This window comes from Juglans microcarpa x Juglans regia, chromosome 5D (assembly GCF_004785595.1).
Source record: "Juglans microcarpa x Juglans regia isolate MS1-56 chromosome 5D, Jm3101_v1.0, whole genome shotgun sequence".
Lineage (NCBI taxonomy): Eukaryota > Viridiplantae > Streptophyta > Magnoliopsida > Fagales > Juglandaceae > Juglans > Juglans microcarpa x Juglans regia.
In genome coordinates, this window is record NC_054602.1 from 18,175,597 (window position 1) to 18,319,775 (window position 144,179).

Consider the following 144,179-nt stretch of genomic DNA (forward strand, 5'->3'; position numbering starts at 1 on the left):
AGTTCTTAACATAATTATTAAATTTTATAAGAAACCTAATAAACTTTATTAAATATTCTTAACATCATAATTTTATTAAATTCTTAATATAATAATTTTATTAAATTCTACTAAATAGACAAAGGGAATATTAACAAAATATTTGCAAAACATCCTTATAAAAATAGTATTTGATTAATATATTTATTTAAAAAAAACTGACTTTTAAGATGTTAAGCCCAATAAGTTAGTAAACTGTTGTTGAAATAAAATAAAATCAATTACAAATTAAAGTACAAGTCCATTTAAAATAATTATAATAGTTTTTGTAAAATACTACAATCTGACCCATAACATGATATTATTACTACCAGAGCCCAACAACACAAACTCAAACACACGCCCAAGGGCCTAGGGCCTAAGGGCCCATCAAAATAGACTCACGGGTTCTGTTGAAACAGAAAACACACGGGCTAAAACCAAACGACAGAGAGTTCGAGAGAGAGGGGTTCTGCGATCCTACGATGGACTCACCGAGAGAGGCTGAGACGGAGATGGGCTGTGTGGCGGATCTGGCAACAAGCGGAGGTCACGACGGCGAAATTAGTGGCTTCTCTGTGGTGGTGTGACACCGAGTGAGGGAGAGAGATTAGAGAGAGAACAATGCTAAACCGAGCACTACCGAAACTAAAAAGAGGCTGGCGGCGGTCGAGGTCTTACCGGAAGGGAGTGGGTGCCCTGGACAGGGCTGGTCGACACTTTCTATGGAGGCTGGGAGGTGGTTTGACGTGGTCTGAGCAGCGTGGAGTTGCTGCGGAAGGAAATGGGTGGCTCACGGTATGGAGAAATTCTAGTGGGATGGCTTGCGGTTTCCGAGTTTTCTCCTCTCGTATAGGAGGTAAGCCAGCTTTATAGTGGTAGATAATAGAGAAAAAATACAAGGAAAAATTTAGAAGGGTAAAGATGTGCAGAGTGAAAAACGTTACTCACTAACAGAGTCGGTTTTCCACTAGAACGTTATCAACAAAGAGAAACGTACGGATTTGAGATTTAAAGTGTTTAACTAAGAGGCTAAATGTAGAGATGAGGTCCGGTGGAGATAGAGAAAAATATAAACTTTAAATTTCAAACCAACTCTAGTGGACGTAAATCTGATACAATTTAATAATAATTATTAAAACAAAACTCTAGTAAATTCAAATAAAATTATAATAGTAATTGTTAAAAATAAAATAAATATAAATTCTGATAAAATTATAATAAAATAAAAATTTTCTAGAAAATTTATTGATGTACCCTAAAACCAAAACTAATATGTTACATGTTCGAAGAATTAGTGTTGTGCATCAAACTTTATTCGAACAAAATTTTCTCTTAAAATATGTTTGAAGGAAAACTTAACGCCAAATCTATGAAATATACATCCAATCAAATGGAATATTCATCCGTTCGAACTATATATGGCATATGGAATCGATAATAAATTTCTTATTTGTCTTCTTTAAAGGAATATGCTAAGAAATATTTTGATTTTTTCGTTCGAACGCTTGTGATGTACTTTTCTAGGTTGTTCGGGTCACAGTAACTATTTGGACCGCATTCTTGGTAGTTATTGCACTTCTCTCTCGGGGCGGACCAAAACCCGACCCACCCGGTCTCGCTCCAAGTAGACCGCTTCACAACCCCAGGTTCCTCCACCATCATTCTAGTGAAAACATTAGGTACAGTGACACCGTATTCAATGGTGATCTCATCTTGATTATCCACGTAGCTGACGTTGAAGAGGTAATTCTATGTCATTTCGGGTACGCCGCTCCATCTTTGTCCGGTCCAAGATCCTCCCTGCCACAAAGGAGCTCCACCCTCGTTTAAGAACAGCTGCGGATACCCGATTGTTTCAATCGCATAGGTGCAGTTGCCGATTCCCGGGTCATCTTTGGAGTTCCAAGATGTCAGGAACCGGTTCAACCCAGTCCGGCGATGGAGCCCGAGTTTCATATATAGAAAAGGAGAGAGAAGCAATAATGGAGTCAATAACTGTTTAGAAGGAGAGTACATGGTTCTTCCAACGAAGACACCGAGCTAGCTAGCTTGATTTTTATTTTTTTGCTCTTTTATTTTTTGTCTGCGGTTGTTGTTGATGAAATCAAAATCATAAATTTAAAACGGGGCAATCTCAACGACATCAACGAGAAAGGTCTACGACTCTACCTGCCTCTACTTTAGGTGAGGTTTTTAATTTGTAAGGTCATTGACAAAGACATTCGAAACAGGAAAATGCAACTAGACTGCTGGACGTGTTCGAGTATCTTTATGTTTTTAAAAAAATATATTTTAAAAACATTTTTAAATTTTTATAAAATAAAAAAATATATTAATTTACTTATAATTACTTTTTTAACCATAAAATTTAAAAATTTAAAATTAAAATAAAATACATGAGCAAAAATGAAGGAACAAAACCATAAGATAAAGTATATATTATTATTACTCGTGCAGTTATATGCATTTGGCCAATGCTCAACGTGATACCTTGCAAGGTCCCCTCTCTCTATAGAAAAGGTAGGGTTTTGCTCTCTATGTCTCTTCTAGAGCATAGAAACGGCTACATTTGAGTAGTGAAAATATTTGAGAAGTGTTGAGAATGTTCGTGAATAGTTATAAGTAAAGATTGAAGTGGGTTTATGGGTCCCATTGAGAGTATTTTGAGTTGTTTGGATGTATGAAGTTTGTTGAGTTGTTGACTTTTTGATAGATAATTGAAAATAGTGTGGGTCACATCAATGATTGATTTTTTTAATGATGATTTTATTTATATATAATTGTGATAAATATTATAGTGATTTTATTTTTTATTTATATATAATAGTGATAAATATTATAGTGATTTTATTTTTTATTTATATTTAATAGTGATAAATATTATAGTGATTTTATTTTTTATTTATATATAATAGTAATAAATATTATAGTGATTTAATTTTTTATTTATATATGATAGTAATAAATATTATAGTGATTTTATTTATTTTTTATATATAAGAGTGATAAATATTATAGTGATTTTATTTTTTATTTATATATAATAGTAATAAATATTATAGTGATTTTATTTTTTATTTATATTTAATAGTGATAAATATTATAGTGATTTTATTTTTTATTTATATATAATAGTAATAAATATTATAGTGATTTAATTTTTTATTTATATATGATAGTAATAAATATTATAGTGATTTTATTTATTTTTTATATATAAGAGTGATAAATATTATAGTGATTTTATTTTTTATTTATATATAATAGTGATAAATATTATAGTGATTTTTGGAGAGACTTTGGTACGAAGATGGTTCACTGTGTTTGGCATGTGGAATATTTTCATCCGTACGAGAATACTTAAAAAGTGTTGAGATATCTTCGCTACCCAAACATAGCCACTTAAATATTATCTGAAGAGCCGTTAGTCTCTTCTTTCAGCTCTAGTTTACCATGGAAGAAGAACTTTCTAACTTGTATGAGGGCCTACGTCTGACCACCATAACACAATTGTTTTTTAGTGATGGTTGGGAAACAAATTGTCACTAAAAAGCCTTTTATATGACGATATTTGGAAACCGTCAGTAAAGACAGATGAGATTTTTTTACGTTCCAACGTATAAGAAATTTACGTTCGAATGTTACATATACATTCAAACATTGTGGCTACTTACGTGCGAACGTAAAATGTTTTGGCGCCAACGTTCAAACGTTAGTAATTAACTTTTGAACGTTAATTGTAAATTTAAATTAAATATGACTCTAATTTAAAGATTATTTGATTTTTATAGTGCATAATTTGTGAACGAGTTTAAAAAATTGACTTGTATATATTTATATATACACAATTTGTAAAATATAATTATATATTTATATATACATATGTAAATATATATTTATGTTTATATATATTTGAAGTGCAGTGATTTAGTATTAAAGTTGAAAAATATAACGTTAAAGAAGATTGAGAATTGAAATGAAAAAACCATATAAATATTAAATAATATTGTTCCTTACATATATTAAAAACAAAAAATAAAATATGATAGAATTTCGTAAACAACACTCAAATGATAGCGTTGTTCGCGAAATTTATACTCTGTATCTCCTCAGTCAAGGTATCAACCTTGTCGTTGAGGATACCTACACGATGGGCTATCTCGGTGACAGACGCCTCTACAGCCCTGAGCGATCGACGATCGATCTTGCGATCGATATGCGCTGTCAACCGTGAGATCACCGCATCAACCCAAGCAAGCCCCGCATGTCGCACAGATGTACTTGTCGGCTGCTGACTACTACTCCTCACACCTGGCTCAGGCTGCATTGGAGGAACTAGATCCTCTACAGGGGTGGCTGACGTCTCTTCGCCTGTCCAATGTTGCGTCGATACGTGGTCATGTCGAGGGGGCTTATCTAATCTTTGACCCGCTCCTCCGGCTAGGTTGGTACTCTCCAAGCAAGTAATAGCCAGCTGATTAGGATACTGTATGAGAGATTGTCCGTGGAGACAATGCTCACTTCATAACGAATCCTCTCAAAGATGTCTAGTGGCAAATCTATGGAATTTTCATGTGCCACTCATATAAAAAATTGTGCCCGAAGTCGACTAAATGTGGTTTTATGTGCCACAGGATCTACGTTTATTGTAACAATAAGGTGCAACATGAGAAAGAAAACTAGCAGATGGTTTTGGTTGAAGGCGTTCTTCCTCTTGATTTGTGTGCGATCTCTCCCGGTGAGGATGTAGAAATCCTCATCTCGGTCATCATCCCGAGCCTCGAGGCCAGTATCCTCGACTTCTGACCGATCTGTATTTCTGGCTGATACTGGCTCAAATGGGCCAATAGATGATGTAGAAGTGCCTACATCCTCATGTCGTGTGCAGATGTAGATGTACGAACCATGCCTAGAGAGTTAGCCATAGTCGATGTCTCAACTCCTTGACGAATCCAGTGAAATCTCAATGGAAACACCGCGTACAGTCACAGTGTGAGATGATGCATCTTGAGGCATGTCACACATCCCCATATAGAACTCTTGAACCATTAAGGTGTATACCTTCCCTCTTAATATGCAGATATTACCCCAGCCTCTACTGACGAAGACATCTCTGATGTTCGTTTGCTCCCATTTGAATTTGTCTAACTCATTGATCAGGACCTCTCGCTCCACCATAACAGTACAAGCCCCGATATGAGTAGCGTCCTGAGAGGCTCCTTCTCTCCCTCGTTTCCTAGTATGCAAATGATGAGTCATATCCTGAAATAAAAAAAGAAAACAAATTATTTACATTGATGCATTGTTCATATTAATTTTAAGCTATTTTGCATTAACGTTCAAGCATAGTAAAACAAATAGTTGAACGTTCAGATAAAACGTTTGGACATGTATCCTTTACATTCTCACGTAAAACACATACGTGCGAACGTATAACATACACGTTCGAACGTAAGTAGTAAATAAATTTAAATGACGTACGTTCAGATGTTTATGTTATACGTTCGAACGTATGAGTTTTACGTGCGAACATAAATGATACACGTCCAAACGTTGAAGCATAAATAAATTTAAAAAGTAGTATCTTCGGACGTTATAATTAAACGTTTGGATGTAAATGTTACGAAAAGTATCGTCTGAATGTGAAAAAATATACGTTCGAATGTAGAAGACATAATGGCTATGTAATTGAAACTTTGTACGTTGGAACGTTTGTCGATTGATTTTCTAAAATATTGACTATAATATATTATATTATTAATATATGTTACTTATTATAATTTATACTATAACATATAGCATACTATATCTAATATTATATTATAATATATATAGTATATTATAGTGTATATATATAATATAGTATACTATAATATGCTATATAATATAGTATATATTATATATTATATATAGTCAAGATTACTTACCTTGGCATTCATCTCTCATCATTTTAAAAATGAACATTTTTCTCTAACATATTCACAAGTGATTGGGGATGATGCCCAAATATATACCTTAAGTAAAGAAGAATTTAAAAGTAACAAAGAATATATCAAACAAGTGGGTTATATGAAAGAGGAAAATGGTCACAAAATGCTAGTATTTTTCTCAACTTTTCAAAAATAAAAAGCGATTATATTGAAGAGAAATATTATAAGTATCTAGAAAAAATACATATATATATATATATATATAACTATGGTATTAATAAATACTAACTATTGAATAAAAGTAACATTCGAACGTTAATATTATATTCCCGCTCGATTTTCTCATATCTGTGATGATCTTTCCACTTTCGAATGTTTCAATTTAATGTGCGAACGTGAATGGAGATATATGAGAGAAAATCGATTGACATTCGAACGTACAATTATAATATGTTAGAACAAGAGAAGAAAAATGCAGGAAATTTTCTGCTCGATTTAGGCACCTCTATAATGATCTGAAACGTTCGGACATTAAAATTTTATGTCTGAACGTTAGTCGATGAAATTCACTGAAAATTTATAGACATTCGAATGCCAAATTTCCTAACGTTTGAACATGAAAATAAAATTGTGGGAAATCTTCCGCTAGATTTCGGGCTCGATCATAGGAAGATATGTTCGAACGTGTATAGCCAACGTCTGAATGTTATTTGCAAACAATTTACCTAAGTTTTTTAACGTTCGAACATTATCTAAAAATTGGATGGGATGTTTTAACGTTCGAACATTAAATCTAAAGATTTAGTTTTTGAATGAATACATGCACGAGAGATAGCAGACTCATTTCTACTGCTTCTCCCGTGCACCTAAATAACCTAGAGAGAGAGACGGTGAGAGAGGGTTAGAGTGAGAGAGAGTTAAGTGAGAGAGGGTCGTGGGTTAGAGAGAGTGTGTTAGAGTGAGAGAGAGTTAATTAATATTTTGAAACTTTAGTTCCTTTGATTTTGGTAAGGAAAAACTATTTTTCTTTTGTATTTTTTTGAATTTTATGATATTTGTCTTGTGTTTCTGTTATATATATGCTTCTAATAAGTTTGTGTTGTATTTTTTGGAAGATCGGTTATTTTGGCAAGTTGGAAGTTTTTGATTTGTAATAGGATATTGTGAGCGCTAGGTATATTTCTGAACTTTAACAATATGTTTATACATTTTGTTGTGATTTTAGAAACATGTTTATACATTTTGTTGTGATTTAATACTTACTCTTGAAATATTATGATTATTGTTTGTGAATTTTGTGAATAGTTTGTGAGTTTATGGTATTCATTGATGAATTAATATATATAGAAATATTGTGAATATGTTGTGATATGGATTTGAAATATTGTGATTATTGTTTGTGAATAATTTGTGACTTTATGGTGTTCATTGATGAATTAATGTGTAAAAATATTGTTGTATAAATATTGTAAATATGTTATGATATAGATTTAAAATATTGTGATTATTGTTTGTAAATATTGTTCATTGTTGAATTATATACTTATTGTCTATATAAATAAATAACTCACTCAATTATAATTAAAATTTAGGAATGATAATAATTAAAATTATATACTAACATTTGAAATTATATATAACAATCATAATAACAATTATATAATAACAATTAAGATTACATAGGTATCAATTAACAATGTCCTAAGATATATAATAACAATTAAAATTATAATTTAGGAATAATAATCCGAAATCATTCATTATAGTATTTCATATAGAATAGCTCCAGCCAATCCAAAATCACTATAAAATACTTTGTTATCTGTTGAAAAATCTGAAGTTTCGATTCCATAACTATTAATTTTTATTTTTTTATAAATTAACAATGTCACATTCTAGTAGTGTTATATTATTAAACTAGAGAGAGATAAAAGAATATGTGAAAAAGTTTTGTCTTGTACACAATGAGGAAGAATGATCTTGAAGAAATGTCTAAATTTTAGTCTAATTACTTGACTGTCAAAGTCTCTCCGGCCTTGAGAGTTGTCAAGGGCGGAGAGATTTTGACAGTCAAGCAATTAGACTAAAATTTAGACATTTCTTTAAGATCATTCTCCTTCGTTGTGTACTGATAGAAAACTTGTTCATATATTCTTTCATCTCTATCTAGTTTAACAATATAACACTACTAAAAGGTGACATTGTTAATTCAAACAATATGAAGATATTGTTTGTAGTGTTTTTTGATAGATATAGTGTGACATTGCATAAATAATTTTAGACTTATTTGGAAATTAGTGTACATTTATATGTTCACTAATTCCTGAATTGTCCAGTGTGGACAGTTTGAGATTATATTATCTGTATTACACATTTTTGTTATTCCTACTTTCCACGTTGTGATATGAAGTTTCAGTGTCTTCCTCTACTGTTCTTCGGGTATACTGTTCGTAGGGTCACAATCCCTCTATTTGAACATGTATACTTGGAGAACGATCGGGAGGTGCTGCCAAAATTTTTACTAATGTGGAAAGTAGTAAAGTGACGATATTTGTGCAATATGGATAATATAATCTCGAATGAGATAGGATCAACTACCTTATTAAAAAAATAATGAGAATTGAAACATGACATGCATGTGAGTTTTTGATGTACGTGTTATTAATAGATAGATATTTTTAGAAATGGACAAAAATTAGATACGTCTGGACGATAAACTTGAAAAGGATTACGTACCCTATGCGCGTGGAGTAAGAACCTTCATTGATTTTGCATGGGCCTCTACTGATAGTCGTGGTTACATTAAGTGTCCATGTCGAGTGTGTAAAAATTTGTATGCGATAGGCTTAGATGAAATTGAAAGTCTTATATTTGTAAACGGTATGGATCTGGGGTATACCCGATGAGTATTGCATGGTGAGCCGTATAAACAGTCAGCAGATGTATTGGTCGATCACCCAAATTATTTACAGCACATGGATGCTGATTATGAGTGGGATAAGATGGAGGAGATGTTGGGTGACATTGACGACAATGCCTCAAGTGGCCGAGGGACTTATTGTGAAAATTCCACTTCAATGTCGAAAGATGCAAAGCGCGAGTTTTATCCAAGTTGTACAAAACATGCCGAAATGTTGTTTATTGTGCGGTTGCTTCACATTAACTCTTTGAAGAATGTGTATGAATTAAAATTATATATATGTTACAATTTGAAACATTTAATTCTAGGTAACTTTTAATAAATATATACTATTTCAATTGTTAAATTTTGGAACAACGTACTCATGATCCCTGATCAATTTCCTGAATTGTATGCATTGGTCCGTGGTCCCTCAAATAGAGCATTTCGATACACTGCATGCACGGTTTGAGGTTATAGATTCCATACTCTGGACAGTGAATGTAATAGAAATACTCAAAACTCAGGTGTGTTGGTTGAGAGGAGTCATGGAACAGATGATATTGACTATTATGGTGTCATACGTGATATTATCGGATTGAAATATCTGGGTGGGTCTGTAGCATATGTCTTTAAATGTGATTGGTGGGATCTAGGCGGTGGTCAGGTTTCGATACATAGGGATAATCACTTTACGAGTGTCAATACTGCATATAAATGGTATGAAGATGATCCATTCGTATTGGCTTGTCAAGTTATTCAAGTCTATTACTTGACTGATCCAATGAAAAGTTCTGATGAATATAGTGGAGAGATAACTTGATGAGTCGTTTTGTCTCTCGAAATATATATGAAGCAGGAACGAGTGTAGATTATGATAATAGTGGAGATGAAGATGTCACTCCCATTGTAGAGGCATACCAGGAAGATGGAGAGGGTAATAACTTGTTTGTTGACCTTGGTGCACTCAAGTTGCTCCCCTTGTGTAGAGATGATGTCCCGCCCGTCCATATCGACTCGTCCGTATTAAATGATCATTCAATTCAAATAAGCGAGAAGGAAGAAGAAGAAGAAGAAGAAGATGAAGATGAAGACGAATCAGAATCTGGGCAGGAGGTGGATAAAGAGGACGAAGAAGAGGTTGATGATGATGATGAAGATGTTATTGATGGAGATTTTGAAACAAGCATGGAGAAAATACATCCGAAGATGAAGAATAAAAGTACTAAATATTTTATTCATATTGGTGACTATAAAATATTATACTTTTCATAATTTTTTCTAATTAATTTTCTTTGATATAATTAATTATTTTCAAGGATGCCGCCAAAACAACAACGAAGAAATGTGGTTCTGCCAAGTCCAAGTCCCGAACCGATTGAGGACTCCCCACGTGAGGAATCCACTCCTGAAAATTAAGTTAAGAAGCAAGAGAATAACAGCCAGTCGACACCTACCAGTAAGGAAATATTGTGGTTGATAATTAATTATTTAGTTAATACTTTTGTCTCAATAACTATATAACTACAATTATACTATTATCATATAGTTGATGCATTTGCACGTCGCGGTCATGGCTATACACGTGACATCTCTCTTGAGAAAAATAGAAGGCATAGAAAACTCAAGATCACCATTCCTGATAATTCTACTAGAGGAGTGGATGATAGTGCAGTAGCGTTTTCCTCCTATATTGGCACATTAGTTCGAGCTTATACTCCATTTTATGTGCGCTAATAGCGAGATGTTCTGAATGAGATTAAGGAGCACATTTAAAGTCGTGTGCTGGTGAGTTTACTTTGAGAGTACATTTTTTCACCTAGATTAGTATATCATGTTTTTTACTTGATTCACTTATTAGGTTGAATTCGACGTCGACTTTCGCAGTAGCAAGAATTTGAGAACCATGAATAAGTTGTTGGCTACACTATTCCGAACGTCACAAGGGACGATGTCATGACCACTTCAAGGAGTTTGAGACGTTGGAAGAGGCTGCGCGGTCCCCCTTTCAGCAGATGAAGTTAGATAATTGGAGAAAGTGTTGTGATCTTTTCGCATCTCCAGATTATCAGGTATTTTACATTTATATATTTTAATTATTTACATTCATATTCGGTCTATATATTATATGTATATATTACAATTAACATTCTTAATTAATTTTGTAGCATTTGAGTTCTACAAATACACAGAATAGATCTGCTCCGACTGTCCACCATCATGTCGGTTCAAGGTCATTCCACAGTCTTACTGAAAAAATGATAATTAAAAAATTATAGAATTCATTTATTTTTATGATATTCTTTTATTTAAGTACTAACATTATCTTTTTAAAATTGATAATGTCGTTTTGTTAGAAACATGATGATCCTGAAAACTTTTCTCTTATCCATGTCTATACTGCTGCTCACACTAATGAGCGTAGTCAGTGGATGGATCCTGTCGCTACAGATAATTATGTAAGCAGTGTTAATTTTGTTAAAGAAATATGCAACATGTGAATAATTTATTTTTTATTTCTATTTCTTTTGATATGTTACTTATTAACGATCATTACCTTTGAAATTGCAGGAAAAAATAATGGAGATGCAGTCAGCTTCTGAGGAATCCTCTTCTAGTGATATAGACATATTCACACAAGTGCTCGGGCCGCAGTCTAGTATGGCAAGAGGTTTGGGACGATCTTTCAAGCATAAATGTTCATCCTCCTCAACCTCATCGACTTCACAAATTAATAATCTTACCAAAGATTTAGAAATTGCACGGCGTGAGAATGAGTATATGAAGTTGAGACAGCAAGAGTTAGAATCTCTCTTAGAATGACAGTCTCATTTAGAGATGCGTTTGCAAGACCAACAAAGAGACCAGGAGAAAAGAATATACAGTGAAGTCCAAGAGCAAGTGCAGGGAGAGATGATGGTGCAAATGGAGCATGTTATGTCGTTACAACAAAATCACGATAGGCGAGGAAAACAGAAGAAATAAATTTTATCAAGGTATATAATTAATTTTAATATCTAATTTTGAAATTTTATAAGACATTGTTAATTGTTAATTGATGGTATGTAATATGATACAATTGGTGTGTTTTTAAATTTTATAAAATTAGTATTTCTGATCTATACGTTTGAATGTAAATTAAAAACGTTCGAACATTGGTTTACATTTGAACCAACGTTCGAATGTGAATACTCAAAATTATATAGTAACATTCGAACGTAGGCCACAACATTCGAACATATTCACCCTCAAACGAATAAAACGTTCGAATGATTAAATGATTAACGTTCGAACAAACCTTTGAATGTACCACTTGCATTCGAACGCTCCTTCATTTATATTCGAAATAACGTCCAAACGTTACACCTGTTACACCTGTTACGTTTGAACTTTGGTCTGTTAACGTTTGAATGGAAATTTGAACATTTATTGTAATTAACGTTCGGATGCATAAACGTTTGAATGTAAATATGATACATTCAAACTGTACTCAACAAATGTCAACTTCTGTCATTTGAATGCCAATCGGTCGGGTTGCCATTCGAACATTCAATTGGACGTCTAAACGTTACTTTCTATGACAGATCTCAACCATCACAAGAAAAGGGAATGTTCGAACGTTCAACCAAACACTGTCACTAAAAATATTTTTAGTGATGATTCAGTAGTAAACCGTCACCAATTATTTTCTATGATGTACATTAGGTGACAGTCGTGGTGACGGTTTCAAATCGTCACCAAATATCTTTAGTGACGTTTTGGTAATTTTTGGTGACAGTTTCCTTGTCACAAAAGACAAATTGTGTTGTAGTGGACTGAAGTTGAACAACAATATGTGAGTCTCTCGGAGGAAGATGTTTTGATTTCTAACAAGAAAAAGCAAGAGGTGTCTGGTTCCTCAAATAGTCTCAGAAAAGGATATCAATAAGGGTGCTTTCAAGGCCACCATGTCCAAAATCTAGAAAGTAGAGGGATCATTAACCTTTAAGAAGGTTGGAGCGCCATAAGAGAAGCACAGGGTGATGCTATGGTGTCCAATAGAAATCTCATTTGCGTACAAGATTGTGTTTGTAGTCTGAATCCTAAAGACATCAACTTCACTCTGGAACCTTTCTGGATATAGTTCCATAACTTGGCTTTTGTGGGCATGAATAAGAACATGGGTGAAAAGTTGGGTGCAACCATAGGTCATGTCTTGTTAGTTGACACAGATAGGGAGGAGATGGGTTGGGGTGAATTCATGCAAGTCAAAGTTCTAGTTAATACTTCCAAGTCGTTGGCAAGAGGAAGATTCCTCACTATGGGGGATAACCGAGTTTGGATCTAGTATGAGAGACTGCCCAGTTTTTGTTTCCAATGTGGTTCTATCTAACATACTAAGCTAAGATGTTCGAAGTTTGCATGGGATGGAAGATCACGTGTAGAAAACCAATCCCAATATGGAGCCTGGCTCAGAGCTAGTCCTCAGATGAAATCTGGTCATGTTCAAACAAGCAAAAGGGAAGAGATGGAGGACTCAGATGACTTCAAACACAGCAACTTCGACGATAAGAGGTCTAGTTCTAGCGGGAAGGGGCTTGGTCCACTACTAGCAAAAAAGTTGGGAACAGAGGCTAGTGACCTTCGTATTCCAACACATGACCAGCTGTTTGCTACCACTTTTGGAAATAATGTGGAGGTAGGGAATAAAGGAGAGAATGTCTTGCTTAATGGGGAAATGCCATCAAACTTTGAGATCCCATCCATTGCCGCTGACACCTTTCTTGAGAATACAACCTTGTCCTCTCGACCTGTAATTAACCACATGCACCCCACTTTCGAGCCAATTGGCCATGCTACTTTACCTGCACAAGATGACTACCAGGTTAGTCCTCCCCGTACCATTTTTAATTCTAGGATGACTAGACAAACCACAAAGAGATTCCTAGCAAACTGGAAAAGAAAGGTTAGAAGTGGGGAGGCCACTTTAGTTGCGGGGTCCAGTAAGATCGATATGTTGGTAGATGATTCCTTTTGTTTTAAAAAAAAAAAAAGAACTGGTGGGAGGGGAGATGAGACCAAACTACCCCTCAAAAAAGGAAAAGTTTTTATAATGGCAGAGGCTATGGAACAGCCTTGCGAAGCACCATGAAAACCATTTGTTGGAACTGCCGAGGGCTTGGAAACCCTTGGATAGTTCGTGAGTTGCACCTTTTGGTGAGAGAAAATGTCCCGGATATGGTTTTCCTATGTGAAACCAAGTGTAAAAGAGATAGACTTGAAAACATCAAAAAAAAAATTGGTTTTGGTTTCAGCTTCATAGTTGATTGCATTGGTCAAAGTGGGGGCCTAGCAATCTTTTGGAAAAAAGACTTGAAAGCAGAGTTACATTCATACTCTCTCAGCCACATCTCCCTTCTTGTTTTCTCAAAATCTTTTAACAAAAACTGGCTGCTAACTAGTTTCTATGGACAGCCTGTTGTAGGTAAAAGAAGAGAAAGCTGGAATTCATTGTGGTTATCGAAACCTGCTCTTGGTATACCTTGGCTTTGCATGGGCACTTTAATGAAATTTTGTCCCAAGATGAGAAGTGTGGTGCTTCTTTTAGGCCTTACAAATAGATGGAGGACTTTAGACAAGCCATTATGGATTGTGATATAGGGGATCTCGGATATGAGGGGTTCAAATTTACATGGTGTAATAATTGAGAAAGGTGGGATAGAACACTTGTGAATTGTGATTGGCATCATCTTTATGATATTAATCTGGCTTATGCCCCGCCTGTCGAGTGCTCTGACCATAGCCCCCTCTTTATCAATTGCTATAATCAAGAACCTGATCTCACTCCTACTAGAAGAATCTTCAGATATGAATCAGGCTGGACCAAGAAAGAGGGTTGTGAGGAAGCTGTTAAGAGAGCATGGAATGGTGCATTCAGGTCTTGTTCCAAAGCAGAACTTACCAAAAGAGGCCTCGAGAGGTGTAAATTTTAGTTAAGTGAATGGCATAGAATAACACAAAGTCATCAGAAATTCTGCATTTCTTAGAAAAGGGATTTGCTCAAATCCTTGCAAGATTCTAACTCAGGCCTCTGAATGAGCATATTAATCTCCTCCACAAAGAAGTGGATGGAGTCCTTGAAGGGGAGGATATGAAATGGCACCAAAGGGCGAAACAAAAATGGTTGCAGGAAGGTGACAGAAACACCAAAGTATTTCACAAGTGTGCTACTCACAAAAAAAAAAAGGAATATCATTAATACACTCTACTTTGAGAATGGTAATCTATTGACTGGTCAAAAAGAGTTTGGAAGACTGTTCCAAGCATACTACTTGAACCTGTTCTCATCTTCAAATCCTAAGGGCATTGCAAAAACTTTGGACAATCTTGAGGCTATTGTTACAGCTGACATGAACATGCCCCTAAGAAGGGACTACTCAAGGCAAGAAATAGAGAAAGCAATCTTTGAAATGAACCAACTAGGGGCCCCCTGGACCTGATGGTTTCTCTATAGTATTCTTTCATAATCACTGGCCTATTGTGGGCTCTGATATAGTTGCTGCTGTGATGGAATTCCTAAACTCTGAACAAGGTTTCCAGCAATAAATCATACATATATCACCCTTATTCCCAAGAAAAAGTCTCACACTCTTGTCACAGATTTCAGACCTATTAGCCTATGTAATGTTTTTTACAAAATCATTGCAAAGGTCCTTGCCAATCAACTAAAGCTTATCCTACCTAACCTCATCTTTAACACCCAAAGTGCCTTTGTACCAAGAAGAATGACCTCTGATAACATTATTGTGGCCTATGAACTGATGCATTCTATGCAAACAAGGATGAGGGGGGGGAAAGGATGGCTTTATGGCCCTAAAACTCGATATGAGTAAGGCATATGATAGGGTGGAGTGGACCTTTCTAAGAGTTGTGATGGAAAAGATGGGGTTTGATGGTGTCTGGATTGAACTTGTTATGCAATGTGTGACCACAGTCTCTTACTCTCTCCTTGTAAATGGCATTCCTCAAGATACGTTTCTACCTACAAGGGGAATTAGGCAAGGGGATCCTCTATCCTCCTACCTATTTATTTTATGCTCAGAAATTCCTTAGCCTCTCTCTAAACAAGGTAGAACAACAAGGCCTCATCTCGGGCATCCCTATTGCTCGAAGCTCCCTTTAGATTAATCATCTGTTTTTTGCAGATGATAGTCTCATCTTTTGTAAGACACTCCCTTCTGAACGGACCAGTTTGTACTCTATCCCTGCAACCTATGAAAAATCCTTTGGCCAGAGGCATAACCTTGATAAAACATTAATCTTCTTCAGTAAGAACACCAAGTAGGATATTCAACACAACATTATGAATTCTGTAGGTATTAAGGCCTTGAGCCCTATTGATAAATACCTGGGTCTAACATCCTATGTTGGCAGGCACAAAGTAAGGGCTTTCAACTCAATTCTAGATAGGATCAAGACTCGTTTAGGGAGCTCAAAAACTAAGATGCTATCTGAAGCAGATAAGGAGATACTGCTTAAATCTGTGGTACAGTCTATCCCCACTTTTAGCATGGGTATATTCAAGATCCCAAAGGGCATACTCAAGGGTATTGCAAACTTTTTGGTGGGGCCAGATTAAAATGTTCACAATACCTGAATCCTAAAGTCCCCTCCTTCTTAGGCTTGCCAAGTTCCTTCCAAAGCCCTTACTTCTTGGCAGCCCGAGTTCTACAAGCCAAGTATTATCCCAAAACTGATTTCTACTCTGCTAAGGTAAAACATAATGATTCCTTTGTGTGGAGGAGTATTATCTCTGCCAGGCCCCTCTTACTTGAAGGCTTAATGTGGAAAATAGGAAATCGGGAAAGGGTGAACATCTAGCAAGATCGGTGGATTCCTATCCCTACCTCTTACAGGATACAATCCACTCCTAAAATCCTTGATGTTGGAGCTAAAGCGGTTCAATTGATAGATCAAGACACGCTGCAATGGAAATCAAACTTGATCTAGGAGATTTTCAGCGAATCTGAAGCAGAAACCATATCTAGAATTCCAATCAGCCCTTATAGAAGCTCAGACATGTTGACTTGGAGATGCACTTCTAATGGTAAGTTTTCAGTGAAGTTTGCCTATCACTTTCAGTGGTCAATCTCATATAGCAAGTTGGGTCAATCCTCAAGGGCTATCTTAAAATCAGACCTATGGCATAGCATTTGGAATCTAAAAGGCCCTATCTCTATCAATATGTTCATTTGGAGAGCAGCCAAGGAAATCCTTCCAACAAAGCTTAACCTTCATAAGAGAAAAGTGGTGCAATCTCCCATGTGTCCTATCTACTTATGCCATCCAGAAACTGTTGCTCATGACCTATGGTCGTGCAAATCTACCCAAGCTATATGGAGCCTAAGTTCGAGGAGGATTCAGAAGTGTGGCATCTTTGATGTCCCTTTCAAGGAAGTTTTAGGCCATCTATTCTCCATCACGTCTAAAAAGGAACTAACTGAGATTGCCATGACAACAAAAAATATTTGGCATAGAAGAAACACTTGGGTGTTCGAGTCAAAATTTAAACCTCCCCAGCAAGTGACTAATCTAATCTCAATGATTCTCCTTGATTTGAGCCTGTGTTGTGGCCAACAAAAACAGAAAATCTTCTCTGTCCCAAAACCAGTCCAATGGTGTGTGCCTCCTCCTAATCAATTCAAGGCGAACTAGGACGCTGCCATTGACAATGTTAGGTGTAGAGTTAGAGTTGGTGCGGTAATAAGAGACTAGAATGGCAAAGTAACTGCTACCCTAATGTCTTCTCATGATCTCTTTCCTGAACCACTACTAGGTGAAGCTTTTGCTGCATTGAAAGCTGCAATTTTCTGCTCCAATCTGAAGCTCCCCAACATTATATTAGAAGTGATTCTCTAACTGTGGTCTAGGCCGTCAATGAAGTAGAAAGCAACTGCATTTCAATTGGTCTACTAGCTAGAGATATTAAGATAATTCTAGCTTGCTTTCAAAACTGGTACATGTGCCACATCCCTAGAAGCATCAATGTAATGGCATTTTGTCTAGCAATGAAGGCCTTGAGTCTCTCTGAGGGGAGCATTCTTGTAGGAGACTATCCCCCTTGTATTCAATACCTTCTCTAATTTGAGTTATATATGAAAAAGTCCATATTTCAAAAAAAAAAAAAAAAAAAAAAGATATTGGGTTAACACAAGTGACCAATTGCCAACAGCATGTGGGGCACAACACCCATATCCCCAAAATAGATGTCATGGGCTCGACTTCTCTCCCCTAATATATTAAAAGAAAAACATAAGTTACCAATTCTGATCTAATCAAATTTTTTATTTAATTTTTATTCTTTTTAACTTTTGTTTAAATAAAGATGATTTTTCTAATTTATTTTTCATTTTTAAAAATTAAAAAGAAAATTCGGTACACTTTCGATAAGAAAAAAAAAAGGAGAGGATGCGGAGTAGCAATATCCTACCAAATCAAAATTTCAATGCACAAGATGCATCCTTGACACCCTTATTATGAGTTATGAAACATTCAACTTTCAAGTTGTTGTGTAAAATATGTTTAATAAAATGTTTACATGATATAATTTGATTTAGCAGATAAATTTTAAAATTTAAATATTATAAATTAATATCTTACTATTTAAATGATGTAGATAGTGTGCTCTACATACCGACGAATAAAATAGCTCGAATAAAAAAAACCAGGCTATATAATAGAAAGTCGAATGAAATATCCTAGCCTCCATGTTAGTGAGTAAAAATTGTTTTATCAAGAGAAATGTTTTAGCCACAAAAAGATCTCACAAAAATAAATCTACAAATTGACGTGTCTTGATGTGGTATGTTAGATTGTAAAACTATTTTTATTTTAAAAGTAGATCTAATATATTATATAAACTCATATTAATTTATAAATATACTTTTACGTCATCTCTTTATAACTCATCACTTTGATCAATCAATACATCTAGATTAGAAAAAAACCACAAAAATCAGCTGGCACTACAACAAATTTGACTTTTAGGGGTGAATTTATTTAGAGACGAATTAAATTTTGTTCCTAAAGGTAATTTTTTGAGATGAAATTTAAATTTCATCCCAAAAAATTGATGACTTTACAAAACCGTTCAACCGGATAAATATATGGTCGAACAAGATCTTTTGTCACGAATTAGATCGTCTCAAAAAGTTTTGTTTGTTCGAATAGAAAAAAATCCGTTCGAACCAAGAAATCTTGGCAGGGAAGTAATTTATTTTCCCGGTGAAAGTTCAAAACCGTTCGAATGGCAATTTTGTTGTTTGAACGAAAAAGATTTGGTGGCAAAATATGGCAAGAAGGTTTCTAGACCGTTCGAACGGAACATATTTAGTTCGAACATATTCGAACAACACATTTATACATTCGAACGTATAATATTGATCTCTGTATGTAACTCAACATATAAAAAATATATATCATATATACGAATTCATAAATTAGTTTTATGTAATTAATTTAAAAGTACCTTAATGATTTCTTTTATGTTAAAATGATTTTTAGCTAAATAAATATTATCAGCCATACACCACATAATATAAATCAATAATTAATCTAGAAAAGACAAAAAATATTTAATTCATAACTAAAGCAAATTATCAAAATACTATATACTGTCCATAACTATAATGCAAAAAATATAAATAAAAGAGATAAACTACTGTGATGCGAGGTCTCTACACACATCCTCTACTGCAGTTAATAGTCTCTCTACTTGTGTCAGTCGAGTATTGTGCGTGACTTGAGTTGCATTACGAGCATGAATATTTGTACGTAATTGAGAGATGCTAGCATTAATCTCTGTATGTAACTCAGAGATGCTAGCAGTAATCTCTATATGCAACTTAGACATGGCAGTATGCACTGCATCGATCACCACTTATGTGTGTATGTCGATCTCAGCACGTAGTATGTCAGCCATCTCCTCGCGAGTAGATGTGCGTGATGCCTCAACTTGTGTAGATGTCTTACCAACCGGTACTCCAAGATCTCTTGGCTGTACATCTCTTTGAATATTAGCCCGGTCAGGAACAAGTTCACAAAAATGAAGTCTCGAGTGTCCTGTGCTCCGTGACAGGGTGGTGCTGTTGATTGATCTCAGTGGCTCCCGTGCACACTCGGCAACATCTGGCACGACCCCTGAATATAGCAAAAATTGAGTGATCAGGATCCCGAGCGGCAATATATCTGTAGTATTGTAACAAGCCTCTGATCGTATTATCTCAAATATATACCCCACGAGATCGATTGGAATGTCACAAGCAACTCGTATCATAAATTCCGCTCGATCCATGCCAACCTCGGTCTTGTGTTATCAAGAGTCAATAATGCTCTTCGTGCCATCGTACACTCGAGCATCTGAACCAACAATCTGGTCTCTAAACTCACGATTAGTGACTGTATCGACCTCATCTGTGTAAATTGGTCCCTCATCCTGAGCTGTCTCCGCATCACCTGAAGGATCAAACTCTCTATGCAGTAGGTTTGGATAGGCATCGACTAGCCTAGGAATACTGAGATATGCAGCGAGTCCATCTGCTAAAATTATAATAGGAGCTCTCTTGACACAAATCCTATAGGCCCCTCCATTGTCTGGGCTGGCACCACTGAGCTCTTTATAGAACTCGGCAACAATGTCAATATAGGAAATGAGCTTCATTCCTTCTTCTTGTTGATCTAGGATTGGTACCCAACCACGATTGTTGAATATTGATGGGAGGGAATGATCCTCCCATATAAGAGTCACAAAATCATACAGTTTTACCTATCGATCTAGTAAAATAGTCTGTTGTTGAACTGTTTGGATGGAAGGTTCGCCTGATCTGCCAAGTTTACGGCCTTTATAAGAAATTATTATGAACCTGAAATTTTAAAAATAAAATAAATATTCAACATTAGCGACAAATTACTGAAAAATTACTGTACTAAAAATCCACAATTGTCATGTATTTTTACAACGTATCTTACTTGTTGGTATCAGCGGGTTCTTGATGAGAGATGTGTAGGTTGCGTTAATTTAGTTGGGTGCATTTTTTAAAAATTCACGTACTAGAACGTTGAATGTAGAAACTTTGGATCATATGGAACGATAAATTGCTATAATCTTGTGTAAGTTGGAGAGTATTTACCAACCGTCATTCTTCGACATCACGGTTCATTTAGCCTTTCATTCACCATGTGAGGCTCGACTTGCAGGACCAGTCCAATATAGATGATGTATCCTATTGAACTGTTTCTTGGAAAGTTGAAACACATAGTGGGTAATAAGGCCTGCCCAGAAGGATCAATTGCAAAAACATATATTGATGATGAATGGCATACATTCTGTTCCAAATACTTCCACGACGTTCACACAAAGTTTGATCGGCCGAAAAGAAACTTTGATGTTGACCAAGCAAGACAATGGAACGGGTTCTCTGTATTTTCCCAACAAGTGCGTCCACTTGGTGCTCAGCGTGGTTATGATTTGTGTGGAAGGGAGTTCGAGAAAGGTCAGTGGTACATGCTAAACAATTACCCTAAGATAGAGAGTCACTTGAAGTAAGTTCGAATTAATTGTGAATTAATCATTGAATTTACTTATTAAACAATTATATGAATATACTTATTGTTGGTAATGTTTAATTTCAGTGATCATATTAATGTGCTCAAAGAACTGAGAGTAAATGATATAGATCAAAGACATGAGCATGAGTTCCCGAAATAGTTCGAACAACAAGTAATGACATTAATATAGGTGCAATTTTGCACTAACTTAAAAAATAGATTGGATTGTTAACGGTTGAATGTTTATATTTTTTTTAATATGTATGTGTACAAATGCATTCGAGTAATCCGAATGATATATTAGACAAACTATATGCACTGGTGCATGGCCCCTCGAGACGCGCTACTCGATATTCTGCATGTATTTCTTGAGAAAATAGGTATCACACAATTGATTGAGAACTTTATAGGACAACACAAAATAGTAGTGTCTTTGTGAATGGAGTCATGCTAGTGACAACGTTGATTTTTATAGAGTTATCATAAATATAATTGGAATTAGATATGTGGAGGAGCTTCTGGTTTATATATTTAAGTGTGATTGGTGGGATTTAAGCAATCCTCAAAGGGAAAAATGCCACGATGAATATTTTTTGAGTATTAATACATCAAAAAAGTGGTATGAAAATGATCCTTTTATTTTGGCTTCCTAAGCATCTCAAGTATTCTATTTAGACGATCCTGAGTTAGGAAATCAATGGCAAATAGTACAAAAGTTTTCTCCTAGAAATATTTATGATGTTATCCCTGAGGCAGAGGGACAAGATGAAGAAGAAGATGATCCCTTTACTCAAGAAGCATACCAAGAGAGTCAACTTGCCTTTAACTTATTTGTGAATTTGAGCCAGTATGAGATGATCCTATTACATAAGGAAGATATTGAGGCTGAAATAGTTGATGCGACAGTTGAGGAAAGTGTTGAGTCATCTGAAGTATCTACAGATGATGAGAGTGAATCTACAGATGAAACTGATACAAATGATTGACTGGTTTTGTGTTCACATTATACAATGTCTCTCAATTATGCCACCAAAAAGGAAGAAAGTTCGTATCTCATCTCCACCTGTTCCTAGCCCTCTGTTTGACTCACCATTAGAGACTGACTCTAAGGAATAAGGTAAATAGCTAATACTCATTTTTTCAATTAAGATAATTGATACGAGGTAAATAACTAAATATTATTTTATAGAGATAACAGTACAATCTCATCACGAACGAGGCACTATTAAAGGCGTGACATTGGAGAAATATCGTAAAGTGGATAAGATTAAGATTAATATTCTTGACAAACATATTTGAGGTAAGGGACAATAAGCAGTTTGGCTTGAATTGCATGTGAGTGCTTTTACATGGACTTATACACTTTTGGCTACACGTTCATGACATAAAGTCCTGTAAGATATGAAAGAGTTTATAAAGAAGAGTTGTTTAGTATGTAATATTTAAATAATAAATTTATATTAATATTAGTTAATATTCTAAATGATAATATCTTTGTGTATATACCTTTTCAAGGATGATTTCGAACTAAATTTTAGTTGGAAAGAGGAGCGTAAGACTGTCGATGAGTTGATGTGTAATGTATTCTGTAAGTATAAGGCAATGTATCATGAGCATTACAAGAAGTACGACAACAAGAAAGATGCACGCTAACATCCTTTTTAGGATGTCCGACCTGAAGATTGAGAAAAATTTTGCGACATGTTTGAGGATCCATCATATAAGATAAATTAAATGAATTCTTTATGTGTCCTATTTGTAATTTTCACTTACTAATTTTTACAATTTCTATGCAGGAACGAAGTTCTATAAATAAAACAAATAAATCAAAGTTGAAGATTAATCATCATGCAGGGTCAAGATCTTTCCATCGTCTCTCTCTGAAATTGGTAATAAACTCTTTTTATTTATTCTATTTATTTTGTTTTTAATATTGACTTTATATATTAATAATGACTCTTGTAGAAAGAGTCAGATATCAATTATGATCTGACAAATTTATTTGTTGCATCACATACTAATAGTAATGCACAGTGGACTCATTCCGATGCTCATGAGAATTACGTAAGTATTTTAATTTGTTTTAATTAAACATATTTAAATTATTGTGTCAATATTAATTTTATATGTTGTGTGTAGAATAAAATAGTTGCCCTCCGTGCTGAAACTACATCAAATCAGAATTTATCAACAAGTGATGTTAAAATTTTTTCATAAGTTCTGGGTCAACGTTCAGCATATTTGAGGGGTTTGGGTTTCTGTGTAAAGTTTTCATACTCTTCATCAACGTCGAGTACTACTGTCATTCCATTAGAGAATGTGCATTCTCGGATCTAAGAATTGATTGCAAAATAACATGAGTTAGATGCTCAATTGACGAAAGAAGCAGACATGGAGATGTGCATAAAACAACAAGAAGATCAACAAAGGGAGATACAACTCTAAATGCAGACACTTATGCAACAATTTAGGCCTCCAAGCAATTGATTTTCATATTTTGCATAAATTTTATAATTTATAAAATTATGTACTGATAACATTATTAGTATTATTACTATTTTATTTATTTAGTTATGACTTATTAGACTAGTTTTATTTATATTGAACAATTTGTAATGTAATTTTAAAATATAAATATCTATTTGGTTTTAAATTAGTATTTTCCATAAAAATACTAACCGTTCAAACTATCTTCAAACGTTTGAACATATATACATTGGACACAACCAGTCGAACATCACAAGTTAGAGTTCGAACAGTAAAAATACGCTGTGACCCGTTCGAAGACTTTCGAATGAGAATCTCACTCTTTCCATCCTAAACACGTTCGAGCGGCTTATTCAATTATAAAAATTAATATAATTTACGTTCGATCATCAATTTATTTGTTCGAACGTTTCTTCATGTCTATTTGAAAGTTTTTTGGCCGTTCAAACGACTTCCTGAGACAAATTTCAATTGTCCCAAAAAAAAAAAAAAAGAATAGTTCAACCGTGATCGAATGGTCTAGCAAAATGTCGTCCCATAAGATTTTTTTGGGACAAATTTGTGTTTTCGTCCCAAAATAACTTTTGGGACAGTGATATTGGGATGACCTTGAGACATTTTTTTTCGTATCAAAATATATTTGGGGATGAAACTTTTCATCCCAAAAGACCTTATTTGTTCTAGTGAGTTGTCCCTTTTGTTGTTGCGTTTTCAAACATCCACTAATTCCAGCTGCGAATTAACAAATATGGGCCCATATCACTTATTGGATCAACTATCCCCTTTGTTTACTCTAATGAGATTTTTATTGAAATTTTCTACCCATTTTCTCATATTGCAATTTTACGATAATGTAATTTTGAATTAAGGGATACATGAAAAAAATTATTAAATTCTAATATTTCTCATTATTTTTTTTACAAAATTTGAGCAAGGGTCAATTTGAGCAAGGGCTGTTCAACAGCCACCACCCTTACAATAGTTTTTGTTGCACTTTCTTCACCTTCCTGAGAACTCACCCTCTTTCTTGCCTTTTTCCCTTCTCCTTCCTTCCCTCGACACTCTTTTCTTTTTTTCACTTGAGTGAAATCGCCACTCTGTATCACCTGTTGACCCACTCGCCCAGCTTTCCTTTTCCATGACCCCCTCCCCTTGCCAGAAACCTCTATTACTATACCAATCACATAATCCACTTCAGTAAATTTTACTACATCAGTCCCTTCCCTCTGCTCAGCTTTCCCATTATTAATTGGCTCAACATTCCCCTCCTTCTCACCTTAAGTCACGACAGCCTTCCCATTATTAGTTGGCATAGCATTCTTCCCCTCTGCCCCCTCTTTCTCACCGGCACCTTCATTTTCACCAGCTGCCTCTTTCAATTCTTTTGGAAAAACAAGGGTGGATAATTATGCAAGATGAATCAACATTGCTACACCAAGTTTACAAAGTCAAATATTACCCTCATGGTCATTTCCTAGACTCGAATCTGGGGTAGAATCTTTCTTATGTGTGGAGAGGCATTGGGGAGGCAAAAAAAAGGCTAAAATGAGGATGCATTTGGAGGGTTGAAAATGGGAAATCCATCAATATACAAACTGATTATTGGATTTCAGGTATTAGGAAATTGACTCACAATTCAAGTGATGCTGATAATCTTAATAGGGTTGAAATTATTGATCATCTCATTGACCAGTCTACCAAGTGGTGGGATTGAGAAAGAATTAAAAGGCTTTCTTCACCACAAACTGTAGTAGAAAGTTTGAAGACTGGCCTAAGCATAAGGGATCATGCAAACAAACTCAAATGAGAATCAGAAAAGGATGATAAATATGTAAGGAGTGCCTACAGATTATTTAAGAATTTAGAATAGACAAATATGCAAGAGGAGAGTTCAAATGCAGGTAGAAAGAAAAGAATGTGGAAAGAAATATGGAAGCTACAAATTCCTAACAGAATCAAACTATTTTCCAGGAGACCATGCAAGGATGGTTTGCCTACCAGAAACAACCTGAAGAAAATGAAGGTTCTTATTGATGAAAACTGCCAATTCTGTAGTAAGGAACTTGAGGATCCAGTACATGCTCATTTTTCTACCCTTATTTAGAAGAAAGTTGGAGAAAGACTTTACCTTCCATACATGTCACTAGCAGAAACAAAGAGTTTATTGAGATTGTTACTGAAATCAGTGAAGGAGATTGAAAGGAAGATCTAGAAAAATTTCCTCTATGGGAATGGAGCGTTTGTTATAAAAGGAACAAATGCTTCATGTAGGTAAGTCACAATTACCAAACCTGGTAGTGGAGCGCTTTATCTCTATTAAATTTACATTAAGAACTGAAATCAAGTCCAAGGAAAAAGGATTAATCACCTTGATTATGGAAAAGGCCTTCACAAGGAATGCTGAAGCTCAATGTTGACGAAGCCATGTTTCAAGTACAACACAGAGCAGGGGTGGGCACTATCCTTAGAGATGAAAATGGGGAGGTTATCATGGCTACAAGCAAGAAGGAAATTGAGGTCAATGATCTAGCTGTGAGGCTTAGAATGTTGCGAGGCTTACAACTGTCTCTTCACTTGGGCATCGAAGATCTTATTATAGAAAGAGATTCACTACGTACGGTGACATAGTTGCAAGCGGCAAAAAAGTCTTGCTCTTTATTTGGGAATATTATCAAGGAAACAAAGTAGCTCATGCGAAGGTTTAGAAGTTGCACAATCTATAGCATACTAGATATGCTTGGCATGTGGATGATATAGCCATTTGGTGAGAATCTTGCCCAAATGTAATCCAACAGATTGTATGGATGGATAATGTTTGTAATTTTCCTTTAATTAATTAAGTTTGCTTTGTTATAAGAAGAAAAAAAAAAGTAGAAGAAGAAGAAGGCATGGTGTAGTCTCTTGGTCACCTCCTTGGGATCTAGTGCAATAGAAAATCCCAGCAGGCTTGACTACAAGCTGTTGAGTCCTCCATAGAACTTGTAGGAAAAGTGGCTTGTCTTTATGTCAAGAATAATCCATTTGTTCTTTGCAACCCAAGAGAGAAACCTATGGCTTCTAGGTGCAACACTTGATTTGCCTACCTAAATTTAAAAGCTTGTCATACTTTCTTTATCCTCACGCCTAAAATGTGCAACTCTCTTCTATAAGAGCATGCACATGAAAGTTGAGAGGAAATAGAGAGATAGTAGTAGAGAGCTCAAGAAATATACGAATCATAAATTGAGTGTATTAGGGCTCTTGGTTTAAGTGTTTGTTACCACTCTTTTGTACTTTACTTTTGGTTAGAGAAGTTCTCTTGAGATAACCTCCACCAATGGACGTAGGTTTTTCTTCATGTCGAACCATTTAAATCTTGTTATCTTGTGTGATTATTGAAATTTATTTATTACCTTTTTTACTTCTTGACCTTCCTAAAATCTCCATTCGTCACAACAAATTGGTATCATAGAGTTTGTGGTGGTTCTCTCTTTTGAGGGATGGCTACCACAAAATTTGAAGTAGAAAAGTTTGACGGTCAAAATAGATACAATCTATGGCGCATCAAGATGCGTACCTTGTGATGACAACAAGGCTTGGCGAAGATTTTCGATGACAAGGAGATGCAAGAGTCTTTTAAATCGACAAAGGAAGGTCTTCTAGAACTTGAGGAGAAACATAGCGGGTTTGTACTTGAAGAAGTTACTCACCAACCGTTTATATTTAAAGAAATGATTGTACACTTTCAAAATGAAGGAAGGTATACCTATGCCTGCGCATCTTGAAAAATTTAATAAAATTATTATGGATCTAAGGAACATTGATATAAAGCTTGACGAAGAGGGTCAAGCTTTAAATTTGTTGTGTTCGTTGCTCTTTTTTATTGATAATTTTGTTAATTCAATGTTATATGGTAGAGATACCATCTCCTTAATAGATATTAAATCTACTTTAAACTCTAAGGAGATGAGAACAAAATTGTGTGTAAAAGAGATAATCACGTTGAGAGCTTATTTATCAAGGGATCCTTTAGTGGTGGTCAATCCAGCTAGAGAAGCTTAGATAAGGGTGAGCAAAATCTAGGCCCTGTTCACAATTTACATTTAGCAAGTAAAAGGTTAAATGTAACTATTGTCACAAATAAATAGAGAAAAACCAATCAAGTTCCTTTAATATTGCTAGTGTTTTTGGGAAGTAGAGCAAAGTAAAATTTATTACAACTATCCATAGAACCAAGGGAATTGTGGATTATATTCATTATGATTTGTGGGTCATTCATGTGTTCCATTTAAAGGTAGTGCTCAATACTTACTCACCATCATTGATGACTATTCGAGATAAAGTCTGGGTTTATTCTTTGAAGCAAATGAGTGAGTTGTTTGTCACCTTCAAGCAAGAACGGCTCAGATCGAGAAATAGACAAGATAGAAAATAAAGTGACTCAAGGCTAACAATGACATGGAATTTTGTGAGGGTAAATTTGATGGATTCTAAAAAATGAAGGCATTTGTGGAGGTAAAGGCAGTCAACACAACTAGCTATTTGCTTAATCATTCTCCATCCACGTCTATTGACTTAAAAACTACTGATGATGTGTGGTCTGGTACCCCTACTAATTATTATAATTTGAAGATCTTTGGTTGTCCTTCTTCTTTCATGTGAATGAGAATAAACTTGAGCCAAAGGCAAAAAAAGGCATTTTCATTATATATGCTTGTGGGGTCAAAGGATATGTACTATGGTGTACTGATCCTAAATTACCCACAGTCATAATTAGTATAGATGTTATCTTTAGTAAATTAGCCATGCTTCACTTGAGAAAGACCTTGTTATTACAGGAAAGGAGCAAGCCATAGGATGAAGGTGGAGCTACAAGTCGAAACTTCATAGGAAGTGAAAGGTGGTACTCAAGATCATGCTATTGTAGATGTGAATAATTCTGATACTAATGATGATGCACAAGAGGAGCAAGAGTACAATAGTAAGACTGGTAGATATAGGAGGCAAATTAGACCACCCTAAAGATTCACTCATTCAGACCTAGGAGTGTATGCACTTACTTTGATAGAGAGTATTGATGTTCAAGAAACTTCCACATATTCAAAAGTTGTCACAAGTGAAGAATTTGCAAAGTGGGCTCTTGCCATGACTTAAGATATTGAACCTCCTTATAAGAAATAAACTTAGGAATTTATTAAATTTTCAAAGAGAGTGAAGACTACTGGATGCAAATGGGGCTTTAAGAAAAATGAAGGAATCCAAGGTGTTGACAATGCTAGATACAAGATATGTTTAGTTCCAAAAGGCTACAATCAAAGAAAGGGTGTAGACTTCAATGAAGTTTTTGCACTAGTTGTGAAGTATAGCTTTATTCGGATGTTGCGTGTCATGGTTTTTCTCTATGGTTTGGAACTTCATCTACTTGATATTCTTATATGGTGAGCTTGAGGAGACTATCTATATGCATCAGTGAAATGGGTTCATTCTTGAAGGTAAAAAAGATCATGTTTGTAAGTTAAGGAAACCATTATATGGTTTAAAGCGCTTTCCCAAGAGATGGTACAAACACTTTGATACATTTATGGTTAATTATGGTTATTTTAGAATTAACTATGACAGTTGTATGTAGTACAAGAAGTTCTTAGATGGTTCTTTCAATTATTTATTGTTTTTTTTTTATGGGATGCTTATTGCTACCAAAAGCATGTTGGAAATTAGCAAATTGAAGAACTTTGTCCTTAAATGAGGAGCCAGGAACCAGAATAATTCTCCCCTTGTTCAAGATTAGGTCATGTGATATAGAGAATCCTTTGGTACTTCCAAGTTGCTTCTTATCCTTGAGATAAGATTCATGATATCTGGAGAGGCAAAATAACTGCCCCTCAATTCTTCTAACCAAACTGGTGTAGGAAAAGTGATCACAGCCAACCACAACCCTTCCTCCTTTTCTTATTTTCCTTCCCCATTTTACATTCAATAACAAAATTATCAACCATCATTTTGGTTACCCATTTTGTTGTGCCAGAGTGCCCACCTGTTGTTCCATTAAAAACTTGAGAGCCTGTTGGTCAGTTTTAACAATAAAGGACTGGCTAAATAAGTAAGGCCACCACCTCTGTACAGCTGATACTAAGGCAAATAACTCATTTTCATAGGTTGAGAGTGAAAGAGTCTTCCCTTTTAAAGTCTTACTCAAGTATGCTATAGGTTGCCCACCCTGCATAAGTATTACCCCACTAGCATCACACTCAATAGTAAAGGAGGAGGGGGGGGGGGGGGAGATCTGGAAACTTTAGAATTGGGGGTTGTGTTACAGCTAGAAAGCTTTAGTGGCTTCAACATTCCACCCAAAGACATTTGTCCTCAATCACAAAATTTCTAAGGAAAGATTAGAAAAAAAATGTTAATCAATCCTTGAAAAGTAGATGGGGTCATTGGTGAGACCAAAGAGCATTACCAAAAATTTGTAATGACCCTCATGAGTTCTGAAAGTAGTTTTTACTATGTCCTCAGGTACCGCCCTGATTTGATGGTAGCTCGACCTCAAATCAAGTTTTTGAGAACACCATTGACTCATGTAGTTCATCCAACAACTCATCAATCACCAGGATGGGAAATTTACCCTTTAGATTATCCTATTCAAGGCTCTATAATCCACACATAACCACCAAGTCCCTCAACCTTTCTGACCAAAAGTACTGAGGATGGGAAAGGGCTTGTGCAGGGCCTTACTACTCAAAGTTCAATAACTCAACAACTATTTTTTCTATCTCAGCCTTCTCGTAATGTGGATACCTATAAGGCCTTGTAGGAGAGAGAGAGAGAGAGAGAGGGGGGGGGGCGTTCTTCCTTAAGGGTTATCCTATGATCATGAGACCTCTCTGGTGGTAGCCCTCCAGGTTCATCAACACATAACTTGGAATTTTCCAGCAACTGTGTTATGTCACTATTGTGGTTTTCCTCTCCTAATTTCTCCTCCATGAACATTAATTGCACTAACAGTCCATTTCGCTTGTACACTGAAGACGACACCAACTTATTCTCCCCTTCAAAGGTGTAATTTTGCTGGCTAAGGCCAATTAATTCCACAGTTTTTCTCCCCCACTTGAATTTCTTTGATGGTGTGTGAAATCCCACACAATTGGCCCCAAGGTCTTTAACCATTGCACCCCCATCACAGCATCATACCCTCCAAGTGACAAAATATGAAACGTAGGTGAGAAATGGTTAGCTTGTATCTTGAGATTAACTCCTTTGCAGTGGCTTTCACTTTGAATGGTTTCCCCATTTGCTACTTTCACTAATAGGTTGTTTAAATATGACTATTGTATTGCATTGGCCTCCTATATAAAGGTTAGCCTAGGAGGCCACGACAATCCAAAATACAACTCTAATGAGTTTATAATATTTTTGAATGTATAGATTTTAATTTATAATTTAAATTATATTATAATTTGGGTCTAAAAAAAAATTGTTGACCCAAAAATAACTTATAGACCCAATGGGTTAATGGGTTGGGCGGGGGGTTGGGTGAGGTGTAGGAGCAGGTGTGCTACTACTAAACTTGAACTTAAAAACTTTTCTTTTTAATAACGCGCCAGATGCGAAAGATTCCATAAATAAAACAAAATTTAATAAATACTTAAAATCCAAAATAGAGTCTGCGGAAGCACTTATTAAAGAAAAAAAATACGGAAGTCTCATGTGCTGATCAAAATAATTTATTTAAACCTTAAACCATAAAAATAATCATAGCATAATCTGTCTAGGCCTCTGCCTCGCCTCCCGGGGTCAAGTCCTGTCCTGCAGTCTCATCCTCATAAATGTCATCACCTGTGGTGGTTTAAAAAATATAGAAACAAACTAAAATGAGTCGAATACTCAATAAGCAACATATTATACAGTAAATATAATAAATATAAGGTTTCTTGAAAAACGTGCATATTCATAAATACATACATAAATAATATGAACATGAACATTAACATTAACTTATCTTTCACTTATCATATGCCGTTACCCACTATTGACCCCCGTGAGTTAGGGTTAGCGAATCTAAGTAAATTCTAATTCCGCTCGTGGCCGCGGGTTGTGGAATCCATACATAAGGAAGATATACTGGGTGCACTACTAGCATGCACGACCTGGCAATGCAATATGCCCATAACATAGGTACCGTCTTCATATCATAACATAGGCCGTTACATATCTTATCATAATCATACTTGCATACTTGTCATTTCATAAATTTCAAAGGAAATCGCATACATACTTGTTCATATCATAGATTTCAAAAGAAATCACATACATATTTGTCATCTCATATCATAGTTTTCAAATAAAATCACATTCTTTTATAAATGTCGTGATACATGTTTCCTCACATAAATTCATGACTTTTATAAATAATTTTATGCATAACTCTCACATAAAATCATGCATGACTTTCCATAATTGCATAAATTATCACATAAGATCATCAATTTTCATAAACCTTCAAATAAAACCATGACTTTCATTAAATACTTTAATGCATAAATCTTCACATAAAATCATGATTTAGGTATGTAAAAGGGGCTTCCACTGGAGGGCATACATGCATAATATTTTTATAAAAGACATGTCGTTTACCGTAGATACATGTAAGGGTATGATCATGCTAGTTACCTTGCAGCGCTAATCCACTATTTCCGGCACGTAATCAGTCACCTATACAATGAGCGTGTAATTTCCGTAAATATTCCAATTGAACACGTGTTAAAATATTTAACCCTGAAAAGCTAAAATTAACCTATTTTAATTCTTCAATACTTAAAATTCTCCTAATCCCTAAAATACCATCATTTCCCTAAACTCATTGACATATAAATGATATTCACTTACCCTAAATTTAATTCAATACAAGTCTATTTAAGAAACAAGTCTATCACACTTAAGTAATATAACTGTCGCTCTAATAAAAATATTATCAAGCCCAAAATGATTTAGAACCCGAATATAGCCTAATAACATACATGTTTATCTTCATGATAATTAAAAAATAACTCAATTCTAATTAAGATCTAATACGCCTGCTTAGGCTATTTACATTGCAAACTAAACTCAAAAGGGAAAAATTGTCATTGTTACAAACCAGAACCTATTATTGGCATTTTGTTTGAAACGTAACCATGCAACTACGTAGACGGACACACAGCAGAGCTTACCGAGAGCTAGGCGTGAGGCTTTCAGGCTTGGTGGTGCTGAACGGCGGAGCTGGGTGGTTCCTCGGTGGCTCAAGGCTGGAGAGATGGAGAGAAACAGAAAGCTTGAGAGAGAGAGAGAGAGACCAAGTGATGAAAGAAAAAAGAAAATCTGAGAGGGATCGGAGAGAACCAGTGGGCACGTCATGAGCTTACCGAAAAGGAGCGGTGGCTTGGGCTGGCGTGAGGTGCCCGGTGGCACTTCCTGTGCAGTGTGGTGAAGATGTGTAGGGAGTTGGTGCCGTGGGGTGGTTGGGCTGTGGCTCACGGTGGGGAGAAAAGAATCCCCTGTTTTCGATGGTGAAAACAGAGCACCCTCTCTAAACGTTTCGGTGGTTGGCGCCGTTTACGTGGGCTGCGGAAAGACTCTATTTGCCGTGTGGTGGTTGCTGTGTGTGGGAAAGCTGGTGGTTCTTAGTGTACTGCCGTGTGTGTGGTTGTGAGGTAGTTGGTTGTGTTTGGAGGTGGATAAAAAACTAGACTCTCTCGGTGACGGACTTGCAGGTTGAGTGGTTCTGTGTGGTGCACGTGAAGGCTTGGCTGAGCGACGGTGGTGGAGGGCAGCGGCGAGGGGCTTGCTGTTTGGGTTGGCGTGGAGGGGATCTGAGTACGACGTGGGGAAGGAGGCATGGGTTGTTGGGTTTGGTTTCGGCTTGAGGAAGAGGTTGGTTGATCACGCTGGAAATAATGGTTCGGACTGGACGTAATAAGCCTCTCTATATAGACTAATGAAAACCCTAGTGAAGAAGAAGATGAAACGTACGTGCATGGAAGTGGATTAGATTTCGTACGTGTTTGAAATTTATAGAATAAAATCCGGTAGCTAGGAGTTTTAATATGAAGAGGAAATAAGAATAGTAATACTGTTTGGACTCTAACACACACGTGCTTGGAGTAAAAAATAAAAGAAATAAAATAATAATAATAATCAAGCCTTAACTCTAGGTTTTAAAAAAAAATCATCTAATAATTCTCATATGGACTTTAACTCATTTATTGAGCTAAAAAAATTATCCGTAATTTATCCCTAAAAATATAGGATCGGGTTGTTACAATATATGATATCATCTCTTTTTTTTTAAAAAAAAGTGATATTTGCCAAAATTTGACATTGCCTTTGCCTAATTCAACAAGCATGCTTGTTTTCTGTTTTGGTTTGGTTCAAATTTATATGGTAGGTTCTATTTGACCAAAAGCCCGACCCCATTGAAGGCATGATCCACTAGGAATTTAGTTTAGGGATAACCGAATCCATCAGAGGAGATGGGCCAAAAAAAGTCAATGGTAAGTAAAATACTTCATCTGGTTCTGGCTCGGGAACTCGGGTTTCAAAATCGGTTGGAACTCGGACCGAGTTAGCCCAAGTCAAACCCGAGCCACAACCCGGATTGAAACCGGTTTTTAAAAATCCGTAACTGGGTTTAAAAATCTTGAGTATCTGCATTAACTGGGTTTAATTAAGTTTCAAGGCATAAAGATAGTGAACATTTAGCTTATGTACTAGTTTTTTAAGTAAGGATATATTCACACACACACCAACACATACTCGCACGCATGCACATACCCAACCTCACACACCCCTGCACGACTTAAAGTTAAGAGATTTTCTTTTATTTTAGGGCTTACATTTTCTCTTTTGAAAACAAACCCTACTAACACTAACTTCATATCAGTACATTGCATCGAACAAAATCCGACTTTAGCGACCATGAATCAAAGAAACTATTACTTCTTTGACATAAATGGCTCCTTCGCAAGTTGATGTGTCTTCCCCATGGTTACTACCCTTCAAAACAAATGCAGGTTGTTGTGGAGAAGGAAGAGGTGTGTCATAACCTAACATTGCAATGACTGCTGACATGTTTGGCCGATCTGTTGCATATTCTTGCACGCACAAAAGCCCAATTTGAATGCATCTTGCAACTTCATTATCAGGGGTTTTGTCAACCAGTGATGAATAAACTATTTCCATGTCTTTGCCTTCTTTCCATAACTCCCAAACCTACAATTAAATAGCATGTTCATGTGTTTAGGTTTAAATAATACAAGACAAATTATTTGCATACACTTGTACTTACTTGCCCAATCAAGTTTGAGGAGGGATCATCGTGAAAATAAGTATTGTTCCTTTTGCCAGAAATAATCTCCTGTAGTAAAACCCCAAAGCCGTATACATCTGACCACACTGAAAATTGTCCATGCATCGCATACTCTGGAGACATATAACCCCTGCAACAGCATAATGAAATTATCACAGAACTAAAATGATATGATTATGTTTTGCTTAAAAAGAAATTGGTTTGTACTGTAAGGCCCCGTTTGAATACAAAAACGGTTCCATCTCATCTCATCTCATCATTACAACTTTATCAAATTTTTAGATAAAATATAATAAACAATTATACATTTTCAAATTTCAAAATAATAATAATATTAAAAAATAATATTCTAATAATATTTTATTCAACTTTCATCTAAAATTATCTCATTTCATCTCATTATCCAAACGAGGCCTAAATGTATCCTTAATTTCTAGCACACTTACTATGTTCCAACTACACAATTTGTATTTGCTTCAATTTGGTCCCCTAACTCCCCTCCAACAATTCTCGCCATACCAAAATCTACAATTTTTGGATGCATCGCATTGTCAAGTAAAATATTGTTGGCCCTTTAGATCTTTGTGGATAATCCTTAATCTTGAGTCTTGATGAAGATATAAGATCCCTCGAGCAATGCCACAAATAATCTAAAAGCATTTGCCCCAATCTAATAATGACCTTTTTATTTCATCTGAATGAAGAGATCACATATCTTTAGATGATTTGCTTGGTAGGTATACTGAACACTAGAAGAAAAAGCTTAGGTGATAAGAAGACATACCAAAAAGGAAAGTGTCCAAGCTTCTGTTTGGCAAGTACTCATAGATTAACATCTTTTCTTCTCCCTGAACACAATAACCAAGAATCCTCACAAGGTTCCTTTGTTGAAGTTTAGCAATAATTGCAATTTCATTTTTGAACTCTTCTATGCCTTGTCCTGAGTACTTTGATAGTCTTTTTACTACTATTTCCTTTCCATTGTATAAGTAACCCAGAAAGGAAACACCAATTTCAACCTTGATCAACATTCAGAATGGAGTTACTGATGCATTGCACACATATGAATTGAATTTCAAGGAGATTACCTTATACACTGATCCAAAACCACCTTCTCTTAGCTTGTTAGAAACAAAGAAGTTATACATGGCTGCAACTATCTTACTTAGTTCAAAGAATTGTAAATCTGAATTTCTCATACTTCCATTGAGCTCCCTTCTAGTTGAAGATTCTTCAAAGCTTGCTGCAGCGGAGGTAACGCTAAAAGTATACTTGCTTTGTCTTTTCTCTGTTGTCAAACACAGTTAGAAATTCTCAAAGTGCAAAAAAAACGAAGAAATTGCTTTAAAAGTCTTGTCTTACTTACCTTTTATCTTCCTCATTATGAACCAATACACAATGGAAGCCACAATAAATAATATTATTGCAACAGAAACCACAAGAATCACCAGCTTTTCCTTATTTTGAAGAAGACCATTCTTCTTTATATATTGAGCTACGGAAAAAAAGAAAAGAAAAGGGAGTGGAAAATTCAATCTTTATACGCGATTCATGAAACTGAATCTTCTCCGACTTGAATGGGACATGGATCGTATTTTAAGTAAAAAAAAAGAAGTAATAAAACTGGAGTACCTAACGTAGCTGCATCCACGCGTAGATATAAATATTGTCCTCCATTTGAATAAACTCTCGTGTCCACCAATTTGCCGTGCCATGTAAGGCACCCAATCCCTCCCTTTGTCTCGTTTGCATTGATATATGCCGTTCAAGTGCAATTCTTCTCGCACTCTTTCAACGACAGACTCATGTCCGCACCTGCTATCGAGGTATTCGGCACCTTCACACGTGCAAGGTTCACGAACCCTTCTCCGCTGTTGCACGGGAACACTCCTTGATTCCTCACGCACCCGCCTGACCCATCTCTCAAGAACCAATTACGGGCCGACTTGGGTTCAAACCCGGGCAAGCACCTGCACTCAAACTTTTCTACGTTGTTCGGGTCACAGTAACTATTTGGACCGCATTCTTGGTAGTTAACGCACAAATCTATCGGGGCTGACCAAAACCCGACCCACCCGGTCTCGTGCCAAGTAAACCGCTTCACGACCCCAGGTTCCTCCTCCACCATTCTCGTGAAAACGTTAGGTACAGTGACACCGTATTCAATGGTGATCTCATCTTGATTATCCACGTAGCTAACGTTGAAGATGTAATTCTGTGTCATTTCGGGTACGCCGCTCCATCATTGTCCGGTCCAAGATCCGGCCCGCCACAAAGGAGCCCAACCCCTGAATAAGAACAGCTGCGGATACCCGGTTGGATCAATCACATAGGGGCAGTTGCCGGTTCCCGGGTCATCCTTGGACTTCCAAGATGTTAGGAACCGGTTCAGCCCAGTCCGGCGATCGAGCCCGAGTTTCATAAACGGAAGCATAGTGTCTGTCGGAAAGTCAAAGCTCTGCCATATAAGACTCTGGGTTTCTGGATGAACCAAAACGAGGTGTTGGTATTTTTAATAAATAATTTTTATTTATAACGTTTCTTTTTAAGAGGTCATAACCGTTGGTTGAGGTTTTGCGGTATTATTTACGACTTAAACGTTGGTGTTCATTAAGGCTTTCAATGGGAATAAAATCAAGCAGCTTTAATTCTTTTATTGCTTATTGTTACGGTATTTTTCTTATCAAGCCGTTTGAGTTTTTTCTCTCTTTAATACTCTTTTTTACAGGCTCTTTGTTAATGATTAGTGCAATCGGCTTTTAATTAATTGGCTGCTTTAATTAGTACTTTTGATGGCCAACGTCTTTTTCTTTTTATTGTCCATATGGTCTATATATATATTCTTTTGATCATTGGGTACGGGCATGTGACTATTAAGAGAAAGTGAGATAAAAAAAATAAATTTAGTGAATATATATTTTTTGGAGTACTTTTAGACAAAAGAAAAGTGTTCTTTTGAGTGGACCTTTGGGCTCAACTATTTGTGCATAGTACGCTTGAGTCATACGATGATCAGTTGGACTGTTGTATCTTGGAGGAGTCAAGTCAAGAGGAGTTTTGCTGCACCGGTTAATTTGAGACTTTGTACGCAGTAGAGGACTTGAATCTTATTAAAGAGAGCAATATTTTCGTGCCTCAGTCCAAACTGGCTTCATTTTAATTTTAATTTCATTGTAATTTTTATTATATTATTGTGTACTTCACCAACATGAAATTCTCGATGTCTAAGAGCCTAGCCATGGAATCGTTCGCGGAGACAAGAGAAGCATCGATAGACCAGATAGGGACGCTTCGGTTCATCTAAGTGAGGACGAGGCTTCCATGACCATCGCTGGAGAGTATACTAGTAGTGTCGTCGAGAGGATCATCTCTGTTAGCCACCCAAACAACCGTTTTTACTGGCACTTTGTAATACCAAATCCCGATGTAGCGACGACTAGAATTTACAGGACTAAAAAACCCAAGTGCAAACGTTTCTCGGTGGGAGACGAGGATATCACCGTCTTTAAGAGGTTTGTCCGGCGTTATGGTGTCTAGGGAAACGCATATTTGGAAAGGGAGAGAGAGAGAAGCAATAATGGAGTCAATAACTGTTTAGAAGGAGAGTACATGGTTCTTCCAACGGAGCTAACTAGCTCGCTCCACACACTTTATGTCGCATCTTTCTTCTTCTTCTTCTTTATTTTTTATTTTTTTCTTAACCTAAAACGTTAAGTGTGATGTGGCGGCAGTCAACAGTAGACTGATGTAAATATTTTCTCTTTTTATTTTGGGGCAATCTCATCGACATCTAGGGGTGTAACCGGTCTGGTTTTGGACAAAATCTAGAACCGAACCGGTATATACCGGTTTTGTATTTTTTAAAACCGTTTACGCACCAGTTACCCTCCTAAATCGGTATTTCCGGTTTTACCAATTTCGGTCCGGTTCAGTCCGGTTTTCTAGTTTTTTTAAAATGTAAGTTTCACAATTTGTCATTAAAAATTTGTTTATAAAAAAAAAAAAAAAAACTGATTTAAAAAAATCTGTTTTATACTTTTATTAATATATTAAACTATATAATAGTATTAATATTAGACTATTGGTATAGTTATAAGTTATATATTAGTATTAGTTATAAATTTTTAGTGATTTAGTATTAACATTTTATGTAATAATTTATAAATTATAATGAGAAATTATTTCATATATGAATATATATAATTATATATATTATATATAAAAATTTCACATAAAAATTTATAATTATACATAATATATAAAACTTATATATATTAATATATATATAATATTTTCTATAAAACTTATATATACAATAATACAAATATTATTTTATATATATATTTTTTATCAACCGATCCGGTCCGGTCCTAAAAATCCTAAAACTGGTGCCAGACCAGAACCGATCGATTTTCACATTCTAAGAACCGTTCCCAAACCGGACTGATTCAAAATCGGTAAAACCGGTCCGGTCCGGTCAAATTTTTCGATTTTTCGGTTTGAATTTACACCCCTATCGACATCAACTAGAAAGGTCTATGACTCTACTTGCCTCAACTTTATGTGAGATTTTTAATTTGTAAGGTCTTTGACGAGTATATTTATATTTTTTTTAAATATCTTTAACTTTTTAAAAAATTAAAAAAATATTAATTTATTAATAATCATTTTTTTAACCATTAAAAATTTAAAATTTAAAAATAAAATAAAGTATATATTATTATTACTCATAAAGTTATATTTATTTAAAAATTGTTATTTTTTTCTTTATACATGAAGAGGGAGATTCGATCATTAGTTCTCTTTGTAAAAAATTAAGATGTTACTAATTGATCCAAAGCATATTGGCTATTTGAAAATTGTTATTGGGTTAACACAAGTGACCAATTGCCAACAGCCTGTGGCTGATTGCACAACACCTGCATCTCCAAAATGGATACCATGGGTCACCAATTCTGATCTAAAAAATTTTTTTATTTAATTTTTATTCTTTTTAACTTTTTTTTAAATAAAGATGATTTTTATAATTTATTTTTCATTTTTAAAAATTAAAAAAAAATTCGGTACACCTTCAATAAGAAAAACTAAAAAGGATGCAGAATAGTGATATCCTACTGGTTTTAATTTCAATTTTCAAAATTTCAATGAACATTATGACTCCTTGACACCCTTATTATGAAAAATTATATTTTTAAGTCATTGTATAAAATATAATTAGTAAAGTGTTTACATGATATAATTTGATTTGGTAGATAAATTTTTAAATTTGAATATTATAAATTAAATCTAATCATTTAAATGATATAGATAGTGTGCTTTACACACTAACGAATAAAATAACTCTTAACAGAAAATACTAGCATATATAATAGAAAGTCAAATGAAATATCCTAGCCTCCATGTCTATTGGGTAAAAATTGTTTTATGAAGTTGGGAGAAATCTTAACAGCGACTTGGAATAACTAAATCAGTTACCAAACAGTAGAAATAATACTCTCTCACTTTGTGTGAATCTGTTAGGAAGTAATTTAATAAAAAATAATCTAAAACAAAATCACACACACACAAAGAGCCAATAATTTTTTACATGGAAAACCCTTCAAAGTAAAGGGAAAAACTATGGGACCTAGTCCAGTTAAACCTTCCACTATCAACAATGATGTGTATACAAATGTTCTCTTCAGATAATACAAGAAGCATACAATCAACAATAATCTCAAGAAAAACACTTTCTTGGCAACCAACAATGTGATAGAAGAGATTTCACCAAAGAATGTGTGATACTGTTCACGGCTACAAATACTAGAAAGACTACTCTAAATCCGATCTCCACCGTTCAGATTGTAGAACCTTGAGTCATGAATGTGTCTGTAAAATTTCAGCTCGATCGGTCCACAGACGACACCGATCGGAACGTTTGATAGAAACTGTACGGCCTGTTCTGTTTTTGACAGCCTCTTTGTCTTTTTCTTCTCTCACACGTTTTTCACACTCTCTTTTTGCTAATAGCAACAGCACTTAGGTTTTAGTAAACCTAATTAAATTGGGCCTAAACCTTCTCTCCATGTGGGCTTAATGGACCCACATGGGCCATCCTCCATATAGGAGGGAACCCACACAACAAATCTCCCCCTTCCCGACTATGTGGGGGGACTCATCATACCTGCTTTTACTTTGCATATTTCGAGTTTTTGCATAGTTAGTAGTTTTGTCATCATATTTGACCCATTCTCATCAGTATGAATTTTTTCAATCTGTAACAACTTCATATCCAATGCATGACGAATCCAGTAATACCTCACATGAATATACTTTGATCTTCAATGAAAGGTTGAGTTCTTACTGAGATGGATGGCACTCTGACTGTCACAATAGAGAGTATACTTCTCTTGTTTCTGACACAGTTCTTCTAAGAACTTCTTCATCCATATCAACTCTTTGCTTGTTTCAGTTATGACAATATACCCAGCTTCTGTGGTAGACAAAGCAACACATTTATGTAGCTTGGATTGTCATGACATAGCTCCCCCTGAATAAGTAATCAAATACCCTGAAGTGGACTTTCTAGAATCAATGTCACCAGCCATATCTGCATCTGTAAACCTTTCAAGTATAGGTTTACCATTTCCAAAGCACAAACATACCTTGGAAGTACCTCTGAGGTATCTTGAAATCCACTTAACTGCATTCCAATACTTTTTTCCCTAGATTTAAGAGAAAATGACTGACTACTCCAACTGCATCAGCTATATCTAGCCTCGTGCATACCATTGCGTACATTAGACTACTCACTGCTGAGGCATATGGGACTCTTTCTATTTCTTCCTTCTCTCTATTTATGAAAGGACTTTGCTTTGTGCTCAACTTGAAATGAGTAGCAAGAGGAAAGCTAACTGTCAAGTACTTTTTCAATATATCGCTCCTGTGACACACACAACTTCTTCTTTTTTCTATCTCGGTAAATTCGAATACCAAGAATTTGCCTTGCTGGCCCCAAGTCCTTCATGGCGAAGGACTGATTTAACTGCTTCTTCAGATTTTCAATTCTTGAAGAATTCCTGCCAACAATCAACATGCCATCATTATAAAACAGTAATATTATAAAGTCATCATCACAAAATTCCTGCACAAATACACAATGGTCAGAGGTGGTCTTCTTGTAACCTTGCTCTTCCATAACTGACTCAAATTTCTTATAACATTGTCTGGGTACCTGCTTTAGACCATATAAACTTTTCTTTAGTCAACATACACAATCTTCTTTGCCTTTCACCCTAAAACTCTCTAGTTGCTCCATATAAATCTCTTACTCTAAATCACCATGTAGGAATGTAGTTTTCACATCCATCTGTTCAATTTCTAAGTCTAGGCTAGCTGCTAAATCAAGAACCACACGGATGGAGGACATCTTCACAACTGGAGAGAAGATCTCATCAAAGTCGATACCTTTTCATTGACTAAATCCCTTAACAACAAGTCTAGCTTTGTATCGTGGTCGGGAAGTGTGTTCATCTTACTTCAATCTATAAACTCACTTGTTCTTCAAAGCTCTTTTGCCTTTGGGCAACTCTATCAGTTCAAAAGTGTGATTGTCATGCAATGACTGCATCTCATCTTGCATGGCATCAACCCATTTTGCCTTATGTTCGTCTTCCATGGCTTTTGCATAACATTCAAGCTCTCCCCCGTCAGTCATTAACACATACTCGTCTGTAGAATACCAAGTAGAAGAATGTCGATCTCTAATAGACCTCCTGAGTGGAACATCTGGTAGCATCTCTAATTCTAGCAACTGATCAAGGGTCTCATTCTGTAAGGGAGCATCTACATCACTCTGTTGGTCATCTTGTGTAGCATGTTCAACCTGCGCTGGCAAATCTGTCAATGACACTGGCTCTAAGTCAATCGAACCATCATTGCACCGTATCACTACTTTATCTTTCTTTTCAATATCTTGTATGGTTTGATCTTCAATAAACACAATGTCTCGGCTTCTCAATACTTTCTTATCAACCGGATCATATAATTTGTACCCAAACTCATCCAAGCTATAACCTAGAAAGATACACTGTTGGGTCTTCACATCGAGCTTAGACCTCTCATCCTTTGGAATATGCACAAATGCTTTACAACCCAAGACACATAAGTGATCATAGGTAACATCCTTACCAGTCTAAACTCTGTTTGGTACATCAAACTAAAGTAGAACACATGGTGTCATATTAAGAACATGTACAACTGTATTCAAAGCCTCACCCCCAAAAAGATCCAAGCAATTGTGCCTGTGAAAGCAAACATTTCACTCTCTCAATCAGTGTTCTATTCATCCTCTCAGCTAAACCATTCAAATGAGGAGTCTTCAGAGGTGTCTTTTGATGCCAAATACCTTGTTGTTTGCAATAATCATCAAATGGGCTTGAATACTCTCCCCTGTTGTCAGTTCGGATGCACTTCAGCTTCTTTCCAGTTTGCCTCTCAACTAAGGCTTGAAACTGTATAAATATTTCCAATACTTGATCATTTCTTTTCAAGGTATAAACCCAAGACTTCCTTGAATGATCATCTATGAAGGTCACAAAATACAAAGAACTGCCAAGTGTTCTTGTCTTCATAGGATCACAAACATCTGAATGAATTAGATCAAGTATACCTGACTTTCTTGAAGGAGGATAACTTTTGACGAAGACTCTATTTTGCTTCCCAACCAAACAGTGAGTACACTTTTTCAAAGATGCACTCTTCATTCTAGATAGAAAGTTCTTTTTAGCCAATATTACTAAGCCTTTCTCACTTATGTGGGCAAGTCTTTTATGCCACAATTGTACTGTGAGCTCATTCTCTATAACATTAATAATGCTACTGGAGAGTTGCTTATAATATGTACAAATTTGAAATCTTCTTGCCTCGAGCTATAACCATAGCACCCCTTGTAAGCTTCTATTGCCCATTACAAAAGGTGTTGCCATACCCTTCATCATCAAGTTTACTTGTAGAAATCAAGTTCAAATGGATATCAGGAATGTGCTTCACATCTCTAAGAACAAGCACCGTGTCGTTATTAGTTTCCAAGCACACATCTTCAATGCCAATAATCTTAGCCAAGCGACCATTGCCCATCTTTACTATGCCAAAATCACTGGGTACGTAGTTTGTGAAGAAATCCTTTCTGGATGTAGCATGAATTGAGGCACCACTATCAATCACCCAGCTAGTTTAATGAGAAAAAATGTTTACAATATCATTATCATCATAAACAATGAAGAAGTCTCTAGCAGTAGTGGTGGCAACTTGATCATCCTTCTTTTCATCAACTTCCTTCTTCTTATTCCATTTCTTCTTGTATTCTCTCTTCAATTTCTACAATATTTCTTGTTATGCCCTTTCATGCCACAATGATAGCACTCACATCAGATAGTGGGTAGATTATAATGTTTTTAACCATATTAATGGGGAGACACATGCATGTACACTCTGGAATAAACTTGAGCAGTTATATACTCGAAAGACTGGAAACAATAAAATGTATCTGATCAAGCATTTGATGTCTTTGAGATATCAAGATGGAACTCCATTGACAGATCACTTGAACACATTCCAAGGAATAATCAATCAGTTGGCTGGAATGGGTATAAAGTTCGATGATGAGGTACCGGGTTTGTGTTTGCTTGGTACATTGCCAGACTCTTGGGAGACATTTAGAATGTCATTATCTAACTTAACCCCAAATGGTGTAATCAATATGGATCTGGCTAAAAGCAGTGTTTTGAATGAAGAGATGAGAAGAAAATCACAGGGTTCCTCTTCGCAGTCAAAGGTCATGGTTACAGAAAAGAGGGGGAGGAGTAAAAGCAGAGGTCCAAAGAACAGAGATAAAGGCAGAAGCAAGTCAAACACTGGTAGACGAAATTGCTTCACAAATAAAAGGTCTTCCATTTTTCCTTTCCAAGTGTGATAATTATAATCATTTAAAGTAACCATTCTACTCAAATTAGCTTCCATTATTCAACACAAAGTATTGAACGGCTATAAACCCGCTCTGATACCACTTCGTTGGGAGAACTTAACAGTGACTTGGAATAACTAAATCAATTACCAAACAACGGAAATAATACTCTCTCACTTTATGTGAATCTATTAGGAAGTAATTTAATAGAGAATAATCTAAAACAAAATCACACACACACAAAGAGCCAAGAATTTTTACACAAATGTTCTCTCTCGATAACACTAGAGACATACGATCAATAATAATCTCAAGAAAAATACTTTCTTGGCAACCAAATAATGTGATAGAAGATATTTCACCAAAGAAGGCGTGGTAGTGTTCACGGCTACAAAGACTAGAAAGACTGCTCTAAATCCGATCTCCACAGTTCATATTGTAGAGTCTTGAGTCGTGAACGTGTCTGCAAAATTTCAGCTTGATTGGACCACAGAAGACGCCAATCGGAACGTTTGATGGAAACTGTACAGCCTGCTTTTTTTTTACAGCTCTGTCTTCTTCTTCTCTCACACGTTTTTCACACTCTCTTTTTGCTAATAGTAGCAGCACTTAAGTTTTAGTAAACCTAGTTAGAGCATTAGTATTGATTTCTCTATATGCATCTTCAAAATCACATATTTTGAAGATTTATTTTGCATAGGAAGAAAATCCACACATTGGATTATGCATTTTTTAACCAAATAATAAAAAAATATTATTATTTTAATTTTTTTCTTAAAATTATTATTATTTATATATTTTACAATTAGTACCATGTGCTCAAAAATACAAATTCCATGTATCTAAATATTACCAATTTCATATATCAAAATGACCAATTTTATTAATAAATATTAATATGTACTAAAAAAACACTTTGTATCATCAACTTAATACAAATTTCACATATCAAAATCATCTTAATGCAAATTTCACAAAATTGATTTTAATGGGTAGGAGAGAGAAAAAAATATTAAAAATAATATTTGGAGAGTGAATAATGCTTCTTTAAACTTAAATAATCACTATTTATAACTATGTAAAAACTTAGAGATGCATAAGTCAATGTAGATGAATTTAAAGACATATTATGCAAATATGAAGATGAAAATAAAAATGAATAAGCCATTACTAGTATTCTTAAATTGGGCCTAAACCCTCTCTCCATGTGGGCTTAATGGACCCACATGGGTCATCCTCCATATAGGAGGGAACCCACACAACAGAGAAATGTTTTAGCCACAAAAAGATCTCACAAAAATAAAATTACAAACTGACTTAAGTTGATGTAGTACGTTAAATTATAAAATTATTTTTATTCTAAAAATAAATCTAATATATTATATAAACTCATAGTAATTTATAAATATTCTTTTACGACATCTCTTTGTTGCTCATCACTTCGATCAATCAACACATCTAGATTAGATAAAAACCACAAACAATCAGCTGAGTTGTCCCTTTCGTGGTTGCGTTTTCAAACGTCCACTAATTCCAGCTGCGAATTAAGAAATATGGTCTTATCACTTATTGGATCAACTGTCCCCTTTATTTTATTTTATTTTTTGTCTATCTGCATATTGTTTACTCTAATGAGATTTTTATTGGAATTTTCTACCCATTTTCTCATATTGCAATTTTACGATAATGCCATTTTGAATTAAGGGATACATGAAAAGAATTATTAAATACAAATATTTCTCATTATTTTTTTGACAAAATTTGAGCAAGGGTCAATTTGATATTCTTTTTCTTTTCTTTTTCTCCTCTAAAACATGTCTCGTTGTAGCTTCATCTCTGATTCGAAATATCATGTGTTGAGTTGGTTTGGCATATTTTTGCAAAGATGATGGTTCCCGTGTTGCTTTAATTAATTATTCCAATTGGCAATTAGGTAAACATATCTAAAAAGTAATCACTATCTATCTTGTCCATGGGTTTATGCATCTATCTTGCCGATGCATGTGCTGGATAGATAGATATACCTAATTGCCATTTCCTAGAATAAAACCTTTTCAATTAGAAAAATTTTGAGTATTCGCATTAACTGGGTTTAATTAAGTTTCAAGGCATAAAGATGGTAAACATTTAGCTTATGTACTAGTTTTTAGGTAAGGGTATATTCACACACACCCCCACATACTCGTGTGCGCACACACAAATGCACCCTGCATGCGCACACTCACCCGCCTACACACACCTACACATGGAGATGCTTGCACGTACACCCACGCACATATTAGGACTGTTCATTCGGGTCAGATTTTATTGAGCCCGATTTGAAACTTAGGAAATCGGATTCCAGTTACGGTCTAAAAAAATCCAGGTTGTAAAATCTAGGTACAACCGGTACTTTTTTTTACCCCCTTCAATTTGAATGTTTTGATTCATGGGTTTCTTTGTATCCCATATCTCACAAATTATAGGCAGGGCCTATGTGAAATTAAAAGCCTGTACACCATATCAGTTCCAATAATATATATATATATATATATTAATAACAATTGAGTTTATCATATGTGTAACTTCCATTTGATATTTATAAATTTTTAAGTTACGGTACTTTTTTGGAGTATAAAATTATAAACAACCAAACAAATTAAACAAAATGTAAAGATGGGCAAATCAGTTTTCCTCAGAAGCTGCTTTGACTGTGGACAAAGTTATTTTTTTTTATTTTCATGAGTTTGCACCATTTTATTTCAATCGTCTTATGATATGGTAGCTCATATTGTTGTCTAATTTAGTATTGTAAAGAAATGACAAGGAAAGAGGAAAAGAAAAGTTGGCACTTGGCAAAATTAAGAGAAAAAAGGTGTCCAGATTCATCCCCTTTGGATCCCATATTTTTCTCTCTCCCAAACTTACAATAAAATCCACCTTTGAGTTCCTCATTCTGATCCAAACTCTAAAATTCGATCAGATTGCTCCAAATCAATCCATTGTTTATTCTTCGTTTTTTTCGAAATTCCAAATTCCCCAAACTATTGCCCTTTACTATCCAACTTACACCCACTAAACTCATTATTTTAATATTATTGCTATTATTAACCTCCAATTAACAATCAAACTAGCACTCCCTGAAACAGAGCCATTTGTTGGCTTTCTACCTTCAATGGCTTCCATGGCAGCACTCTTCACCAAAACCCCGTATCCTCCCAAATCCCCCAACAAGATTTCCAATACCCATTTCGTTCCAACCCACAAAGTCTCATTTTCTATTTCTTTCAGCAGAAAAGCATACCGGAGGCTTCGAGTTTCATCCACGTTGATCGAGCCCGATGGTGGGAAGCTCGTGGAGCTTCTGGTGGATAAGCCTATTAGAGATTTGAAGACGAGTGAGGCTTTGTCTCTGCCGAGAATTATGATGTCGAAGATTGATCTTCAATGGGTCCACGTGCTTTAAAAAAAAACTAGGTTTAACCTGGAACCCCGGTTTTTAAAAAAGCCAGATACATTCGGGTTCTGGCCTAGGTCTAACACAGTCTGGGTTTGAAACTTGAGTTTCGCTTCAGGTATACTTAGATTCCCGGGTCGAAATCTAAATGAACAGTCCTAACACATACACACATACACATGCACACATACACGTATATATAGAGGTTTGAAATATGAGTGTTCATCCGAGTTCCAACCTGGGACCCGGGTATACCTGGACTGAAACCCAGGTTTCAAGCCCGGGCTAGAACCCGGACCGGGTTGGTCCGGATCAAATTCGGGTCAGAATCTGGGTGGATCCGGGTTCCAGGTTGTACCTGGTTTTTAATTTTTAATTTTTAATTTTTTTAAGTAAAAAAGTCTTTATTTTATTAATTTTTTCTAAGAAGTCAAGTTCATGAAACGTTCTAAAAATACTAAATAAATGTAAAACAAAAAAAAAAATCCAATATTCATCTATACATGCATCACAAAGCAGTCCACTACATATTACAATATTTATAAATTATATTACCAAACACGAAATTACAAGAAATGAGTTACAAAATCAGCAGCACAGTCTTCACATCAATGATTTAATCTCACACCAAATAATAGTCCATTGTCAATTCCTGTAGTCAAGAAATCAAAAAGCTCATTAACTAGTTTTGCATATGTTCAAATAGAATATTAAAAGTGAGTAAAGAAAATGAGTATAAAAATTGATGGTTTCTTGGCCATGAGATCTGACACTGTTTTAAAAGCTTCAATTGGATTAATTAAAAATTTTCCTTCTTGAAGGATAGAAAATGGCACACGCAAGTTTCAAGAATTTTGTGCACAAGCTGGAATAGATTTGAAAAAGCAGAAGGCAAAAGTAACTGCATTGGGAACAAAACAAAAAGTAGAGTTTCACAATAAAAACAATATTTTTTAGAAAATGCAGGCATGGACTCAAGTTCTTGGACAAAAATCGTTGAACCTTTGAATCTACACATAACTCATAAGTATCGTAAACAAAATGTGACAACACAAAACAAAACAGACCCAAATAAACAAAGTATTGAAGAAATAAGTTTTTCTTCCATTGTTCTCAAAACTTCTATCATTCTTTTTCCTCCAAATCACCAAACCAGGTAGAGGGGCACAATTCTGAAAGCTCCAAAACTAAATACTCTCTTCACTACCTTATTAATATGATCTACGCCATTTCCAAAAATCCAGACTTTAAGCTTAAAAGCAACTTATAAGACCCATATGCAGTCTGGGCAAAAAGAATGAGAAGCAAGCACACAAAATCCATCTAAACAAATATTGAATGTCACCAGTATCTCTCGTGCGTAGGTATAATTTTCTCCAGAAATGCCCAATCCACACCGAGAAATAAAAATAACAAGATACAAATGTGCAATAGCGCAATGATAAAAACTAACCGATTCAGTCATAGAGCAAGCAAAATAACACGCAATAATATGAGGGCAGGAAATGGGGAGTACCCTTTATTTGCATGCGGCTTTCTTTTGCTCCAACTCTTCGAGGGCGAGGGCATGGCGGGCTTTGAGAGCCTTTGGCTTCAGTTGTGCTTAAGAGAGAGCTTCTTGGCTTCCTTTGCCCTGTTTTTGTGGTGCTCCTTCACCTTTGTAACGGCCCGATGTTTTATTTAGAAATAAAATTACAGATAAAATTTTTTATGAGTTAAAGCAAATTATCAGATGATTTTTTTTATAAACCTAGAGTTAAATCTCCATTATTATTATTATTTTTCCCGCCAAACCCATGAATGCTCTTCATAATACAACTCCTCTCTACCGGATTTTTTCTTCTTTGAATTTGAAACACGCACCAAACCTAATCAACCCACATGCACATGCACATGCACGTCTCTTCCTTTATTTTTATCTAGGGTTTTCTTTAGGTTCTCAAACATATATACATATACACGTTTCACTCACCAAAGAATGCAAGCCGCAATGCCCTCCACCGTGAGTCTTCCAATCACGTATCAATAAAATGCATGCACGGCTCCATCTGTTTCCTCCACTTGCACGACACTGTGTTTATTTATACACTCACACACAGCCTTACACACACTGCCTTTGATATATCCTAGGGTTTTCAGAACCGAAACCAACCCCACGTTCAGTCCCGCAGCACGGCGACCCCCCAGTTCACCACTTAGCGTTCACCCTCCAAACACAACCAACACTCACCGTAGAGCAAACGCGAGACCACCGCACAACTACAATCACACAGCAACCATAGCTCTTCCTCTCCACCCTCGAAAGTAGCCCAAACTCAGTAGCCACCATCATCATCTTCTGTGGAAAGCGGAAGCTAAAGCTCCTATGTTTTAGCCCATGGAAACAAAGCAGCCTTCCCCAAACAGAGAACCATGTTCTGCCACTGGTGGGCCGCGACTCCACCGTCAGCAGCAACAGATATCGCCGGAGGTCTAGCCTCCACCGCCCAGTGACGCCCAACGCCACCACCCGAAGCCCCCATGCACGTTGTGTGGTGTGAAAAATCTCTTTCCGTTCTCTCTCACTCATCCTCTCTCTCGGCGTCGCACTTACCAGCTCAAAGGAACCCAATTGCGCCGCTTTGGTTCCAGCCGCCGTGCCGTGCAGCTTCTCCCTCAGTGAGCTCCTCCATCGCAGACCCATCTCTCTCTCTCTCTCAAATGCTGTTGTTTTTTTTTTTTTTTCTTGTTTTTGGATGTGCCATGATTTCGGGTTCTAGAAAGAACCTTAGTTCCTGTTGGGCCGTGGGCCTTAGGCCCGTATAAGGGTGGGATGGGCTTATTCTTTTGTTTGGGCTCATGTGGTAATATCTTTATGGGCTAGAATTTGCAACTATTTCAAATTATAATAATGTTTAAATGGACTTGTATTTTTAAATTGGATTTGACTTAGCTGTGGGCTGGGCTTGAGGTTAATTAGATTTGTATCATGGTGATAGAGTTGTATTTTAAGTGGGACATATAAACTCTAGATATACAGAATTGATGTCAATATTATAGAGTCAATGTGATTTTAGAGTTTGAAAGACCAAAGTTAATGAAAAATATAGATTAAGTTGGAATTTCTAGTTTAATTAAGAGGTATGTCTTTAAGTAGAAATTTACGTAAGCTACGTGTCTATCTTATAGGAAATCAGTCGCGCCCGGAAATTATTGGATTAGCGCTACGAGGTAAGTAGCATGATCATATCCTTACGCGTATGTACAGTGAGCTGTTTGTCCTTTTATAAAAGATATTATGCATGTATGCCCTTTATTGGAAGCCCCTTTTAACGTACCCAAAATATGATAAAATTATGAAGAAGTCATGATTTTATGAAATTATTTATGAAATGCATGATTTTATGTGAAAGATTATTCATAAAATTATTTAGGAAATGCATGATTTTATGAGAGAGTTATTTCGTAAAATATTTATGAAAAATCATGACGTTTATGAAAGAATACGATTCGTTTGCAATCTATGATACGATATGACAAATATGTATGTGATTTCTTTTGAAATCTACGATATGATATGTATGTGATTTCTTTTGAAATCTATGAAATGTCAAGTATGCAAGTATGATTTGATAAAATATGTAACGGCCTATGTTATGATATGAAAACGGTACCTATGTTATGGGCACATTGTCAGGTCGTGCATGCTGGCAGTGCACCCAGTATTGTCTTTCTTATGTATGGATTCCACAACCCGCGGCCACGGGCAGAATCAAAATCTATTTAGATTCGCTAACCCTAACTCACGGGGGTCAACAGTGGGTAACGACCTATGACAAGTGAAAGATAAGTAATGTTTATGTCATGTTATTTATGAATGTATTTATGAATATGCACGTTTTTTAAGAAACCTTATGTTTATTATGTTTACTGTATGATGTGTTGCTTATTGAGTATTCGACTCATTTTAGTTTGTTTTTATGTTTTGAAACCACCCCAGGTGATGACATTTATGAAGACGAGACTGCAGGACAGAACTTGACCCAGGGAGGCGAGACAGAGGCCTAGACAGATTATGTTATGATTATTTTTATGGTTCTAAGTTTTAAATAAATTATTTTGATAAGCACATGAGACTTCCTTATCTTTCATAAGTGCTTCCGCAGACCTTATTTTGGATTTTCAGTATTTATTGAAGTTTGTTATTTTATGGAAATTTTTCGCATCTGGTGCATTGTTAAAAAGAAAAAGTTTTAAGTTCAAGTTTTGTAGTAGCACACTGGCTCCTCGAAAATTCTAAAATGTCTTTTTGGGAACGGGGTGTTACAACCTTCCTTACAATATTGTATTTAGCGGTACGATTTTGCTCTTGCTCTCTCTAGCAAACAAAAATAATACTATCTCTATGGAAGATAGCGGTACCATTTTACTAGGTCTAGAAGGCTCGGATGGATGTTAGTGAGAGATGGGTTTGAGAGCTTGATAGGTATGAGTGTATTGGTGGGCAAAGAGGTGTAATGTGATCTTGGGTTGGCCAGTTTGGTCGAGGAAGAGATGATTCTCAAAGCTGAGCAACTGAGCTTCCGCAAGCCATCGGTGAGAGAGTGTACTCGAATCAGCTACTCCTCTCCAGCAAGTAACCATTGAGAGCATCACGGTAGCGGCTAGGGTTTTGTAGAATCGTTGTTAGGGTTGAGAGAGGAGGGGGAGAAGAGGGGGGTCCGAGGTCATGGGTTGAAGGAATAAGATTTTTTTTTTTTTGCCTTTTATACAAATCCGGTTATACCGGGTTATGAATACAGAACCCGGGTTTCATACCCGGGTCCGGACTGTATATATCTGATTTTTATAATACGGGTTTCGGCCCGGATTTGATCTTGGTCGGAACTCGCAACTAGAACCCAGATAAAACCCGGTTATCCGGGTTCCGGACCGGGCCGGAAAAAAATCCGGCCCAGATGAATAGTCCTAGTTTGAAAGGTATAATACTTGCAATAGTAGAGTTTATTGCAAGATTAATTGTATATTCCATACTTTAGGATCATCTCTTATATCATGTTGTTCTTCCACCTTATTTGTCAATCTTGTTTTGAGTTCCAGTGCTCTTTCTATTAATGTAAAAGTTATTGTATTAGCCATTTTCTAATAACAAAACTTAGTCCAATTAAATTGTAATTAATTATAGTTGAGTTGGAATAGAATTTGGTTCGAGAATGGATAATAGAAAGTAATGAAATTGACCAAATTGAAAGTTGGGTAGACTTAATATGTGTTAGGAAGTTAGCTCGAGTTTGGTTGGAACAAAAATTACAGGACAGCCGATTTTACTTTGATTTGAATATTTTTTTAGATATCCAAAATAAATTCTAAGTATATATAGATTGATATGCACAACTTTTACAGTTAAGAGATTTTCTTCTATTTTAGTGCTTACATTTTCTTTTTTGAAAGAAAAGACCCTACTAACACTAACTTCATATCAATACATTACACCGAACAAAATTTGACTTTTGACGACCGTGAATCAAAGAAACTATTACTTCATTGACAGAAATGGCTTATTCGCTAGTTGATGTGTCTTTCTCATGGCTACTACCCTTCAAAACAAATGCAGGTTGTTGTGGAGAAGGAAAAGGTGTGTCATTACCCAACATTGCAACAACTGCTGACATGTTTGGTCGATTTGTTGCATATTCTTGCAAGCACAAAAGCCCAATTTGAATGCATCTTGCAACTTCATTATCATGGGTTTTGTCAACTAGTGATGAATCAACTATTTCCATGGCTTTGCGTTCTTTCCATAACTCCCAAACCTTCTTTGCCTTCTTTCTATTCCTTTTGCCAGAAATAATCTCCAGTAGCAAAACCCCAAAGCTGTATACATCTGACTTCACTGAAAATTGTCCATGCATTGCGTACTCTAGAGACATATAACCACTGCAACACCATAATAAAATTATCACAGAACTAAAATGATATAATTAATGTTTTGCTTAAAAAGGAAATTGATTTGTACTATAAATGTATCCTTAATTTCTAGCACACTTACTATGTTCCAACTACACGATTTGTATTTGCTTCAATTTGGTCCCCTGACTCCCCTCCAACAATTCTAGCCATACCAAAATCTGCAATTTTTGGATGCATTGCATTGTCAAGTAGAACATTGATGGCCTTTAGATCTCTAAGGATAATCCTTAATCTTGAGTCTTGAGTTAGATATAGGATCCCTCGAGCAATCCCACAAATAATCTCAAAGCATTTGCCCCAATCTAACAATGACCTTTTTGTTTCATCTAAATGAAAAGATCAAATCTTTAAATGATTTGCTAAACGCTAGAAGAAGCAAGAAGAAGCTTATGTGAAAAGAAGACGACATACCAAAAATGAAAGTGTCCAAGCTTGGTAGGTAATGCTGAACACTAGAAGAGAAGCTTATGTGAAAAGAAGACATACCAAAAATGAAAGTTTCCAAGCTTCTGTTTGGCAAGTACTCATAGATTAACATCTTTTCTTCTTCCTGAACGCAATAACCAAGAATTCTCACAAGGTTTCTATGTTGAAGTTTAGCAATGATTGCAACTTCATTCTTGAACTCTTCTATCCCTTGTCCTGAGTACTTTGATAGTCTTTTTACTGCTATTTCCTTTCCCTTGTATAAGTAACCCTGAAAGCAAACAACAATTTCAACATTGATCAACATTCAGAATGGAATTACTGATGCATTGCATACATATGAATTGAATTTCAAAGAGATTACCTTATACACTGATCCAAAACCACATTCTCCTAGCTTGTTAGAAATAGAGAAGTTATCCATGGCTGCAACTATCTTACTTAGTTCAAAGAATTGTAAATCTGAGTTTCTCATACTTCAAGCGAGCTCCCTTCTAGTTGAAGATTCTTCAAATCTTGCTCCAGTGGAGGTAATGCTAAAAATATACTTGTTTTGTCTTTTATTTGTCGTCAAACGTAGATAGAAATTCTCAAAGTGCAAAAGAAACGAAGAACCCGCTTTAAAAATCATGTTTTACTTATCCTTTATCTTCCTCATTATGAACTAGTACACAATGGAAGCCACAATAAGAAGCATTACAACAACAGAAACCACAAGAATCGTTAGCTTTCCCTTATTCTGAAGAAGACCATTCTTCTTTGCAAATTGAGCTAAGCATAAAAATAATAATAATAATAATAATAGAAAATAAATAAATAAAAAGTGGCAAACTCAATCTTTATATGTGATTCATGAACTTGAATCTTCTCCGACTTTCTCATTTATTTTCACAGATGAGATAAAATGAGATAAGATGAGTTGAGATTAAAGTTAAAATATTAAATAAAATATTATTAGAATATTTTTTTTAATATTAGTTTTATTTTAAGATTTAAAAAAGTTGAATTATTTATTTTATTTTATGTGAAAATTTAAAAAAATTGTAATGATGAGTTGAATTGTAAAAATAGGATCTTAAGGCTACGTTTAGATGTTGAGCTGAATACAGTTGAGTTCAATTCTACATTAATAGTAGTTAATTGAATAGTGAAGAAAGTTATGTGTGATCTATCTAAATTGATTTTAAAGTGTGTTTAGATGTTAAGATGAGTTTAATACTTTTTATGAGAAGTTGAAAAATGTTGTAGATCTCACGTATAAAGATGTGTTAAAATCAAAAATATTATGAGTCTCACATGTAAAAAAATTTTTAATTGAGATGAATTTAATAATTTAAAATTTTAATATTTAGATATTAGGCTCAATTTAAAATTAGATTGAATTTATATCAATCTGAAAATCAAATGCAGCTTGAAACGTGATCTTGTTTTAAGTGATAAAATAAAAAAAGTAATAAAACTGGAGTACCTAAAGTAGCTGCATCCACACGTAGGTCCTCCATTGGAATAAACTCTCGTGTCCACCAAGTTGCCGTGCCATGTAAGGCACCCAATCCCTCCTTTTGTCTCGTTTGCAATGGTGTATGCCGTACAAGTACAATTCTTTAAGCACTCTTGCTCTGCGCTTTCAACGACAGTCTCATGTTTGCACGTGCTATCGAGGTATCCGGCACCTTTACGCGTGCACGATTCCCGAACCCTTCTCCGCTGTTGCACGTGAACACTCCTTGATTCCTCACGCACCCGCCCGACCCATCTCTCAGGAACCAATCACGGGCCGACTTGGGTTCGAACCGGGGCAAGCGCGTGCACTCGAACTTTTCTAGGTTGTTCGGGTCACAGTAACTATTTGGACCGCATTCTTGGTAATTATCGGCTTATCGCACTTCTCTTTCGGGACGGACCAAAACTCGACCCACCTGGTCTCGTGCCAAGCAGACCGCTTCACGACCCCAGGTTCCTCCACCATCATTCTAGTGAAAACGTTAGGTACAGTGACACCGTATTCAATTGTGATCTCATCTTGATTTTGCACGTAGCTGACGTTGAAGATGAAATTCTGTGTCATTTCGGGTACGGCGATCCATCTTTGTCCGGTCCAAGATCCGCCCTGCCACAAAGGAGTCCCACCCTCGTATAAGAACAGCTGTGGATACCCGGTTGGATCAATCGCATAGGTGCAGTTGCCGGTTCAGCCCAGTACGGCGTTCGAGCCCTAGTTTCATAAACGGAAGCAAAGTGTCGGTCGGAAAGTCAAAGCTCTGCCATATAAAGCTCAGGGTTTCTGGATGAACCAAAACGAGGTTCCCGGTGTCCAACAGCCTAGCCATGGAATGGTTTGCGGAGACAACAGAAGCGTTGGTAGACCAGATAGGGATGCTTCGGTTCGTCTCGGTGATGACGAGGTTTCCATGACCGTCGATGAAGAGTATACCGGCAGTGTCTTCGAGAGGGTCGTCTTTGTTAGCGACCCAAACAACCGTTTTCACTGGCACTTTGTTATACCAAATCCCGACGTAGCGACGGCTAGAGTTTACAGGACTGAAAAACCCAAGTGCAAACGTTTCTCTGTGGGAGACGAGGATGTCACCGTCTTTAAGAGGCTCGTCCGGCGTTATGGTGTCTAGGGAAACGCATATTTGGAAAAGGAGAGAGAGAAGCAATAACTGTTTAGAAGGAAATTACATGGTTCTTCCAACAAGACAGCGAGCTAGCTTGATTGTTATTATTTTGCTCTTTGTTTTTGTCTGCGGTTGTAGTTGAGGAAATCAAAATCATAAATTTAAAAACGGGGCAATCTCAACGACATCAATGAGAAAGGTCTACCTGCCTCAACTTTAGGTGCGGTTTTTAATTTTTAGAGCATTCTCATTGATTAAAAGTTAAATTTAATCAATATTTAATTATTAAAGAGTAAAATATATTTACATTAGATTAGCCAAATTTTAAATATTTAAAATTTAGTTACGGTAATTTTCAAAAAAATTTTCAAATTCAAAAGTTACTGTATATACATAAATATATATTTTATTAATTATTTCTTTCTCTCTCTTTCTATCATATATTTTATCATAATTGATATATTAATTTAATAAGAATATAATTATTAATTAATATATAATAGGAAGAATAGTAAAATATGATAAAATAAAATAAATTAATAATTAAAAAAATTAAATATTTTTGAAATTATTAGTTATTCATTACGATATAATGAATAAATGTATAATCTAATGTGAAGATTTGACGTGAGTAACTAAAATCAAATTCATCTTATATTATTTTATTATTATATAATGAAAAAATAGCTATTTTAATGTGAAAATTTATGTGAATGGAATAGCTAAAAATCAAATTTTTCTTACATTCATAAAAAATGTCATTTAACTTTGGCTAATCTAACGAGAGTGCTCTAAGGTCTTTGACAAAGACGTTCAATACAGGAAAATGCTAATTGACTGCTGCCAACTGGACTTGTTTGAGCATATTTATATAAATATTTTTAAAATATTTCTCAATTTTTTAAAAATTTAAAAAATACATTAATTTATTAATAATTAGTTTTTTAATCATTAAAATTAAAAAATTTAAAAGTTAAATAAAATACATGACCAAAAATGAAGGAACGAAATCATAAGATAAAGTATATATTTTTACAGAAATTCTATGGGCAACTAGGGTGCGTCCCCGGCGCGGCCCCGCGGCTGAACGAAATCACAAGCGGGAAACCCAAAACGCAAACGCAAAACGCAAAATGCATACATTATTCGTCTATCTCTCTCCCTCGTCTTCTCTGTTTTGGATTTACAGAAGCTTCGTCCGTCTCTCTCCCAGCTTCGTCCGTCTCTCTCCCTCGTCGTCTTGCCCCTCGTTGAGCCTACAGATTCTTCTTCTTGAGCCTGCTTCATCAGTAACGACGGTCGCTTTGTGCCCAAGTTGTAGAATCCCGAGCTCCCAAGTTCCGTCTTCTCCTCTCATCTGGGCCCGAAGTGTCGAGCTTCATCTTTTCCCGACCTCAAAAGGTAACTTACTATCCAGCGTGAGATTTGTACCAACATTGGGTTACTGGAGACTGCGAGTTCGAGCAAATCGATTCCCACAAAAGCTGCCTGCAGATCTCCGACAAATTTCAAGCTAGACACAGGCAACTATTCTATCCACCATGGTCTGTCTTTTTCTTTTTCGTTTTCATTATTATTCTTCATTTGCTGATCTAAAATTGTCTTTTATGTTCCCACATTCGTTCAGCATCGTGATTTTTTTGTTTTGCTTGGTTGCTGAGAAATCTAAAAAGTGGTAGATGTAGTTGGAAGCTAACTGTTGATTGTCAGTGTAGTTTGTTTTCTTTGAATTTCTCATTTGATGTAGTTACACATTTTTATTGGCTTTAATATCACTATCTTTCTGTGTGCGTTTCCAGTTCTGTGTGGGAGTGGGTGGGAGTGAAACCAAAGTGCGAAACAAAGAATGGGAAAGCATTCACATCAGATTTCTTCAGATCATTTCAACATGCTTGAATTATTATTGGACAAGTTTTATTGTTGTTGAAAAGCAGAAAAACAGAAAAATCAATCGTAGATTAAGCAAGAGTTCTCCTATTTAGACAACTATTTGGTTGTAAATTAATTAAACAAGTGCATAGTATATGATGGACAATGATGAATCTTTATGGTCATAGGCCTGCTAATAAACTGCCAATTTGTGAGTTGTTTCTACATATTCTATACTTGTATAGAGGAATATCTATAGCCCATATATTTGAGCTCCATTATTTGCATTTTTACTTCTTAGATTCAGTATTTGCTTTTAGCTCCCTCTCAGCATGGGAAACGGTAAAGAACACCCATCCACGCCAACACCATCCAACTCAAATTTTTCATTCGCGGTATGTTATATAATTTAATCTATCAATAACATTTGAATGTATTGACTTGATATTTATTTTTAAAATACATCAATAACACAAATCCAATAACATGTTAGGACATACCATCAACTTGTCAAAACATCCCAAATCATATGCACGGTTACGATGGATAAGTGCCTGCGTGGCCACCGGGATTTATGCCATATCCTGATGGACAAAAATATCCAATCAACATACAAATGGTGATTATATGTTATTATTTATTTTTATAAGTTCGTTTTTCCAATTCAGGAGTTTAATTGCATATTTCTTTGTCTTTTGCAAAATGCTGGTTACCCATTTCCACATGCCATATCTCCTCCGACTCCTCTCATCAATACAAGCTCTGCTACGAGTAGAATAGTTGATTCAGAGGATAATAAACCCAGGGTGGGGAAACTGAAGCACAATGTACATTCGCTAGAGTGGAGGAAAGTAATGAGGATAGACCACTTCCAGAGGAAACTGAGGATGGCAGTGCGGGGACATCTCAAAATGTTAAAATGGATGGTGATGACATGATTGAGGAGCCAAAGTCGGGAATGGAGTTTAATTCTTTTTAAGATTTAATGAGTTATTATAAGCAATATGCTAAGAAGTGCGGGTTTGGGGTGATGACAAAAAGGACTGAGATGGGAGAAGATGAGACAGTTAGGTATGTCACCCTTGCTTGTGCTCATGGTGGGAAGGCCCGTAATAGGACTTTCAATGTCGCCAACCCACGCCTGACAGGAAAGACAAAATGTAAGGCAAAGATTAATGCCTTAAAATCTTATGCAAAGCTTCGGTTGACTACAGTTCATAATATCCATAACCACGGCCTGAGTCTAAAGAAATCTCGCTTCTTTCGATGTAATAGAGAAGTGAGTGACTCCGTAAAAAGAGTCTTAGATACAAATGATTTAGGTGGCATCCGAATGAATAAGAGCTTTGGATCTCTTGTTGTTGGCGTGGGCGGATTTGAGAACCTTCCATTTTTAGAAAAAGATTGTTGTAATTATATCGATAAGGCAAGACATCTACGACTTGACGCTGGTGGTGCTAGTGCTCTTCGAGAGTATTTTTGTAGAATGCAGTACACAAATTATGGATTCTTTGCGTTGATGGATCTAGATGATGATAGGAGGTTAAGAAATGTCTTTTGGGCAGACCCCTGTAGTAGAGCTGCGTACCAATATTTCGGTGATGTGGTCACATTCAACACCACATACCTGAAAAATAGATATGGGATGCCGTTTGCACCATTTGTTGGTGTAAACTACCATGGTCAGTCAATTTTGTTGGGAGCAGGCTTGATTTCTAGTAAGGATACCCTTTGTGTGGTTATTCAAGACTTGGTTGCAGTGTATGGATGACATAGCTCCGAAATCAATTATCACTGATCAAGATAGAGCGATGAAAAATGCAATAGCTATTGATTTCCCAGAGACCCGACATAGATTTTTCCTGTGGCATATCTTGAAGAAAGTCCTCGAAAAATTTGGCTCCTATGCTTCCTATAAAACTGGGATGAAGAATGCATTAATGAAGTGTGTGTATGACACCCAAAATATTGAAGAGTTTGAGAGGTGTTGGGATCAGTTAAATGTCAAGTACAATTTGCATGAGAATGTGTGGTTGCAAAGTTTATATGCTGAGCGTGAGCATTGGGTTACAACATTTTTAAAAGAGTACTTTTGGGTTGGAATGAGTACAACGCAACGAAGTGAGAGCATGAATGCCTTTTTTGACGGGTATGTTCATGCTAAGATGAACCTAAAAGAGTTTGTTGACCAGTTTGAAAACACGTTGAAAATAAAGATTGAGAATGAAAATGCCGCAGACTTCCACTCGTTTAGTGTCACGATTCCCTGTATTTCTAGATCTCCAATTGAGAAGAGGTTCCAAGATTTGTACACCAATACTAAATTCAAAGAAGTTCAGCTTCAAATTACAGGCATCATCGATATGAATCCAAAGTTAAATAAGAGTGATGGTACGGCAAAATCCTATCTGGTAGAGGATGAAGTTCGTTTCGAAGAGTTCACTAAACTGGTTACACATTCTGTGAACTTTAGTGAGGGGGATACAGTTGCAAATTGTTCTTGTGGATTATTCCAGATGAGAGGGATATTGTGTCGGCACATTTTGGCCGTGTTCAAATGTAACAAGATAAAAATTTTGCCAGATAGGTACATTTTAGATCGATGGAAGAAGGATATCAAAAGGCGATACACATTAATCCGCAGTAGTTATGATGCAGGAGAACAACAAGCAGATTCTAATAGATATTCAGAGCTGTTGAATATCTGTTATGAGATGATTACTGATGCATGCAGCGAGTTCGAAAGAGCATACTGAGGATGCGAAGACTAAGTTGTATGCAATGATGAAGTTGTATCGTGCCAACCAACAACACCCATCGATTACCCAAACAGGTTCCAATGTTGGTTGTACGGTAAATGACACTACTACAATTGGTACTTCTAAGAAAGTACTCAGTCCACATGTTGTGCGAGGGAAAGGCAGACCCCCATCACTGAGAAGAACATCCAGGATGGAGAAAGACATGCGAAAAATCAAAGCGAAAAAAGCATCAGGAAAATGCAAAGAGGTGGATCGAATTTAATATATGACTTTTTTTTTAATATTTTATAAATACAAATATGAGTACTCTGTGTTTATATTTGTTACTTGATTATTAGCGGGATGGAGGAGATACACCATGCGTGGACACACGGAGACCTTTATTTTTCCATTCAGAGATGGATACATCCAATGTTGGACAGCAGGTATATTAATAAGTACATATTTATATTTATATTCCAATTTTGGCTATATTTTTACCAGTATTTCTCACCAGGCTATTCCAGGAAAGCACAACCTTTGACATTAGTGGAACCCAAATCCGAGGAACATTGATTCCAAGTCAAGAAAGTGTAAGTATATCTCAAGAGTTTTTATATTTAAATGCTAATATCGACATGAAAAGAAGTTTGATATTTAATCTATTGCAGATGCAAATTAGGTTGGATGGATCACAATCGGTGGACTTGGGGTGGGATAGATCACAACCGCTCCAATGATATGATTCAAAACCTATCTTCCCATTTATTTATGTTTTATGTATTTAATGTATTTTATTGGGAATGGATGTATGGATTGGAGTTTTTGTGGTACAAAGTTATATTCAAGGACTTTTGTAGATTTAACGTATTTTTTGTGGATTTAATGTATTGTTTTGTTGGATGAGTGTAATCCAACGACTTATTTTGTGTAGACTTTGTTTGGAATAGAATTATTGTTTGTGGAAATGAATGTATTGATGTGGGGACAAACAATGAGGAGTTGCAAGAAGATTAATTCTACAGTGGGCTTAGACAGAGGAGGGCAACTAGCCAGGTTTGATTGTTTACTTTTGTACTTTCATCAAGTTTAGAACCTAAAAGATTTTTATTATTATGCAAGCATTTTTTCCCATTGTAGTTTTTATTTTGTAGTTTTTTTTAACCTAAAGCTTGTTCAGTGGACCACTTGCTGATTGTTTATCTATACTTGGTTGGAGTAGTAGGTCACCAACTGTTAACTCGATCATAGGGGAAAGAGCAGTGTCTGTTAATCCATTTTAGGTATAGGCCGAACTCCCTTTTTTGGCATTTACGTGGTATCCATGCTATGCTCTTCATATTGATGTATATGGATTTATTTGTTTTCTTATAGTCTGAAGCACGTACGCCATTTATGATATCACGTTCAAGAGCAAGCTTCCTTGTTTTCGATCTTCTCTTTTTGGGTTGGTGTTGTCGGCACCTTCTATTTCTGGTTTGAGCAGTTTCGACACCTTCTGGTTTGAGCATTTTCGACATCTTCTGTCTCAGAGAAGAGGTGTTCAACTCTGTTTGGTGATTCTCAACCCCTCAAGCAAGTGTGGGTGCAATTGGTAAATGAAGTTGATGGAGTGATGATTTCATCCGTGGCATATACTTGGGTTCTGAATATATAGGAAGTGTGTTGCAATATACCTTCCTGTGTAGCAAAAATGAAGCAGGTATTATACGGGGACAAAAAATATATGTTGAATGGCTCTCACATTACGTAGCATGGATCCAGTCCCTGCTTGAAAAAGTAACAAATAATAATCATAAATTGCTAAAAATATTACATTTCTTCCTCTCATATTGTTTGCCTTTCACATTACGTAGCATGGGCTCTTTCTATTGAAGTTCTATGCACCAATGGTATCTGGTGCAACCTACTTGTCAAAATGCCAAGTGCCAACCTGCTCTAGTCATCTCAAAATAATCCATTCACAAAAATTCTATGGGAATAGAAAAGGATACACTAAATACATGTAGTCAATAAAATTTACAGGTTAATATATACAAAAAGTCCTGGAATTTTACAAGTTACAAGTTAGCACCAATCTAAGAAGTTACAACTTACATACTAAATACAAGTTACAAGTTAGCACCAATTACTTACATACTACCAACCAACACACAACTACAAATGAAAAAGTTCAATACACCCGAAGTATTGTGTGTGAACGCTTTATTTTAGTTTCGCGCTTCAAGAGCACCATCTCTCTATTGGTTACCACCATCTCTCTCTTCTTGATTTCATCCGCTCTCTTACGGAGCTCAGTCTTCGTCTTTTCAACATCGTCGAGTATCTGCTCGAGCTCTTTCTCCTTCCTTAACAATTCATTATTTTTTTCTCTAAGTTGGGCCTTAAATTCTTGATTACTATCTGCCCACATGAAAAACTTACAATATGGTAATCTCTGTAATTATATCCGTAAAAAAAGAGTTAGATGTACAACAAATTATATTCATTTCTATAATTTAAAAATGTTAGATGTAAAAATGAAGTAGTTACCTCTGTGTTGTATTTTTGACACTCTAAGAAGGGTCGTACTGGATTTCTTGCAGTATTTGAGTATCTCAATGTAGCTTCCTCCTTACAGAAGTAAAATGGTTGTCCCAAAGGACGTTTTCCAAATGATGTAGAAGATATTGATGATGATGACATTCTATATTGATTTCTATAAAACAGAATAAATGAATAAATAAATACTTTTATCCATTATCTTAATGAGAATTCAACCTAATTAATATGAAATTTTCGATGATGGGAGAACCTAAAGTTAAAAGAGGCAGAATAAATAAATACTTTTATCCATTATCTTAATGAGAATTCAACCTAATTAATATGTAATTTTCGATGATGGGAGAAGCTGAAGTTAAAAGAGGCAGAATTCAACCTAAACCCATTGGGAATATATCAAGAATAATAGAGAAAACACATGTTAGATATAATAAATTCATCAAATCATATGAAGCAGCAAAACTACAACTCTACATGTATAAGAAAATACTTTTTTTTTATAAGTACAAAAGAAAACCTACATGTATCACTAATGGAGTGAAAAAGTAAATTAATTGTTTATCTTTCATCTCCTCGAAAGCAATTACCTTGTCTGTTGAATGATTTATCTGGACGACACTGTATTGTTTCTGGTTACAAGAAAATGTTGCAGCAATGGCTTGAAAAGGAGGGGGGAGGGATAGAATAATATTAGCAAGGTCCAACTTTGAACAGATGTATGCATGCTATTGATAGATTTAATTACGTCAATTAGAACATATTAAACAATTTTCAATAGATGGTGAAGGATACATTTAAGAATATATTTAAAAAAACAAAGTTGATCACAAAAATAGAGAAACAAGTATTTATTAGATTAGTGTTGCAATTATTCAGAACCCAAGTTAAAAAAATCTGTTTGGGCACATATTTATAGAGCCTAAGAATCTCTTGGAACCAGACGTGGGAAAGACAACTTAGAGGTCTTAGAAGACTTACTTAATAATGACCCTTTGACTGACTCTTTACTAACATGACTAGATTTTCCCATCAGCATGTTAAATACAAACAATTCTTATCAAAGTAATATTCAACCCAAAACATCTACTCCCTTTTTCAATATCAGGCAAGTCCCACATTGAGTGGCTGAATTGAGAATGTATTTCACAGGTTCAAGCCTCACATGATTTCCTTATAAGGTAAAATTGGACTTTATTAATGATTCTAAAGAGTTCCAATTATCACTTTGACTAGACCTTTTGGGGTTTCACATGGATATGATTAACACTTTCCATTGATCATGCAAAAAATACCAGAGGCAATACATTACTTAGCATCAACAAAACAGATTTCAAGGCATGGTAATTATAATCAACAAAACAGATTTAAGAATATATTTAAAAAAACAAAGTTGATCACAAAAAGTGTTTGGACAGCATATTACAAATCATATGAACTTCAACTTCATGTTCCAACAACTCATTCTAAAATCATGATGCACCAAAGTGTTTGGGCAGCATATTACAAATCATATGAACTTCAACTTCATGTTCCAATAACTCATTCTAAAATCATGGTAACCTAATAAATGAATTACAGCATGTCCGAACTGATCATCAATGGGGGCTCTCGATCATCTTTTAACATAAAAATTTCTATATAGCCAACCTAAGAAATTTTAACATTATATAAGGAGCATATGACAACTCCTAAGCCAAATTACCCAAATTCTACAAAACACATAACAGAATCAAGATCAAAACCATACATATACTAGCATTGCAGGTCACATAAAATGTTAGCACAAATAATAAAGCAATTGAAACAACTTGAAATAATTAGGTTACCTTTCAGATCTGGGTGGAGAATCTGGAGGGGATTTCGTGGAGAAGACGAAGGGGCTTCGTGGGTGTTGTGGGGGAGTAGAGAAGACGAAGGGACTTCGTGGGCTGGAACCAGTACTGCTATGGGTATTCATGGGTTCGTGGAAAAGGCTAAGGGGCTTCGTGGGTGTTCGTGGAGAAGACGAAGGGACTTCGGGCGGTGACTTTAGTGAAGAAGACGAAGACGATGGCAGAAGACGAAGATGGTTGGGTGTTTCGATGGGGAGAAGACGTGGACGGCAAGATGGGGGTTTCGATGGGGAGAAGATGAAGACGGCGAGATAGGGGTTTCAATGGGGAGAAGACGAAGGGGCAGAACAGAGGGAAAACGACGGTCTGATTTCCCGCTTGCGATTTCGTGGTTTTCTGATTTTTGTGTAGAACCACAAAAACACGACGATCTGCAGGCTCAAAACAAGGGGCAAGAAGACAAGGGAGAGAGACGACCGAAGCTGGGAGAGAGACGGACGAAGCTTCTATAAATCCAAAACAGAGAAGACGAGGGAGAGAGACAGACGAAAAATGCTATGCGTTTCAGGTTTCCCGCTTGCGATTTCGTGCTTTTTTTTTTTTTAACTAAAATAAGGCTGACGTGGCATGTCAGCTGCGGGGCCGCGCTGGGGACACACCCCGGTTGCCCATAGAATTTCTGATATTTTTATTACTCATGCAGTTCTATTTATTTGAAAATTGTTATTGTCTTAACAAAAGTCACCAATTGCCAACTGCCAGTGGCCTCATGGCACAACACCCACCTCTCAAAAATGTGTATGGTTTGACTTCTCTCCCCTAATATATCAAAAGAAAAACGTAAGTTACCATTCTGATCTAATCAAATCTTATTATAAATGATGTAAATAGTATATTCTACACACTAACAAATAAAATAACTCTAATAAAAAGTATCAGGATACATAATAAAAAGTCGAATGAAATATCCTAACCTCCATGTCTATTGGGTAAAAGTTGTTTTGACAAGAGAAATGTTTTAGTCATAAAAAAATTTTATAAAAGTAAATTCATAAATTGACATGATTTAATATGATACGTTAAATTGTAAAATTATTTTTATTTTATAAATATACTTTTACGACCTCTATTTATAGCTCGTCATTTACATCAATTAATACATCTAGGGTAGGAAAAAACCCACAAAAAATTAGCTGAGTTATCCCTTTCATGATTGCGTTTTCGAACATCCATTGATTAAGAAATATGGGCCCATATCACTTATTGGATCAATTGTCCTTTTTGTTTTTTTAATTTTTTGTCTATCTGCATATTTTTTACTCTAATGCGGTTTTTATTGAAATTTTCTACCCATTTTCTCATATTTCAATTTTACTATAATGCAATTTTGAATTAAGGGATACATGAAAAAAAAATTATTAAATACTAATATTTTCATTATTTTCTTGACAACCTCCAGCATCTGATAAGTATTTTATACTCTCACAGACATTTCTAGACTCATTTCCACTATTGTATGTGTTAGAAATACCAGATCAAAATATACAGCAAAAATGATATTACCTCATTAGTAAATCATAGATCTAGTGCAGTTGTTCCACAGATTCTCCGTTGTCGTTGTTGTTTATCCGAAATCCTCCCAGCGATTGTGGAGTGTGCTACGTGGTAATATACCAAAGCAACACTCACATATTTCACAGCCTGGATTTCGGAACTAGAGAGAACCCAAATGAGAGAGAGAGAACTTGTTTGTGATGTGATTGTCTCATTTAAAGAGCGTAGAGGCTATATAAGTGTCTCTCTAAGCGTAACCCCCCAGCTGGCTGTTAAGGGCTAGCCATCAAGTCTCATTAAACCACTTCATAAACCCCAAGAGAAGGAGAAAGGGTGTCCACTATGGGTGAACCTTTTTTACATCTCCCACTCGCACATAGTGGACAAGATTTTAAGTCTGCATCTCTTAATATGTTCTCAATCTTGTTCGTATTGGCAAATAGGTTGTGTGACCATCAAGCACAACTTTAAAAGAAAAATAGGAGCACTATACTAAATCTCTCTAAGAGAAAACCAACATAGCAACATCTCTAAAAATGGCTCGTTATTCCCCGACTCATTTGGTCACATCAGATTAAGCATTCTTAATCCATCTTGAGTTTGAATGACTCAAAACAATGATCAATCTCCATAAAACATGATGTACTCACAACAATGTTGCAACTCTCATGAAGCAATATAACTTGTTGGCGGTGAGTACACACCATTATCAATGTGTTAGCAAATAGTCTTTCATTCGCCCTCATGTTATTTAGTTTCAGTTCAGTTGCTTTCCCAGCAATGTCTCTTTAGACCGTATCATTCATTGTCATAGATAACATGTCAAAATAGCAAACACTAAAATATCAACCTCGTGCCATAGTCAAAGGTCACTTAAGGGTATAAATAAATTAAGGTCATCAATTATGATTTACAGGACTCACATGGTGAGAAAACAGGTATCCATTCATTCACATATATTATTTGTTACAAAGAAAAAGCGTATATCTAATCTCAATACATCGTACAGATTTTAGTCTAGTCATTATCTCAGCACCTAACTCGAGTCCCTCTATTTGCTCGCTATCCAAAGCGTCAAAGAGGATCTCGCATCTGGCTAAACCATAGGCTACATGGATTGTGGATAACCATGCACAATCCTTTTAAATATGATGGACCACGTCTTAGCTCCCAATAAGATGACATATCTTTTGTGTCTTATAACTTATCCCTCTTTGGACAAGTACCAAATGATACATTGTTTCATCTTTGTTCACTACCCATTTGTAGCGCCAAAGGCAATCGCTCGTGTGATTGAGCCGATTTATGCCTGTCGATTTACCTTTTTCATCATAACTCCTAAATTTATGGTGATTGTGTGTGCTTATAAAAAAATACTTCCAACCACGCCACATGATCATAGAACACATCTGTATCATGTGCACGACAAACAATACCATGATGAAGAGAAATCATATGGTCAACTAAAAATAATTAAAACACAACTCTCAAGTGAAGTTTTAGAACCATTTCTCTCTATGCGCATTCTTATGTGTAGTAACTTTTTCAAAACATACACCTATCAAGAGACTCTATTTATATATATATATATATATGTATAAGTTATTTGCATAACTATGAAGTCAGCGACGACTCATCACAAATCTCATTTAAAGTGAAACTTACAATATAAACCTTATATTCTAGTTAGCAAGTCCAACTGTGACTTTTAAGAATCTACAAGATGACCTCAAATATCATTCAACAAACCCAATTTGCGACTTTAAGGTTTCATATGAATCTCTTGTAATTAGCAATAACATGTGAGATAACCATAATTATGTTTAATCAAGGGTAAAGCGATTAGGGCCTTTGCCCTAAGACAATCACAAGAGTCTAATCATTACTTTTAACGACTATCGCATCACAAACTCATTTAGTCAAATAAGCCATATTTATCATCTAACAAAATATTAGCCTCTTACTATAAATCAATCCTTAAAGTCTGCAATTCAGAAACCTTAAAATCATATAAGAATAATTTTTTTGAAGTCTGCAAAATCGATGACCTTAGATAGAAATAATCGTCTCTTGAAGCTTTCAAAATCTAAAACCTTAAATGATATCAATTCATTTCTTAAAGTCTGTAAAATCCTAAAACTTAATGAAATTCTCATAAATCTTTTCTTGAAGTTCATTGAACTTACAACCTCCTATTCCATAAACTAATTTAATAAATTCTATGGAATCTAAGACCTCAATTATCCTCAGTGATTTAAAGCTATTCCCCACCTCAGTTGTGACTTCAGTTTCTACTACAAAGAGATAGCCTAGACCATGTTGCTCTCTTCAAGCCTCGATATTATAAAAACAAACCAAATCGCTAAGATTTCATGCCTACTACACTAAATATTCATACCTATCAAGCCTCGATAGTATAAAAACAAACCAAATCGCCAAGTCTAACTCCCCAAATTCTCAAGCCTATATAGTACTAAGATTGAAACCTAAAATTCTGGTATTGTATGTAAGTGACTTGTGAATTTACTCAGAGTCGAACTGCTCTGATACCACCTGTGGCACCCTCGACCCCACGTGTGATTTGGTGGAATTCGTGACATTGGGATGATGACCACACAGATCACACACTCCCATCGCCATGTGCAAGTGTGTGCAAACATGCGTTAATGTGTGCAGCAAAAATAGCGCAACGGATAGATATAAGGTAGTCAAAACTAAGTATCAGAAAGTTTTAAACTTTACAACCAAAAATAAAAACCACCAATGGATTATACATTCATCCTACTGAAATAATGGAAAGGAAACAAGGCTCAACAACAAATACGAGTACAATCCCAAGCCTTCAATCCTCAGGACAGGCCGGTCCCTCCTGCTCATACTCATTCTCTGCATCAAAGTCTACAGTTCCATAAAATGGAATCGTAAGTAGGAATACCACAGTGAGATTTCGCAATCTCAACATGCAACAACCAAGAGATAAGTAATGCATCTATACAACTAACAAAGTATGACAATCATACAAGCATAAGACCACAATATCCATTTTTTCCTTTCCCAAAAATAACACATTTAAACATAACACTTACGCAAAAATCCCTTTGGCCTAAAACACAATCATTTATTATGCATGCACCATAGTCTATCCTATGGACCATGTGCACACCCTGGCTCCTTTAGTCACACTACGGGTAACGTCTGTGTATATGACTTTGTAAAAAGCGATGCCCAGCTCCGCACCTAATGCATTTGTGACCAGACATCCTTTAGCCCCCACTGGCAGTGGGGCTACAGAGTCATGCCATGAGCGTTATCGTCTTGGTCAAGCCAACTATTGCCTAGCGACAGCTTAGGGGACATGACTCAGTTTTACATGCTCCCGAGTAACCAGAGGACTTTCAGCAAGATAATGCCCCTTCTCGGCTTAGGGTCGTGATCCACATAAAGTCCATACAATCATTTTATTTATGCATGCACCACGGTCTCCAATAGGGACCATGCGCACACTCTGGCTCTCTTCGTCACACCACGAGTAACGTCCGTGCATGTAACTTCGTAACGAGTGATGCCCAGCTCCATGCCCAGCGTGTAGGTATCCAGACATCCTCTAGCCCCCGCCAACAGAGGAACTATGGAGTCGTGCCAAGAGCGTTACCGTCTTGGCTGAGCCAACTATTCCTTGACAACAGCCTAGGGGGCGTCACTCAGTTTTACACCCTCCCGAGTAACCAGAAGAGCTCCACCGAAATAATACCTCATCTCGACTTAGGATCGTAATATGCACGCGCCCATAAAAATATTACCAAGACATGAAAACCAGTTTTCAAATCACGCCACATGGCAGAATACAATACAGTTAAATAATCAAGACATATAATAATATAGGTAAATATGCAGATGCATGCAGGTAGTATATTGGATGACATGGCATAACACACATTAGACAATATATATCATCACAATAGTCAGAAAGTGCACAGTTTAACAAACCCAACTACACGCATAATCTCATCCTCCATCCTACCCCGCTCCCAACCACTATTATGATTATCAATCTCAACACTTCACGGGGCCCAAGGTCCATCTCAACACAACTAGACTGCAAACAATGTTAGTGATAAATGGATGTCATAATCTCAAGGGTCGCTTTGGAGTGGTACTTACAGTGCTGACAAGCAATTTCTGGATGATCAAGCGCGTTGTCTAAGGGGTCCAACGAGTGTGCATGCACGTTGTGTGGCAGAGCGAGTTGGCAGTGGCGCCGCATTATAACAGAGGCAAAGTTGGACAAATTAATGGAGACCCACGGCTGGGAAAAAGCTTCAGGGTGATGAGACTGGCAGAAAAGAGGGTGGAGAGGACTCACGCAGCGGAGAGGGTGGTGGTGGGTGGCTGAGCACTGTGAACAGTGGCTGACCTGGGCAAAACCTGAACCTACATGGTTGGGAAAGTAGTGGGTGGCAAATATGATGAGTTGAAGAGGGTGACTGAAGAGGACTCTCGGGATGGATGTTAGTGGTTGGCGGCGGAGTAGAACCCTAATAGAGGAGATCTAGCCTTTGATTGGGTGAAAGGACATGGCTTGTCGCGCATGGTGCGAGGTGGAGGACGGCATGCATGGCTCACTGCAGCGGGATGAAGAAGAGGAGAGGCTAGGCGGGAAGGGGGCTTGTGTGGCGCTGGGGAAAAAGGATTGAAGAAGGGACTTAGGGTTCGTCCCTTCCTTTAATCAAAACGCCTAGCATAGAAGAAAGGGGTTGGGCCCCTTGTTTGTAACATATGGGTACACCCACATGAGTTGGGCCTGAAATAGAATTTTCACTTAAAACAAAACCCACTGAAACATATATGACACAACTTCACCAAAGAAAACACATAAACCTCAAAACTAACCCACTACACAAAAGGCCCAAACCAAAAATATAAATAAGATAAAATACAATAAAATAGAATAAACCACAATAAAATAAAACAAACACTAATAATAATATGAATAAATTAAAACACTAATATTGGGGTCTCACATCTCCTGAGATGAAGAAGAATTTGTTCTGCCATCGCTTGGCATGAGAGTGACGTGGCTCGAGACGGGCAAGCCTAAATTTTGATCGGGATTGGAAGATGCAAATGTTCACTTGGATGGCACAAACTATATAGGTGAACATGAACTCCTGCGTGGTTAGATTTGGATATTTCTCCCTTGTAGGCTCCAAGAATATCATGTGTCACGCCACTCAACATGCCAGAAGAATCCACCAGGCGTAGGGGTTCAGCTGCGCAGAGGCCAGACCTAAGAAGTCTACGAAGTCGCTTACCAGACTATAAAAAGGGAGACTTAGACCATAGGAGAGCACGCCAGTGTACAAAGCCACTTTCTTGGAGTTGCCCACTGAGTCAACAGCGGTGCAACCGACCTTGGGAGGCTCCAAAACTGCTAATTTTGGAATTGAGTACATCATCCGCAGGGCACCAAGAGTGGACTCATTGAAGGAGGGAGGCCTATTGCAAGAGGCATTTTTCGAAGCCATGGGAGATACCTAGGAAGAAGGTAGTATGGCAGGGGTAGCGATGCAAGAGAGGGGAGAAGTTGTTGAAGGGAGAGTATACAAAGGTCGAGTGAGTGTCGCGACGGGAACTGGAGAGAGGAGTAAATAGGGTAAGGGTGATGGTTGGAGACCCCAGTAGGAAATGTGATGGGACATGACGAGGCGATAGTTGCGCATATTCCCGAGACTGCTTAGGATATTGTCCCCCGAATAATCAGACGCATTAAATGCGTCCGAAAGTGGCCTCCCCAGAGGTCAGACCCTAGTACTTGGCGCAGTTGTGATGGGAACCAAGGTGGGCCTAGTCTTAAAGATCATTTGTAAATTCTAGATGGGCCAATTACAAGATCAAGGACCAAGAAGATCAAGGAAGCAATGCACGGATTGGTGCAATCCACTTGGGATGAAGCTAGTAAGAGCCCAACACTCAAGATGGGCTTGAAAGAAGGAGAACCAGCTTTGATCCACTTGATTCAAGCTGTGGAAGACATGGCTTAGAGATAGGGCCTATTGTTATTTGAGACTTCAAATTTGGTTAAATGATTTATTTTATTAGTTTAGAATAAGTGGGCTTGAAGATGTCTGGCCCACACGTCTTATTTTTAATGAACTAGAGTTTTCAAGAAGGCCTTGTATTTTGGCCAAGGGCTTACTTGGAAAGTTACTTTTAGGAATTAGGATTTTAAGAGGTACTGTAGCGTTACTGTAGCTGTACTGTAGCCGCGGTACTGTAGCGTGACACTGTTCATCAGGGGCATTTTGGGTAAAAGAGGGCTTTATTTTGGCTAGGGTTTTAATTAGGTTTAGTTTAAATACTCCTTGTAGCCTCATTTGAAGATAAGACAATATTGAATTTTATTTGTGAGTTGAGTTTTCTCCTCTTATTCTTGATTGAACTCTTGAACTTATCAAAGGTAAATCACAACCTTTGTGGCGTTCCTTCTTTGTAATCTGGGTTCTTGAGACGGGTTCTTCAACGGGTCTAGATTTTAATATAATCTAGGTTCTTGAAACGGATTCTCATCGGGTCTAGATTCTCCATCCTTGACTTGATTTTTGGCTTTCTTGGGGAGTTTTCAAATTGATTGTGGGTTCAAGGGAATTCATTCCCACGGGTTCATATCATTTGGTATCAGAGCAAGGTTTCCAATCAGGTCTTATTCTATCTTTTATTTCTTGCATATTTAATTCTAGAGCTTCATTGTTCTAGGGTTGATTACAAAAAAAAAAAAAAAAAAATAGTGGTGGTTAGCAGACTTCTTCACTATTGTTAGGGTTGCTGAAATTCATTGTTCTAGGGTTTGTGTTGGCTGAAATCTCTTGTTCTAGGGGCTGCTGTATATCACTTGCCCAAGGGTTTCTGAGTTATTGTTAGGGTTTTCTCAACTGCTTATTCTTGTTTGTGATCAAATCAGTTGGTGAAAGGAAAAGAAAAGAAAAGAAAAGAAAGGAAAGGAAAAGAAAAGAAGAGAAAAGAAAAGAAAAGAAAGGAAAAGAAAAGAAAAGAAGAGAAAAGAAAAGAAAAGAAAAGAAAGGAAAGGAAAGGAAAAGAAAAGAAAAGAAAATTTGAAAAAAAAAAAAAAAAGAAGAAGAAGAAGAAGAAGAAGGAGAAGAAGATAAGGAGAGGTAGCATATTTAAAGGTTGCTACATAGTTACAACAAAGACAAAGAAAAATATTTGTTGATTGAGTTTTATCCTCAAAGGGGCTGAATACATATTTGTAGTTGGTATCTTGTTCTATAATTACTCTTTCCCTCATATAAATTCCTTGAGTCCCGTATCGTTTTATTCCTTCCTTGTTTCTTGTTTCTTGGATCTATATTACTGGTTGGAATAATACAAGGTTGTATTATCTTGATTTAGTTCAAATAGTTCTTAAAGAACTTGAGCGGGAAAACTATTGAGGTAAAAGGCAAGAGAGTGTGAGACTATTATCGGGGAAAAGCCAATTAGGAGTGAAACACGAGTGGAATGCCATTATTCGAGCGTAAACACGTAAGGGAGCGTGTGAGGTTTTTCCACTAACATTCATTTGTGCAGCATTTTACAATGTCTCATCGGAGTGGCTCTTCACCAAAGGGGATGGTAGATAACTCATCATTTGTATTGCAATCCATGCAACAACAGTTTGAGCGGTTGAACTTGGTGTTAGGTGAAGTGAGGGATAGGATGGATCATCAAGAAGTGGTAATTAGAAATTTACAAGGCAGGAGAGATAGGAGGAGGAGTGAACCTTGTATTGAACATAACTGTAAGAATGAAGGGTATGGTGAGTCTCTTGTTGCTAGGCATGCTCTCAATATACAAATTAAGATGGATGATATAGAGAAGCAGAGCGAGAACATTTTTCATACTAGATGCCACATCAACAACAAGGTATGTAGTATGATCATTGATTTTCGGAGTTGTATTAATTTGGCAAGCACTACTTTAGTTGAGAAACTGAATTTACCTACCTTAAAACACCCTAGACCATACATGTTGCAGTAGTCGAGTGATTGTGGGGAGGTTAGGGTCAATAAGCAAGTGCTAGTTACTTTTTCAATTGGAAAATACCAGGATATGGTCCTTTGTGATGTAGTGCCTATGCATGCTGGTCATATTTTGTTGGGGAAGCCATGGGAGTACGATAGGAAGGTGATCCATGATGGGTTAAGGAACATGTACAGTTTTGAAAAGGATGGAAAAACAATCAAACTTGCTCCTTTAACTCCAACACAAGTCCATGGGGACCATTTGAAACTGAAAAGTGAGGTTGCTCAAAAAAGAAAGAGTGAAAATGAGTGTGATCAAAAAAGAAAAAGTGAAAAGGAGATTGAGCTAAAAAGCAAGAGTAAAAGTGAGATTGAGAAAAAAAGAAATAGTGAGGCCGAAAACGAGAGAGAGAGTAAAATGAGTGAGATAAAAGATGAGGGTGAGGCTGAAACCTCAAGAGAAAGAGAGAATGAGTTGAAAAACAGTTGTCAGGTCGAGAGTTCAAAACAAGATGAAGGAAAAGAGAGTGACAGAAAAAAAGAGAGTGAAAAGCAAAAAGAGAGTGAAAAAGAAAAGAATTGTGGAAAGAAAAGAGAGAGTGAAGAAAGTGAGAGAAAAACAAAAAGAAAAGTGAGTTTTTATGCTAAGGCGAGTCTTAATACTAACGAACTTGACGTTTCTTTGCCTAGTGTTATTGTCTTTTTGTTGCAGGGATATGAGGTTATGTTTCCTAGAGGTATGTTTAGTGGATTGCCACCTATTAGGGAGATAGAGTACTACATTGATTTTGTGTCAAGTGCGACAATTCCTAACCGACCTTTCTTTGAAGAACATGAGTCTTTTTCACACTTGAAGGGACAAGGTAAGTCGTTGACTATAATGCATGCTAAGCGGGAGGACTGTGTTGAGACTTTTCCTCATGTATTCAAATACACACAAGGTATGGAAAATTTTGTGGTTGATGCTTTAGCAAGAAGGTACGTCCTTATCTTCATTTTAGATGTAAAATTGTTGAGACTTGCATATAATAAGGAATTGCATGCTAATGATGATGACTTTGCTAGTGTCTATGGAACATGTGAAAAAGTATCGTTTGGTAAGTTCTATAAATTAGATTGGTACTTGTTTAGAGAGAATAGATTTTGTGTGCCAACTAGTTTTATACTTAAGTTGCTTGTGTGTGATAGACATGGTGGTTTGTTGGGTAACTTTGGTGTAAGGAAAACTTTCAACATGTTGCATGAACATTTGTGGAAGTATTACTTGCCATTCATTGAGTTTGCATATGATTGGAGTGGTGTAAGAAAAACTTCAGGTGTGTTTCATGAACGTTTGTGGGAGTATCTTTTGCCATTCATTGACTTGCTACATGAACATTTGCGGGAGTATCATTTGCCCTTATTAGAGTGTGCATATAAAACCTTGCATACTACTATTTCTTATTCTCTATTTGAGGTTGTTTATGGTTTTAATCCACTTACTCATTTACCTCTGATGGCTTTGCTTGTTGATGATAGGAGTAGCTTGGATGAACATTTTCAATTTCTTGAGAAAATTAATGAAAATACACGTGAAGTAGATCTTTCAAGTAAGTATCAAGTTTTTGCTATTTTCAATGTTACTAACATTTTTCCTTTTGATCCAGGTGGAGATTCGAGGTCGAATCCTTTTGAGGAGAGGGGGAATGATGGGAACCAAGGTGGGCCTAGTCTTAAAGATCATTTGTAAATTCTAGATGGGCCAATTACAAGATCAAGGACCAAGAAGATCAAGGAAGCAATGCACGGATTGGTGCAATCCACTTGGGATGAAGCTAGTAAGAGCCCAACACTCAAGATGGGCTTGAAAGAAGGAGAACCAGCTTTGATCCACTTGATTCAAGCTGTGGAAGACATGGCTTAGAGATAGGGCCTATTGTTATTTGAGACTTCAAATTTGGTTAAATGATTTATTTTATTAGTTTAGAATAAGTGGGCTTGAAGATGTCTGGCCCACACGTCTTATTTTCAATGAACTAGAGTTTTCAAGAAGGCCTTGTATTTTGGCCAAGGGCTTACTTGGAAAGTTACTTTTAGGAATTAGGGTTTTAAGAGGTACTGTAGCGTTACTGTAGCCGTACTGTAGCCGCGGTACTGTAGCGTGACACTGTTCATCAGGGGCATTTTGGGTAAAAGAGGGCTTTATTTTGGCTAGGGTTTTAATTAGGTTTAGTTTAAATACTCCTTGTAGCCTCATTTGAAGATAAGACAATATTGAATTTTATTTGTGAGTTGAGTTTTCTCCTCTTGTTCTTGATTGAACTCTTGAACTTATCAAAGGTAAATCACAACCTTTGTGGCGTTCCTTCTTTGTAATCTGGGTTCTTGAGACGGGTTCTTCAACGGGTCTAGATTTTAATATAATCTAGGTTCTTGAAACGGATTCTCATCGGGTCTAGATTCTCCATCCTTGACTTGATTTTTGGCTTTCTTGGGGAGTTTTCAAATTGATTGTGGGTTCAAGGGAATTCATTCCCACGGGTTCATATCAAGTTGGCAGCATTAAATGCCATGTCCCATCGTCTCGACAAGGAGAATGATGACCATGACGGGCAAGTTTTTCGGGAACGGGGCACGAATAAAAGCAGTCCTGTGGCGTAAAGAAAAGAGAGATATTTGACAAACAAGACTCATCCATTCCATTCTTAGAGACTAAGCTCTCACAATAACTGATTTGCGCATCAAAGGCTAATCCCAGCCATCCTTTCCTTCCTTCTCTTGTAGGTGTTGGATAGCAATTACAACAACGGCTACAAAACACGCCTTAACAGTGAGTTGCACTTTCTTCTACTTAGTTTGGCCTTTTGAATGATGTAATTGTTCTTGTAAATGAAAATATCTAAAAATTAAAATTCTAGCTGGATTTGGTGGCCAAGACTACGTTCAAAATAGAATTGATAAAAAGAATGATTGGAAATCATTTCACCATTTTATCCTTCTTCTCAATCATTGTCTTGTTCTATTGTCCTATGTTTCCACTTGTCACTTTAACCTCTATATGCTTTAATAAAGTGTTTTATGCATCTAAATGTCAGAGCAGTTTAACAAGTAACTCTCTCTTTCTTGTAAAATCCCCTCAGGCCACTTCAATACTGCATTTGAATTCAGATGCTGCCAACACTACTAAAAGCCTTGCTTTTGATGGTGTCTTCATCACACTATACAACATTGAACTAGAAAATCACTGGTGGTATTGCGTGATCATGTTAAACAAGCTGTACCATCGTCATTGGATCCTGCTGCATTGGCAAGCTAAGTTCCATGGCTTTCAGCTTTGTTCTCAACGGTTTGTGGCAGTGTATCGGTAAAGTGTATGATATAATCCTACTATATTAAGTGTAAAGAACGTATGATATATATTGTTGATTATTAGTATTTATAAATTGTAGGTGGGGACAAAAGTGACAAAAGTCATTTTTATTTCAACTGAAATAGATAATATCTACTTAGTATAAAATATGAAGTGTTTTGATAATTTCACTAATCAATCTAATTATTTTAATATACACAGTAACTATAATATTCAATAACATCTATTTAATGTCCTAATTGTAGTAGACATTTGCTGGATAGATAGATACACCTAATTGCCATTTGCTAGAATAAAACCTTTTCAATGACGAAAATCTTGAGCATCCGCATTAACTAGGTTTAAGTAAGGGTATATTCACACATACTCACACGCACACACCCAACCTCATACACCCCTGCAAGACTTAAAGTTAAGAGATTGCAATTTTTTCTCTTTATTTTAGGGCTTACATTTTCTTTTCTTTTTTTTTTTAAAAAAAAAAGACCCTACTAACACTAACTTCATATCAATACATTGCACCGAACATAATTTGACTTTAACGACCCTGAATCAAAGAAACTGTTACTTCATTGATAGAAATGGCTCCTTCGCTAGTTGATGTGTCTTTCCCATGGCTACTACCCTTCAAAGCAAATGCAGGTTGTTGTGGAGAAGGAAGAGGTGTGTCATTACCCAACATTACAACGACTGTTGACATGTTCGGCCGATCTGTTGCATATTCTTGCACGCACAAAAGCCCAATTTGAATGCATCTTGCAACTTCATTATCAGGGGTTTTGTCAACCAGTGATGAATCAACTATTTCCATGGCTTTGCCTTCTTTCCATAACTCCCAAACCTACAATTAAACAACATGTTCGTGTGTTTAGGTTTAAATAATACAAGACAAATTATTTGCATACACTTGTACTTACATGCCCAATCAAGTTTGAGGAGGGATCATTGTGAAAATAAGTACTATTCCTTTTGCCAGAAATAATCTCTAGTAGCAAAACCCCAAAGCTGTATACATCTGACTTCACTGAAAATAGTCCACGCATCGCATACTCTGGAGACATATAACCACTGCAACAACGTAATGAAATTATCACAAAACTAAAATGATATGATTAATGTTTTGCTAAAAAAAAAAAAAAAAAAGAAATTGTATTGCACTATAAATGTATCCTTAATTTGTAGCACACTTACTATGTTCCGACTACACGATTTGTATTTGCTTCAATTTGGTCCCCTAACTCCCCTTCAACAATTCTAGCCATACCAAAATCCGCAATTTTTGGATGCATTGTATTGTCAAGTAGAACATTGCTGGCCTTTATATCTCTGTGGATAATCTTTAATCTCGAGTCTTGATGAAGATATAAGATCCCTCGAGCAATCCCACAAATAATATCGAAGCATTTGCCCCAATCTAATAATGACCTTTTTGTTCCATCTAATGAAGAGATAACATATATTTAGATGATTTGCTTGGTAGGTATACTGAAGCTACAAGAAGAACCAAGATCAAGAAGCATATGTGAAAAGAAGACATACCAAAAATGAAAGTGTCCAAGCTTCTGTTTGGCAAGTACTCATAGATTAACATCTTTTCTTCTCCCTGAACGCAATAACCAAGAATCCTCACAAGGTTCCTGTGTTGAAGTTTAGCAATGATTGCAACTTCATTCTTGAACTCCTCAATGCCTTGTCCTGAGTACTTTGATAGCCTTTTCACTGCTATTTCCTTTCCATTGTATAAGCAACCCTGAAAGCAAACACCAATTTCAACCTCGATCAACATTCAGAATGGAATTACTGATGCATTGCACACATATGAATTGAATTTCAAGGAGATTACCTTATACACTAATCCAAAACCACCTTCTCCTAGCTTGTTAGAAACAGAGAAGTTATCCGTGGCTGCAACTATCTTACTTAGCTCAAAGAATTGTAAATCTGAATTTATTGTACTTCCATCAAGCTCCCTTCTAGTTGAAGATTCTTCAAAGCTTGCTGCAGTGGAGGTAATGCCAAAAGTATACTTGCTTTGTCTTTTCTCTGTCATCAAATGCAATTAGAAATTCTCAAAGTGCGAAAGAAACGAAGAAACCGCTTTAAAAATCATGTTTTACTTACCCTTTATCTTCCTCATTATGAACCAATACACAATGGAAGCCACAATAAGCAGCATTACTGCAACAAAAACTACAAGAATCGTCAGCTTTCCCTTATTCTGAAGAAGATCATTCTTCTTTGCATATTCACCTAAGAAAAAAAAGAAGAAAAAAGAGTAAAAAACTCAATCTTTATATGCGATTCATGAACCTGAATCTTCTCCGACCTAGATGGGACATGGATCGCGTTTCAAGTTAAAAAAAAAAAGAGGAAATAAAACTGGAGTACCTAACGTAGCAGCATCCACGCGTAGATATAAATACTGTCCTCCATTTGAATAAACTCTCGTGTCTACCAAGTTGCCGTGCCATGTGAGGCACCCAATCCCTCCCTTTGTCTCGTTTGCATTTGTGTAAGCCGTACAAGTACAATTCTTCATACACTCTTGCTCGCATTCTTTCAATGACAGACTCATGTCCGCGCGTGCTATTGAGGTATCCGGCACCTTCACACGTGCAAGCTTCACGAACCCTTCTCCGCTGTCGCACGTGAACACTCCTTGTTTCCTCACGCACCCGCCCGACCCATCTCTCAAGAACCAATCACGGGCCGACTTGGGTTCAAACCCGGGCAAGCACGTGCACTCAAACTTTTCTATGTTGTTCGGGTCACAGTAACTGTTTGGACCGCATTCTTGGTAGTTATCGCACTTCTCTTTCGGGGAGGACCAAAACCCGACCCACCCGGTCTCGTGCCAAGTAGACCGCTTCACAACCCCAGGTTCCTCCACCATCATTCTAGTGAAAACATTAGGTACAGTGACACCGTATTCAATGGTGATCTCATCTTGATTATCCACGTAGCTGCTGTTGAAGATGTAATTCCGTGTCATTTCAGGTACGCCGCTCCATCTTTGTCCGGTCCATGATCCGCCCCGCCACAAAGGAGCCCCACCCTCGTATCAGAACAGCTGCGGATACCCGGTTGGATCAATCGCATAGGTGCAGTTGCCGGTTCCTGGGTCATCTTTGGACTTCCAAGATGTCAGGAACCGGTTCAGCCCAGTACGGCGATCGAGCCCGAGTTTCATAAACGGAAGCAAAGTGTCGGTCGGAAAGTCAAAGCTCTGCCATATATTGCTCTGGGTTTCAGGATGAACCAAAACGAGGTTCCTGGTGTCCAAGAGCCTAGCCATGGAATGGTTCGCGGAGACAATAGAGGCGTTGGTAGACCAGATTGGGATGCTTTGGTTCGTCTCCGTGATGACGAGGTTTCCATGATCGTCGATGGAGATTATACCGGCAGTGTCGTCGAGAGGGTCGTCTCTGTTAGCGACCCAAACAACCGTTTTTAGTGGCACTTTGTTATACCAAATCCCGACGTAGCGACGGCTAGAATTTGCAGGACTGAAAAACCCAAGTGCAAACGTTTCTCGGTGGGAGACGAGGATGTCACCGTCTTTAAGAGGCTCGTCCGGCGTTATGGTGTCTAAGGAAACGCTTATTTGGAAAAGGAGAGAGAGAAGCAATAATGGAGTCAATAACTGTTTAGAAGGGGAGGACATGGTTCTTCGGTTCTTCCAACAAGACAGCGAGCTGGCTAGCTTGATTTTTATTTTTTTGCTCTTTTTGTTTGTCTGGGGTTGTTTTTGATGAAATCAAAATCATAAATTTAAGCAAAAATCTAATACGTAACAAGATGTAATATTAGATTGATTCGTAAGTTTATTTGTACATAATAAAATTCTAAATTTAAAAGGAAAAAATCTCAACGACCTGAACGAGAAAGGTCTATGACTCTAGTCTCTACCTGCTTCAATCCAGTAAAATGCTACTTGGCTGCTAGACGGGTTCGAGTATATTTATATGTTTTTTTAAATATTTTTAAATTCTTAAAAAATTAAAAAAATATTGTAATTTATTGATAATTAGTTTTTTAACCATTAAAATTAAAAAGTTAAAAAATAGAATAAAATACATAACAAAAATGAAGGAACAAGACCATAAGATAAACTATATATTATTATTACTCATGCAGTTATATTTATTTGAAAATTGTTATTGGGTTAACACAAGCGACCAATTGCTAAACAGCCTGTGGCCTATTATCATCGGTTCGACTTCCCTCTCCTAATATATGAAAAGAAAAACATAAGTTACCATTTCTGTTCGAATCAAATTTTTTATTTAATTTTTATTCTTTTTAACCTTTTTTAAATAAAATTTATTTTTCACTTTCAAAAATTAAAAAGAAAATTCCTTTTTCAAAATTTCAATGCACATGATCCTCCTTGACACCCTTTTTTGAAAAATTCTACTTTCAAGTCGTTGTGTAAAACATAATTAGTAAAGTGTTTAGATGATATAATTTGATTTAATAGGTAAATTTTAAAATTTAAATATTATAAATTAAATTTTACTATTTAAATGATGTAGATAGTATGCTCTATACACGACCAATAAAATAGCTCCAATAGAAATACCAGGATATTTAATTGAAAGTCGAATGAAATACCCTAGCCTCTATGTCTATTGGGTAAAAATTGTTTTATCAAAATAAATATTTTAATTATAAAAAGATTCTACAAAAATAAATCTATAAACTGACTTGACTTAATGTTATACATTAAATTATAAATTTTTTTATTTTAAAAATAGATATAATATATTATATATATTAATTTATAAATATATTTTTATAAAATCTCTTTATAACTCATGGATCAATCAGTACATCTAGATTAGAAAAAAAGCACAAACAGTCAGTTAAGTTGTCCCTTTCGTGGTTGCGTTTCCAAACATCCACTAATCCCTGCTGCGAATTAACAAATATGGGCCATATCACTTTTTTTTTTTTTGGATCATGGGCCCATATCACTTATTGGATCAACTGTCCCTTTTCTTAATATTTTTTTTTGTCTATCTATTATTGTTTACTCTAATAAGATTTTTATTGAAATTTTCTACCCATTTTCTCATATTGCAATTTTACGATAATGCAATTTTGAATTAAGGGATACATGAAAAAAATTTATTAAATACTAATATTTCTCATTAATTTTTTGACAAAATTTGAGCAAGGGTCAATTTGATATCCTTTTTCTTTTCTTTGTCCCCCTAAAACATGTCTCATTGTAGCTTCATATCTGATTCGAAATAGAGCAATGCTACTCTGCACTTATGTAGCACTATTCAAGTGTATCGCTAGTTTATTTTCAACTTTTTATTTTTAATTTTTCTTTTCACATTTTTTTAATATATTTAAATGTTTTTTAAAAAAGAAAAATACATCGATATATTTAAAATCATTTTCTTAATCATTAAGTTAAAAATGGCAAGCGATACAATTGAGCAGTAGACTTTGGACGGCAAAATAGTATCTCTTCGAAATATTATGTGTTGAGTTGGTTTGGCATATTTTTGCAAAAACAGTCAGTGGCAAGTAAAATTAATAAGTAAATATCAATACTTTCATCTAGATTATTATATTTGAGTTAGAGTATACTCAAAATTAGGGGTGCTACTCGCCCCTTACGGGGAGAAGCCACCCCTTCCCCGCCCCCCGACCCCTCTTGGGCAGGGGTGAGGAATTTTTCCCCGTATCCACCCCCGTCCATGCAGGGGCGGGGTACCCCCTCCGCTTGTCGGGATGCGGGGGTGGACCTCCATCCATCTGCCCCCACGCTCTCGCTACTATGCCTTAAGCCCAGCTCAGTTATCTGGGCCCTAAATGGCTCAGAATCTGTTTTTGGACCACTTTAGGCCCATAATCCATTTTTGGGCCAGAATTTAAATAAAATAATATATATTTAAAAATTGAAAAGAAAAAATATATATATAGATAGAAATATTAACTATATACTAAGTTTCAACTATTAACTAATTAAGTAATAATCATCACTAAGACACTAAGCTATAAGCTATTACAATATTACAAACTCCTCTAAAAATATTAAATATTACAAATTGTACTATTAATTATTGTAGCAACATTACACTTAATTGTAAATTAACAAAATCATATCTTTTCAATTTGATCAATTTGGGCTGGCGTTGTGGCGATGAGTTCACTGAAATCAAGATCATAAAAATTAATAAATTATAAAACCTGAAATATTAATAAGTTAAAAATAAAACAAATTAGAATTATAAAGTTACAAAGATAAAATAAAAATTCAAAATATTAAAGTACTAACTAAGATGAGATTGAGATTAGGCCATTAGAATTTGGGATGAAGATGAGGTAGATGAGCATAGATCGGTCATTAGAAGTCGGCATATGTATATTGAGAATATAAAAGCTAAAAAACATACAAACAAAATAATTAGATACTAAAATATTATATAAAATTATAAATGCAGAAAATGATTAAGGGACAAATTGTGCAAACCATGGCAATGGCGGGTCTAGTACAAAATCATACTGTATTGGAGGTAGTCGTAGACATCGTCTCATGTATCATTATAACAATTAAATTTGAAATAAAATTAATGAATACCAATTAAATGAAAATAAATAAATTAACAAGAAATTAGAAAATGAAATTAAAAATAAATACCAGATCCAGGCTGATCACCACCCTCCTCCTTAACATCGACCTCCTCATACTCAAGAACATTCGAAACTTGAATTGGAGTTTCCTTGATCCAATTCTGCGTACAATTCAAAGCTTCCACAGTGGTAGGAGCTAATGAACTCCGAAATGAACCCAATACACGCCCTCTAGTGCTAAAGGCCAACTCTGAGGCTACAGTGCTAACAAGGATGGCCAAAAAACTGCGGGCTATCTCTCCAAGAATGGGATACTTCACGGCATTCACTTTCCACCAACATAATATATCGAAGTCTCCTGAAAATGGTAGATGTTTCGCTGCTAAGTATATGTCTATCTCTGACTGAGCCTCTACAAACTTCGGATGAGGAGGGTCTGCTCAAACCTCTCACCCTAGTCCAATCTACATCTTTTCCCAACGGATCCAATCTCGACTTCTGGAACCTGGCGAGGGGGTAGGTGTAGGTGCTGCAGTATTACCACCCCACAGGATGGTAAACTCATCAAATAATCTACTAAGTGTTTCTCGAACCCTTGTTGCAATAAACTCTGCCCATGTTTGCCCGTACGCAAAGCACAATCCAAATATAATGCCATCCACCTTAAACTTCGGATTAAGGATGACAATTACATATAACAAAATATTAGCACTAGTAAAATCTCCCCAATACTTTCGTATTTTATCCTCATAACCAATGCTATCTCCCGCAGCCTAATATGACCACTCATGACCATGTTATCTAATTCTTATTTTACCCTACATATTTGTTAATAGAATTGATGGGATGTAAGGTACAAAATTCCAGTTAGAGTTGTGGTGACCTCGTAAAAAGCCTAAAAAACTCTATAAAAATAGATACAATTTTTCAATCATCATTTACGAGTTTTTCCAATCCCCCGTGATCATCAAAATATTTAACTTATTAGATATCTTCGTCACCAAATAATATAAATGTCAGCTTATATTCTTGGGCCGCCTCCAACATAAAAAGTGTTGAATTCCATCATGTAGGTTTATCAGTACAAAAGTCATTCTTGGATGTTAGGCTCGTAGACCTCACAGCAACCTTGAATTTCTCCAATCTCGAAGGAGAAGATTTCACCCATCTCACAATAGTCCTGGCTTGAGCAATCGTGTCATGAAGATCTCTCCAACTATCAGTGACAATAAGATTTAGAATATGTACCGCATATTTTACATGCAGACACTCACCACCCATGATTGTCTTATTTGACACTCTAAGATAGGTCTTCAGATGTCCCAATACGATATCGTTAAACGAGGCATTATCAATTGTGACTGTAACAATTCAAGTCAGCCTCCACTCCTTTATTGTGGCCTCCAAGGCCTTCCTCATTGTCTCACCTTTGTGATCGGTTATTTGAAAATTTTTATAATTTTCTTATGCAATATCCAATGACAAGCAAAAAAATGCGAAGTTAAAGATATATAATTAAAATTTTTAGACTGATGTCTAAGTATTTATGGTTAGGCAAACAAATTGACTCGCCAATTCACCCCTCAACTTCTTTTTTTTAGACCAATTTTTTTTTTTTTTTTACATCATTTACCACCGTGTGGCGAGAAAGAATATTAAACATTGGTTCTAAGTAGCACAAGAATACGCTTGAAACTTTTCTCCATCAACAACTTGAAAAAATAGCTCATCTATGATGACCATACGAGCTAGGTATCTTCTACGCTCATCGGGATCATACTTAGTATACCTCCTCAAAGTTGCATCCCTACTAGTCCCATCCGCCATTTTTTGAAGTCTAATTTTTAGCATAGATTGGCTCATCTCTCGTAATGATCTTAATATTAGACTTTTTTGCATTGTTCTTCTAAGTGCACATTTAATTGTGAGATGTCATCTTTCTTATAGTGACATCTATAAATTTTCCCACAATGATTACACTTGTCTTTGGGGTCACCACCCTCTAATTTGGTAAAATGAGTCCAAACTATAGAAATAGATTTCTTGTTGGACTTGGGATGGGCAAGATGCCGTAGGGATAGGAGTAGGGGTAGGTATAGGGATAGGGATACCCTAGGCCTAGAAAGGAGAGCTCGCACTAGAATATGCTGTCATATCCATGAACTGAAACAAACAAGAAATATGCAATTATTATAGCAAATATAACAACATACCAAACAATTAACATCTAAGCATTAACATATATATTAGAAGTTGGAAGATCAAACATCAAACATAACAAAAAATGAAATACCCAAATTAAAAACATAAAAAATTAAAAAAATTAAATACCCAAATTAAAAATATCAAACATAAAAAAAAAAAATGTTAAAAAAAGGGATAAGCATGGAACAGAGATTAAATGCAAACCAACCTCATAAATTAATATTCCTTAAATGCTGAAACATCCATCAAGATTCATTGAAAGAAATGTGTATGATCAACTTGCGAAACTTTGGAAACCCAGAAACTTGAGTACTACGAAATCATTATATGAATGTGTCGGGCAAGCTGGTGTTTTGCATGTTTCACTAACAAAAGGGTTTACAAAAAAAATAGGACATCAATTGAAAATTTAAATGAAAAGAATTTCCCATTATCGAAGCTAAATATGATGTAGGTGTAGCGCAAGAAGCAACCTAAAGAGATGCATCACAAAGTATGCTTGATGTAAAAAAAGTAACGATATTGCTCTCTAATCAGAAGAATTGTGGATGCAAAGAATCAAATCAAGCTAAAGTGAACAACCAGGACACCGCCACCTTTATTTCCCATTATTGAAGTAAAGAAGATGTAGGTGTAGTGCAAGAACCAACCAATACAAATGCATTATTACAAAGTATGCTTGATATAAAAATTTTTTTTATTTTTTTATTTTTTTAATATATTTAAAATTATTTTTTTAATCACTAAATAAAAAAAAATTTTTGATTAACAATCAAGTAGAATGAAGAAATTAATGAATTTACAAATATGTGCAGTCGGTACACGGTCAAAAAAGAACAATCATTAAAGTTGGCAATTTATTGAAAACAATAGGGGCAAATATGGAAAGTAAATAAAAAAGAAAGGCCATTTGGGAAAACAAATAAGTTGTGTCACTTTCACACCTCTCTCTCTCTCTCCCAACAACGCCGCACCCCTCCCATCTTCTCCCAAACATTTTCCCTCTCCTCTCTCTTCCTCCGTGTCTTACTGTTTCGCTTTCCCTCTCTTCTCTCTCCTTGTTTCATCCATTTGCTTCTTCTCTCAGCGAACATTGATAGCAACTTCAGCCCATGTTTTTGCAATTTTTTTTGGCGGATCTTACAGATCCGAATGTGTGTTCCTCAAATCTGCTTTATTTTTTGGGTTTTCTTGTTTCCCTTTTCGTATCGTGGGTTATATATTTAACCTTTTTATCTATTTCTACCTTCTTCTTCTTCTTCTTTTTTTATTTTTTTACATTGTTTCAATTTTTGTCGAAATTTTACAGATCTGATTCTTCATTCTTCAGATCTTTATTTTTTGTTTTTGCCTTTTTGGTTTTCTAGTTTTTTGGTTCTTGTTATTTTACAAATATGCAGCTTTTTTTTCCAGATCTGCGTTTTTATTGGTGTTATTCCACTTGCTGTATACTGGGTTATGTTTTTTTGGTTGGATATAGATGCTCTTCTACGGTTTTCTTTGTACGGGTTCAGGCATGTTTTTTGGTTGCCATTTGAGAAGTTGCGGAAGTCGTAAGTTTTGAAAGGAAGACCTGAACAAATTTTTTTTCAGATCTGGGTTTTTTGCTTCTTGTTGATGTATATTGGATTTTGTTTATTTTTTTTTGCATATAACCTCACACTCTGTGGTACATGTGCCTTTGGAGAAGTTTGATTGTTTTATTGAACTTTTAATTTTTTTTTTCGTCGTTCTTGAAAAAAAATTATCCTAGATCTCCCGCGGCCAACAACCCCAATCGTGACCTATTGATGACCGTCCAAAGGAAAATCCTTTAAGGTGACACTTTTGATTCACTTTCTATTATGGTTTTGAAAGGGTTTCGATTTTCTCCAAGTAACGTTACCTATTGATGTTCAGTTTGGTTTTTTTCTTTTTTTGGTCAGTACATCGGTTCGTTGCTTCTCTCTCTCTCCCCTAAACTGCGAGCAAATCGAAAGATTTCCCTGCTGAAGTTTATGAAAATCGGAAGATTTTATTCACTGTGATTGGGTTTTTTTTGGTGTGATGTATATCCATATGGATTTGTTTGATTTTGTTGGTGTTATTTTCTGAAGTATTGATCCACTTGATCACAGATGCGAATATGCAAATATGGTTTTTATTCTGTTTGGATTTTTTTAGCTCTCATGTGTTATGCATATGATGTGATTATAGCGTAAGAGATTCACTCTGCTGCACTGAGAGAAGAAAGAATAGGAAGCATACCTAGCACTGCATTCAAGGAGAATAAGCAATTCGAAACCTACGGAGATCTTTTTTTTTTTTTTCTTTTGAGAGAGCGAGAATAGAGAGAGTACAAACATATAATAATATATATTTGAGTCGGTTTCAGTCTGTGGAAGGGATAAGATCGTAAAGGTAAAAGGACGATAATATTTAGGCGGTGAAGCAAAATGAGAAACAGAAGTTGTAAGTTAAGAATACAAAGAAGGGCAAAATTGGAAACAAAAATATTAGAAGAAATTAAGTCGGCAAACAAAGGAAGAAGAGTAGAAAATTGGAAACAAATGGAGGGATAAAAACGTAAAAACAGCAATAAATGAAAACAAATGAGTGATAAAAGCAAAAAAGTTGTCGGCAAAAGAGAAGGGTAAAATTGTAAAATTACGAACAAGATAACAAAAATAAGGGCAGAAATGAAAAATAAATATAAAAGCAGGAGTAAAATCAGAAAAAAAATATTAGACGAAGATACTGTTTTTCAACCATTCGCGCGTTGTATATAAGTAGATATATGTTTGATTATTAATATTTATAAATTATACGCGATGAGGAAAGAAATGGCCCTTTTTCCAGGGGACAAAAGTCATCTTTATTTCAACTGAAATAGATTATTTCTATTTAGTATAAAATATGAAGTGTTTAATCAATCTAATTATTTTAATATTCAGAGTAAGGACAAGATAGATAGATGCACCTAATTGCCATTTGCTAGAATAAAACTTTTTTAATTAGGAAAATTTTGAGTATTCGCATTAATTGGGTTTAATTATGTTTCAAGGCATAAAGATGGTAAACATTTAGGTCTCGTTTACTTTCAGGAAACATCTCATTTTATCTCATTTCATTTCATCATTATAATTTTTTTTCAAATTTTTACACAAAATAAAATAAACAATTCAACTCCCAAAACAAAAATAATATTAAAAAATATATTCTAACAATATTTTATTCAATTTTTTAATTTTAATCTCAACTCATCTCTTCTTATCTCATCTCTGAAAACAAACGAGTCATTAGCTTTTGTACTAGTTTTTAAGTAAGGGCATATTCACACATACCCCCACATACTCGCGTGCACACACAAACGCACCCTACACGCGCACACTCACCCATCTACACACACCCACACATGGAGATGCTCACATGTACACCCACGCACATATTAGGATTGTTCATCCGAGTCAGATTTTTTTTAACCCAGTCCAAAATCTTAGGAATTAGATTCTAGTTCTGGCCCGAAACAAACTGGGTTGCAAAATCTAGGTACAACGGGTACAATTTTTTTTTTGCTTTCAATTTGAATGTTTTGATTTATGGGTTTCTTTGTATTCCTGAAACAGAGCGATTTGTTAGTTCTCTACATTCAATGGCTTATTGGCAGCACTCTTCACCAAAACCCTGTATCCTCCCCAATCCCCAAACAAGATTGCCAATACCCATTTCGCTCCAACCCGCAAAGTCTCCTTATCTCTTTCTTTCTACAGAAAAACACATTGGAGGCTTCAAGTTTCGTCCGCGTTGATCGAGCCTGACAGTGGGAAGCTCGTGGAGCTTCTGGTGGATGAGCCTCTTAGAGATTTGAAGAAGAGTGATGCCAAGAATTATGCTCTCGGAGATTGATATTCAATGGGTCCACGTGCCTAAAAAAATAAAAACCAGGTTTAACCCGGAACCTCGGGTTTTAAAATATCCACATTCATTCAGGTTCTGGCCCTAGTCTAACACGGTCTAGGTTTGAAACCTGAGTTCCAGTTCGGGTATACTAAAGTTCTCAGGTCAAAATCCAGATGAACTTTCCTAGCACATACACACACAGACACGCGCGCACACACACACACGTATATATAGAGGTTTGAAAGGTATAATACTTGCAATAGTAGAGTTTATTGCAAGATTAATTCAATATTCCATACTTTAGGATCATCTCTTATATCATGTTGTTCTTCCACCTTATTTGTCAATCTTATTTTGAGTTCCAGCGCTCTTTCTATTAATGTAAAAGTTATTGTATTACCATTTTCTAATAACAAAACTTAGTCCAATTAAATTGTAATTAATTATAGTTGAGTTCGAATAGACTTTGGTTCGAGAATGGATAATAGAAAGTAATGAAATTGGTCAAATTGAAAGTTGGGTAGACCTAATACGTGTTAGGATGCTAGCTTGAGTTTGGTTGGAACAAAAATTACAGGATTGTCGATTTTACTTTGACTTGAAATTTCTTTTTAGATATCTAAAATAAATTCTAAGTATATATAGATTGATATGCACGACTTTTAAAGTTAAGAGATTTTCTTTTATTTTAGGGCTTACATTTTCGACTTTGAAAAAAAAGACCCTATTAACAATAACTTCATATCAATAGATTGCACCGAATAGAACCCGACTTTAACGACCGTGAATCAAAGAAACTGTTACTTCATTAATAGAAATGGCTCCTTCGCTAGTTGATGTGTGTTTTCCATGGCTACTACCCTTCAAAACAATGCAGTTTATTGTGGAGAAGGAAGAGGTGTGTCATTACCCAACATTGCAACGACTACTGACATGTTCGGCCGATTTGTTGCATATTCTTGCACGCACGAAAGCCCAATTTGAATGCATCTTGCAACTTCATTATCAAGGGTTTTGTCAACCAATGATGAATGAACTATTTCCATGGCTTTGCCTTCTTTCCATAACTCCCAAACCTACAATTAAACAGCATGTTCGTGTGTTTAGGTTTAAATAAATAATACAAGACAAATTATTTGCATATACTTATACTTACATGCCCAATCAAGTTTGAGGAGGGATTATCGTGAAAACAAGTACTATTCCTTTTGCCAAAAATAATCTCCAGTAGCAAAACCCCAATGCCGTATACATTTGACTTCACTGAAAATAGTCCACGCATTGCATACTCCGGAGACATATAACCACTGCAACAAGGTAATGAAATTATCACATAACTAAAATGATATGATTAATGTTTTGCTTAAAAAAAAGAAATTGGTTTGTACTAGAAGGCCCCGTTTGAATACAGAAACGGTTTCATTTCATTTCATTTCATCTTATTATTACAACTTTATCACATTCTCACACAAATTATAATAAACAATTTAACATTTTCAAATTCTAAAACAATAAAAATATTAAAAAATAATATTCTAATAATATTTTATTCAACTTGTTTTAAAAAGTGCAAAAGAGACGAAGAAACCGCTTTAAAAATCATGTTTTACTTACCCTTTATCTTCCTTATTATGAATCAATACACAATGGAAGCCACAATAAGTAGCATTACTGCAATAGAAACCACAAGAATCACCGATTTTCCCTTATTCCGAAGAAGACCATTCTTCTTTGCATATTGAGCTAAGACAAAAAAAGAGGTGGAAAACTCAATCTTTATATGTGGTTCATGAACCTGAATCTTTTCCGACTTATCATTTATTTTCGTAGATAAAATGAAATGAGATGAGATGAGTTGAGATTAAAGTTAAAAATTTGAATAAAATATTGTTAGAATATATTTTTTTAATATTATTTTTATTTTGAGATTTTAAAACATTGAATTGTTTATTTTATTTTATGTAAAAATTTAAAAAAATTGTAATAATGAGATGAGTTGAGATGAATTATAAAAACAAGACCTTAAGGCTGTATTTGGATGTTAAGCTGAACTCAATTGAGTTTAATTCTTTATGAATAGTAATGAGTTGAGTAATGAAGGGAGTTATGTGGGGTCTATCTAAATTAAGTTTAAAGTGTATTTAGATGTTAAGATGAGTTTAATAGGTTTTTAAGGAAAGTTGAAAAAGATTATAAATTCCACGTATAAAGATGTATTAAGTTGAAAAAGTTTGTGGGTCCCACGTATAAGAAAATTTTGAGTTGAGATGAATTTAATAATTTGATAGTTTGGTATTTAAATATTAGGCATTGCTGCTCTGACAACACACCAATGATGGAAGCAATCTGCTATTTTAAAGCAAGAACTAGCACCTGTTTATCAAATGTTAGAATATATGTTTGAGAATCCAATATTTTTTTTTTATTTCAATTGTCAATTTAGAACCTCCAGCATCTGATAAGTATTTTGTACTCCCACAGACATTTCTAAACTGATTTCCACTATTGTATGTGTTAGAAATACTAGATCAAAATATACATAAAAAATGATATTACCTCGTTGGTAAATCATAGATCTAGTACAGTTGTTTCACAGATTCTCCGTTGTCATTGTTGTTCATCCGAAATCCTCCCGGCGATAGTGGAGTGTGCTACGTGGTAATATACCAAAACAACACTCACATATTTCACAGCCTAGATGCCGGGACTAGAGAGAACCCAAATGAGAGAGAGAACTTGTTTGTGATGCCAGTGTCTCATCCAAAGGGGGTAGGGCTATATAAATGTCACTCTAAGCGTAACCCCCGGGCTAGCCATTAAGGGTCGGCCATCAAATCTCATGAAGTGGCTCTTAAGCCGCTTCATAACCCCCAAGAGAAAGGGAATGTGTGTCCACTATGGGTGACCCTTTTTTAATCTCCCATTAGCACATCGTGGGCAAGATCTCAGGTCTGCATCTCTCAATATGTTTTTAATCTTGTTCATACTGGCAAATAGGTTGTGCAACCATTGAGCACAACTGTAAAAGAAAAATGACTCGTTATGCCTCTACTCATTTGGTCACATCAGACTAGGCTGTACAAAAACAATACCAACAAAATTTATTCATTTTTTGTACCAAAATAGTACAAGAAATAATCATGCGCTCAAAGTACTTTGCCCCTAAACATCACAAAAACTAAATACCTAATTCTCCTATGAGAATCAAGTATTTGACTATTTTAAGAAAAAAATTCAATAAATGTGCGATTGATGGTTATCTAACTGCAACTCAATTAGTGTCAAGAAATGGATCTATTCTTCTATCAACTCCACTTTTCCTGTGTCAATCAGATTAACAACCACAGGTTGGATCACATAAGTGAAATGAATCTAAGATTCTATGTAGAGATTTTGACAATGTGAATTCAATACGTTTAGTAGAGCTATATTATAAATATTCTCTTCTAATCTCTAAATGACGAGATAATATTGATATATCGCTTCTGCACTGTTTAAGAGTATCTTTATACTCTAAGAATTTTAGGAGTCAATATCACTAGTATTACACCATTACTCAAAAAATATACTCACACTAGTTGTTGAATTACTTACACTATTTTAGGCGATCTTTAATTTTTTTTTTGAAAAACATTAAGGTTAATATAATGTGAAATTAAATGAAAGGAAATGTTCTTGACCAAAAGAAATGCTCTTTCCAACATTTTTCCAAAAAAATAAGCGTTACAAAAAATCCACATTTCCCCACCCTCGTTGAAAACACGAGTAATTTTCTTGACTCAACTAAAAAATGATCAAGTTTAGATCCTCTAGATTTTTAATAGAATTCACATTTGTACAAAATAGTCACTTAGCTTTTCTCAAAGGTGAAAACTCAAATTAAGGATGAGAAGTTACAAAATGTTGATGACTTGTTGACAAGTTACATCAACAAGTCATTAAACTGTGAGATAATTGTTCTCATCATATAACTCATACGATTGCGATTTTGAAAATATTTTAACTGAAAAATATATTTTTCTAAAAGATTTTGGATCGCATGTATATGATGAGACAATATTTTTATTATCTCATGTCCTTAGTGTGCACGTATAGAAACTTTCACATAGAAAATGCTCATATAACCTTTTCTCTTTGACTTTTCTAAATAAAGGAGAGAGATCTCATTAGCGAGAAAAATTTCAATTTCTCAAGCTTCACACCCATCATCCTATTCCTCCATGGCATATTTTAGTATATCATCTCTCCACCCGAGAAATAATATCACTGAGTTAAGGAGTGGTTATCCAACTTCAAAACCTCTAGGAATTCTCACTAACACCACTGTTTTCAATGAGTCTTAAATCAAATTAGGTTAGACTTCACTAATATCGCATTAAAAGCGCTAATTAAAAGCATCGCTTTGTGCAACAAATACAGTATGTGACGTTTTAGCTGCTAACAAGCGATATATCCCAATTTTTTACTTTCAATATTTTTCATATTCTCAAATCCACTATAGGAGAGAAAAGAAGAAAATTTGCGAGAAATTATCTTAGCGTAAAACCTATCTTACATCAGTGCAATCACGAGTAAGATTTTTAAGCTTAATTAAGTCATACCTAAGTATTCAGATTTTTGCCACAATTACCATGCAAACCTCCAATGTGCTTAGTATTATATTGCTCTCAAGGGGTGCTCATAAGTTTATATATCTGCAAGAACCTATTTGTTCTCGCTAGAGAGAAATAAAACTTAAGCAAGATTACCAATGTTAATACCACATAAAGGTGCATTGATAAAACCTTTAAAATGAATGTGCCAATTAAGAATGACATCAACACTCCTACACACTCATGTTTTAATGTCTTACTTGCCAGACATACTAGCATGTTTTAGAGAGTATGTATTTATCTATGAGTTAATCTAAGTTGCTTGAAGATTATAATGTTCAACTTCAAATATAAGAGCAATTAATCTTTGGGTTACAAAAATAACGCGCAACTTTTATATTACCCACAAGATTCTCAAAGGTAAAATAATGGTTTAGCTCTATTTGACAGTTGATCCTATCAAGTTCTATGAAAAATTGTCATGCATGTGTTCCACGCGCAGTTCCAATTTTATTCTAGACCTTTCAAAGTTTTTTACAATAATAATGATCTAAGACTATATAACACTCATAATGATCTTAATTCATTTTCAACTATTGCTCATGAAGGAGATTAATGTGACGATTATGTCACATAAATAATCTCTAGGCTTTCTTCTCGATTATCTCAAAGTTTCTAACCTATGCGCATATAATTACACACATATCTAATAAATTTGTCGTGTTAATCTAAGTCAAAAAAAAAATAATTAACACATGTTGCTAGATCAAAAATTCTCTAAGCTTCATAATAATCTTTTGCGCCACAATGGCTAATTATTAATTTCTAATTTAATTTGCACGCAAATTTATATCGTATAGGAGATTAATTCCAAATCAATCTCAACTAAACTCCCACTAGGTTAAGATATCTACTGAGTTAATCACATGCAAATACAATTTTTTCTCTGATCGAAGAAATTCATTTTGATCCAATCATAAGCATGAACTAATCAAAATTCGGGCTACTTAATCCTCTAATTTATCACATTCTAATAATTTGAAAACTAATTCTTAAAATTTGCCTAAAAAAAATACAAGTGATAAACTAAGCACATAAGATTATATGCAATTACAATATATGTACAAAAATAATCACATCACATTTCATCCAAATAATTAAAATATAATAACATAGGCAATTTATAGTATAAAATAAAATGCCTAACAAATGTGACAAGAATATCTCATTGTATCATGCTATGCATATATTCAATAAGCACATGGAAAAATATATTTCAGGAAAATAAATATTTTATACCACAATGACATGCTAAGTTAATAAATAAAATCAGCAAACACACTAATAATAAGCTCTAGCCCAATGGTTGAGCTTATAGCCCTTGTGTGTGAGGTCTTGGGTTCAAAACAACACCAAAGCATTTTGTCAAAAGCACTTGTGCCACTGTTCTTGGATAGCCAATGGGCCGCACCCCCTTGGTCGCCCAGCTACAGAGCGGGCCTGTGCCTGCTGGGCTCACAGCCCCGTCCACAAGCACCCTTAATAGAATATAATACGACTGGATTTTTTTAAAAAATGTAAAACTGGCCTCAGCCTGTTTTGAGCCCAAAAAACGTTTTAACACAAAAAAAAAAATTTGTTCTTAGCCCAAAGGTTATATTAAAAACAAGCCCATTTCATTTTGTAGCCTCCAGCCCCAATCCAAAAACACAAATAAACAAAAACAATTTGCATTGTTCTTCTTCACTGGCCGACCGTTACATAACAATGCAACGGAAAAAATATTTAGCTGCTGCCACCCTTTTGTAACAGCCTGATGCCACCTCTATCTTGGCACGATGATACTCGTATGACCATTGGTTCTCAACGGTCTCAGCACCCTGGGCAGCAAAGTACCGTGGGCTACACTGCACACGTTCGGAGCATGCAACTTAGCGGGAGGTAGAGACTATCACTCTATCCGTGTGCGTAGCTCTTCAAGTATCAGAGCTTGTCGTGTTCCTCTGCGCGCAACAATGCTAGCAGCACCACCAGGGTGGGAGCTGCTCTGTGCGCAGCAGAGGACTGTACCTTTCTTAATGATGATCATGGTGCCGAGTGCACCGAACGGGTGCATTGCAACTCATGACTTCAAGTACTGCTGCTCTCAAAGGAGCACTACGCACCTTGACGGTGTAGCGTGAACCGTGGGTAAGGCGCACCTACACTATGGTGCGACGGAACAATGATCTTGCACCCATGAGAGTGCAGGGTGCAGTGCAGCTCAGTCACACCAGCTGGGTGCTGCGACGCCCATGCAGTTGCGCACACCAAACATGGCGCAGCCCGCCATGCTCTGCACTGCACCATGGCTTACCAGGCTGTGTAGCATAGAGTAGCGGCATGGGGTGGAGCTTAGCAGTGCAATAAGGGGTGCGGTCTAATGAGCCAGCAATGGCTCTGAGGCAGTGGGATGGCTGCTTCATGCGGTTGTTTGAGGAACAAAAAACTCAGACACGGTGGTAGCAAGCACCGTGACTCGAGTGCAGCGCTGCCTACTTCAAGGAGCGGGAATTAGTTGCTACTCTCTGGAACCAGCCACACACTGTGCCCTTCATGCATAAGGCAGCACCATGAGTGTCGCAGCATCGATGAGCGACGCACCACATGCGACGCACCCAGATGGTGCTCGCTGTGCCGCTTTTATCGCAGAACACAGGGGTGATGCACTTGTGTGTATTGCTGTAGTAGCGGCAATGCCTTGGGCACCTAATATCCAGACAGTGATCGCAGCGCGTAGGCTACGGTGTTCATGGTAGGAGCATGATGCACCAAAAATGTGCAACACCTATGCGGTGCGCTCTGGTGTCTCTATCGGTTTATTTCCGAGATACACAACCACCTCTCAAGTAGCCATGGTTATCGAGAGAAAATAAATATTTACTCATCGTGCAGCAAAAATTCAGTGAATGAAATGAAATCACAACATGCACACCAAACAAAAATAGGAAAAACCAATTCTTGCTTTGTTATCAATGTTTGAAATACTAGATCAAAGTATATAGCAAAAGCGATATTACCTCCTTAGTAAATCATAGCTCTAGTGCAGTTGTTCCACAGATTTTCCGTTGTTGATGTTGTTCTTCTGAAATCCTCTCGACAATAGTGGAGTGTGCTATGTGGTAATATACCAAAGCAACACCCACATATCCCACAGCCTAAATGTTGGGACTAAAGAGAACTCAAATGAGAGATAGAACTTGTTTGTGATGTCAATGTCTCATTCAAAAGGGATAGAGGTTATATAAATAGCTACTATAAGCGTAACCCCCTGATTGGCAATTAAGGACCAGTTATCAAGTCTCATGAAGTGGCTTAACTTCATAACCCCCAAGAGAAGGAGAAGAGGTGTCTACTATGGGTGACCCTTTCTGCGGCCTTGCTCATCGCCCATAAGCACAATTTCCATTAGCATAGCATAATCCAACACATTAATAGTGGGTGTCACATCAACAAGCCTTTCTCCAACCATTATAATCCCAACAGGGGATGCGCAACCCGAAACAAAGGCTGCGTAATCCTTAATATGCGTTACAAACTGGTCAAACATTGCCACTCAAGGTTCCTTTACTGAGCGTAAAAGTGGGATAGCATTAACTTTTAATCCCGGTAGAACCCAAACATTCAAAACAATACTATTATTTAAATCTTTTGTGGGTATATAGGCATCTTCATCGTGGTAATAACCACCAATATCTATCCACTTCATGTAACGCCCGTTCCCGGTCGTTCGGAGAGGTAGTTCTTGTAAGCTAAATATCATCTCAAAATCGCAACCATAAATAATCCAGAAACTCCATAAAAATATTCATTTACCTAAACCAAATATCTATGTTTCTTCATAAGGACAATACATAAATTCTTAATCAAATAAATTGAAACTCTCTAAAAGACTCGAAAATATCCTTAACTCATCAAATCAAAATAACTTAAAGTAACCAAATTACAAACTAAGACTCTCAAATAAAAACTTGTACCCTCGGGTACTTATTCCTCAGCGAACATCAAACCTCTATAATACTGCCTATTCTTGCTCTCTAGTAGAACCATCAAGATTATCTGAAAAAAATGTTTAGAGATAAGGGGTGAGTTATCAACAACTCAGTAAGCAGAAGACATATACTAGTGTGTAAATATGAATATTTACAGAGTTTATAATGCAGAACAAAATATTTTCTTTCAGAATGCAGAATCAGAATAATGTTTTTCAAAATGCAGCGTCAGAACATGTTATCAAAAATATCAGAGCGAAAGTTCGAAAATATTCAAAATCAAAATTCCTTTGGTATAGTATAAACTGAAACATCACATCTTATCTTATCATATTAGAGCAAATACCATGTTTAACCCTCGTGGTAGGGTTGTGCAAACCCCGGTAGCTAACTGAGCAGAAACAGAATGTGAATCTTCCCCTTATTCATTCTCGGAGCCTCGAGTGTGCACATAGGAAAGACCAAACAGAAAATCACTTTGTTTCCAAAGTGGGTCCACTAGAAACAGAAAAGTTGGTACCAACCCTGACAGAGGCCACAATTTTACACTTGTGGTAGGGTTAGAATGGAAGAGAAATAGAAACAGAATGTTATGCCAAAGCTTTTTCAGAAAATCACATCAGATCAGATCAGAGTACAGAAAATTTTCAGAACAGAACAAAATCATATCACAACATAATTTATTCACAAATTTCATATTTGCTCTCTTTTTCAAAGTTCAGAAACAGAATGTCAAAAATAAGCTCATGTCTACACCAGTCATGACATAAATAATTTCTTCTTAAACAAAATCTCATGAGCAATGCTGAACAAATAACTGAGGTAGGTCAAATTTATTTTCATAATCAAATATGTATATTTTCCAAAAATAACCTTAGCTCATTTTTATTTTAATACAAAGTCTAGCATAAGAACCTCGCTTACCTGGACTTCTTAGCTTTTTTAGAATTTTCTTAAAAGATGTTGAACAATAATTAAGCGTCACCTATAAAATAATCACGTAATTCTTATAAATTTCCAATTAATTACGTATTTCAATATTTAATCCTAAGCTTCTAAAATAACCTATTTAATTCCTCAAAACCTAAAATTACAAATCATCACTTTCTAAAATCATCAATGTTGATTTAATAACTTTGACCAAAATATTTAAAAGTCACTATTTATTATTGAAAACTAACCATAGAGTTTAATACTGGATAATATAATTATCCCAAAATATTTTAAAAATAAACAGTAACTATTTTTCAAATAGACTAAACCATATCTACGGTGTAAAAATAACTTTACACCAATATTGTTTACTCTAAAAATAAAACTTTACTTAATAACATGTTAAAATACTTAAGTGATTTTCTGTAATCATAATTAAAATGTTCAAAATAAAATTTTACACTTATTGTAAAAATAATATGCTACAACTAGTACAATTTACAAATCCTATGTATTTCTCTATACAGTATCTTATAATTCCCACAAAGACCACGTAAAACAAATTTAATAAAAACAAAAATCCCAACTACAACCATCCAATAAAAGGGCAATATTGTGGTTTCATACCAAAATAATATGTAACAATATATTTACGTAGCCACTTAGTAGAAGAAAAACATGCTACATAGTGCAACCATTGGCTAGGCAGGGGCGCGAGATACTCACCGAGAAAGGGGGAGCTGCGTGCGGTGCGGAGAGGAAGGTGGTTGTCCCGGCGGCACAGCTGGGGGCGGCGGCAAAACACTAGTTAGAGAGAGAGACCAACTAATGAAAGAGAGAGACGGAAGAGATGGAGAGGAGAGTGGGTGAGTTCAGCGGAGGCTTACTGAGAGGAGAGCGATGGACATGGATGGAGTGCAGCGCCCGCCGAAGCTCCCTGTGCAGCGGCGATGTCGAGGAGGAGGTTGGCGGCGTAGGGTGGCAGGTTGGTTGTACACGATAGGGAAAGCAACTTCCTCTGTTTCGGAGGTAAAAAATAGAGTATGTCGTGGGTGTTCTTCCTTCCACGGCTGGGCAACGGTAGTTGGCTTTCCGTGATGGTGAGGACGGCTGGAGGGTGGTGCGCTGTTTATACAGAGGAGTTGTTGTCCACGACTTCGTGTGGCAGGGCAGTGGCGTCACGGAAAGAAAAAAAAAAAAAGTGTTGCGTTACGGGCTTGGCTAGTGATTGGGGTATTGTACGGCTATGCTGAGGGGAAGGTCTCACAGTGAGGAGAAGAAGTGGCTATGGTAAGGATTTGGGCCCCGGGTGATGGTCATTTACAGCGGAGGTTTATGGTGGCAAAGTTGATGAGCAAGAGTCGAGAACGCGGAGAGGCAGTGAACGAGAGGGAGTTATGCGTGGGTTGCGTCGATTTCATATGAGGGCAGTGAAAGTTCTAGGCGGTGCACGGTGGAAATGGGTTGTGCTGCGGAGGAGCAGTGGTTGCTGTTTGTGTGGGGAGGGGTGGCTAGCGGCGGCAGCAAACGTAACAAAAGCGTTCTGTATGCATGGCTAAAGTGTGCGTATATATATAATGCAAAACCCTAGAGATATGAGGGAGACGTGCGTGTGGAGAGAGCTGAAAATAGAGTTGTGTGTGTGCATGGAATGGATAAAAATACACTAGAGACGTGTATGATCATGCATGCCGTGGATGAGAGGAAAACTTAGGGGTGAAAAATAGACGAAAAAAAAACATGCAGGAAAGTTAATGTGTAAAAATAAAATAAAATAAAAAAATAAAAATTGAGCTTGACTGGGTGCGGGTGTTACACTTCACCTCTATATATTCATTGGTTAGAGAATCCCTACCAATTATTCCATTTGCTGTAGAACTAATAAAAGACATACGAGACCCCAATATTTTCGTTATAAGCCGAAAGGCCTTGATCAAGCTGAATCCACTGCCAACATTTGCAATAGCGAAATGCGTCCGAATTGGCTTGGATAGCACCTTCTCAAGAACCTCTTGCACAAGTAACCTTGCTTTCAGAATTAGCTCCAGTAAATTGACCAAGTAATAGAGCTACTTCCCTTTGGCTCTCCAGAAAGCAGGAACTAAGCAACCTGATAACATGTTGTAAAGCTCCAGCGAGGAGAACTTTTTTAACCTTTGGGAATGAGTGGACCAGTTCCCTACCACACCAACCAATTTATAATGTATAGTGGCATCCTCAGACCAAAGCATTAGTACAAGGGTTGGTAGAGCATTGCATTCTACAATCTGAGTTTTGTTTCCATCATTTTTTAATGCAAGGGTTCATAGGAACCCTGTAGCTGCTCTTTGTACCCTTGTACCCGCACACTCGAGTAGTTGAACAAGAAGAGGGATACCACCTTCAATCCTGACATGGGTTTTAATGCAGCTATTTTCATGAGGTAGGGAGTTACCACCATTCTTTGGCGTCTTTAACAATTCCACAAGATGTGGTAGAGCTCCAGCATCAACTATGAGTTGTTGATGTGCTAGTTTGACAGTGAGAAGTCCAAGTGCATAAGTGCTTCCTTTCTCCACCTCATGCTCACAAGGCATCAGATTGTTGTCGCCTTTTACCACCTCTGGTGCTTGGAGATGCCTCACCAAAGCTGGAACAACTCCACAGTCCATTATCATGTTTACCATGTTCTAAGAGCACTCCAGTTTACCCATTAAAGCTTCCACATGGGCTTTGGGTCTGCCACCAAGGTCTGTTAAGCATCGAGCAACTGAGAGGATGACGACTATGGTAGAAGGTTTTTCAAGGTCGAATTCGGATAATGTGGTGCAAGTATCGGCACATTCTAAAGGGGATTTTCGCTGCCCTCTGAGAACTGTTATTCCTTATTCAAGAGTGTTTCCTTTGGTACTCAATACAAAGCAGTGCAATAATAGCCAACAACGCTCCAACCACCACCCCTTCAGGTTCCAATGTAATACCAAGCGGTAGTTAAGCCAAGAAAGGGAGAGGGAGCTTTGGATCGGTGTTGAGCAGAGAAGAAGAGGAAGCTTCAACCCTAGGACTTCCAAAATGCTTGGTCGTGGTATAAAACCAGATCTGGCCGTCGAAAGTAATGGAATGGCCAATGATGGGTTGGCAAACGATGATGGCGGCTCCCCTGACCCCTATGCCATTCCATGCTATGTGGTTTTGAATGGAGGTGTGAATGTCAGTGTCAAAAATTCACAACCCAGAACATGATATCAGAGTGTTCTTGTGTTGCCTAGGCCATTCAACTTGCTTCACTAGGGAGGTCTTGCCCAAATTTAGCTCCTTCATTCCTTTCTTGTTTATTTTCCCATTCTGTCGACAACCATCCATATAGCCATGTCTTGATTTGACCATAAGTGAGGTATGGGAAGAGACAGAGATACTTAGGGACGACTGTTTGTTTAGAAGGTCTTCTCTTAGGGAAGACGTAGAGAAATGAGAGTGAGAGAGATTTGCATGTTGTAATATAGTCAGATTGTTTTTTTTTTTTTGTGGTGAGGGTGAGGGATTTAAGGGGAGTGAAGGAAGATGAATTTCTTTTGAATACTCATCCGTGGACACCTCTATTGTCTCTTCCACCTCTACTGCATTTTTTTCTTATTCCTACGCAATTTGGTTTTTACTGACCACGAAGGATTGCTGCACTTGATGCTTGAAAACGTTGCAATTTACATGCATTCGGTTGAGTAATTTTGTGATCTGCAACATTTTGTCAAGAATCTTTTCCATCAATAGCAAATTTGCTTGTTGTTTCTTGATGCTTACCCTATCTCCCATAGAGGATCGTTGCGCTCTAGATACCACTTTTTAGGAACCTGCTGTGATAGTGGTGATGTAACGTCTAAGGCAATGAATGGAGCTATAACAATGGGTGTTGTAATGGAAATAAGTGATGGCTGAAAGTTGTTTATGAAAATACTAAAGAGAGTTAGGGGTGTTCATCCGGGTTCCAACCTCGAAAGTCGGGTACACCCGAACCGGAATCCAAACCGGATTAGTCCGAGTCTAACCTGGGCCGGAAAACTCGGATTTCGGGTTTCAATTTTTTCTTTTTTTTTTTCAACTCGTCTGTTTGAATGTTTTGATAATTTGGTCCATTTAATTTGATGTAGATGGTTAGTGGCTTCCACTGCAACATATGGAGCTCAACACATGCGGAACAGATCTACCATGATCAATAGGAAATCTGGATGACTGGATCTCTGTGTTGTAAAGAACTGATGAACACCCACTGGGTCTACAATATTAATATATATTTCGATGGGCAGTAGCTGCAACACCATGTAAAGATAGAAAAAGTAAGCAATCATTTTCTGGATCTTTCTTTCCATACATTTTCCAAATTTCTTGTATTTCTTTCCATACCCTTACCATTTTGAAGATTCTGTTGTTCTACACTACAAGGATCTGAGAAGAACCGACCGATAAGGATATGGCTTTTGAGTTTCGAAATTTCAAAAGGATTCATCTATCATTTAACGAAGAATTTACCCAATAACCGTAATTATCGGAAAAAGAATCACATCGGGAAAATCCTTTTGCGCTGTGGATGGAGCATCCTCAACCACGTCCCAGTAAAACCAAGGGCATTTAAAAAAAAACAAAAACTGGTTCCAGGTTGTAAACTCGGGTTCTAGGTTTAAAACCCGGTACCCAGATTGGATATACCCGGATTTTGCAATCCGAGTTCCGGACCGGGCCTGAAAAAAATCTGGCCTGGATGAACAGTCTTAAAGAGAGTCACATGAATATTGATAAGGGATTCTTGGAGGGAATCCAACCTCCTTACAAATCAAGCTATTGATAATTTTCCATACGATGCCTCATTCTAGTCCCTTCTCTGACTTATACCGCCAAATTCCTACAGCCAAAACCCTTTAACAGAAAGGAAAAATAACTAAAATGATTGAAATAGTAAAAACTAAATGATAGATATTTGAAATGCAACATTTAAAGCTCAAAATGCACAGCTTCACTCATGCTAACCGAAATACATTGTTTTCCTTTACTCTTCGAACGACGGCTTATTCCTTTAATCCTACATGATACCGTTTCATCTCCAGAGTCATAATAGTCTCGTTGTCACTTCATCTCTTACTCGAACTATGTGTTTAGTTGGTTTTGTATATTTTTGCAAAGATGATGGTCCCGGTGTTGCTTAATTAATTATTCCAATTGGAATCCAAGTACTGTATTTGTGTTGCTTCTAGAGCTTGAGCTTCTTCATTGTTTATGTTAAAAGTTATAACTTGTGAACTTTGGACTTTATAAGCTGAGGAAGACCGATTGAATATTTAGTATTCGATCAACCCACATGTATAAAGATCTAAAAAGTATGTTCTCTTTCTAACCAAGATCACTATGTGTTGTATTGAATTAGGCAACCATTAAAGTCAACACGCACCTTAGAATTTCAATCAATTGATAAGGACACAAATTTTAACTTATTTCGTTTCATTATATGGCGGATACTTGAAAATTATCTTTGACTGAAAAATATCTTACATTTTAGAGATAAACGTTTTTATTAAAAATATTAAGAAAATGCTATGCCGATGTGCTTGGGCGGTCGATGGCATAGTCTTGCACGACTTCATCGTTGTTAGAGATAATATTCATAATTTGATATTATCTTAATAAAAAAAATCTGATTTTCATACTTTTCATAATTATATTTAGAATATTTACTTTTATCTCATTTTCATTTAATTTTTCTATCAACAGGAACTTATGTTATGTATTCAATTACAATTGAGAATAAAAAAATGTAATTCACAAAGTATTTTTCTTCATTCTCCTCTCTCATCTTCTTCTCCATTTCAATTTCTATTATATTTTCTATTTTCTATCAACCGTTACCCATCCCACAATCAATAATGATGGTGATTATGGAACATTAACTTCATTCATTTAACTAAAGATCAAGTGGATTGTTAATGACGTGTCCCACCCCCGGCTGTAACCTTCTATCTGCAAGTAACAAGGGTGGTGACCAGGTGTGCCCAATACACCTACGATGCCTAAGTCAGTGGTGTATATTAATAAGTCACTCAGATGATAATTCAGTGATTAGTTACCTTAGTGTATTACCTACCCACAGTATATATAGGCGTAATGAGTTACTGATATGTACCAATGATGATCATCATGCCTTAACTTTATCTCTTCAATTAATTTTTTTTAAATTAGTGATTACCCCAAAAATGTTGGATTCATCCTAACTGTTATGAACTAACAATCCATTTTGCCTTATTAGTAGGCTATGAAGTGGAATCACATAGGTCTCAAAGGCCAGCCTGCTTTGGTTTTGGGCTGGGCTCCCTCACTAGGCCCATACCTTGTAAGGGATTACTCAACCCCCAGCAATTACCCCATTAATTCCCTTTGTGTGGACGCGAAGGGAATTATTGAAGATGCTACCCTGCTAGTCTCTTCATCTCCCTGAGTCATGGTTATGTTTGACGTGGTTCCCAATGGGTGGGTTGCTTACTAGCTCCTCTTCTGGGCAAGAGTCCAATAGAAATTCCACTAGCCGATTCGCCTCCATGGGTCTCAAGGAACTCAAACGTCCGCCGTCCCTTTGTGTCGCTTGTCCCTTGAGCCCTTTATTTCCGTTACATTACCAGATCATATAATCATGTGGTTACAAGGCCCCCTCCTTGATTTCCTTTACTCGACTATGTAACCGTCACTCTCCTACTCATCCATATTTACCCCTTTTGCCACTCTCTCTCTCTCTCTCTCTCTCTCTCTTATGTGTTCTTGCATTCTTACCTTCCTATTTCTTTGCGAAACCCTAGCTTTCCTAAACCCCAACTTCAATCGACTCAAAATGGCTCACCGAAGTTCTGCACAACCTTCCACTTAAGATACCCTTTCATCTGCCCCAAAATCATCCATCTAGAGAGACGTTCCTCACTTTGAGGGCTTCAAATGGTGCTCCTTTCTCACCCCCAAGGACCTTCGTAAGTTATAGAGTTCATATAGGATACCTGAACCGTGACTCTTGAACTAAACAGTCAGGGAGCAGCTGATGAGGAAGGCTTCACTAAGAAAGTAGCCCTGCCAGTTTGTGCCTTTTCCCATGGCTTGAGGCTCCCCGTCATTCATCCAAACTTCATTCTCACTCTTGGCAAGTTCTCTTGTGTAGTTGCATTATTTGGCAGATGGTTTTGGAGCTTGCTAAGGGGGAGTACCCAGATTTGATTGCTTGAGAGTTCCTAGCCGTTATTCCATCAGCGGCTCGATGGGCAACATCTATAGTCTCCACACGCGGATGCTTAGCAAGTTTTGAGTCTCTCCATTCCAACGCCAAACAATGGCAAAATGTTTTTGTTTTTCCTTTCAAGCCAAGTTTGGCAATTTCCTAATGGTGAAGCCTTAAGGGGCGAATTCCCTGTCAACGCCAACTGGCATAGGGTACCAGATGACAAAGAAGTGGTAGTCAACTTGTTGGAGCAAGAGCAAACTCGTGTAGATATGGTCCTTGCCGCGGTTTAGGAAAATGAGGACGCCATTTGGACAAAAGTCCATTTGAGCCCTAGAAATATTGATCGTTTCCTAGTCATGCCTTTTCGTTCAAGTGTGAAAGGCTGTTTGTTTTTAACCGAAACTATGATGCCTCCTAAAAGAGGCAAGCTCCTTCCCCCGCTAAGAAAACAAGCAAACACACTCGCCTAGAGCATTCTGCCCATCAATAGGAGGCTAGCAATACTCCCTTGCCACCGCCGACTCAAGGCCATAGTGATGTCCAGATTCTTACCCATGCTAGGGAGCCGCCTTCATCCACGCCACTTCCTGCCACTAGACCTCCAACACCACGCGAGACCTACCCTAGTGTTTAGCGACTTGGCCATTACTTTTGAATTGGCTAAGTGCTTAGCGACTTGGCCATTGCTTTTGATTTTGACCTCTCTTCTCGGGGGTTTGGTGCCTTGGCCTCATCGCCTTCCTTTGAGCTTCCCATAATTCTTCGAACTGGTTTGGGAAAATACGGAGGAGATGGCGAGGTAGATATCTGTGCGACCTTTTCGCTGGGTCTTGACTCTCTAACACCTTCGGATGCCACCCCACTTACTAATGGTGACCAAGGTGAAGGTTAGGGGGAACAGACCGCCATTGCCTCTTAGAACGGGCTTGGCAAAAGAGAAAACACTCCAAGCTCTCAACCTACTATAGTGTATGGGGGTGAGACCCTGCCCTTCAAGCTGGACCCTAGTGGCGAGTGGGTATCCATCTCTTTTCTGTTTGACCCAGCCTTCGGCTGTGAAGAGGGATCTTTCCCTCACGAGGAGAATCCTTCTTCTAAGGATTGTAGGGTCGTGGAGGATACTATCCTTGTTCGCTCTTCTGTCGTGGTCTAACAGTCCCTTAGAGGCAGGGCCCTTGCTATTTTCGGTGCACCAGGCTCCCATTCTCTCGTATTCCGGCCTCACTCGGAGCTAAGGCCCTTAATGGAGGAGCATGCAGACCCTTCCTCCTCTTCTAAATAATTTCGTGCTAACACTTCTAAGGCGAGAGAGAGAGAGAGAGAGAGAGAGAGAGAGAGAGAGAGAGAGAGTCCTTCTACTCGAGCCCAGGTGTCTGGCCTTCGAGAGGAACTAGATACCGCCTATGAGGAGTTGGCAACCGTCAAGCACTGTTGTATGGAGTTTTTAGAAGTTTCCAAAAGGTGAAAGAAAATTGATCCAAAGAATGAAGTCACAATTGCTAAAAAGGGTTGTTTTGCCAAGTGACTAGGGAAAGAATTTGATTTGCAATGGAATTGAGAAAGTTGCAACAAGGTAGTTGGGTACAAGATTGGTCCTTATGCCGAAAGCAAACCACATAAATATTAATATTAAAACACAAAGTAGGGGAAATTCCAACAATTCACCAACATAGATTCACAACTCTTGCCAAAGCACCAAGTCGCCAAAGGTTTTCATAAAGTTGGACAAGGAGGTTGAATTAATAAGATAAGTAAGGAAGTGAAAAGAAAAAATAAAATTATAATTTTTTTTTCCCTCAAAGTCCAACTCTAAAAAGGTTTACAAAAGTAGCGGTTTTCCTTCATATCTTTTCCCTAAAAGAATTTCAAGGATTTAGAAACATTTAAAAGAAAAAGGAAATAATTTAAAATAAGCGAAGTTAGGACCATCTTGCAGGGAACTCATGGAATGATCTTTCCAAGGATGTACTAAGTATGAGTGTAAGAATATCTAAGTAACTGGAAGAGCCAAGTCGATAACACCTTGAGAGTGAAATCCACATATCGATACACCTACAACATTCACAGAAGAGGCGATTTAAATTATTTTATCGACTCCTACACACGTCGGTACATATCCAAGCGAACAACTTGACATCGTAGGTGAACCAAAACACAATTGATCCACGACACTCAAATAGTCAAAAATCGGCACATCCCACCTAAGGTAGGCATTGAGCTTCAAAGCCCAAAACCATCTCATTTGAAAGTAGAAATGCACCAATATTTCTATCCCGACATCAATTACTTGACTACTCAACACCCTAAATTAACTTGTATTTATCCTAGTAGTACTAAACTCAATATCATCCCCCACTAAAGTCCACCCAAAAGTTACCGAATCTCGCCTCCAATATAGCTAGTAAACCCAATCCTACTCTCAAACTAACTTGATCATATTCTAAACCATCACCCCACTACCATATCCATCATCTGGACCTAGATCCTCATAATCAACAAGAATCATTTCCTAAATCTGCACCATCTGTCATCTTTAAACTAGATAAGAATCAATTCCTTAAAAAAACTGCCAACCCTATAACCTTGAGCTAATAATAACCATTTTCCGAACTAAATCAATACCTTAGATAAAAACAATTGTCTCTCGAAGTTTTCAAAATCTAAAACCCTAAATGATATCAATTCATTTCTTAAAGTCTAAAAATCCTAAAACTTAAAATGAAATTCTCATAAATCTTTCCTTGAAGTTCGTTGAACTTACAACCTCCTATTCTATAAACTCATTTCATAAACTCTGTGGAATCTAAGACCTAAATTATCCTAAGTGCTTTAAAGTTATTTCCCTCCTCAGTTGTGACTTCAGTTTCTACTCCAAAGAGATCGCCTAGACCATGTCATTCCCTTTAAGCCTCGATATTATAAAAACAAACCAAATCACTAAGAGTTTAGGCCTACTACACTAAATATTCATACCTATCAAGCTGAAATTCAAGCCGACATCGCTAATCCAAGTCTAACTCCCCAAATTCTCAAGCATATAATACTAAGGTCTGGTTTGCTTTTAAGACTAAAACCCAAAACCTTGAAAACTTTGAAAACTTCTCATCTCATCATTACAACTTTCATAAATTTCCATACAAAACAAAATAAACAATTCAACCTTTTCAAATCTAGAAAAAAATAATATTAAAAAAATATATTCTAACAATATTTTATTCAATTTTTTAACTTTAATCTCAACTCATCTCATCTCTAAAAACAAACGAGGCCTATTGATGAGTAAAATTCCGGTACTGTTCCTAAGTGACTTATGAACTTACCTAGAGCCGAACTGCTCTGATACCACATGTGGCGCCATCGACCTCACGTGTGATTTGATCGAATTTGTGACACCGGAATGATGACTACATGGTTCACAGGCCCATCACCCTGTGCAAGTGTGTGCAAACATGCGTTGATGTGTGCAGCAAAAATAAGTCAGTGGATAGATATAAGGTAGTCAAAACTAAGTATTAGAAAGTTTTCTACTTTACAACCCAAAATAAAAACCACCGATCGATTATACATTTATCCAACTGAAATAAAGGAAAGGAAACAAGGTTCAACAACAAATACGAGTACAATCCCAAGCCTTCACTTCTCAGGATGGGCCGGTCCCTCTTGTTCATACTCATTCTCTGCATCAAAGCCTACAGTTCCATGAAACAAAGTTGTAGGTAGGAATACCATGGTGAGATTTTGCAATCTCAACATGCAACAACCAAGAGATTAAATAATGCATCTATACAACCAACAAAGTATGATAATCATACAAGCATAAGATCACAATATCCATTTTTCCACCCTTTCCCAAAAATAACACATTTAAACATAACACTCACGCCAAAAACCCCTTTGGCCCTAAACACAATCATTTATTACGCATGCACCATGGTCTCCCCTATGGACCATGCGCACACCCTGGCTCCCTTTGTCACACCATGGGTAACGTCTGTGCATGTGACTTCATAATGAGTGATGCCAAACTCCGCGTCTGGCGCGTTCGTGACCAGGCATCCTCTAAACCCCGCTAGCAGAGGAGCTATTGAGTCGTGCCAAGAGTATTGCTGTCTTGGCCAAGCCAACTGTCGCTCAGCGACAGCCCAGGGGACGTCACTCAATTTTACACGCTCCCGAGTAACCAGAGGAGCTCCACCGAGATAATACCCCTTCTCGGCTTGGGGTTGTGATCCACATAAAGTCCGTACAATCATTTTATTTATGCATGCACCATGGTCTCCTAGGGATCATCCGCATACCCTGACTCCCTTCATCACACCACGTGTAACGCTCGTGCATGTGACTTTGTAACGAGCGATGCCTAGCTCCAGGCTCGTGCGTATGTGTCCAGACATTCTTTAACCCCCGCAAGCAGAAGGGCTACGGAGTCGTGCCAAAAGCATTATCGTCTTGGTCGTGCCAACTATCACTCGATGATAGCCCAGGGGACGTTACTCAGTTTTACACGCTCCCAAGTGACCAGAAGAGCTCCATCGAGATAATACTCCATCTCTGCTTGGGGTCGTGATACGCACGCACCCACAAAAATATTTCCAAGATACGAAAACCTAGTTTTCAAATCACGCCACATGGCAAAACACAACATAGTTAAACAATCAAGACATATATTAATAACGGTAGATATGCAGATTCATGCAGACAATATATTGGATGACATGACATAACCCAGATTAGACAATATACATCATCACAACAGTCAGAAAGTGCACCGTTTAACAAACCCAACTACACGCATAATCCCATCCTCCATCCGGCCCATAGCCCACTCCAAACTACTGCTACGATTATCAATCTCAACACTTCGTGGGGCCCAAGGCCCATCTCAACACAGCCAGACTTCAAACAATGTTAGTGATAAATGGATGTCATAATCCCAAGGGTCGCTTTGGAGAGGTACTTATAGCTCGGACAAGCAATTTCTGGATGATCAAGCTCGTTGTCTAAGGGGTCTAGCGAGTGTGTGTGCGCATTGTGTGGTAGAGCGAGTCGGTAGTGGCAGCGCACGGTAACGGAGGCAAATCTACAGATTAATGGAGGCCCACGGCTTGGGAAAAGCTTAAGGGTGATGAGACTGGCAGAAAGGAGGGTGGAGAGGACTCATGCAATGGAGAGGGTGGTGGTGGGCCATTGAGCACGGTGAACAATGGCTGACCTGGACTAAACTTGAACCTATAGGGTTGGGAAAATAGTGGGTGGCAAATCTGATGAGTTTAAGAGTGTGGCTGAAGAGGACTCTCGCAATGGATGCTGGTGGTTGGTGGCGGAGTAGAACCCTAACAGAGGAGATCTAGCCTTTGATTGGGTGAAAGGACATGGCTTGTCACGCATGGCGCGAGGTGGAGGACGACATGCATGGCCCATTGCTGTGGAATGAAGAAGAGGAGTGGCTTGGGGGGGCGGGGGGGCTTGTGCGGCGCTGGGGAAAAAGGAATGAAGTAGGGACTTAGGATTCCTCCCTTCCCTTAGTCAAAATGCATAGCGTAGAGGAAAGGGGCTAGGCCCCTTGTTTGTAACTTATGGGTTCACCCACATGGGTTGGGCCAGAAATAGAATTCTCACACTTCAAACAAAACCCACTTGAACATATAGGACCCAACTTCACAATTGAAAACACATAAATCTCAAAACTAACCCACTACACAAAAGGCCTAAACCAAAAATATAAATAAGATAAAATACAATAAAATAGAATAAACCACATAAAATAAAACAAAATAAAACAAACACTAATAATAATGATGAATAAATTAAAACACACTAATATTGGGGTCTCACATCTCTCGAGATGAGGAAGAATTTGTTCTGCCATCACTTAGCATTGGAGTGAAGTGGCTTGAGACCGGCAAGCCTGAAATTTGACCGAGATTGGAAGCTGCAACTATTCACTTGGATGGCACGAACTATATGGGTGAACAGGAACTCCTACATGGTCATCCCCTGTAGAATCCAAGAATATCATGCGTCACGCCACTCAATGCCAGAAGAATTCGCCAGGCGTGGGGGTTCAACTGCGCAAAGGCCAGACCTAAGAAGTCCAATAAGTCACTTATCGGGCGGCAAAAAGGGAGATTAAGACCATGGGAGAACGCGCCAGTGTACAGAGCCACTTTCTTGGAGTTGCCCACTAAGTCAACAGCGGTGCGGTCGACCTTGGGAAGCTGTAAAACCACTGATTTTGGGATCGAGTACGTCATCTATAGGGCACCAAAGGTGGACCCAATAAAGGAGGGAGGCCTGTTGCGAGAGGCATTTCTTGAAGCCATGGGAGATACCTAGGAAGAAGGTAGTATGGCGTGGGTAGCGATGCGAGAGGGGGGATAAGCTGCTGAAGGGAGAGTATATAGGGTAAGGGCAACAGTTGGAGAACCTAGTAGGAAGTGTGATGGGACACGACGAGGTGATAGTTGTGCATATTCTCGAGGCAGGAAGACGTACGAACATGCGGGCATATTACGGACGTGGGAAATGTTTAAATTTCCACTACGCTAGCATATAGGGAATTCGCGAGGTAACTGGAATGGTGATGTTTGCACTCCCGGGCTGGGCCCGCACTGCCTAGTAGAGCCCACTGGCCGTAGGGGGAATGGGTCGAAAGAACTATGGGAGAAAGGCCCGAGCAAACCCACTGCCAAGAGGTTCAGCGAGAGGCCTTCCCCTGTCTCCCATCCCAGTGCATTCATGGGACCAAGATAGCTTTGGATCTTGTCCCCTAATTAATCAGACACTTTAAATGCATCTAAGAGTGGCCAACTCCCCTGAGGTCGGACCCTAGTGCCTGGCACAGTTGGCAGCATTAAATGCCATGTCTCGCCATTTCGGCAAGGAGAATGACGACCATGATGGGCGAGTTTTACGAGGAACGGGGCACAAATAAAAGCAAGCCCGTGACAAGAAGGAAAGAGAGGTTTTTCACTGGTAAGACTCATCCTCTCTGTTCTCAGAGACTAAGCTCTCACGATAATTGACTTGGGCATTGGAGGCTCACCGGTCCCAGCCTCCCTTTCCTTCCCCCTCTTGTAGGTGTTGGATAGCGGTTATGGTAACGGCTACAAAACACACCTTAACAGTGAGTTGCACTTTCTCCTACTTAATTTGGCCTTTTGAATGATGTAATTGTTCATGTAAATAAAAATATCTGAAAATTAAAATTCTAGCTGGGTTTGGTGGCCAAGACTACGTTCAGAACAGAATTGATAAAAGAATGATCGGAAATAATTTCACCAGTTTATCCTTCTTCTCAATCATTGTCTTGTTATATTGTCCTCTGTTTCCACTTTTCACTTTAACCTCTATATGCTTTAATTAAGTGTTTTATGCTTCTAAATGTCAGAGCAGTTTAACAACGAACTCTCTCTTTCTGGTAGAATCCCCTCGAGCTATTTCAATACTTCATTTGAATTCAGATGCTGCCAACACTACTAAAGGCCTTGCTTTTGATGGTGTCTTCATCACACTGTACAACATTGAACTAGAAAAATCACAGGTGGTATTGCGTGATCATGTTGAACAAGCTGTACCATCGTCATTGGATCCTACTGCATTGGCAAGCTGAGTTCTATGGGTTTCAACTTTGTTCTCATCGGTCTGTGGGCAGTGTATATGTGAAGTGTATGATATAATCCAACTATTAAGTGTAAAGAACGTATTATATATATATATATATAGGGTTTGATTATTAGTATTTATAAATTGTAGGTGGGGACAAAAGTCATTTTTATTTCAACTATGAAGTGTTTTGATAATTTCACTAATCAATCTAATTATTTTAATAGACACAGTAACTTAAATATTCAATAACATCTATCTAATGTCCTAATTGTAGTAGTCATGTGCTCGATAGATAGTTAGATACACCTAATTGCCATTTGCTAGTATAAAACCTTTTCAATTAGGAAAATCTTGAGTATCCGCATTAACTTGGTTTAATTAAGTTTCAAGGCATAAAGATGGTAAACATTTAGCTTATATACTAGTTTTTTAGTAAGGGTATATTCACACACACCCCACGTACTCGCGCGCACACACCCAACCTCACACACACACCCCCACATGCTCACACGCACAAACCCAACCTCACACACCCCTGCACGACTTTAGGGCTTACATTTTCTATTTTGAGGAAAAAAAGACCCTACTAACACTAACTTCATATCAATACATTGCACCAAATAGAATTCGACATTAACGTCCGTGAATCAAAGAAACTGTTACTTCATTGACAGAAATGGCTCCTTCGCTAGTTGATGTGTCTTTCTGACGGTTACTACCCTTCAAAACAAATGCAGGTTGTTGTGGAGAAGGAAGAGGTCTGTCATTACCCAACATTGCAAAGACTGCTGACATGTTCGGCCGATCTGTTGCATATTCTTGCACGCACAAAAGCCCAATTTGAATGCATCTTGCAACTTCATTATCAGGGGTTTTGTCAACCAATGATGAATCAACTATTTCCATGGCTTTGCCTTCTTTCCATAACTCCCAAACCTACACTTAAACACCATGTTCGTGTCTTTAGGGTTAAATAAAACAAGACAAATTATTTGCATATACTTGTACTCACATGCGCAATCAAGTTTGAGGAGGGATCATCGTGAAAATAAGTAGTGTTCCTTTTGCCATAAATAATCTCCAGTAGCAAAACCCCAAAGCTGTATACATCTGACTTCACTGAAAATAGTCCACGCATCGCATACTCCGGAGACATATAACCACTGCAACAGCGTAATGAAATTATCACGAAACTAAAATGATATGATTAATGTTTTGCTTAAAAAATAAAGAAATTGTTTTGTAATATGAATGTATCCTTAATTTGTAGCACACTTACTATGTTCCAACTACACGATTTGTATTTGCTTCAATTTGGTCTCCCGACTCCCCTCCAACAATTCTAGCCATACCAAAATCGGCAATTTTTGGATGCATTGCATTGTCAAGTAGAACATTGCTGGCCTTTAGATCTCTGTGGATAATCCTTAATCTTGAGTCTTGATGAAGATATATGATCCCTCGAGCAATCCCACAAATAATATCGAAGCATTTGCCCCAATCTAATAATGATCTTTTTGTGTCATCTGAATGAAGAGATCGCATACCTTTAGATGATTTGCTTGGTAGGTATGTAGAACACTAGAAGAAAAAGCTAGATCAAAAAGCTTATGTGAAAGAAGACATACCAAAAATGAAAGTGTCTAAGCTTCTATTTGGCAAGTACTCATAGATTAACATCTTTTCTTCTCCCTGAACGCAATAACCAAGAATCCTCACAAGGTTCCTGTGTTGAAGTTTAGCAATGATTGCAACTTCATTCTTGAACTCTTCTATGCCTTGTCCTGAGTACTTTGATAGTCTTTTCACTGCTATTTCCTTTCCATTGTATAAGCAACCCTGAAAGCAAACACCAATTTCAACCTTGATCAACATTCAGAATGGAATTACTGATGCATTGCACACTAATGAATTGAATTTTAGGGAGATTACTTTATATACTGATCCAAAACCACCTTCTCCTAGCTTGTTAGAAACAGAGAAATTATCCGTGGCTGCAACTATCTTACTTAGTTCAAAGAATTGTAAATCTGAATTTCTCGTACTTCCATCGAGCTCCCTTCTAGTTGAAGATTCTTCAATGCTTGCTCCAGTGGAAGTAATGCTGAAAGTATACTTGTTTTGTCTTTTCTCTATCGTCAAATGCAGTTAGAAATTCTGGTAGTGCAAAAAAAAAAAAAAAAAAAAAAAAAAAAAAAAAAAAAAAGAAACCGCTTTAAAGATCATGTTTTACTTACTCTTAATCTTCCTCATTATGAAAGTCACAATAAGCAGCATTAGTGCAACAGAAACCACAAGAATCGCCAGCTTTTTCTTGTTCTGAAGAAGACCATTCTTCTTTGCATATTGAGCTAAGGAAAAAAAAAAAAAAGGGTGGAAAACTCAATCTTTATACCCGATTCATGAACCAGAATCTTCTTCGACTTAGATGGGATATGGATCATGTTTTAAGTAAAAAAGAAGAGAAGTAATAAAACTGGAGTACCTAACGTAGCTGCATCCACGCGTAGATATAAATATTGTCCTCCATTTGAATAAACTCTCGTGTCCACCAAGTTGCCGTGCCATGTAAGGCACCCAATCCCTCCCTTTGTGTCGTTTGCATAGGTGTATGACGTACAAGTACAATTCTTGCTCGCACTCTTGCTCGCACTCTTTCAATGACAGACTCATGTCCGCGCGTGCTATCGAGGTATCCGGCACCTTCACACGTGCAAGTTTCACGAACCCTTCTCCGCTGTTGCACGTGAACACTCCTTGATTCCTCACGCACCCGCCCGACCATCTCTCAAGAACCAATCACGGGCCGACTTGGGTTCAAACCCGGGCAAGCACGTGCACTCAAACTTTTCTACGTTGTTCGGGTCACAGTAACTGTTTGGACCGCATTCTTGGTAGTTATCGCACTTCTCTTTCGGGGCGGACCAAAACCCGACCCACCCGGTCTCGTGCCAAGTAGACCGCTTCACGACGCCAGGTTCCTCCACCATCACTCTAGTGAAAACATTAGGTACAGTGACACCGTATTCGATGGTGATCTCATCTTGATTATCCACGTAGCTGCCGTTGAAGATGTAATTCCGTGTCATTTCGGGTAGGCCGCTCCATCTTTGTCCGGTCCAAGATCCGCCCCGCCACAAAGGAGTCCCACCCTCGTATAAGAACAGCTGCGGATAACCGGTTGGATCAATCGCATAGGTGCAGTTGCCGGTTCCTGGGTCATCTTTGGACTTCCAAGATGTCAGGAACCGGTTCAGTCCAGTACGGCGATCGAGCCCGAGTTTCATAAACGGAAGCAAAGTGTCGGTCGGAAAGTCAAAGCTCTGCCATATAAAGCTCTGGGTTTCTGGATGAACCAAAACGAGGTTCCCGGTGTCCAAGAGCCTAGCCATGGAATGCTTCGCGAAGACAACAGATGCGTTGGTAGACCAGATAGGGATGCTTCGGTTCGTCTCGGTGATGACGAGGTTTCCATGATCGTCGATGGAGAGTATACCGGCAGTGTCGTCGAGAGGGTCGTCTCTGTTAGCGACCCAAACAACCGTTTTTAGTGGCACTTTGTTATACCAAATCCCGACGTAGCGACGGCTAGAATTTGCAGGACTGAAAAAGCCAAGTGCAAACGTTTCTCGGTGGGAGACGAGGATGTCACCGTCTTTAAGAGGCTCGTCCGGCGTTATGGTGTCTAGGGAAACGCATATTTGGAAAAGGAGAGAGAGAAGCAATAATGGAGTCAATAACTGTTTAGAAGGAGAATACATGGTTCTTCGGCTCTTCCAACAAGACAGCGAGCTGGCTTGCTTGATTTTTATTTTTTTGCACTTTTTGTTTGTCTGAGGTTGTTGTTGATGAAATCAAAATCATAAATTTAAAACAGGGGCAATCTCAACGAAATGAACGAGAAAGGTCTACGACTCTAGTCTCTACCTGCCTCAACTTCAGGTGAAGTTTTTAATTTCTTTTGTTTGACAAAGACATTCGATACAGGAAAATGCTACTTGATTGCTGGACGTGTTCGAGTATATTTATATTTTTTTTAAATATTCTTTAAATATTTTTAAATTCTTAAAAAAAAATATTAATTTATTGATAATTTCTTTTTTAACCATTAAAATTAAAAAGTTAAAAAAATAGAATAAAATACATTGCTATTAAAAAGTGAAAATACAAGTGACCAATTGCTACTGCCTGTGGCCTATTGGCACAAAACCCACATCTCTAAAGTGGATATCATGTTCGACATCCCTCTCCTAATATATCAAAAGAAAAACATAAGTTATCAATTCTGTTCGAATCAAATTTTTTATTTAATTTTTATTCTTTTTAACTTTTTTTTTAAATAAAGATGATTTTTATAATTTATTTTCACTTTTAAAAATTAAAAAGAAAATTCGGTACACTTTCAATAAGAAAAATAAAAAGGATGTGGGGTAGCAATATCCTATTGGTTTTAATTTCCTTTTCAAAATTTCAATGCACATGATGCCTCCTTAACACCCTTATTGTGAAAAATTTTACTTTTAAGTCGTGGTGTAAAATTTTACTTTCAAGTCGTGGTGTAAAACATGATTAGGAAAGTGTTTGCATGATATAATTTAATTTGGTAGATAAATTTTAAATTTTAAATCTTATAAATTAAATCTTACTACTTAAATAATGTAGATAGTGTGCTCAACACACCGACGAATAAAATAGCTCTAATATAAAATACCAAGATATATAGTAGAAAGTCCATTGAAATATCCTAACCTCCATGTCTATTGGATAAAAATTGTTTTATTAAGAGAAATGTTTTAGTCACAAAAAATATTTTACAAAGATAAATCTTACAAACTGTCGTGACTTAATATAATATGTTAAATTGTAAACTATTTTTCTAAAAATAGATCTAATATATTGCAATTTTACTATAATGCAATTTTGAATTAAGGGATACATGAAAAAAAATTATTAAATACAAATATTTCTCATTATTTTTTTGACAAAATTTGAGCAAGGGTCATTTTGATATCCTTTTTCTTTTCTTTTTCCCGCCTAAAACATGTCTCGTTGTAGCTTCATCTCTGATTCGAAATATCATGTGTTGAGTTTCTTCGTTGTTTATGAGAAAACTTGTAACTGTGACCATAGGACTTTATAAGCTGAGGAAGACCGATTGAATATTTAGTATTCGATCAACCTATAAAGATCTAGAAAGTATTTTCTCTTTCCAACCAAGATCACCATTGGTTGTCATTGAATTAGGTAATCATTAAAGTAGTCAACACGCACGCACCTTTGAAATTGAAACAATTGATAAGGACACAAATTTTAACTTATTTGGTTTCATTATTTGGCGGATACTTAAAAATTATATTACACTTTAGAGATATACATTTTTATTAAAAGTATTAAGAAAATATTATTCTAATTAAGGGTGGATAAACTCTTAGAGCATTGGCAATGGCCTAGCCAAATGTCAATACAAGTCTAAATTTTAGCTAGATGTGAAAAAAAAACCTCCACATTAGACTAGCTAATAGTTCAAAACTTAAAACTTGAGCTACAGTAAATCTTGAGTTGTCTCCAAACATGACGAGTCACTGTTCACAAAAGAAAGTAATATTTTATTATTTTATCTACCTCTATCCCTATTTCTCTCATTCTTTTCTCTTTCTTCATACCGAATAGCCTCATTTCCCTCGTCTTTCCTTCTTCTTCCGAAAGCTCCCAACACGTTGATCCTTCGGCTTCATCTTCTTCAACCCGCCAAATCGCACCCTCACCGAATCGCACTATTTCATTCTTTTTCTCTTCCTTTTCTCTCACGCCGAATCACACCCTCTCGTTTCTCCCTCCCATTTTCGCCTTCTCTCTGCACCATTGCCGAATCGCACTATCGCCCCTCGCCGATGCGAATCGCACCATTTGTTTTATCAAGAGAAATGTTTTAGTCACAAAAAGATTTCACAAAGCTAAATTTTACAAATTGACGTGACTTGATATAGTATGTTAAATTGTAAACTATTTTTCTAAAAATAGATCTAATATATTGCAATTTTACGATAATGCAATTTTGAATTAAGGGATGCATGAAAAAAAAAATTATTAAATACAAATTTTTCTCATTATTTTTTTGACAAAATTTGAGCAAGGGTCAATTTGATATCCTTTTTCTTTTCTTCCCCCCCCCCCCCCCCCCCCCCCCCCCAAAACATGTCTCGTTGTAGCTTCATCTATGATTCGAAATATCATGTGCTGAGTTGGTTTGGCATATTTTTGCAAAGATGATGGTTCCCGTGTTGCTTTAATTAATTATTCCAATTACCAATTAGGTAAACATATCTAAAAAGTAATCACTATCTATTTTGTCCATGGGTTTATGCATCTATCTTGCCGATGCATGTGCTGGATAGATAGATATACCTAATTGCCATTTCCTAGAATAAAACCTTTTCAATTAAAAAAATTTTGAGTATCCGCATTAACTGGGTTTGATTAAGTTTCAAGGCATAAAGATGGTAAACATTTAGCTTATGTACTAGTTTTTAGGTAAGGGTATATTCACACACACCCCCACATACTCGCACGCACACACACAAATGCACCCTGCACGCGCACACTCACCCGCCTACACACACCTACACATGGAGATGCTTGCACGTACACCCACGCACATATTAGGACTGTTCATTCAGGTCAGATTTTTTTGGGCCTGATTTGAAACTCAGGAAATTGGATTCCAGTTACGGTCTGAAAAAATCCAAGTTGTAAAATCTAGGTACAACTGGTACTTTCTTTTTTACCCCCTTCAATTTGAATGTTTTGATTCATGGGTTTCTTTGTATCCCATATCTCACAAATTATAGGCAGGGCCTATGTGAAATTAAAAATCTGTACACCATATCAGTTCCAACAATATATATATAGATATATATATTAATAACAATTGAGTTTATCATATGTGTAACTTCCATTTGATATTTATAAATTTTTAGATTACGGTATTTTTTTGGAGTAAAAAATTATAAACAACCAAACAAATTAAACAAAATGTAAAGATGGGCAGATCAGTTTTCCTCAGAAGCTGCTTTGATGGTGGACAAAGTTTTTATTTTTTTTTTTATTTTCATGAGTTTGCACCATTTTATTTCAATCATCTATTGATATGGTAGCCCAGATTGCTGTCTAATTTAGTATTGTAAAGAAATGACAAGGAAAGAGGAGAAGAAAAGTTGGCACTTGGCAAAATTAAGAGAAAAAAAGGTGTCCAGATTCATCCCCTTTGGATCCCATATTTTTCTCTCTCCCAAACTTACAATAAAATCCACCTTTGAGTTCCTCATTTTGATCCAAACTCTAAAATTCCATCAGATTGCTCCAAATCAATCCATTGTTTATTCTTCGTTTTTTTCGAAATTCCAAATTCCCCAAGTATTGCCCTTTACTATCCAACTTACACCCACTAAACTCTTTATTTTAATATTATTGCTATTATTAACCTCCAATTAACAATCAAACTAGCACTCCCTGAAACAGAGCTAGTTGTTGGCTTTCTACCTTCAATGGCTTCCTTGGTAGCACTCTTCACCAAAACCCCGTATCTTCCCAAATCCCCCAACAAGATTTCCAATACCCATTTCGTTCCAACCCGCAAAGTCTCATTTTCTCTTTCTTTCAGCAGAAAAGCATACTGGAGGCTTTGAGTTTCATCCACGTTGATCGAGCCCGACGGTGGGAAGCTCGTGGAGCTTCTGGTGGATAAGCCTCTTAGAGATTTGAAGACGAGTGAGGCTTTGTCTCTACCGAGAATTATGATGTCGAAGATTGATCTTCAATGGGTCCACGTGCTTTAAAAAAAAAAACTAGGTTTAACTTGGAACCCCGGGTTTTAAAAAAACCAGATTCATCCGGGTTCTGACCTGGGTCTAACACAGTCTAGGTTTGAAACCTGAGTTTTGCTCAGGTAAACTTAGATTCCCGGGTCGAAATCTGGATGAACATTCCTAGCACATTCACACATACACATGCACACATACATGTATATATAGAGGTTTGAAATATGAGTGTTCATCCGAGTTCCAATCCAGGAACCTAGGTATACCTGGACTGGAATATGAGTGGGTCGGGACGGACCAAAACTCGACCCACCTGGTCTCGTGCCAAGTAGACCGCTTCACGACCCCAGGTTCCTCCACCATCATTCTAGTGAAAACGTTAGGTACAGTGACACCGTATTCAATTGTGATCTCATCTTGATTATCCACGTAGCTGACGTTGAAGATGTAATTCTGTGTCATTTCGGGTACGCCGCTCCATCTTTGTCCAGTCCAAGATCCGCCCCGCCACAAAGGAGTCCCACCCTCGTATAGGAACAGCTGTGGATACCCGGTTGGATCAATCGCATAGGTGCAGTTGCCGGTTCCCGGGTCATCTTTGGACTTCCAAGATGTCTAGAACCAGTTCAGCCCAGTACGGCAATCGAGCCCTAGTTTCATAAACAGAAGCAAAGTGTCGGTCGGAAAGTCAAAGCTCTGCCATATAAAGCTCTGGGTTTCTGGATGAACGAAAACGAGGTTCCCGGTGTCCAACAGCCTAGCCATGGAATGGTTTGCAGAGACAACAGAAGCGTTGGTAGACCAGATAGGGATGCTTCGGTTCGTCTCGGTGATGACGAGGTTTCCATGACCGTCGATGAAGAGTATACCGGCAGTGTCTTCGAGAGGGTCGTCTCTGTTAGCGACCCAAACAACCGTTTTCATTGGCACTTTGTTATACCAAATCCCGACGTAGCGACGGCTAGAGTTTACAGGACTGAAAAACCCAAGTGCAAACGTTTCTCTGTGGGAGACGAGGATGTCACCGTCTTTAAGAGGCTCGTCCGGCGTTGTGGTGTCTAGGGAAACGCATATTTGGAAAAGGAGAGAGAGAGAAGCAATAATTGTTTAGAAGGAAAGTAAATGTTCTTCCAACAAGACAGCGAGCTAGTTTGATTGTTATTTTTTTGCTCTTTGTTTCTGTCTGCGGTTGTTGTTGAAGAAATCAAAATCATAAATTTAAAAACGGGGCAATCTCAACTTTAGGTGCGGTTTTTAATTTTTATAGCATTCTCATTAGTTAAAAGTTAAATTTAATGAATATTTAACTATTAGAGAGTAAAATATATTCACATTACATTAGTCAAATTCTAAATATTTAAAATTTAGTTACGGTAACTTTTAAAAATTTTTTTAAATTTAAAAGTTACTGTACATACATCAAATACATATTTTATTAATTATTTATTTCTCTTTCTTTCTATCATATATTTTATCATAATTGATATATTACATCATAATTTATTTTATAATAGGTAGAATAGTAAAATATGATAAAATAAAATAAATTAATAAATAAAAAAATTAAATAATTTTGAAATTATTAGTTATTCATTACTATATAAGGAATAAATATATAATCTAATGTGGAGATTTGATGTGAGTAACTAAAATCAAATTCATCCTATGTTATATTATTATTATATAATGAAAAATAGCTATTTTAATGTGAAAATTTATGTGAATGGAATAGCTAAAAGTCAAATTTTTCTTACATTCATAAAAAATGTCATTTAACTTTGGCTAATCTAATGAGAGTGCTCTAAGGTCTTTGACAAAGACGTTCAATACATGAAAATGCTAATTGACTGCTGCCAGCTGGACTTGTTTGAGCATATTTATATAAATATTTCTCAATTTTTTAAAAATTAAAAAAAAACACTAATTTATTAATAATTAGTTTTTTAACCATTAAAATTAAAAATTAAAAAATAAAATAAAATATATGACCAAAAATGAAGGAACAAAATCATAAGATAAAGTATATATTTTTACAGAAATTCTATGGGCAACTGGGGTGCATCCCCGGCACAGCCTCGCGGCTGAACGAAATCGCAAGCGGGAAACGCAAAACGCAAAATGCATAGCATTATTCGTCTGTCTCTCTCCCTCGTCTTCTCTGTTTTGGATTTACAGAAGCTTCGTCCGTCTCTCTCCCTCGTCGTCTCGCCCCTCGTTGAGCTTGCAGATTCTTCTTCTTGAGCCTGCTTCATCGGTAACGACGGTTGCTTTGTGCCCGAGCTTCTTCTTCTTCCGGGTTGCAGAATCCCGAGCTCCCGAGTTCTGTCTTCTCCTCTCATCTGGGCCCGAAGTGTCAAGCTTCTTCTTCTCCCAACCTCAGAAGGTAACTTATAATCGAGCCTGAGATTTGTACCAACATCGGGTTACTGGAGACTACGAGTTCGAGCAAATTGATTCCCACAAAAGCCGCATGCAGATCTCAGACAAATTTCAAGTTAGACACAGGCAACTATTCTATCCACCATGGTCTATCTTTTTTCTTTTTTGTTTTCATTATTATTCTTCATTTGCTGATATGAAATTGTCTTTTACGATCCCACATTCGTTTAGCATGGTGATTTTTTTGTTTTGCTTGGTTGCTGAGAAATCTAAAAACTGGTAGATGTAGTTGGAAGCTAACTGTTGATTGTCAGTGTAGTTTGTTTTCTTTGAATTTATCCTTTGATGTAGTTACACATTTTTATTGGCTTTAATATCACTGTCTTTCTGCGTGCGTTTCCAGTTCTGTGTGGGAGTGGGTGGGAGTGAAACCAGAGTGCGAAACAAAGAATGGGAAAGCATTCACATCAGATTTCTTCAGATCATTTCAACATGCTCGAATTATTATTGGACAAGTTTTATTGTTGTTGAAAAGCAGAAAAACAGAAAAATCAATCGTCGATTAAGCAAGAGTTCTCCTATTTAGACAACTATTTGGCTGTAAATTAATTAAACAAGTGCATAGTATATGATGGACAATGATGAATCTGTATGGTCATAGGCCTGCTAGAAACTGCCAATTTGTGAGTTGTTTCTACACATTCTATACTTGTATAGAGGAATATCTATAGCCCATATATCTGAGCTCTCTTATTTGCATTTTTACTTTTTAGATCCAGTATTTGCTTTTAGCTCCCTCTCAGCATGGGAAATGGTAAAGAACACCCATCCACGCCAACATCATCCAGCTCAAATTTTTCATTCGCGGTATGTTATATAATTTAATCTATCAATAACATTTGAATGTATTGACTTGATATTTATTTTTAAAATACATCAATAACACAAATCCAATAACATGTTAGGACATACCATCAACTTGTCCAAACATCCCAATTCACATGCACGGTTACTATGGATAAGTGCCTGCGTGGCCATCGGGATTTATGCCATATCCAGATAGACAAAAATATCCAATCAACATACAAATGGTGATTATATGTTATTATTTATTTTTATAAGTTTGTTTTTCCAATTCAGGAGTTTAATTGCATATTTCTTTGTTTTTTGCAGAATGCTGGTTACCCATTTCCACATGCCATATATCCTCCGACTCCTCTCATCAATACAAGCTCTGCTACGAGTAGAATAGTTGATTCAGAGGATAATAAACCCGAGGGTGGGGAAACTGAAGCACAATGTACATCCGCTAGAGTTGAGGAAAGTAATGAGGATAGACCACTTCCAGATGAAACTGAGGATGGCAGTGCGGGGACATATCAGAATGTTGAAATGGATGGTGATGACATGATTGAGGAACCAAAGTCGAGAATGGAGTTTAATTCTTTTGAAGATTTAATAAGTTATTATAAGCAATATGCTAAGAAGTACGAGTTTGGAGTGATGACAAAAATGATTGAGATGGGAGAAGATGAGACGGTTAGGTATGTCACCCTTGCTTGTGCTCGTGGTAGGAAGGCCCATAATAGGACTTTCAATGTTGCCAACCCACGTCCGACAGGAAAGACAGAATGTAAGGCAAAGATTAATGCCTTAAAATCTAATGGAAAGCTTCGGTTGACTACAGCTCATAATATCCATAACCACAGCCTGAGTCTAAAGAAATCTTGCTTCTTTCGATGTAATAGAGGAGTGACTCGTAAAAAGAGTCTTAGATACAAATGATTTGGCTGGCATCGGAATGAATAAGAGCTTTGGATCTCTTGTTGTTGGCGCGGGCAGATTCAAGAACCTTCCATTTTTAGAAAAAGATTGTCGTAATTATATCGATAAGGCAATACATCTACGACTTGGCGCTGGTGGTGCTGGTGCTATTCGAGAGTATTTCTGTAGAATGCAATACAAAAATTCTGGATTCTTTGAGTTGATGGATCTAGATGATGATGGGAGGTTAAGAAATGTCTTTTGGGCAGACCCCCGTAGTAGAGCTGCGTACCAATATTTCGGTGATGTGGTCACATTCGACACCACATACCTGACAAATAGATATGAGATGCCATTTGCACCATTTGTTGGTGTAAACCACCATGGTCAGTCAATTTTGTTGGGAGCAGGTTTGATTTCTAGTAAGGATACCCTTTGTGTGGTTATTCAAGACCTGGTTGCAGTGTATGGATGGCATAGCTCCGAAATCAATTATCACTGATCAAGATAGAGCGATAAAAAATGCAATAGCTATTATTTTCCCAGAGACCCGACATAGATTTTGCTTGTGGCATATCTTGAAGAAAGTCCTCAAAAAACTTAGCTCCTATGCTTCCTATAAAACTGGGATGAAGAATGCGTTAATGAAGTGTGTGTATGACACCTAAAATATTAAAGAGTTTGAGAGGTATTGGGATCAGTTAATTGTCAAGTACAATTTGCATGAGAATGCGTGGTTGCAAAATTTATATGTTGAGCGTGAGCATTGGGTTACAACATTTTTGAAAGAGTACTTTTGGGTTGGAATGAGTACAACGCAACGAAGTGAGAGCATGAATGCCTTTTTTTACAGGTATGTTCATGCTAAGATGAACCTAAAAGAGTTTGTTGACCAGTTTGAAAATGCGTTGAAAAAAAAGATTGAGAATGAAAATGCCGCAGACTTCCACTCGTTTAGTGTCATGATTCCCTGCATTTCTAGATCTCCAATTGAGAAGAGGTTCCAAGATTTGTACACCAATGCTAAATTCAAAGAAGTTCAGCTTCAAATTACAGGCATCATCGATATGAATCCAAAGTTAAATGAGAGCGATGGTGCAGTAAAAACTTATCTGGTAGAGGATGAAGTTCGTTTCGAAGAGTTCACTAAGCTGGTTACACATTCTGTGGACTTTAGTGAGGGGGATACAGCTGCAAAGTATTCTTGTGGATTATTCCAGATGAGAAGGATATTGTGTCGTCACATTTTGGCTGTGTTCAAATGTAATGAGATAAAAATCTTTCCAGATAGGTACATTTTAGATCGATGGAAGAAGGATATCAAAAGGCGATACACATTAATCCGCAGTAGTTATCATGCAGGAGAACAACGGGCAGATTCTAATAGATATTCAGACCTATTGAATATCTGTTATGAGATGATTACTGATGCAGCGAGTTTGAAAGAGCATACTGAGGATGCGAAGACTAAGTTGTATGCAATGATGAAGTTGTATCGTGCCAACCAACAACACACATCGATTACCCAAATAGGTTCCAATGTTGGTTGTACGGTAAATAACACTACTACAATTAATACTTCTAAGAAAGTACTCAGTCCACATGTTGTGCGAGGGAAAGGCAGACCCTCATCACTGAGAAGAGCATCCAGGATGGAGAAAGACATGCAAAAAAAAAAAAAGCGAAAAAAATAAGGAAAATGCATAGAGGTGGATCGAATTTAATATATGATTTTTTTTAATATTTTATAAATACAAATATGAGTACTTTGTGTTTATATTTGTTACTTGATTATTAGCGGGATGGAGGAGATACACCATGCGTGGACACACGGAGACCTTTATTTTTCCATTCAGAGATGGATGCATCCAATGTTGGACAACAGGTATATTAATAAGTACATATTTATATTTAAATTCTAATTTTGGCTGTATTTTTTCCAGTATTTCTCACCAGGCTATTCCAGGAAAGCACAACCTTTGACATTAGTGGAACTCCAATCTGAGGAACAATGATTCCAAGTCAAGAAAGTGTAAGTGTATCTCAAGAGTTTTTTAGTGTATCTCAAGAGTTTTTTATATTTAAATGCTAATATCGACATGAAAAGAATTTTGATATTTAATCTATTGCAGATGCAAATTGGGTTGGATGGATCACAATCGGTGGACTTGGGGTGGGATGGATCACAACCGCTCCAATGATATGATTCAAAACCTATCTTCCCATTTATTTATGTTTTATGTATTTAATGTATTTTATTGGGAATGGATGTATGGATTGGAGTTTTTGTGGTACAAAGTTATATTTAAGGACTTTTGTAGATTTAACATATTTTTTGTGGATTTAATGTATTGTTTTGTTGGATGAGTGTAATCCAACGACATATTTGTGTAGACTTTGTTTGGAATAGAATTATTATTTGTGGAACTGAATGTATTGATATGGGGACAAACAATGAGGAGTTGCAAGAAGATTAATTCTACAGTGGGCTTAGACAGAGGAGGGCAACTAGCCAGGTTTGATAGTTTACTTTTGTACTTTCATCAAGTTTAGAACCTAAAAGATTTTTATTATTATGAAAGCATTTTTTCCCATTGTAGTTTTTATTTTGTAGGTTTTTTTAACCTAAAGCTTGTTCTGTGGACCACTTGCTGATTGTTTATCTATACTTGGTTGGAGTATCAGGTATCAGGTCACGAACTGTTATGTAAAAACACGAAAATACATGCTAGAAACTAGAATTTGAATAGCAATATAGAATATGAAAATGGTGAGAATGTACCTGTGGAAGCCATATTTGGAGAATGCAGATAGACCGATCTTCCCTTCCTTGCTCCTCACAAAAATATCAGCTATCAACGGAGCAAGCCAATGGACATATGGAGAGGATGAGGGACCTAGCGTCTTATAAAAGAAAACTTATGGAATCCTTCCATTAAGGACTCAAATTCCAATGGGTCTATAAGAATTCCAAAATAAAGACTCTTGAGTTTCCAGGCCTACATACTTAATTTTACCACAATATAAATAGGATATAATCCTATATTACTAAGGTGCAATAAACTCCAAATGATCACTCAACTTAATGGGTTAAAACAAAATACCATTGTGAGCTATATATATATATATATATGTCTAACCCGTTTTATAAAACATGCAATCAAATGAAGCTCATATTTAAAATTATTCTAACATTCGTCCACTTGGGCAAATATTAATTGCTATAAAATAAAAACTTGTTTGAAAATGACTCTCGGGTTAGACTACATTGGTGGCCACACAAATATATAGCTCAAATGATAGCACCTTAGAAAACACGATCCGATCCAACAAGAATATCAACATTGAACATGAAAATCGTTACACCACTTAAACGATGTAAGACCACTCCACAGCTACAAATGTTAATAACCTTATCGACATGGATCCCCATCCTCCGACCAATGTGGTAGTATGTAGTATGAACTTAGCACCAATGTGATCAAAAGCTGTGCTAATTCATATCAGTCCTCATAATGCTTCAAAATGAAGCCACATGTCTCTAAAGGAGATTCATCTTATGTCTTTTATCCATATATCTTGAGATCATAATGATATCATAATAAAAGACATAAGCCAAATGCATGCTCAAAAAAAAAAAAAATATATATATATATATAGTTTATGAATAGGAGAGATTTATTTATTATTATAAAGGGGCTGCACCCTAAAACAAATGGGTTGCCTACGTACCCTGGGAAGGCATCAAGCCAAAACATAGTTCTTATTACATAAGTAACTCCCACTATCCAAAAACATCAAAAGTTTCCATAATACCCATATTAGTATCATGTGTTTTGAACACTTTAGGAGCGAGTCCTTTAGTCAAAGGATCTGCAATCATTTCCTCTGTATTAATATGCTCTATCTTTGTCTGTCCTTCCCTCACTCTATCTCTGACCACCAAATACTTGATGTCAATGTGCTTGGATCCACTTGAACTTTTATTATTCTTTGAAAAGAACACCGTTGCACTATTATCACAATAAATAGTAATTGGCCTCGAGATGGAATCAACAACTTTCAGTTCTGAAATAAAGTTCTTTAACCAAACAGCTTGGATAGTAGCTCCATAACACACCACAAATTCTGCTTGCATAGTAGAAGATGCCACCAAAGTTTGCTTAACACTCTTCCAAGAAATAGCACCCTCAGCTAGGATAAAAACATAACCTGAGGTCAATTTCAAATCGTCTTGACATCCAGCAAAATCAGAATCAGAGTAGCCTACCACCTCAAGGTGATTTGAACGCTGGAAAGTGAACATGTAACCTTCAGTTTTCTTCAAGTATCTCATAACTTTCTTGGCTGCTTTCCAATGCTCTTGCCCTGGATTCGACTGAAACCTACTAAGAACACTAACTGCATAGGCAATATCTGGTCTAGTGCAAACTTGAGCATACATCAAACTTACCACAACACTAGCATATGGTATGTTCTTTACAGATTCCCTTTCGAGCTCATTTCTGGGACATTGAGTTTTATTAAATTTATCTCCTTTTATGATGGGTACATCACCAGGTGCACAGTTTTGCATTTCAAATCTTTGTAGTACTCGTCGTATATAAGTTTTCTGAGAAAGTCCCAACAAACCACGAGCTCTATCACGACATATTTCAATGCCAACCACAAAAGAAGCTTCTCCTAGATCTTTCATCTCAAAATTAGCAGATAACATTTTCTTTATTTCATGAAGTAATCCCAAGTCACTGCTAGCAAGAAAAATATCATCTACATACAGAATAAGAAAAATAAAGTTTCTCCCACTCGCCTTGCGATATATATACTGGTCAACTGCATTTTCAACAAAACTAAGTGAAGTTACACCTCATCAAACTTCAAATACCACTGTCGAGATGCTTGCTTTAGGCCATATAAGGATTTATTTAACTTACAAACCAAATTTTCTTTTCCCTTCTCAACAAAACCTTCAAGTTGTCTCATATAAACTTATTCATAAAGATTTCCATTCAAAAATGCTGTCTTTACATCCATTTGATGAAGCTCCAAATCATAGTGTGCCACGAGTGCCAGGATAATTCTAAAAGAATCCTTAGACGAAACTAGTGAAAATGTTTCATTATAGTCAATGCCTTCCCGCTGAGTGAACCCTTTTGTAACTAATCTTGCCTTCTTTCGTTCAACATTCCCTTTTGAGTCTAATTTACTTTTGAAAATCTATTTGTTGTCAATGGCTTTAGCATCTGGAGGAAGTTCAACAAGTTCCCAGACTCTATTCTTTTCCATAGAATTCATTTCATCTTCCATAGCACTTAACCACTTATCTGACTCAGGATATGTTAAGGCTTGCTTAAAAGTAACAGGATCAACTACATGCTCAATATTAAAATCACTTTCCAACAAATAGACAATATAATCATTAGGCAATGCAGACTTTCTTTCTCTTTGAGATCTTCTGACTTGTGGCTCAGAAACTGACTCAACCATTGTTGGTATTTCTTCTTGTTGTTCAGGTTCTTCACTAACAATCTCAATTGGAGGAGAAACCACTCTTTCTTGTACAACAGGAACTGGAACAACAACTGGATTAGGATCATGAAATAGGTCCTTCAATACAGAACTCCCACTGACACCAACATCATTCTCCAGAAATTTTGCAGTAATGGACTCAACAATTCTGGAGCCACGATTAGGACAATAGAATTTATATCCTTTCGATCTATCTGGATACCCAATAAAATAACCAGGAGTAGATTTTGGGTCTAGTTTCTTTTCAAGAGGATTATAAATCCTAATCTCAGCTGGACATCCCTAGACTCTGAAATAAGCCAAACTTGGCTTACGGCCTGTCCACAATTCAAAAGGAGTTTTTGAAACAGTTTTACTGGGAACTCTGTTCAAAATATACATAGCAGTTTTCAAAACTTCACCGCATAGATATTCTGGCAAATTTGTTCTGCTCATCATACTCCTAACCATGTCCTTTAGAGTCCGATTTCGTCTTTCAGAAATATCATTCTGCTCAGGTGTTCCTGTTATGGTGTATTGAGGCACTATTCCACACCCTTATAAAAATCTTGCAAAATCGCCCATATTTTTACCAGACTCATCATACTTCCCATAATACTCACCACCTCAGTCAGATCTTACAACTTTAATACTTTTTCCACATTGATTTTCTACTTCCATTTTGAATATCTTAAATTTCTTAAGAGCTAGGAATTTATCATTAATCAGGTAAACATATCCATAGCGTGAGAAATCATCAATAAAAGTTATGAAGTACTTATTTCCACATATGGTAAAAGGTAAAGGTCCACTAATATCGGTATATATTAAATCCAAAATACCGTCGCTCCTAGTAGAACCCTTTCTTGTGGATTTAGTCAGCTTCCCTCTTATACAGTCCACACATGTGTTAAAATCTGAAAAATCAAGAGAGGGAAGTATCTCAACATTCACCAATCTTTCCATTCTTTCCTTTGAAATATGTCCTAACCTCTTGTGCCACAACATAGAAGATGATTCACGGATTAAAGACATTTTCTTTGCTACATTAGTAACACATGAGACTTCATTAAAAGAAGCCAAAGACATTCTATATAAACCATCACACAAAAGACCATTTCCAACCAAACGAGAATCATAAAACAATTCAACTTTTCCATTGCCAAACTTAAAAGAAAAACCAGATTCATCAAGTTTTGATATAGAAATCAAATTTCGTCTCATTAACGGTACAAAAATTGTGTTCTCCAAAACAAGAGAAAAACCAGACTCCAAACATAACTTTACTACTCCTATAAACTCGACCTTCACTTGAACTCCATTCCCAAAGCACAAGCTCACTTCATTCTCACTTGGCCTCCGTTTACTTACGAACCCCTGCAAGGTATTCGTAATATGAATACTTGCACCTGAGTCTATCCACCAAGAATTTAAAGGCACATCTACTAAAGAAGACTCAAAACAAACTAAGGCTAATGAGGTACCTGTCGAGTTTTTCTTCTTCTTCTCCAACCAAGCTTTAAATTTAAAACAATCCTTTTGCCAATGACCCTTCTTCTTAAACTTACATTGATAATTTTTCTTCATAGTTTCTTTAGGACCATCAGAAGTCTGACCTTCAAACCTTTTATTGTAATGATTTCGATGTGACTTATTTTCCTTGTGGAATTTAGACTTGTGATTATGAAACGACCCCTTGTTCTGTTGTGGCTGAAAAGCTAACTGCACAGTTTCAACAGTCTCACGACGCATCCTACACTCATCTTGGGCACATACTATAATCAAATCATTTAAATCCCATTTATCTCGCTGAGCATTGTAAGCTACCTTTAGCTGATTAAACTGGCTAGGAAGACTGTTAAGAACATGATAAACCAGAAAAGGCTCAGCAATGGAAATTTTGAGGGCTTCTAACTTGGAGGATATATGTATCATTTTCATAATGTACTCCCTAACTCCACTAGAACCATCATATTTCATACTCATCAATCTATCCATCAGGTCTCCAGTTTCAGCTTTATCGGATTCAACAAACCTTTGTCCTATGGCACCCAAAAATTCCTTAGCATTATCATTGTCCAGAATAGCTCCCATAATGGAATCTGATATAGAACGTTTGATGATCTTTAAACAAAGCCTGTTTGCTCTATCCCACTTTTGATATTCAGCCACATATTCAGCAGTGCTCTTATCAGTTGGTTTTAAAAGTTGCTCCTCCAGGGCAAAATCCAATCCCAAAAGACCAAGAGCAATTTCTACGTCTCGTTTCCATCTCACATAATTATTCACAGTCAAGGTTTCAATAGCAGATAATTGACTTGAAATAGAGGAGGCACTCAAAACTGTGGAAACATGAAATAGTACATTTTATTTAATTATCATCCAAACAGATAACATGCAGTCAATGGATGAAATAAAATCTTTCTAATTAATATGGGCCATTAATTAGACAATCCATAATTAAGCACATAACCATATGAGCTTCATTACAGTAAGAGTCTTGGTGCATCATTGTAAAGTCACCTTTGGGCTGACTAGACAACATGCTATAAGATACTCTTAAAATATATCACAAAACTAATTAATAAAATCACATCAGTTTTGAAATACCATCACCTTTAGGCAGAAGGAAATTTCTAGACTAATACAATCTTATTAACTAGTTCACACAATTTTCTAAAATATCACACACAATAACACCTTTGGATAAGATATTATGTGCAATAAATTAGAAAACACAGATATCCTTTTTCTTTTCTTTTCTTTTCTTTTCTTTTTTTTTTAAATCAATGAGTGTGCCACTTTGGCGGCTACCACCCACTAATATTTCAAAAATTTTACTTAATGGAAAAACAAGGATAATCTGAATGCCTATGAATTACAATCACAAAATGATAATAATAATCATCAACTTGATACCATCAAAGTTAGAGTTCAAATGTGATTGTGAGATAAAAACAGTGTGAATAGATCAAGTATATAAGACAACAGATATGTCTAAAATTAAATATGATCTTGGAAAGCATATATATACAAAATACTTATAACGAATCACCATATTAACATGCATCCAAAACATGTTAAGAAAGAGTACACATATGCACAGATCATATAAGATACTGACTATTCATTATATATAAAAAAAAATATCATAATATACAGTACATTGTAGCCCTTAAAAAAAATGTGTAAATAATGTTAAAAAAAAAACTAAAACAGTGTCTTATGATGTTACAAAAATTTTTCAAAAAATATATAAAGAATTAATAGGGCGAGTACACAAATACTGGAAAAAGAAAATGAGAAAAAACATTGTTCACGGGCCCGCACGCGCCACACGTGCCACTTGCTGCGCGTGGGTAACGTTCTAGCTGGAGGAGAATTCATCTTCAACCTCCAGCCGGGTTTGAAACCGGGTCGTGGGTCTGCATTTCGGGTCAACGGGTTTTCAAATGGATTTTTCTCAATTTCTTACAATTCTTGGGTCAAAAATCAAAATTAAATTAGGGGAAACAATATTTAGTGCCCGAAAAATACATATATGATGTTTTAAAACAATGGGTATCCATATTTAATGTCGATTGATCAAACTTTGTAATGGGTATGAACCCTAGTTTTGTAAAAACTCAAAACCGAAACAAAGCAACGATGAAACACATCTAAAACAAGTAAATAGCATTCCAAAAAGCCAATTTTGATATGAGTTTGATCAATCGATTATGTAATATGATTTTCTTGCTCAAAAATGGTTCCGAAAATAAAAAAAGAAATTAAACGAAACCATAATAGTAAGGCTGCGGAAGCAGATGAAGAGAAAATAAAAGCCCAAACGGATTGAAGATTTACAAAATAAATTCCACGAATTTGATTTTGAGTGATCGATTTGCATTGAGAAAAGAAAACCGAAAACATAACGTCAAAACAACATCCTTGCATTCTTACAAAAAATTCTAATCCTAGCATGGTGGCTCTGATATCAAATGTAAAAACACGAAAATACATGCTAGAAACTAGAATTTGAATAGCAATATAGAATACGAAAATGGTGAGAATGTACATGCAGAAGCCATATTTGTAGAATGCAGATAGACCGATCTTCCCCTCCTTACTCCTCACAAAAATATCAGCTATCAATGGGGCAAGCCAATGGACATATGGAGAGGAGGAAGGACCTAGCCTCTTATAAAAGAAAACTTATGGAATCCTCCCATTAAGGACTCTAATTCCAATGGGTCTATAAGAATTCCAGAATAAAGACCCTTGAGTTTCCAGGCCTACATAAGTAATTTTACCACAATATAAATATGATATAATCCTATATTACTAAGGTGCAATAAACTCCAAATGATCACTCAACCTAATGGATTAAATCAAAATACCATTATGAGCTATATATATATATATATATGTCTAACCCGTTTTATAAAACATGCAATCAAATGAAGCCCATATTTAAAATTATTCTAACATTAACTTGATCATAGGGGAAAGAGCAATGTCTGTTAATCCATTTTAGGTATAGGCCGAACTCCCTTTTATGGCATTTACGTGGTATCCATGCTATGCTCTTCATATTGATGTATATGGATTTATTTGTTTTCTTATAGTTTGAAGCACGTACGCCATTTATGCTATCACGTTCAAGAGCAAGCTTCCTTGTTTTCGATCTTCTCTTTTTGGGTTGGTGTTGTCGGCACCTTCTATTTCTGGTTTGAGCAGTTTCGACACCTTCTGGTTTGAGCATTTTCGGCATCTTCTGTCTCAGACAAGAGGTGTTCAACTCTGTTTGGTGATTCTCAGCCCCCTCTATTTTTCAGAGGGGTTGTTTGGTGCTTATCAGCAGTCTGTTTTCATAGAGGTGTTTTGTGGCTTTATGGTGATTTCAGCACTCTTTGTTTTCTCGGAGAGGTGTTTTTTTTCAGCAGCCTCTGGGTTTCAGGTCTTGGTGTTTTTGTTCTTAGATTTCTTTGGCAGTTTGTCTTTTTCTGGTTTGGGTGGTTTCGGCACTCTTTTTCTGGTTTGTGTGTGAGCAGTTTCCTTCTGAACAAGAGTGATGTTCTAATCTATGTGGACCGTTTGGATGCATATAGGGTCTATTTGTTCACTCATGCATCTTGTGGTGCTGGCAGGAAGTCTTGGAATTTGATCTATCTATTGTAAAATTACTCTATATGCTTTTGGTTGGAAGGCTGCTACTAGTTGATTCTCCTCTAATTGTTAGCATTTCTGAATCTTTTAAGTTTTAGAAGTTAGCCTTCTGTATTTACCTCTGTGTTGTTTTCTTTTTTCTCAATGTTTAATAAATCTTATTGCCAAAAAATAGAATAATTGTAGTGGGTGTAGTAAAAATGGTGAAGTGGTGTCTTACGTCACCAGGTTTTCCTTTGAATGTTTGGCAAAAAGAAATTGGATTTTCTCAACAGGAGAAAGGTGGCCAACAAGCCAAGCAAGTGTGGGTGCAATTGGTAAATGAAGTTGATGGAGTGATGATTTCATCCGTGGCATATACTTGGGTTCTGAATATATAGGAAGTGTGTTGCAATATACCTTCCTGTGTAGCAAAAATGAAGCAGGTATTATACGGGGACAAAAAATATATGTTGAATGGCTCTCACATTACGTAGCATGGATCCAGTCCCTGCTTGAAAAAGTAACAAATAATAATCATAAATTGCTAAAAATATTACATTTCTTCCTCTCATATTGTTTGCCTTTCACATTACGTAGCATGGGCTCTTTCTATTGAAGTTCTATGCACCAATGGTATCTGGTGCAACCTACTTATCAAAATGCCAAGTGCCAACCTGCTCTAGTCATCTCAAAATAATCCATTCACAAAAATTCTATGGGAATAGAAAAGGATACACTAAATACATGCAGTCAATAAAATTTACAGGTTAATATATACAAAAAGTCCTGGAATTTTACAAGTTACAAGTTAGCACCAATCTAAGAAGTTACAACTTACATACTAAATACAAGTTACAAGTTAGCACCAATTACTTACATACTACCAACCAACACACAACTACAAATGAAAAAGTTCAATACACCCGAAGTATTGTGTGTGAACGCTTTATTTCAGTTTCGCGCTTCAAGAGCACCATCTCTCTATTGGTTACCACCATCTCTCTCTTCTTGATTTCATCTGCTCTCTTACGGAGCTCAGTCTTCGTCTTTTCAACATCGTCGAGTATCTGCTCGAGCTCTTTCTCCTTCCTTAACAATTCATTATTTTTTTCTCTATGTTGGGCCTTAAATTCTTGATTACTATCTGCCCACATGAAAAACTTACAATATGGTAATCTCTGTAATTATATCCGTAAAAAAAGAGTTAGATGTACAACAAATTATATTCATTTCTATAATTTAAAAATGTTAGATGTAAAAATGAAGTAGTTACCTCTGTGTTGTATTTTTGACACTCTAAGAAGGGTCGTACTGGATTTCTTGCAGTATTTGAGTATTTCAATGTAGCTTCCTCCTTACAGAAGTAAAATGGTTGTCCCAAAGGACGTTTTTCAAATGATGTAGAAGATATTGATGATGATGACATTCTATATTGATTTCTATAAAACAGAATAAATGAATAAATAAATACTTTTATCCATTATCTTAATGAGAATTCAACCTAATTAATATGAAATTTTCGATGATGGGAGAAGCTGAAGTTAAAAGAGGCAGAATAAATAAATACTTTTATCCATTATCTTAATGAGAATTCAACCTAATTAATATGTAATTTTCGATGATGGGAGAAGCTGAAGTTAAAAGAGGCAGAATTCAACCTAAACCCATTGGGAATATATCAAGAATAATAGAGAAAACACATGTTAGATATAATAAATTCATCAAATCATATGAAGCAGCAAAACTACAACTCTACATGTATAAGAAAATACTTTTTTTTTATAAGTACAAAAGAAAACCTACATGTATCACTAATGGAGTGAAAAAGTAAATTAATTGTTTATCTTTCATCTCCTCGAAAGCAATTACCTTGTCTGTTGAATGATTTATCTGGACGACACTGTATTGTTTCTGGTTACAAGAAAATGTTGCAGCAATGGCTTGAAAAGGAGGGGGGAGGGATAGAATAATATTAGCAAGGTCCAACTTTGAACAGATGTATGCATGCTATTGATAGATTTAATTACGTCAATTAGAACATATTAAACAATTTTCAATAGATGGTGAAGGATACATTTAAGAATATATTTAAAAAAACAAAGTTGATCACAAAAATAGAGAAACAAGTATTTATTAGATTAGTGTTGCAATTATTCAGAACCCAAGTTAAAAAAATCTGTTTGGGCACATATTTATAGAGCCTAAGAATCTCTTGGAACCAGACGTGGCAAGACAACTTAGAGGTCTTAGAAGACTTACTTAATAATGACCCTTTGACTGACTCTTTACTAACATGACTAGATTTTCCCATCAGCATGTTAAATACAAACAATTCTTATCAAAGTAATATTCAACCCAAAACATCTACTCCCTTTTTCAATATCAGGCAAGTCCCACATTGAGTGGCTGAATTGAGAATGTATTTCACAGGTTCAAGCCTCACATGATTTCCTTATAAGGTAAAATTGGACTTTATTAATGATTCTAAAGAGTTCCAATTATCACTTTGACTAGACCTTTTGGGGTTTCACATGGAAATGATTAACACTTTCCATTGATCATGCAAAAAATACCAGAGGCAATACATTACATAGCATCAACAAAACAGATTTCAAGGCATGGTAATTATAATCAACAAAACAGATTTAAGAATATATTTAAAAAAACAAAGTTGATCACAATAAGTGTTTGGGCAGCATATTACAAATCATATGAACTTCAACTTCATGTTCCAACAACTCATTCGAAAATCATGATGCACCAAAGTGTTTGGGCAGCATATTTCAAATCATATGAACTTCAACTTCATGTTCCAATAACTCATTCTAAAATCATGGTAACGTAATAAATGAATTACAGCATGTCCGAACTGATCATCAGTGGGGGCTCTCGATCATCTTTTAACATAAAAAATTCTATATAGCCAACCTAAGAAATTTTAACATTATATAAGGAGCATATGACAACTCCTAAGCCAAATTACCCAAATTCTACAAAACACATAACAGAATCAAGATCAAAACCATACATATACTAGCATTGCAGGTCACATAAAATGTTAGCACAAATAATAAAGCAATTGAAACAACTTGAAATAATTAGGTTACCTTTCAGATCTGGGTGGAGAATCTGGAGGGGATTTTGTGGAGAAGACGAAGGGGTTTCGTGGGTGTTGTGGGGGAGTAGAGAAGACGAAGGGACTTCGTGGGCTGGAACCATTACTACTATGGGTATTCATGGGTTCGTGGAAAAGGCGAAGGGGCTTCGTGGGTGTTCGTGGAGAAGACGAAGGGACTTCGGGCGGTGACTTTAGTGAAGAAGACGAAGACGATGGCAGAAGACGAAGACGGTTGGGGGTTTCGATGGGGAGAAGACGTGGACGGCAAGATGGGGGTTTCGATGGGGAGAAGACGAAGACGGCGAGATAGGGGTTTCAATGGGGAGAAGATGACGTGGCGGAGCGGAGGGAAAATGACGGTCTGATTTTTGTATAAAACCACAAAAACACGACGATCTGTAGGCTCAAAACGAGGGGCAAGAAGACGAGGGAGAGAGACGGATGAAGCTTCTGTAAATCCAAAACAGAGAAGACGAAGGAGAGAGACGGACGAAAAATGCTATGCGTTTTGGGTTTCCCGCTTGCGATTTGGTGCTTTTTTTTTTTTAACTAAAATAAGGCTGACGTGGCATGTCAGCTGCGGGGCCGCGCCGGGGACACACCCCGGTTGCCCATAGAATTTCTGATATTTTTATTACTCATGCATTTATATTTATTTGAAAATTGTTATTGTCTTAACACAAGTCACCAATTGCCAACTGCCAGTGGCCTCATGGCACAACACCCACCTCTCAAAAATGTGTATGGTTTGACTTCTCTCCCCTAATATATCAAAAGAAAAACGTAAGTTACCATTCTGATCTAATCAAATTTTTTATTTAATTTTTATTCTTTTTAACCTTTGTTTAAATAAAGATGATTTTTATAATTTATTTTTCATTTTTTAAAATTTAAAAGAAAATTCGGTACACTTTCGAGAAGTAAAAATAAAAAGGATGCAGAGTAGTAATATCCTACTGGTTTTAATTTCCTTTTTCAAAATTTCAATGCACATTATGCCTCCTTGACACCCTTATTATGAAAAGTTCTATAAATTCTATTTTCAAGTAGTTGTTTAAGGCATAATTAGTAAAGTATTTACATGACATAATTTAATTTAATAGATAAATTTTAAAATTTGAATATTATAAATTAAATCTTATTATTTAAATAATATAAATAGTATACTCTACACACTAACAAATAAAATAACTCTAATAAAAAGTATGAGGATACGTAATAGAAAGTCGAATGAAATATCCTAACCTCCATGTCTATTGGGTAAAAGTTGTTTTGACAAGAGAAATGTTTTAGTCATAAAAAGATTTTATAAAAGTAAATTCATAAACTGGCGTGATTTAATATGATACGTTAAATTGTAAAATTATTTTTATTTTATAAATAAATCTAATATATTATATAAATTCATATTAATTTATAAATATACTTTTACGACCTCTATTTATAGCTCGTCATTTACATCAATTAATACATCTAGAGTAGGAAAAAACCCACAAAAAATTAGCTGAGTTATTCCTTTCGTGATTGTGTTTTCGAACATCCATTAATTAAGAAATATGGGCAATTGTCCTTTTTTTTTTAATTTTTTGTCTATCTGCATATTTTTTACTCTAATGAGGTTTTTATTGAAATTTTCTACCCATTTTCTCATATTTCAATTTTACTATAATGCAATTTTGAATTAAGGGATACATGAAAAAAAATTATTAAATACTAATATTTTCATTATTTTCTTGACAACCTCCAGCATCTTATAAGTATTTTATACTCCCACAGACATTTCTAGACTCATTTCCACTATTGTATGTGTTAGAAATACTAGATCAAAATATACAACAAAAAAGATATTACCTCATTAGTAAATCATAGATCTAGTGCAGT

General features: G+C 36.5%; 2 protein-coding genes, 1 long non-coding RNA gene and 3 pseudogenes across 3 annotated transcripts; 2 read left to right on the top strand and 4 right to left on the bottom strand.

Moving 5' to 3' along the window:
• Positions 1 to 3,170: 3,170 nt before the first annotated feature.
• On the top strand, positions 3,171 to 13,684 carry LOC121265549. The gene is made up of 3 exons (XR_005940684.1): positions 3,171 to 3,444; positions 12,602 to 12,605; positions 13,673 to 13,684. It is a non-coding gene; the product is annotated as an uncharacterized LOC121265549 (long non-coding RNA).
• A 21,158-nt stretch (positions 13,685 to 34,842) lies between these two features.
• LOC121265758 lies at positions 34,843 to 40,185 on the bottom strand (annotated as a pseudogene).
• A 13,973-nt stretch (positions 40,186 to 54,158) lies between these two features.
• LOC121265759 (G-type lectin S-receptor-like serine/threonine-protein kinase At1g11410) lies at positions 54,159 to 58,904 on the bottom strand. The gene is given in 9 exon segments (XM_041169434.1): positions 54,159 to 54,537; positions 54,650 to 54,896; positions 55,057 to 55,267; positions 55,361 to 55,436; positions 56,465 to 56,621; positions 56,624 to 56,870; positions 56,873 to 57,188; positions 57,190 to 57,662; positions 58,878 to 58,904. Coding segments are annotated over 9 exon segments (2,133 nt in total).
• Positions 58,905 to 60,471: 1,567 nt separating this feature from the next.
• Positions 60,472 to 61,257, top strand: LOC121265760 (protein FAR1-RELATED SEQUENCE 5-like). Its single transcript, XM_041169435.1, has one exon. It carries the CDS (start codon positions 60,472 to 60,474, stop codon positions 61,255 to 61,257), a length of 786 nt encoding a protein of 261 aa, XP_041025369.1.
• An 18,785-nt stretch (positions 61,258 to 80,042) lies between these two features.
• LOC121265762 lies at positions 80,043 to 83,186 on the bottom strand (annotated as a pseudogene).
• Positions 83,187 to 117,139: 33,953 nt separating this feature from the next.
• LOC121265546 lies at positions 117,140 to 120,390 on the bottom strand (annotated as a pseudogene).
• Between the last annotated feature and the right edge of the window lie 23,789 nt (positions 120,391 to 144,179).

What these genes read in the sequence shown, in the direction of transcription:
- LOC121265760 (XM_041169435.1), top strand. Translation starts at nt 60,472, where the DNA reads ATGAGTTATTATAAGCAATATGCTAAGAAGTGCGGGTTTGGGGTGATG.